Raw genomic sequence first — 121896 nt, forward strand, 5'->3', positions numbered from 1 at the left:
TAGAATGGTATCTATGGTGTTTTACATTTCTCATCTCATAAAAATGAAGATATTGAGTAAATCATGGGTATGAGTCATATTAATTCCATCTGATAAGAGAATGAAACATACAGTGGTGTCTGCACGGAAGAAGAACAGACTCCTTTCTGTTGATTATGCCTCTGTAATCAGTCTAATATTTAGTAGTTTATTTATATAACATGTACTACTTGGGAACTTACTTCATAATTAAATGTAAAACAATTTCATAAAAGGATTTTAAAAGGTTTATTATTGTTATGTTTAAAAATAGGAACCACAATAAATCACATTAATGCTCCTTTAATGTAACAGGTTTATAAAATATTATCTCATACTACTATGATGTGATGGAAAGGAAAATGTCATGTACTTTCCAATATATAATAGACATAGGCTAAATTCAATGCTTAGGGTTGGGATAGGTGACCCACACTGTGACTAAGGATGAAATACCCTCTTCTGCCTGTATTGTCCATAGCATGGAGAGAGAAAGATAGATTTCCCTGTGTCACTGCTATTGTTTTATTGAGATCTGTAAAACAGCAAATTATTGAGCTTTTACTTTGGCTTCCAAAACAAGATGGAGAATTTAATTCTGCATAACTCAGAATATGTCTTATAAACTATAATGCTGTTGTTTCTACATATGTTATATTTTTAAGACAAATTAGAAACATGTGTGATTAAATGTATGAGCGTTAGTAGAAAAAGCAACTGGGTTTGGCACACCCCTTCTCAAGCCTTCTCAAACATTCCAGTAGTATTAATTCATCTGGCACTTGGCAGCAATAAGGGCTTTTAATTGAAAAAGGCCTCTCTTTAATTTTGAAGAGAGAGAACTGCAAACATTGTTTTCAATTGATAACTCATTGTTTGAACTAGAATGAGGATACCATTGTATTGATGTGAATAATGGCATAACACACTGAAGCACAAACCTCAGCATATCAAGCAATGGGCATATGGTAGCATTCCCACTCTTTCTCCCACATCGCTTGATTCTAGATTCCCTACTACTGTATGTTTATAGTAGGGAGTACTATAAAGTACTCACCATAAAGGCAGTGGATTTGTGCTTTTGGAACTCAGATCGCTGAATAAGGTGTAGACCAAGGTCTGGATGTTGGTTGGAAGTAGAAAGGCAGTAATAGGCCTTTCTTTTCAAACATTTATTTTTCCAGACCAGGAATTTTCTGATGCAGAATATAATTTTTTATTTTCAACATAATAACATACAACATCCTTCCATTTTATACTTTCTATAATTCTGTCAAGTAAATAGTAAATAGGTATTCCCTGACCTTGTTTTTGTCAATAAAATCATAGGTAAGACCTTGGAGGTCATCTAATTCCTCTGCCCATTATTAAACCATCCCCAACAGATGGCCATCCAGTATTTCCAGTGGTGGAAAATCCATCACATCCCAGAGCACTATGTTCCATTACTGAATAGCTCTTACATTAGGAAATTCTTCCTAAAAAGCTGTTTCCTTGTAATTGAAACCCGTTGTTTCTTATCTTGTCTCCCCATGGTCTTTTCAAGGCTAAACCATTTTTCATAATCCAGGCCACTTATCATTTTGATTGCTCTCTTCTGGACATGTTCCAGTTTGTTAACGTCTTTGCTAAAATTCAGTGCCCAAAACTGGATGCAATAGTCTAGGTGTGGTCTGATCAATGCGAAGAGAGAGGAATAATGACTTCTCTTGATTTTGACACTATACTTTGATGTAGCTCAGAATTGCACTTGCTTCTTTTGCAGCTGGATCACATTGTTGACTCATGTTCAGCTTGTGATTCATCATAACATCCAGATCCTTTTCATACGTACTGATGCCCACTGTTAGTGCCTCCCATTCTATATCCATGCCTCTTTCTACCTCCTATAATATCCTTTTTTAGATCTTTACTAAGGTTTTTGTGTGGTTAAGGAGGGTTTAATCTTGGTGTTCTTCATTTTTTTCCCAATTGAATAATTTACAACTATCAGAGCCATTTGATAGCTCAGTTTTTAGGGACATCCACTCATCTTGAGCTCTGTTTCCCATTAGCTTCTCCTACCATGGAATTCTACTCACCATTGCTCTGAGTTTTTTTGAGATCTGTTTTTTTGAAGTCTAAGATAGCCTTCCAGTTCTACATCAGGGTATGGCTTTATGGTGGATATTTATCTTTCCTCAACTTTTTACTTTACCTCTTCCTCATTTTCTTTTCCAGGCCTTTCATGTCTTTATCTCTTTTAATATAGAGAACAATAATAGGATAGCTGTTATTCCTCAGAGGCAAACATGGAAGAAGCAGTTTCTCAAACACTCAGGATGAGAAAAAGATTCCTTCTCCACTGAAAACCAACCTGACCTGTTATATCAAATTTCTAGATGTTAATATATTTTATTTTTATCAAAAAATCTAAATTGAGCTCTAATGCCATTAATAACTAAAGTGGGAGAAAAATATTCCTCTACTGTATTTCCACCTCAAAGTTCTTCTAAAATTTGCTTAACCAGTTTATGCCCTCAAATGAATATTCAGTTCAACAAAAGAGGAAACATTCTAAATAAAAGAGGAAGCTAATTAATTTAAATCAGGTTTAAGTCAACTTCTTTCTTGGTGTACTAATTCTGCCTACATTTTTGAGAGGAGCCATAGCACAGCCTTTAAAAGCTAAGTACAACCCTCAAATGAAAAAGAAGGTGTGTGTAAAAGGACACAAAGGTTTAGAGTTAATATCACTCACAGGTACATAGAACATTCACAGGTCTGGTTTGTAAAATAAACAGCTCTACACAACTTATGAAGGCCATTTGCTAAATCTGAGGAGTTGTGGTTTCAATTATAGAAAAGAAACAAAGGGTTTTTCTTTCTTTCTCTGGTGAACATTTTCTATTTTACATTATTTTAACACTAATTCCTAGCAAGATAAATGAAGTATACAATAACTTATTCCAGTTCCTCTTGTAGTGCTAATGCCTTGTTTTCCTATTTTGTATCTTGCCCATTGTACAACTTTTCACTTTATGCAAAGCTTTCTCAGGCTACAAAGGACCTACCTCCATGCCTTCTGGCTCCACAGACTCCAAGCTGTAATATGGAAGCAAACAGTCTCTCTGTGTAAAATTATCTCTATTTAATCAACTGGCCTTACAAAAGAATTCATTTCTGATCACATTCTGCTTAAAGGCTTTTGGGAATGCTGTCACTTTCTATCTCTTCATCTCATGGGACTGCTGTAAATACTGGTTTGATATGTGGCTCGCAATGCCATTAGTAACTAAAGTGGGAGAAAAATATTCCTGATGCAGGGAAAAAAAATTGCACCAAATTTATCCATGTAAGGGATCTGTTCACTGGGGTTTCTGCTGAGCTCATACATATATTCAGAATGGATTTGTACTAACTGAATGTAGGGTTGCTGCAAGAGCTGTTGTTTTCTACAGCTTTCCCTCTCTGGTCACCACCTGGAAAACATATCATCGCAGAAATGTTTATGATTTGGAAACAGACTAAAAGGAGCTCTTGAAGTACACCCTGTCCTGAAGGAATCAAAATTTGAATTTTATAGCAGGTCCAATTGTGTGTGTGTGTTGTTTAGAACTACACGTTTTCTTGCCAAATGTCAATCAACCATATAATTAAAAACTCATTTTATGTAGTAAGGGAAATATTTCTTGCAATCTGCAAATACTTGGCCAAGTAGCTTTCTAAATCCATAATGCTACCCCATTCAGAACAAAATAACAAAAGCATTGTGAACGTGTAATTGTAAAAAATTATGTGAAGATTGTCACTTCCATGTTTATTATTTATTTATTTATTTATTTATTTATATGCAAACTTTGTTTGAAATCACTTATGAAAAACAACACACAAGGAAAAACTACATATTCAAACAAAACATGTATAATAGAATCATTGATTATTAAAAGGGATATGCTTTTACAGATTTCCTGAAGGTAAAGTAGGACCCAAACACAACTGTTCAGGTAACTAGGAAGTGACACAAAAGAAGGTTGTCTTCCACAATCCTAGTACAGTGGAGACACCTTCAGAAGGACCTTTCCTACAGATCTTTATATTATTTTGTTACAATCTCTGAGTAGGTTTATAACAGGAGAGGCAGTTCCCAAACAGTCAAACCCTAAATAATTTAGAGCTCTACAACTTAAGAGTAACACTTTTTTTCCAAAAGGACTGGCAGTCAGTGCAGATTTTTCCAACCTAAAACTGAGCCCAGTATTTTTCACCAGTAAGCAGCTGCTTTCTATATCTTTTATTATCTATCTTTTATTGTAGAAAGAGAAATTGGACCAAAGTTGTTCATGCATGCTAGGTTTCAGAAGCCAAGAATCCTATAGACAGAAATCCTTAGAGTAAAGCAAGAGCAAAGTAAAGATACTGAAAATACAATTACACATGATAAGAAAGTAAGATACTGGAAATACAATCTCAAAAGTAGGATACTGGAAATACAATCACATGGTTTGAGAAAAAAATGGGAGGGCAGTGTAGAAAACTCCTAGGGATGTATCAGGAGCTTTTGACTGAGTTAAAAGAGGCACACATCTATAGGAAATGACAGATGGGTCTAATCACTGAAGAGGACTACTCAGCAAGTAGCTAGTATATGCAAAAATAAAGTTAGAAAATCTAAAGCATAAAAGGAATATGGGCTTGTAAGGGAAACGAAAAGAATTAAAAGGAATTTGGGTTTGTAAGGGAAACAAAGAAATAAAAGGAGCTTTTTGGCTATGTTAATAGTAAAAGGAAGGGATAGACATGCTGTTAGGAGAAGATGGCAGGATAGTAACAATTCTTATTCTTTAAAGAAGAATGCTTGCATGTGTGGTGAATGGGCAAACCCCTATTCACTCATGCAAGGCATAGCAAGCTGTTCCCTCCACCACATTCACTTAGCCATACACCCAAGACTATATTGCAGGTAGACAAATCCCACATTTACTTCATCCATATATCCCATATGCCTGATTCATACTGATTGCAAAATCCAAGTTTAATGGCTGGTAAGTGGAAGAAACATGCTGGCCTTGCCCAGTAGGCTCTCCTCACCTTGCCTCCCAGCTGAGACAGAGGGAGAGAGAACAAGCACTGGGGGATATGAAAGCAACCAGATTGCCTGGGAAGGGACCAAGGAGGAAGAGTATCTAGAAGAAAGAGAGATTGCTGAAGATGGAGACTAGAAACCACCACATGGTTTTGGTGAGCTTGTTTCCAGGAAAAAAAAATGCTAAGAAATGCTCAGGTGAGAAGAATCATGGTAGGAGTGAAGCAGACCCTGTCTGCAACAAAAGGTGAGAAGGTGCAACTCTGAGCCATGAAGGTCTTAAATGAGTAGAGCAAAGGCCTACCTGGGTGGTGGGGAGGAGGGTGGAACTCTACGTAAACAGAGCAGCCTGTCTGGGGCCTGTACTAAGAGCAGAGCTGGGCCAGAAGTGAGAAAAGGCATCAGACTGTCATCTAGAAATCTCTAGGGAATCAACATGAGCTAAGAGGAAATGCTCTTAAAATTTGACTGCTAATTATTAACCAGGAACTAGCTGGAAAAAAGCCAGGGAGAAAACCGTCCTCTTAGAGGTAAAGTAAAAATTGCAATTCTCTTCAGCTTAAGAACCACTGATCTAAACTATATGAACCTCAGATCCCACCCATTTGACTATGCAACCTAAAAGAAAACCTACTTTTTCTTACTTTTAATCAAATTAACTTGCAAGATTGATACTTTTGTTTTCATCTCCCCAGAAGGAGGCATGGCTGCTATTCTCTGGCAACATGCCTTAAAGCTATAAGAGCCAGGAGGAGCTGTTTTTTCTTTTTCATTATCTGGATGATGATGATGAGTTTCTCTCTCATAATCCATTGTTAAGGGGGAGGAGCCTGACCAAGCTATTTCCTTCCTCCAGGAAAATAGATGGTGGCAGTGGAAGTACTACATAACCCATAACAGAAGCTGTCACTCCCCAAGGTAGCCATTACTGTAATTCTTGTAAAAAAAAAAACTGGAGAAGAGGATGGTTCTTATTGGAAATCCCATCCAAAACTTTCAAAAAATCAACTCATTTTCTGTTCACCTGTGGCTATCACATGTTCTAAACAGGGTTGGCATCTGTGGCTTCTTGTATCTGTAGGGATTGGGAAATGGGCTTAGCCCTGCTTTGAAACCAATGTGCGGAGTTTTGAAAAGAATGCTAACCTTGGCTGAAAAATTTACCATGTATTTACAATTTACACATTGGCATCTCAAAATAAGTTTTGTGATTTGAGATTTTAGGCAGAAGAGTTTGAAGAAATGATCATTCCTCCAATGTTTCTGACATTTCTAATTCCTCAATTAAGACTTCCCTATTAATTAGTATTCAGTGAAGGACAGCTGATCCTTTTGCCTTCTTCCACCTTCTGAAGAATACCGTTAGCAGGACAAGTTAGGAATTTCATGAAGGACTATGATTGGCAGTGGCTATTTCTGCACTAATGACTTTCATCTCTTTTATAACATCACGCAGATATCACTAAAATGATGTAAAGCCTGTTCTCATTGCTATTATTTTGGCACAAGATTCTAGAAACTATGTGTTGCTAGTGGGGAAATGACCAGCGTTTCTCTCCCAGCAGATACCAGGCAATTAAAATCTGCCATAATGATTTAATGCATCTTTGAAAGATCTGCTATTTGTTTGTGAAAGACATCATTTACATTTTCTCCTAGACAGGACAAGAGCACTGCTTTTATTTGTTCCTCCACTTATTTTAACTCAGCTGTTCTCTACACTATGGTCTAGTTCATTCATTTGGATTTCTATTTGTGTACAGTACATGTTCATATTTTTCAGTAGTGCAACTCTTCCTCCTTTTCTATGGCTTCTGTGCCTTTTGAAAAACTGTATTTTTTATTTGCTGTATTCAGTCATGGGAGTCATACCACCATGTTTTTGTTAGATAGTCTTCTGGAATACCTATAAAAGGGCTTCCAAAACAACAGAACTATACAACATAATAGATATAGAGATTCATGCCTCTTACAAGGGACAGTAGCATACAACCCAAGAAAACTTACTTTGCAAAGAAGTGAGCAATAACTCAGGAAAGCTTATGTCTTTTTATAAAATTTATTAGTCTGAAAAGTTGCTACCATTCTGATTTTTGGCTATCAAAGACTAACATGGCTCTCCTCATTACAATTTTTTCAAAGGAGAGTTTTTTATATTTTGGAGGGAAAAAAGTTTCAAAACTGAAATTTCTATAATAACAATGGCTTTCTGTAATAAAATTAAAGTGTTGCTTTTATTAAAACAGATCTAGTAAATGTTAATAAGTGGGATGCAAATTCAAATATTAGAGAGCCAGTTTGGTATAGCGCTTAAAGCACCAGACTAGAAACCAGGAAACCATGAGTTCTATTCCTGCCTTGGGCACAAAGCCAGATGGGTGACCTTGGGCCAGCCCTCTCTCTCAGCCCTAGGAAGGAAGCAATGGCAAGCTACTTCCAAAATCTTGCCAAGAAAACTCCTTTCTTGACAAGAAAACACACTTGCGAGGAGTCAACACACCCACCCACAGACACAAATTCAAATATTACAAGCCAATACCATGGGAACAATAAAGATCCCAGAGGCATATTTGTACCATGGTTAGTTACATGTGATAGAAGACCCATTGGTGCCCAATATTTGGGATGGAAGTCAGGAGACCAAACTGACTTAAAACACAGGCAGGACACAGATCAGTAATGGCATACCAAATTTCAGGCTGGTATTGTCCTATCTTAGAACCATGCTGAGCTGGTATCTTGGTCTAGTGTTTATTGAACTACTCTAGTAGACAGAAAATCCTGCCAAACTGAAAGACCGTGGGAAACCCACACAGATAAACCCCAAAATCAAGGCGGGTCTGCTCTGAGTTTCTTTGAAGGAAAGTTCAAAGCCTCTAAACTATGCATGCATTTTTCCCCTGGATTGGGGCCCCCTCCTGCTCACCATCAGTACTCATGACAGGTATAGTTTTTTGCCACCTCAAGGGTAGATTAAAAGTGCTCTAATTCAACAGTGGGAAAAGGCCCTCCATGTTACTTTAACGTGAAATGCTGCATCCTCATCTCCCAAATTTGATAAGAGTCATAAGCTGCTTGCCCCATCATTCTGGTTAGGTTCAGGCTCAAATGCCCAGAGTTACTTTTTTTTAATTGTCGGTGTTGTTCATGACTCATCTTAATACGTTTGGCTAACAGCTCAATTGCTGTTGCAAAAAAAGTAAAGTAAGTGAGTATTCAGGTCAGATGGCACTCACCATGCTACTGAGTTAAAACTGAGGAACTTTCTTTATGGGATGGCTAGATTAAAGCTTTTGGAATATCTAGTTGATGTTGCTTTGCAAGAAAAGAAAATCCAAAGCTGCAAAAACAGAGTTACAGTGGGAACTTGGAAAGAAGCATGAACACAGGAAAGCTTAACACCATGAAAGATGACTACACATAAACATTGACATCTTAGGCATCGGCAAATTGTGATGGACTGGAATTGGACACTTTCAGTCAGGAGTTTACCCTGTTTACTGCTCAGGACATGAAAAACAAGGAATGGTGTTGCTTTCATAGGAAAGGTATAGCAAGAACAGTACTTAGCTAGTACTTCAGTGTAATCAACCCTTTAATATGATGATTATCCAAGTTTATGGTCCAATCACTGGTGCAGAAGAAGAGTTGATGAGTTTTGATGAGTTCAGTTAGAAATAGATAAGAATATGCAAGCAAGATGTGCTGTTTGTGGTGGGAGACTGGATGCCAAAGCTGGAAATATTAAGGAGGAAAATGTACTTAGACTATATGGCCTAGGAAACTGAAATGAAGCGGAAGAATGATTTATCAATTTCTGCCTATCCAATTATTTCTTTGTTGCTAACAGTCTTCAAACAATAAAAATGACACCTCCATACATGTACTTTACCAGATGGAGTGCACAGAAATCAAATTGTCTATATTATTGCAAAGGAAATAGAAGGGCTTAATTATAAGAGCAAAGATGTGACCAGGGACTGACTGTGGAACAGATCATAAATTGCTCATGTGCAAATTCCAAGTTAAACTAAAGTGGAAGAAGAAAGCAAACCAGTTTGCATGGTATGATCTTGAGCATATACACACCATTTGGTTCACCATCCTGAACCAAAAGATCAATGGAACCTGAATGAATGGATCAGGAACCAGAGGAAGCTGTTAAGGATAAATGTGAAAAGAGATTGCCAAAGATCAAAAAACAGAAGAAAAAAAAAGATGGAAATTGCCAAGAAGAGGAGAGAAGTCAAAGCCAAGAAACACAAAGATCTCAGGAAGAAACTTAACAAAGAATTTCAGAGAGCTGTTAGAAGGGACAAGAAGCAACAACAACAACACATCTGTAAAGACATCAAAAATGGGAACAGACATGGCAAAGCAAGGAAAATCTTCCAAAAGATCTCTGAACTCAGAAGGATGATCCCTACTTTGATTTAAGTGATGCTGTGACCACCCTTTCTTGGTGCCTGGAGGCTCTAGGGGTCTGGGTGGGGAACAACAAGCTTTGGCTGAACCCTGGTAAGACAGAGTGCTGTGGGTTGGGGTCTCCTCTGTATCTGGGAATTTACCATCTTTGGTTCTGGATGGGGTTGCACTGCCCCAGACAGACTCAGTGGGGAATCTGGGGGTCCTCCTGGACTCTCAAGGAGCAGGTGGCAGTCATCAGCAAAGGCCCTCCTGGACTCATGACTCCTGTTTGAGGAGCAGGTGGCAGTTATGGCCAGGAGGGCCTTTGCTCAACTTTGTGTTGTGCACCAGTTATGACCATTCCTGGATTGGGAGGCATTTTAATGATTATTTATTCTTGTTTTTATTGTAAACCGCCCAGAGTCGCTCCTTGAGTGAGATGGGCAGTGAATAAATTTGAAGAACAAATAAACAAACTTTGAATTGGTATGCCAAAGGATGCCATTCAGCAGATAGTAACATTAAAGGATCAACGATGGAAGGAGTATTCTGAAATTCTGTGCAATAGACATGTCCACACCCAAAATACCTTAAAAGATATTCCCTACTTACAAGAACCTCTAGTATTAGAAGATCAAGTTAGATCAGCACTAAGGTCATTATCATGTTGGAAGGCTACATGTTGGAATTGATGGAATACCTACAAAAATATAGTGAGCAACAGAAGAAGAATCAGTAAAGGTTCTAACCAAGCTACGCCAGCAAATCAGAAGAATGAGATAGTGGCCAAGAGATCAGAAGCGATTAATTTACGTACCAGTATGAAAGAATGGAGACCTAACAGATTGTGCAAACTATTGTACAATACTGTATCTTTAATTTCACACACTAGCAAAACCCGGATTAGAGTCCTGCATGGAAAGGAAGATGCCATAGCTGAAAAATTGACCTATACTCTTGTGTTCTGGTCAAGCTGAAGCTAAAGCCTTCTCAAATATATGATATGATTTTATGTCTTATGCTAACCAGGGAAACCATACCTGTTTTATGCCAAATGAATATATTAATATGTGGGGGGAATATCAAGGAAATATTAATATGTGGTTTTATGGATAGTTTTTCTTGTCTCCATTTTCAACCTTTATATTTCTGCATTGAATTTTATTGCACTGTTTATAATTATTGCAATTTTTAAAAAAAGAATTTAAAAAAAAGAAAAAAAGAAAGGGAGATGCCAGCTGTGCAGAAGATTAATACCATGGATAGCCAAGAAAACAAACAAATGGACCAACTCAGAGCTCTCACTTGAGGCACAAATGACCAATCTCAAATTAGCATCTTTGGACACATTATACAAAGACCTAGCTCTCCTGATAAGTCTACAGTGTTGGGAAAGTTGAAAGAAAGAGAAGAGGATGACCAGCTACAAGGTGGTTGGACTCAAATGCAGTAGCAATGATTGCACCATTGGAAGACCTGAAGGACCAGATTGGATAGATCTATGTGCTCAACACTGACTTGGTGGCATACAGTCAATCAGTCAATTAACCAATAACCTTATACAGACAGAACTGAGTGTACTGCAAAATTGATGATAGAAAAAACGGTTTTAACATGCAGTGGGGACAAGAAGGAAGAATAGAAACCACCAAGCAGAACTCTGCCTTTTTAGCTATTGTTCTGAGACTAGAAATGGTCCTTGCAGGGCAGAAAATGTTTTTTTTTAATGGTGGTTTAAAAAAAAAACTGTTGTACATTAAAACATTCCATCATACAGTATCTGTTATAGAAGCAGCAGGAACTTTTGTGTGTTACACTGTCAGTCATTTGCCAGAGATGATTTAATTTAGACGAATGAACAAGGGATTAGATTAGATTAGATGGCCTAAAGATCCCCTTCCAACTCTGTGTTTCTATGAAATCTGACTCCATTTGGGATATCTGTAACTTAGCAGATTTATTTATTAATTATAATTATAACCTACCCAATAATTAAATTGGTTAGATCAGGAGTATAATCTGAGCAGGGTTACTTAAAAAATTAAAAACACTAAAAACATTAAAGAAAACACAAATGAAACTCGGTGAATAAATACCACAGGAAGGATACCAACATAAAATCCACAGTTCCAGTGCAGAGTGGATACTTAAGTACAGTACCAAATAATAGAAATGCATGGGAAAAGACATTTCTGGTGTTGAAAAAATATTCTGAAGGCAAAATCTAATTTCTGGTGAAAATGTTAAATTGCTTTTACAGCAACTTCTTGGGTTCCAAGAGAACCTGGCACAAGTCCCTAGATGAGAAACTCTCTGGCCCTGTACCTATGACAACATGATCCAGTTAGCAACTGTCCCAGTCAACTTTATTTACCAGTGGTTCTGGCAGTGCATAATCATGATACCAGAGTCAAATGTCACAGTTTGGGGAATCCAAGGTCCCTGCCTCCAAGAGAAACCTAATACCCCTTGCAAGAGTAAAATACAAGAAAAGCTTCATGACATCACCAGTCCACTGACCATTAACCAGGCAAGTAGCAGGAGGAATGGAAGGGAATGAGAGGGGAAAAATGGAGACTAGGGGAAAAACAAACAAACCAAGAAATAGCAGCTTACCAACCTCAATCCAAAGAGAAACATACAGTTCTATTGCTTCAGGTGCTGCAGTATTGCCTCCCACCCTAACCCCTTATATCTAAAGTTCCTACCTGACACCCCTGCCTTTCTGTCCTCCCCCACCACCTATCAGGCCAACATTCCAAAAGCAGCCCAGAGAGAAAAACATTGCATGGAAACAAAGCATTTAATGATGAAGAAAAGCAACAGCAAAGGAGAACCTGCTCTAAACATAAGGCAAACAAGGGGCTAAGACAACCCAGGAGGATGAAAGGTGAATGAAACATAAACTAGAGGTCATTCCTGGCATCCAGGTTACACAGTCAGTGTACATTGGAAAAAGAAGGCAGAAATCATCACCATCCTCCCTCTTCATTATGTTGGACATGCATGCAATGCTCCCAAATCTCTGCCAGCTTGACTGGCATAATAAATCTGGGTGATGTCAAGACTGACATCTGCCCCACTTCCCTACCATCTGCCCATTCCACACTATGTCAAGTAACACATCCCCAAGGTTCTCAGAGGTGTTCAGAAGAATATAAGAACCAGTTATTAACACTCATCTGGCAAGCATTAATTTATTTGATTTGTAACCCATCTTGTATAAATAATATATTGTCTTCAGGTGACTGAATGCTTTCTTTACCAGAATGCATGTCCAACTGTGATAGTGATTGAAGAGCTGCTGTAGTGGAGTGCAAGGCGGGTGGTCATCAATCACATCAAAATGGCATAGGCTTGGTTGGCCAGGATGACAACCCTTTCATCAGCTCAGCAGGTTCAGTAAAGAACAAAAGCATATTTAGAAGAGATCTCCAAAGTACAGTGGGTGACCTAGAATGACAAACTCATATGACTAAATTTATAGGTGCATAAGTTTATAAAATTTAAAAGTTATAACTTAAAGAAAATTTGGTACAAAATGTTTTATAGATGGTATAGAACTCCATCAATAATATCTAAGATAGACAAAACATAAATGCTGGAAACAGAAGAAATGTTTCATCACATGTAAAAACCTCAAAAGTACTGGAAAGATACATAGTACAATGCAAAAAATGTTGGAATTTAAATTTGAAATGAAACCTCGACTTTACTAGTATACTGTAATCTCAGGAAAAAAATCAACAAGGAACATCATAATTTAATGAGATATATGCTTACAGCAGCAAGAATAAATTTTGCCTAACACTGGAAGAAACATACAATTTCAACAACATCTAATTGGGAACTTAAACCTGGAGAACATGCAGCAATGGTAAAACTAACATTATACATACACATTAGAAGTTTAACTAGTTTAACTAAATTTAAGCAAGAAGGGTTCCCATATGTACAATACATCACACAGCATGGCAAAAATAATCACTTATAGTCTGGCTTCTAAGGAGGCCTAAATGTCTACAAGTATGGTAAATTAGCAGATGCAGATAAAAAGTGGGACGTTAGAAACCCAATGGTTTTTTCTTTTATTTTTGAACTTTGTTAAATTTGCCTTATTATCTATTTTTTTATTTTTGTTAATGTGTGTTTGTGTGTGTATACACATATGCACATGCACACATACAATAAAATGGAGACCTTAATACTAAGTAATCAACTTAAGACCAAAACCTTTATGGAACAACAAATACTTCGATGTAATCTGCAGCGGTTTTCTTTCTCTAATGTTGTACTCAATTCTGGATTAATTAACACTGATAGAATACTTCTTTCTCCTTTCTCTATTTCCAATAGTCTAAGGTATCTAAACAATAGAGTATTAATAATCTTCAATTAATACTGTATAACTATCACTGTATCAAAATGTACAATGATACAATGTATTAAGATTGACTACATAATATAAAGGGGAAGGGAAAGGGAAAACTCTCACATGCACCTTGCCATGAAGCACCATACCATAAAAACAGTTCCTAGAACTCAGGACTGTCCCTCCACTGTAGAGATTTATACTTGTGCTGAAGCGTCCAAAGGTTTGTATAGCTGCCCTCTTGTCCACCACTTTTTTTTACATCTGCCAGGTACATATATTACCTTATGGAAGATTGTATAGAATGTGGATTTATTCACAGAAATACAATGCTCAATACTGAATGCCACAGTATAAAGGGTCAGAGCCAGTTGCCTTTCCACAAGCATAGCCTCAGCACATATTATATTGCATCCTGGGGCTATCTCAAAAACAATCTGGTCAAATATTGTGCAGGAGATGTGGAAACGAATGGAAATATTCATCCTCCCATTTAACCAAGTTCCTGTAGTGAATGCCATACATCATCCACAGAAGCACCCACAGCAGTGCCATGCATGGAGGCTGGCCATCATGTGATCCCCCAAAGTCACAGAAGCAGCCTCTTTCTAGATGTTTTATTTTACCAGACATGTTGGAGGAGGATGAGCCAAGACTGATGCTGATGAATTATAGGTACTGCACAAAGCAGGGGTTCAAAGGAATGTCAGAGTCTGGCCTCTAGGAGTGAATAATGGAACATGACCCAGCAGTGGGTAGCTATGCCACGTCCTCATCTCCGTGTTTTATACCCAGGTAAATTGTCTCCAAGAGTGCATTGAGAATCCCAGGATACTGGCAGGCCTCTTCTCTGCCTTTGCCGTCTGGGAAGAGAGAAAGGAATGGAGGAACAAAGAAGAGTAGGCACAGAAAGGCAAAAGAGAGAACTAATGTTCCCTGACAGTCAAAAGGAATAAACTTAGCTGGCCCTAGAAGTCTGGCAATCCCATTGGCATGGCAGGTTGAGGCACAGTGATGTCACATACTGTGGGTGAAACAGTGAGGTCATGGTTGGAAAGCAAAGGCTGCAGGAGGGAAAACCATACAGAGAGCTTCTGCTTAGGAAACGGGCCTGCGCCACATTGTGGATGACATGCTCACAACATCCCTTACCACTTTCTCAAATGGGCTAGATTCTGCAAACCCAGTAACTCTGTATGCTTTCAAGAAATTCTCAAACGCAGCCACACACAGACAGACAAGGGTCCCATGACCAGCTGAAAGGGATGTTGCAGGTAGTCTGTTTCACACAGGACAATACCATAGAGCAGTGTTTCTCAACCCTGGCAAATTTAAGACTATGGATTTCAGCTCCCAGAATTCTCCAGCCAGCGTGCTAACTGGGGAATTCTGGGTGTTGAAGTCCACACATTTTAAAGTTGCCAAGGTTGAGAAACACTGCCTTATAGGAACAATATTCCATCAGTATCCATCCCATATAGATTAAAAACAAACTCAAGGACAATTAGTAGGAAGTCTGCACAGGGACTATACATGAGTGACATGACATCACATGTCCTAGCCACTACACAAGGCCTTGAACCCAGCATGCCTGTCATTCCACTCAGTCATGAGAATTGTTAAGGAAATTTACAGACAATGCAAAAGGTATGATAATTTATTTTAAATGCCAGAATTGGGAGAATCTCTCTCTTTACCATGTTATACCCTCCTACTGCATACTGATATCAGTTTTAATGTATTTTTATACATAGGTAAACTTTAAATCAATAAAACAATACAAACAACAGAGAAGATCTGATGGAAACAATGACAGAGAAAACATCCTGACGGGATTTAGCAGTCAAGAGGTTGAGCTACTGTATTAACAGTAATTAAGGAGAGTGCTGGATTCAGTGACTCACAATTGTTACTGAGATACATAGACACACAGACACACACACACACACTTAATAAATGTCTTGAGGAGTGTAGATGGGAAGAATTTTAAATAATGTATATTTGTGAATAGGTAATAGTCACTTAGATGGGCTGCATCTGAGACACTTAATCGCTTAAGTATGGGAGAAAAATCCAGTAGTGCTGAGGATCCATTGGAATAACAATGGAAAAGCAGGGTATTCAAGAAATTCAAGAGCAAAGGAACCCTTGAAAGGAAGAAAATATGAAAGATAAACTTATTGTTGTGTAAAACCCCAGATAGCCATGAGTAAAGCAAGGGAAATGAGGTTTTTCTTCTTAACACTATAGTAGTTTAAAAGTAAGAAACAGAAAAAATATATAGATATATAACATTTGTGTAACAAGATACACATGGGGAATGTCACAGATAAGGCAGAGGTATGGTTGGCTTCTCTCCAGTGGGAAACTTGGTCAAATTAAAAATTACAGAGATATATGAAAGAAGGGCCAGATTCATATTCTTCTATTCTTAACAACTCCATGAAATGTGGATTAAAATTACCACTTAAGAACCAAATGAAAATACAATTGTTACCTTAGCAATACAACCCTGACCTCTAGTGGGAAATTGCATACTGACAAAACAAAACAATCACACTGAACTAGTTCATGTAAGTCACCAAAATACAGCTATAATCATAAACCATATATATTGATCACACTATTCCTTTTTAAGACAAGCAAGATTATCCAAAGCACAGAAAAACAGTTTGGTCTAGTGGTTAAGGCACCAGGCTAGAAACTAGGAGACTGTGAGTTCTAGTCCCACCTTAGGCATAGGCTGACTATATTTCCTTGAGACAAAAACAGGACACTGCGATAGCAAAACGGGGTGGGGTTAAAAACGGGATATTGGGATGGCAAAATGGGGCAGGGCTGGGTGACAGGTTGGATCGGCAGGCAGAACCTCTCCGGTTTTCTCAGGCTGGGAATCTTCGGATTCCTTTGTTTGCGAGAGGCAAGGCTGGGCTGGAGAGTCTAGTGAATGGTTGTCCCCAACAAGCCGTTCCTCCTCTGGCTGTGCTTTATGTTCTTTTCTTCCCGCCGTTTCAAGGCAGGAGCCAATCGGCTTACCCTTTGATCACCGCCTATCAGCTGATGCTGTTTTTTTCTTTTTAGGTTTCCTGCCCAGTTGAGCTCTGCGGCTTTTTTCCCGCCATTTCTGCTGAGCTCCCCTTCCTTCCACTCAAAGTTAGACTGCATTCTGACAGGTTTGTGGGAACTTTAAAATTTTTAAGTAAGATTTTTAAGAAAATGGGACAAAATGGACATTTATATTAAAACAACGGGATGGTCTGGAAATGTTAAAAAGATGGGACTGTCCCGTTCAAAACGGGACGTATGGTCAGCCTACTTAGGCATGAAAGCCGGCTGGGTGACCTTGGGCCAGTCACTCTCTCTCAGCCCAACTCACCTCACAGGGTGGTTGTTGTGGGGAAAACAGGCAGAGGAAGGAGTATTAGGTATGTTTCCCACCTTAACTTATTTATAAAAATAATAAAGGCGGGATAAAAAAATTCTAAAAAAAAGAAGAAGTAGTAAGTGAAAGCAATTAAAGTCAGGAAGCAGGAGAATAAGGGAAGGGAAGGGATTCTAACTATGGTCTCTTTCTCATGACATACTACAGGACAAAGATGCCTTGCTAAGCGTTTTTGGAAGGCATATCCTCGTGATACTGCCTTAATGCAACTCACAGTCACATTGGAAGCTGCCTATATTTGTCCTTAGCTGTTCTGTTTTCAATATAGTGTTTTCACCCTTCTCAGAGCAAAAAATGTGCAGTGCAAAAGACATTATGCCTCATTACAAAAAGACATAATTGACATAATTGGCAAAATCAAAAATATCATTTCAGTATTCACTGAAAAAAATCAATATACAAAAGCAATATATAAAAGCAAAATTGGGATATACTATGGGGAAGGCAAAAGCCCTACAGTTCTGAATCCAACTGCAGGTTGTAGGTAAAATTCCTTCCCAGTTCTGTCAGCCAGTGAGTGGCATCTGTCCAGAGCAAAGTGGACAGATCCTCTTCTGTGGCACTGCTGCATGTTCTTCATGCTGGAGAGACAGGATGGGATTCCTGAAAAGACTACAGAAATCAGGCAATTGGTTTCTCCATTAGCACCTCCACCTGCTTTGACATGAGCAGGGAGGATGCCCATCAAAGGACATTCCTCATAATGTGAATATCCTCTGCTTTTAGTGATTGGAGGGCAGTTCTGTTGAATATCTAGTTGGCCTCTGGAATATAGAAGGCAGCAGGTCATTAAACAGGATTGTAACCTCTTCACCCTTGGCATTTCTGGGGAGTTCCTTGATTTTCTGAGGAACTCTGGGAAATGAAGTAGGTGAAGAGACACCTAGAATGGCACTAGTGAACAAGACGCAAATAGACTAGACAGTTACGAGCCTATTTTGTGATGATAAAGACAGTGAAAAGGAGTTACTTCTCTACCCTTTATAGCATTTATAGAATGTCAGCCAGCTGCACTGTTTAAGGTGACTCATGTCCTTCTTGGGAGAAATAGTCAGAAAAGACTAATCAGTGCAAGTTGATTATCTGGTTCATTATTTCATGGATAAAATCACTCAATCCATTCCAAGTTGGAAACCAGATGGACAGATACTGTTTAAATGGCAGAAGTAGTCCTGCAGTATTACTTGGGAGGTTTTTGAGCCTATGACTCCTGAGAAAGTGGACAGAGTTCTCTGTGGCCTTAGCTCTGTCACTTACAAGGGCCCTCTGCTCCTCCTGGCTAGTTAAACAGCAAGGGAGGGGGCAGGGAAGTGGATTTAGGCATTTGTCAATGCTTCTTTGTGGGAGAGGGTGATGTCAGCAGCCTTGAAAGAGGCATTTGTCTGGCCCCTCATGAAGTGGTCTATCTATATTAGAAAACTACCTTCCTTTATCCAACTTTCTCTTTGTGTAAAAACTGGTTGGGGAAACAGTGTCACAGACCTTTGGAAGAAATAGAGTATTGAGATCCATGGCAGTTAGGACTAAAATGGGCATGGGACTGAAACTGCTTTGGTTGTCCTCATACCCACTTTTAGATCCCCTCCTATCACATCACCTCTTGATAGGTGGAGACTTTCAGCAAGTATTCTCTATGCTTTCATTTCTTCCTCTCATTTGGTGAGACTTGAATGATGTGGAAGTTCAACCATCCTTTTTTGCTAGATACTATTGATGCTTTTGATACTATTGATCACACTATCCTTCTAGACTGTCAATGAGGATAAGGAGGCACCCATGGGAGGCTCCAGTTGGTTGTCACGTGGATGGGGAGAGGATGGACCCTTCGGAGCTCCTTTATGGGATGCCTTAGGGCTCAGTCCTCTCCCCTATTTGTTTAACATCTATATGAAACCACTGGAAGATATCACCTGCCAATACAGGGTGAGGTTTCATTAGTATGAGGAGCCACTTTGGTGTGGTGGTTAAAGCAACAGGCTAGAAACCAGGAGACTGTGAGTTTTAGTCCTGCCTTAAGCATGAAGCCAACTGGGTAACCTCGGGCCAGTCACTCTCTCTCTCAGCCCTTGGAAGCAGGCAAGGGCAAACCACTTCTGAAATCTTGCCAAGCAAACTGCAGGGATTTGTCCAGGCAATTGCCAGAAGTCAATACTGACTCAAAGGCACCAAATAAATAAATAAATAAATATTCATCAGTATGCTGATGTTAGCCAGTTACACATCTCCATCCTGGACTGAGTTGGTAATGCAGTGGAAGCCCTAACTGGGTATTTGGAGGCTGTCAGGATCTGGACAGAGAGAAACAGGCTGTAACGGTTGCCTCGTTTCCCAATAAGGCATGGACTCACTTAGATGGGGCTAAGGATTTCCGTTTATTGAGTACAGAGTGCATATGCGCAAAAAGACGGGAATGCGGGCATGGTTGCGGGGTACCTCGTAAATACCCACGGTGCAGACCTTGCCCTCTTCCACCCCCCATTGTCCCACAAGCTGGATCCGGATCCTTGATGGGCGATCTGGAAGCGATACCGGCCTGTTGATGGGCGATCATGATGATCATCGCTGGTCTCCTCTGTCTCCTTCCCATGTCCAGTGCAGGTGTGTCCCCCGGGGTAATGTGGAGATGTTCAGGCGATATGTTGATGGCTCCTCTGGTCTGGGCAAAGGTGTGCCTCCTTTGTCCTTGTGATTGCTTTAGTGTTTAAGTGTTTAAGGGATTAGGATTATTCCTTCCTCCTTCCTTCGCCCTTCCTGAGAGGCATGTTCCCCGTTGTGATGCATGGGTGCCTTGCAATGGGGAACATGACATACTGCCCCCCCAAAAAACTTCAAGGTGCCGGTTTGTCAGGGTATGCTTCGTGGAAGCGTTTGACAAGCCGCTGTGCTGAGACATCTCGAGCCTGCACCCACTCAGGGTGGGGGAAATGTCTCCAGCGGACCAGGTACTGTAGGTTGCCCCTTAACCTTCTGGAGTCTAGTACCTCTTTGATTTTGAAATGTTGTTGTCCATCTATCACGATGGGCGGGGGTGGGGGGGGTTCATTGTGCCACTTTGAAGAGGTGACCAGTTTCAGTAGGGCACAATGGAATACTGGGTGTATGCGTTTCAAGTTGTGTGGCAATTCCAACTTGAAAGTTACTGGGTTGATTACCTCTATGATTGGGAACGGGCCAATGAATTTGGGTGCCAGTTTCTTTGAGGGCTGCAGAGACTTAATGAACTTAGTGGAGAGGTAGACCCTATCTCCCACTTTGAAGTTTGGCTGCACAGCCCTGTGGTTGTCCGCGAACCACTTGTAGGTTGCTTGAGCTTCTGAGAGAGCCAGCTGGATGACAGGCCAAACCGTGGCTAGTTGCACTGCCCAGTCATCTGGGGAACAAGGCGGGGTGTCTGGCTGTGGCAACTCCGGGATCGGGACAAAGTCTCTACCATATACCACCCTGAATGGGGTGTGACCCATGCTCTGGTGCACTGCATTGTTGTATGCCACCTCGGCAAAGGGGAGCAAGTCTACCCAGTCGTCTTGCTGGTAATTTATAAATGAGTGTAGGAATTGCTCCAGGGTGGAGTTAAGAATCTCCGTAGAGCCATCCGTGTGGGGGTGCCAAGCAGTGGACAGTGCTTGCTTGGTTCCAATTAATTTCAAAAATGCCTTCCAGAATTTGGAAGTAAATTGTGTGCCCCTATCCATCACCAAATGGGAGGGGGCGCTGTGCAATTTGTAGATGTGATTTAGAAAGAGGCGTGCCAGCTGTTGAGCGGAGGGAATGGAGGCACAGGGTACAAAATGTGCCTGTTTGGAGAAATAGTCTTTTACCACCCAGATAACCGTTTTTCTCTGGCTGGGTGGCAGATCCACAATAAAGTCCATCGAGATTTCTTCCCAAGGGCGGGAGGGGCTTGCTACTGGCTGCAACAGTCCCTGGGGCTTTCCCACTTTTCGTTTGGCCATGGCACACGTGGGGCAAGCGGCGACATATTCCTTTACATCCCTCCTAAGAGTGGGCCACCAGAATTGTCGCCTGACTAGATGCAGCGTTTTTACAAACCCGAAGTGCCCAGCCGTTTTGTCGTCGTGTGAACAACTCAGAACCTCAGCTCGCAATTGCTCTGGCACGTACAAGTTATTCTGTTTCCAAGCCAGACCACTTGTAACAGACACATTGTGTTGATTGGCTTGCAACCATGTATCCATTGTGAGGGCTTGAGTGAACTGTTGTTGCAAGTTAGGTGAAATTGACATGCGTCTCCCTCGCTCTGCAGGCGGTTGCGCTGGGGTGCGCTGTGTTCCGTTTTGGCTGCGCATGACGCCTTGGCAACTCAGCTGTGTGTCGGTCCACACCATACCCACAATGTCGGATGCCTGACTGGCATCCTGGGGCCGCCTGGAGAGAGCGTCGGCTAAGAAGTTCTTCCTCCCCGGTATGAACTTTAACTTAAAATCAAAGCGGCTGAAAAACTGCGCCCAGCGAACTTGCTTGGGGCTTAGGCGTTTTGGAGTGCTGAGTGCTTCTAGGTTTTTGTGGTCTGTCCAGACTTCGAAGGGGCAGGTGGCCCCTTCCAGGAGGTGTCGCCATGCCTCTAAGGCGGCTTTGACGGCGAAAGCCTCCTTTTCCCATACGTGCCATCTCCGTTCCGTTTCAGAGAACTTGCGGGAGAGGTACACGCAGGGCTTCAGCTGATCGTTTAAATCCCGCTGAAGCAGGAGTGCCCCAATCAAAAAGTCAGAAGCATCGACTTGAACCACAAAAGGCTTGGTGGGGTTGGGGTGTTGTAGCACTGGCTCTGCTGTAAAGAGGCTTTTGAGGTGATCAAAAGCCTTTTGACAGTCAGCAGTCCAGTTTAGGAGCGCTCCCGGGTTTCGTGACTTGCGCGTGTCTCCCAAGCCCTTTGTTCTGAGTAAGTTGGTTAGGGGCAACACAATCTCTGCCAGTCCCTGGATAAAACCCCTGTAGAAATTCGTAAATCCGAGGAAACTTTGTAGTTGCCTCCTCGTGCGTGGGCGCTCCCATGCTAGGATGGCTTGGACCTTACTTGGGTCCATTTCGATGCCCCTCGCAGAGATTCTGTAGCCGAGATAATCTATTTGTGCTTTGTGAAACTCGCACTTAGAGAGCTTGGCAAATAGCTCTGCATTGCGGAGTTTCTTGAGCACTTGCTTAACCAAGCGTTCATGCTCCTCTTCCGTCTCCGAGTATATTAGTACATCGTCTAAGTAGACGAGGACCCCCTTGAACAAGTGGTCGTGCAAGACCTCATTAATTAATTGCATAAATACCCCTGGTGCCCCCGCCAACCCAAATGGTAACACCTTATATTGAAACGAACCCAGAGGGCAATTGAAAGCCATCTTCCACTCGTCCCCCTCCCATATACGTATGCAGAAATAGGCTTCCCTCAAGTCCAGTTTGGAAAATATTTTGCCCTTCGATAGATGTGCTAGGATGTCCTTGATCAAGGGTAAGGGGTATTTGTTTGATATGGATGCGGCATTCAAGCCGCGGTAGTCTGTACAGAGCCTTAATGTCACATCCATTTTCTCCCTGAAGAGGACTGGGGCTCCAACCGGTGAGTTAGCGGGCTCGATGAAGCCGCATGCTAAATTCTTGTCCACAAACTCCCGCAATGCTGCCAGCTCCTTCTGGGTCATCGCATAAATTTTGGGCTTTGGTAAGGGTGTATTGGGAACCAGTTCTATTGCACAGTCCGTCTTTCGGGGGGGGGGAGTTTGTCTGCTTCTTTCTCCCCGAACACATCTGCGAACTCCGCGTATGTTTGGCAAGCCTTCCAGGACCGCTGCCTCCAGATGCATTGTTGTGGACACCGCCCTCCCCACCGCAGCTCGGGGGACCTGATCCCCTGTAGGCGCTTGGTAGGAGCCGTCTGAGAAGGTGATTGTCCTGGTCTCCCAACTGATGTGTGGGTTCTGTCGTACCAACCACGGGATACCCAGGATTATTAAGGGTTGGCCCACCGGTGCCACGACAAATTGCAGTCTTTCCCGGTGGCTGCCGAGCTGCAGCGCCACTTCGTTGGTGTATTGGGTGACCGGGCCCCCTCCCGCTGCTGACCCGTCCAATTGGGTAAACACTATATGGTGCTGAAGTGGATTGCAGCGGAGCTTTAAATCGGCCACCAGGTCCGGGTACATTAGGCACCTGGAGCAGCCCGAGTCAATTAGGGCCCAAATTTTGACGGACTTCAACTGTGACTTTAATTCAACTTTGACGTACAAGGTGGGGCAGTTTGCACTCACCCAGCTGTCGCTGCGCCCTTCTTGCTCCTTCACCTGCCCTCTGGCGCTTCTTAGGGCAGGTGGTTGGCGTTTCCTGCTGGCTCGTCTTCGTCACTCTCTGCCTCTTCAATGGGGTAGGGTAAAGCTTTCAGTCCGACTTCCCCACTAGCCGCTGGCATCTTTTTGGGCGGTGTTGGTGGTTTGCCCAGTGGTTTCCTCAGTCTGCTGTTGTTTGTTTTTGCATTCGGGCAGGCTGCGGCTTTGTGGTCCTCCTTCCTGCAACGGAGGCACTGCCCCTTGGCGAACTGTCGCTCCCTCTCCTCCCTCCAGGATTGGGGTGCTGGTCTCGCCAGTCCGGTCGCGGCTCAGGGTCCCCTCGCCGTCGCTGTTTGCAGGGCCGTCCGCTTTGCTTTCAGGAAGGTTTCTTGGGCATTTTCCGCCTTACCGGCTAGCCGTATCCACTCGATGAGAGTGTTTGGGTCGTCCCTGCATAACGCCCACCTCAAAACGTTCAGGTTCAGACCTTCCTTGAAACGCTCGATCAGGGTTGATTGCGACCAGTCCTCCACCTTTCCAGCCAGGGCTTGGAATTCCATGGCATAGTCTGCCACAGAACGTTGCCCCTGGCTGATTCCCCTTAGGGATCTTTTTGCTCTTTCCTTCTCAAGGGGATCTCTAAAATGTAGATCGAGCGCCCAGAGGAACTCGTCAATGTGATCGAGTTCTGGGCCATCTGCTTGGCATAGTTGTACATACCAATCAGCTGCCCTTCCTCTTAGTTTGTTTGCTATGGCATTGATTTTGCCTTTTTCGGATCGAAAATATGGTCCATATTCCTCCATGTAATTTTTTGTGTTTGTGATGAAAAATGATAGTGTGGTCGGGTCTCCGTCGAACTTGACCCCAAGGTCTTTGACTCCCGCTCCCGGTGGGCTCCACCTCACCTCTGGGCATCTGGGCGCCTCCCGGGCTGCTGGGGTTCTCCATTCTCTCTGTGGGGATTCCCTCAGCCGGGTTCTGGGCGGCGTTGCTCCCGTCTCATGCCGGCTCCAGCCTCATCCCAGTCATTGCGTTTCCGGGATGGGGGGGGGGAGACAACCTCCTGGTTGGTTCAGCATGAAGACCTCTGCCCGGCGCTGCCTCAGCTTCTTGCCATCTCCGTCCCCGCCCCAGATGTCTCGTCTCGGAGATTGGGGGGGGGGTGATGCGCTTCTGGGGCCTGGTTCCGGCTCACCTCTCCCTCGGGCTTCCCACCCGATCGCCAACCTCAGGAGCAGCTGTTCTATCGACTCCAGCCTCGATTCCACCATGCTGAGCCGCTCATCAGCTTGGGAGCCGTCCGCGGGCCGTCCGCTCCGCCGCCTTCCCTCAGCTCCTGGGGTTGTCAGGAACCGCTGATCTCTTGCCTCTTTCGACGGCCCGAATGCTCCGGGCAGGGATCCTGCCATCTCGTCCAGGGTGACCCACTCGCCTTGCGACTCTCTGGTGGCTTCGAGAGTCCCGCTCCTCCTGGTCTCGTCCTCCGAGCTCGATCCTGTACCCTCCCGGACTTCGTGCCGTCAGGGAGTGTGGGTCCTGCCGATCGCTCGTTCCGCGGAGCCAGGTGACCTGTCGCCGGTCTTCGGGTCGCCACCTCTCCGTAGGTTGATTCTTTCCATTGCCAACTCGGGTCCCTCACAGATGAGATCTGGATTGGTGCTGGCGTAAATTTTTTTTTCCGATTCCCATCTTTATGTAACGGTTGCCTCGTTTCCCAATAAGGCATGGACTCACTTAGATGGGGCTAAGGATTTCCGTTTATTGAGTACAGAGTGCATACGCGCAAAAAGACAGGAATGCGGGTGTGGTTGCGGGGTACCTCATAAATAACCGCGGTGCGGACCTTGCCCTCCTCCACCCCCCATTGTCCCACAAGCTGGATCCGGATCCTTGATGGGCGATCTGGAAGCGATACCGGCCTGTTGATGGGCGATCATGATGATCATCACTGGTCTCCTCTGTCTCCTTCCCATGTCTGGTGCAGGTGTGTCCCCCGGGGTAATGTGGAGATGTTCAGGCGATATGTTGATGGCTCCTCTGGTCCGGGCAAAGGTGTGCCTCCTTTGTCCTTGTGATTGCTTTAGTGTTTAAGTGTTTAAGGGATTAGGATTATTCCTTCCTCCTTCCTTCCCCCTTCCTGAGAGGCATGTTCCCCGTTGTGATGCATGGGTGCCTTGCAACGGGGAACATGACAAAGGCTCAGATTCAATGCAAGCAAGAGTTTCTGGCTATTGGTTCGGAATGTTATATTAATTATAGTTTTAAACTATGTTATGTATGTATGTATGTATTATATATACTGTACATATATAGTTATTGACACTGGCTGTAAATGTTTATTTTTAAGAGTTACCCGGGGCATCTAGTGCAAAATACAGGTTACATGTGAGACAGATTACCAATATCTTATCAATTAACAACTGTAAACCCATTCTGTTTATTGAGACATTCTGAGATTGTTTGGAACCTTGATGTATTTTGATGATGAATGTTCAGGAATTCCTCAATGGTGCTGTTAAAGTCCTGTTTTCCCAAAACGGTCACTTGGAAGTCTACCATAGAATATCCTAGGGTTGAAGTGGTCTTGACAGTACTTTGTCCTTGGACTGAGTCTTGATGTCAAACTTCTGCCTGTTAATTCTTTTTTGTGATGTTTGTCTCATTTGTCCTATGAAGAATCCAAAGATCCTGTGAAAGTTGGACCATAAGGAAGGCTGAGCACTGAAGAATTGGTGTTTTTGAACTGTGGTGCTAGAGAAGAATCTTAAGAGTCCCTTGGACTGCAAGGAGGTCAAATCAGTCAATCCTACAGGAAATCAACCCTGACTGCTCATTGGAAGGACAGATACTGAAGCTCAAATACTTTGGCCACCTAATGCGAAGAGAGGAGTCACTGGAAAAGACTCTGATACTAGGAAAGATTGAAGGCAAAAGGAGAAGGGGACAGCAGATGAGATGGTTAGAGAGCATCATCGATGCAACGAACATGAATCTGAGTAAACTCCAGGAGACAGTGGAGGACAGGAAGGCCTGGCGTGCTCTGGTCCATGGGGATACGAAGAGTTGGACACGACTTAATGACTGAACAACAACAACAGAATCCAAAGGGAAATTGCTGGCAGATAATGGCATAAATCACACTGGAGGAAGAGCATGTGAAGGCACCTCTAATCTTCTGTGAACTTGTTGGGGCCTATGATGGTGCTCTTGGTGTAGAAGTAGGGGCAAAATTTGGGTTTGTTACTCAAATCCTGCAAACTTTGTGCAAAAGAATTAATGGACACATTTGACATCAAGACTCAAAGACAAATCCAGGACAAATAGGTTGGTTATGTATCTGCATAACAAACCTATCTTCCCACCCTCACCCCAGTTTATATCCTAGCTACTCTATGCATCTGATGAAGTGAGCTACAGCTCACAAAAGCTTATGCCTTTTGATAAAATTTGTTAGTCAAAAAAGGTGCTACTAGGCTTCTGATTTCTTGCCACTAACATACCTCTCCTCATACAATTACAATAGTGCTCACTGAGGGAACAGTGAATTTATTGTAGAGTTGGAAAGAAGAGTGTCAGTCGAATGATTCCTTTTCTGAAGTTGCTTTTTTCCACTTCTTTGACAGAGATGGGGTGGTGGGATTTTGAGGAAGTGTTTTGATTGAATGTGTAGCTACTTCAGTCTGTGATGTTAAACAAAAGCTGGAGTAAAAATGTTAATTGGCAGAATTTGAAGGAAGCAGGATGGCTTGTACAAATGCTTCAGGCACACATTCAGAAGAGGCATCTGGCGGAATCTCTTCCAAGCCCAATATTGACCTGAAACACCAAAGGAAACCATGGTCCAAACCCTGACTTGTAAAACCAGCATAGCATGAGACTCTTTGCAGCTTATGAGATACAGAATATGGAATGTATTTACTGTACACACATTTCATGCATCACTTGATAATTCCTAGTGATGTCTATAGCCAGTATCACTGCCTTTATTGCCTATGAAATTTCAGAAAGCTTCCATTCCGTTATTTCCTATGACTATTTTTGTCACCTGATTAAAAACACATCTTTTCACTCAATAAATGAACCACATCACACAGGAAGGGCATTGCATTCCTTTCATCTTTGCTATTCGTTGTTTTTGAACGAATATTTTAGAGTAAATTATAAAACAGCAACGCTCTTTCGCCCCGGTTTCAGCTCCGCGGGAAAAGGGTTCTATAAAGGGCACTGATAGTGCCGTTTAACTGATATCAGTCTATATAATGTGGATTTTTAAAGCCTGCCAGATCAACTCTAGCTCGAATTAATTTGGTCTCCGTAACAACGCACAACGTATAATTCAGCTTTCCTCCATTCCTATGACAACCGCAGTAGCGTTCCATCCGGCTACGTTATTCCCAGCTAAACGATTCCGGAAGTACTTAAAGCGGAAGTGGGTGGTTAAAAAGGGGACGGTAGGTTTTAATCTTGTCTGGTGTTGTGGAGGAGCCTTTTGTGCGTGGTTTGCTTTTTCTTTTTGTTTTTTTTTAAACTGCTTAATGTTTGGAAAGAGGAAGCTACTTACGGCTGCGGGATTGTGAAGCAGGACGGTAATACTACGTATGCGAACGTTTTGCTCTTTGGTGTTTATTTTTTTCCGCAAAAAATTATGCACTGAGATGGCGCAGTGACCACCTTTTGGTTTAATCCACGGCCATCCAATAAACATTTTTGTTGCTGCGTAGAGATTTCAACCCGAGATTTCCCAGTTTAAGACTTTATTTGCTGTATCATGCTGACTGGTAAAATAAATTCTGTAGAAAAAAAAACCCTCTCAGAAAAGGTAGATATTTATACAGTAGTAATGTCAAGGTGAGAAGAAAGATAACACAGTTCTGTGTGCTTTTCTATCGGAATCAGTCATGCTGCATCTAAAGAGATTTACACATAGATATATGTGTGTAGTAACGCAGCCTAAGATTTATTATGATAAAAGTTGTCATGGAGAGATGAAAGTAATTGTCTGATTTAGTAGATATGTATTTTTGAGCATAAGGTCGATAGTATATTAGTTGAACCTGTTTTCCTTCCAATTTTATTTCCTGAAAAATTACTAATTCTAGTTATGCTAGTCAGTTGGTTAGTCAGTTGTTGTAAAGTACCTGAGAATCAAATACAGTCAAAATTTTCAAGTATCCCATTCTGTAGAAATGCTAGTTGACTTTATAATTTTCACAATGGTGTTACTAATTAGCAAGGGCAGCAATAAAGATAGCTAATATCTTAAATCTTAAAGTAGGGTAATTGATATCTAATGCATCTGATACTACAGGGGGAAGAAGGTTAATATAGAATTAGGGCTCCTGGAGGGTGTAGTGCATATTGCATTCCTCTCATGTACATCCAAATTGCAATCTATTTGTATTTTTGCCAATTCAGAAGTTAAAGGGAGCTGTTGAGAAATTAGTCGAACCTTCACATAACTTGCAATCCTAGTCCATATTTTTAGCTGATGAATTAATTTCTAAAGATAACCTCCATGTCCATGAATGTTAGGCTTTAAGTGCACTATAAGAGCCAACTGATAATGCTGTAGAAAGAACAAAAAGCAAATAGCTTCAAGCTTATTCAAGTAATACACAGACTGTGTGAATGTACTTAGTCGTTTTTAGATATTTTGGAATCATAAGACATATTCATATATTGCCATTTCAGTGTACATCTCCAATCCTATAGTTCTTGAATTTCATGTAAATCTGAATGTGTTACTATGATATTTTATATATTAAAATTGTGTATATTTTGTAATTTAGTTTGATAAAAATCTTTGATTATACCTTCATTATTTTTACCAATGTTAAATGAATAGATTTTGCATTACTCTCTTTTCCCACATTTGGTCCCATATCTTTTCAGAGTCTATCTTAACTTTCAGAAGCAGACTAATTAAGCATGCAAAGGGTGATGGAATATTAAGAATGCATTCTTCTAGCAGAAAACTACTAGATCCAGTCCATGTAATTTGCCTGTGTTTCATGTTTAGAAAATATATATATTCCAAATAATTGAAAAACTCTTTGCTAGAATCCCAATTTCCTTTGTATGGTAAATATTATTTCCTTATTTCTTATATTGTACAATACACTTTTATTTCCTTATTTCTCTCAATTATAGAATTCTTAAGCATGGACCTTAACAATTCGGACCCTGCTCCTTGTTTCAGAATCTAAAAAATAATTTTTAAAAAGCTGTTGGCTTTCTTTATCAATGAACGTCAGGCATGATGGTAAGATTTTTTGTGTGTGCTGTTGGTTTTTGTTGTTGTATTTTAAATAATGCATTGCTAAAGAAGAAAATATAAAGTATTTGTTGCTTTCATTCTTTCCAATTTGATTCCATGTATGGAGCTTCAGGAACTGGTTCAGAAAATAATTACCTTGATCTTGGTTTACTTGTATGCAGAAATGTCATAGCCATGTACTTCCTCTTCCAATTATTTCAGTTACATTAAAAGAGTCTAGATTTATTTTATTATTGTTTTCCAATATATCCAAACTAGAAGGCCATGATTCAGTTTCCACCAACTAATTTGGATATGAAATCATATCCTTCTAGTAGAGAGTTGATTCCTAGACTTTTCATCCAAGGAAAGTCAAGTCAGACTGGCTCCTTATAGTTGCAAGATCTACCTATCTCTTCACTTTATTTTTAAAAAATGCAAGTAACTCGGACTTTCTGAGTGTAGTTTATTCTTAATTCTTTGCTTTTTTGTAAAGAGCTTTATATGGACTGTGCAATTGTATGTTACTTAGAAGAAAATGTCATTTTTTTACTCCTTCCATTTAGGAAGTGGCTTTCTCATTACAGCTTTGAAGAGTTAAATATTTATGCCAGTGCCAGTACTTAGACTTTCAAATTTAGTTGTCTACTTATGATTTGAAATAACTATATTTCACAAATCAAACTCTGATTTCAGTCATTATTGAGGGGAAACTCTACTCAGCATTAACCATGATTAATATCAGAACTGACCAAAGCCCACAGGATGATGAAGCAAAGTGAAAGGGTCCCCCTTTTCGGGGAAGGTAGGCAGTGATAAAATTTGAAAAATAAAATAAATAAAAATAAACAAATGGATTTGTAACATATGTGGGCAGGACCAGGATTTTTTTCCTGAATATTTTCTTTTTCTTAAAGGTATGTTAAGCTATTTTAAGGATGCTTTACAGTTTTCATGTGTCTCTTGCTTCAAAATGAGAGAAACCATGCCACTGTATTTTGGCAGTTGTAGTTGGAGATTTGACCAATGGCCTCAGGTTATCTACCCTTAGCAGTGACACTTTGAAATATCCATGCTTCCCTTCCCCTTCTGCTGTTTCACAACCAAATGTAGATAAACTTCCATATTTGAATCAATATTGTGGTAATGGATTGTTTTCAGTCCAGTCCTAACCCTGTACTCTGAAGATGTGCTGAATTCTAGTAGGACTTTCTTCCGGCTAGGATTGTAGCCTTAGAATATTAAATAATATATTAGTTTTTGTTGATTAATTACATTTCATTTGCTGAATGAATTATAATACTTAGAATAAGAATGTTGTTTTCATTTTTGCAGCAGCAGACTTTAGAAGTTGCACTGGATCGTGCTGAGGTAAATTGTAGATTGTCTAAATTATACAGGCTTTATGAATATAGTACCAGCAGTGGAAAAGGTCATTGTTGTTCTGTTCATGATAGTTTCATTAGAAGTATATGAAAAAATATATAATTCCTAAACATTTGAACTGTGCTTTATTGTAAACATTTACAATAAAAACTATTCAGGCATAATAATGCCTACCACACTCTGGAAGGAGGCAAGAGACAGTGTTTTGTTACTGATTACTATAGCTTGGATATTTTCAGGTTTCTCTGATTACAATTTTGTGGGAGAAGTAATACATTGCAGAACTCAAAACAGGAACATTAAATGCCTTTTGGTGAAGTCTGTGGGAACTGTGTGTGGGGTGTTGTCGAGATGTATAATTTGGTAACATTTGGGAAAATGCTAAATACGTATTCTGTGTCCATTTTCCTCCTCAGTCCTCTTTGACATTTCAATAATAAACAAGTGAATTGTGTTCCACAACTGTACTTGAACTTAAACTTGAAATTAAAATTTAAAAAAACCCTTTATATAGAAAATAAACCTTTTTACTGAGTTACTTGTACATTTGTGTATTGCTAATTGGTTTTTTATGAATATATAAATGCACACAGACACACTTTTTTTTTCAGTATATCATTGAAAGTGCTCGTCAGAGGCCTCCAAAACGAAAATATTTATCTAGTGGGAGGTAAGAAATATTTAATGCGCTTTTCTTACTTTAGTTGATGGAAGTGTTTATTCAAGAGGATTTTTTTTTAATTCTAGAAAATCAGTATTTCAAAAGTTATATGAATTGTATCTAGAAGAATGTGATAAGGAGCCTGAAATAAAGGTAAGTGAAATCTAATTGTCAAACGTCCATTCTGTGCTTTTTATAGGGGACCAGTAAAGCCAGTTGCATATAACTGTTCTGTTTATAGGATGTAGAAGGATTAAAACGTTCAGTGAATGGGTTGGGTTGTCATGTGACAAATTTCTAGTAAGGAATACTGTAGATACTCAAACATGCTGCCTGATGTCTGTGCAGTTTCTGACTGTGGAGGTGTCAGAAATAGGAGAAAGCAACTTCTTTTTGAATATAAAATATGAGAATATTAGCATCTAATTTGGAGGGGGGCGTATCACACAGTTTTCAGGCACTTCTTAGACAGAACGAGGATTTCCTATAATTCTTCCAAACTGGCTTGTTGGTAGGTTGAGTTGGTGATTATCAGTTTTTTGTGCAGAGAGCCTTAAACAATAAGATAATTCTTCATATTGCTCAGGAAGGCAGATGTCACATGACCTAGATTTTATTTTTAATCTCTGCTTAGTGCTTCTAGATTTTGCCCCTGTTCCCCTCTGCTAGTCAGCTTCCCTCTTCCGTTCTTCTGCTTTCTGCTATTCAGCACCTGTCTCTTCTGTCTTCCTTTGCCCGTGGGCCTGATGAAGAACAAATTGTTTCCAAGCTTGCAAATGAAGAGAAAGCTTTAGATACTCACGTTGAGAAATAAATAGCAAACTGCTTAGATGTGAAAGGGACCCCAATTGAGCAGAAAAGTGATGCTAGTTTTCAGAAGTAGGGATGTTAAATAATAAAAAAAAGGTTAGGGTGTGCAGTGTTCAGCGGCCCTTCGTTTTTGATTGGATAGAGCAACATTGTTAAAAAATGCAACATTGTGAATGCAATCTAAAGCGCCAGGTTGGGGAATTCATTAGAGGGTTTTATTAATTCAGAACAAAGTATTAAGTATTTTGAAGAATGTTCTGAAATAATACAGATCTTGAGAAAATTCATACAATTCAGAATAATAGAACTTTGTGGATAAACTTTGCTGATATGAAGCATAGCTAATTTCCCTCAAGTTCAGCTTGATCTTCCCTCAAGCTCAGTGAAAGAAATGCAAGAAAAAGGTATGATTTTTTTGTTTAAGTTTGCATTTAATGGATCATCTGTTTGCAGGATATCTTTTTTTAATGCTTTTGATTCTGGAAATTTTTTTTCTTGACCTTTGGTGCCTGCAGCTAAAGACAGTGTTCCAGTACAGTTTTCTGTATTGGGGAAATCGCTTCTCAATGATACCATGTGGGGTATGTGCTAATTATCCCAGCACCAGGGTGAGCATTCCGAAAGGCGAGGGAGTGGTTAGGAGGCAAATAAAAGCTGAAGGTGTGAAACTGGCTGGCTATCCCAGTGCCGGGGTGAGCATTCCAAAGGGTGGGGGAGGGCGGAAAAGGAAAGGACAGTTGCAGTCACATGATTTCCCACTTAGCAACCGCTTCGCTTAACGACAGAGCTGCTGGTCCCAATTTGTGGTCGCTAAGCAAGGACTACCTGTAGTGTATTTAATGACTGCAGGATAGAAGCTGGGAGCAGGCCAGCCTGGGTCACCGCCAACTGTTAATCTGCATCTGTAGTATAGAGAACTGGATCTTCCTGACTATCAAAGATATCTAGAAGAATGATATAGTACTTTCAGGTAATCTGGTCTCACTTTGTAGTGTTGCATTTATTTCCAGTTATTTTTTCCCTTAACATTCCTAAAGTGGTAGAAGGAGGGGGAAATTTCCATGATTTTTTCTGTATGGAATGTTGTTAATCACTTGAATTTAGAGGTGTCTTACATGAAATGAAAGGCCTGAGTATATGCTAGCGCTAACACTTGCAACATTTTTCGCCTTAGTCTTGCTTCAGATGCCTCTGAACTCCCCAGAGGCCCTCAGCAGTAACATTTCAGGAATCTAGAGGACTTAATGGAAAGAGGCAAGAAACGTCTTTGGCTGCTGGATAGCAGTGTAATTCTCTAGGCACTTTATGCTAATCACAGAAAGCAGTCAAGACTTGTTTGACTACGTTTTCTGACTAGTTCCAGCTGGAAATAGCAATATTGTCTGAACAATATAGTTAACTATAAATAAACCATGGGCAGCTGATTTTGTAGCCACATTACTTTGGAAGAAAAGCTAGCTACTATATTCACAGTAAAGCTGCCTTGTGTCTTGTGAACTTGGCCAGTGTGTATAAGTTTTCCTATAGTCAAATAAATAGTCACCCCAGCATTAGCATGAAAGATGGAAAATAATTAACAAATAACTTATAACATAGCTTTTATTTGGGGGGAGTGTGTGGGTGGGTTTTGTCATTTCCTTGGAACATTTTAAATATAAATACATAGATTGTGCTATTAATTTTGATGTCCCTGATTTTCATGAGTTTTTGCCCCCATTTTAAAGCAGAAGCTGAGACGAAATGTGAACTTGTTGGAGAAGCTAGTTATGCAAGAGACATTGTCATGCCTAGTAGTGAATCTTTATCCAGGAAATGAAGGGTATTCCTTGATGCTCAGAGGAAAGAATGGCTCAGGTAAAACAAGCATTGAATATTTGTTCACTTTTGAATCTTTCCTTGTTCTAAATAGTCTCTTTTTAAATAATCCTTTGGAGTATTATTAGCTGGAAGCTTGATCTGAAGCATATCAGAGTTTCTTTTGTTATAAGTAATAGATTCTTGCTGAGCTGAATTCTGTTTTTAAATGCAGATTCAGAAACTATTAGGCTTCCCTATGAAGAAGGAGAATTACTTGAATATTTGGATGCTGAAGAGCTGCCCCCTATTTTAGTTGACCTCCTTGAAAAATCTCAGGTTTGAAAAGAATTTGCACAATTGTTTGTGGATTTGTTATTGCATTTTTGGTGGGATAGTAATAGCAGTACTAGTTATGCATGTATGATAGATTCAGTTGGAGTGTACACAGATACCACTATGTAAGCTGTAGAATAAGAATGATAGTTGTTAATAGACAAAATTGAATCATATCTGAGGAGACCTAGATAAACTGCAACCTCACTAATTGTTCCATGTGGCAAGCCATTCAGCAGTCAGTTCAACAGGGAGAAGAAGATTGCTGTTAGCTGCAGCAGGACAGAAATCCTAGTCTGGACTGACAATGAAAAGAGAACTGCCTAACTGTGTGCATATAAATCTGTGTACTATATGTAAGAGTATGAGGGTGTGTGTGTATACATAGATAAAAATAGGCGTGAGTGAGTGTGTATGTTTCTTCGTAAAATCAAGGCTGTAATTCACCATCTCGTGCTCTACGTGGCCCCTGAGGCACAAAGGGTTGTTTAGCTTTATATAGTGGAATCTTAAATATTAAATTGCTGGTAATATTACCAGCAACTTTACACTAATCTACTCATTTTCATAGGCTTGTTTTAGAGTTCAGATCAAAACATGGCTAGGGGAACATAGTTAACATAATGTTTAACTTGACAAGCTATGATTACTGATTCAATGAGAAACCAGAATTTAGAAGAATTTTAAGTAAGCTTATAAATCATGATTTGAAAAATGCTTTGTGTGATGCCTGAATAAATATGGTTATGGTTATAACTGTTTTTAGAGCCTGTTACATCATCAAGGTAGGAGTAAACTTATGAAGTTCAGTGACGAGATGACAGAAAACAAAACTAGATCAGCAGTATACTAAGATTTAGTTCCTTTATCTGGGACATTTCTGAATTAAAAAATTAGAAAGGATTGCATTTTAAACTATTGTTTGTCATATGTATCAAAGCTCATGTCATAATTTCATCAGAATTGATCTTTAGTATATGATTTGGAGATTTGAAGATCTCTAAAAAAAAATTAAAAGCAAGAATCAGTTTCTACATGACTTGGTGACCATCCTTATTCTTGCTGCATGTATTGACAGAAGAAACATTTAACAGTTGTTCTAGATCTAATGATCATTTTGGTTCTGCTTAAGTATAGATGTCAAACTTAAAAATCTCTCTCTATATATAAAATACATTTATAATGACGGTGTATTCTATTCTTGCTTGCTTAACAGATTAATATTTTCCATTGTGGGTGTGTCATAACAGAAATACGTGACTATAGACAATCTGGCAATCTGAAATCTCCAGCATATCAAAGCAAACACATTCTTTTGCGCCCAACAATGCAGGTAAACTCTTCATGCCTCCAAGGACAGCCATTGCTACAGCTTCAGTGAACTTGTACTTACATATCCAGTATTTCATAAAAAAATAAATGGTTAACCTCCTTTTTCCTAGACCTTGATTTGTGATGTGCATTCCATTACAAGCGACAACCACAAGTGGACGCAGGTAAAAAAAAAAAGTTATATAAGCCTTGTGACAATCTAGGTTAGTAGTCCAGAAATTTCTGATGTAAGATACATTTCTGGTGTAAGCTGTATTTCTGGTATAAGATTGGTATTAGCTTATCCTATGAACCATTGAACAAGTTCTGTTCAAATAGCAAATCTATGTTTGGACTATGATTGAATGTTCTTCCATATGAGTCCCTTCTGATAGAAAACTAGCATGTCAGAGAAAAGAACCAATTTTCCCAACATCTAGTATTCTATGTTGAAAAAATGTTTTATTCAGAGGAAATTCATTCATGTAAAGAATACAACCTAGGCACAAGTTTAGCATCTTATTCAGAGACCAACAATAAAAACTGAGTGGACTTGGTTCCTAGTTGCAGTTGTTTCATATGGGGGAATGTTTGAGTTATGGAATCATGGAATTAGAAGGGAACTTAGAACTCTTCTAGTCCATCCCCCTGCTTAGGAATCTTTGTACCATTCTAAATATGGCTGTCCAACATTTCCTTGTAAACCTCCAGTGATGAAGCATCCGCAGCTGGCTGTCCACTGCTTAATAGCTCTCACTGTCATGAAATGGAGTTCCAGCCGTCCCGGCACCCCTGTGGTCATGTGATAGCGATCTGAATGCTTGACAACCCACTCGCACTTACAACTGGTTGCCAAGCACCCCACAATCACATGATCACCATTTGCAACCTTCCCTGTTGGCTTACCCAGAAAGTAAAGGGGAAGCTGGCAGGGAAGAATTCAAGTTGCTGGGGTAAGTCTCCCCCAACCACACACCCTCCCTCAGCCCCTCTGCGCTTGTGCCCTACTGGCCACTCGCACACCCCTGTGCAACCTCCCCACGCTGCCTGCTGCCTCTCATGCACTCCCGTGCACCTCCTTGACCCTCTCCAACCTGCACAACACCTTGCGTGCCCTCCCCAGCCTGCGCAGCACCTCTTACACATCCTTCCTGACCTGTGCAGTGACTCTTGCGCACCCCCTTGCTCCCTCCCCCACCCAGCAGCACCCACTTACCTGCCTGCCAGCCTGGGACTTGCAACTTCCTGTCAGCTTCCCCATTGACTTTGGGAAGCCAGTAGGAAGCTGCCTTGTCTAAGAACTGTGGAATTCAGTTAACAACAGCAACCAGGGATTTGCAGGGATTGCTGTCACTAAACGATGCTTTACGACCACATTGCTTAGCAACAGAAATTCCGGTCCCAGTTGCTGTTGTAAGATGAGGACTGCTTGTATTTTGAGTTTGGATTCAGACAATTTCTCATGTGAATTGAAGATATACCTATTTCCCTCCCTTTCTAGCTGCACCTTTCCAATGCCATATTTTATTCTATTCTGGGAGATCTTTTAATCTTCCAGGATAATCTTTGGGGAGAGAATGACAAAAGAGGCTGCAAGGAGGAAGAAGCAGAAAAGCCCTGATCAATAAGTACATTCCCTTGGACTCCCACCTGTTATCTGCATTGATATAGTGGATGGCAAGCAGTGGTTGTGCCCATGCCGCAATTCTTCTGTGTGGCCCATATATCTGCATTCACCCATTGTGTTAAGCCATACTTTGTTTTAACAATGTTTAGTTGAACAAAGGAAACAGCTGTCTATTAATATTTGCATATATGTTTAAGAATCAAATTATTTTGCTAGCACATTGAAAAGAATGAAACTAATGTAGTCTACATGAATATTCAAAATGAAATATTCTATTGACCTTAGTGGACTTACTTGCAAAAAATGTGCCTATGAATGTAGCATTAAAGAATTGTTGCCATTGTAGAATCTTCTGCATTTGTGTTTTAGGAAGACAAGCTTCTACTAGAAAGTCAGCTTATACTGGCAACAGCAGAACCTCTGTGTCTAGATCCATCAATTGCTGTTACGTGCACAGCAAACCGACTTTTGTATAATAAGCAGAAAATGAATACTCACCCGATGAAACGGTACTGGAAAATGTTCATCTTTAGAGGGTCTTTGCAAACATTTGCTTCATGTTATAGTGGAAAAAAGAATGTTGATTGCATTCAAGTTAAGTAACTTTTAAAACCTGTACAGTAACCTAGAACGTTGAATGCAGGTATATTTCAGGAAAATAAACCTTGGGTGGAGTCCAGTACAATTGTAATATAAGTGACTTAAAAGGGAAATGCACAGCAGCTTTACAACTGCATTATTAAATTATTATTTGGGTGAACACAAGCTTATATAAACGTGTTCCAGGATATTAGTTTTCTTTCCATTAATCTTTGCAATATCTTACAGATGTTTCAAGAGATATTCCAGGTCATCTCTGAATCATCAGCAGGAGGTGTCTCAAAGTACCATTCCACCACAGTTCAAGCTGTTTGATTATTTACAAAAAAGAAAGGAGAGGAGAGGAAGCCAGCAGTATGATCTCAAAATTTCCAAAGCTGGAAATGTATGCTTATTTAAAAAAAAAACTTTTAAAGTAGTAAATCTGTGAAATGCATTTATCCTGATGGCCGTTTATATCTTTTTGTCCTTCTTTTAGTGTGTTGATATGTGGAAACAGAATCCCTGCTATTTGACTGCACCATCTGAAGTAGATGTAAGTTACAGATTTACAAAACTTTCCTTCTATCATCCAAGCTGGTGAAGGGGTCTGGGTGAAATCCTAAGCCTGCTTGCTATTTTGTGGCATTTTAATTTGTTCTAATAAAAACATTGCCTAATTATGGATTATGTAGACACAATTTAAAATATTTACTGTATTTAGAGATGAAGGATTCTTTTGATAACGTCTGTAAATTTGTCATGACAAGTTACGTTTTTCAGGGAATGTTTTAAGCCTCCCTATTTCTAAAGATCTACATAATTACATGTAACTTTAAAAAAACCCTCATTAGATTCATGTATAATCAACTGGTTAATTCAGGGTAGATAATCTTTTGGGTTGAAAGGGCCAGCTAGAATAGAGCTGAGTGTCTATTGGGCTCCAGTGGAGATATCTGAAGTTTAGATTTGTTGTTTAGATTTCTTTAATAAGCAATATGATCGTAATTTTTAAAAATAACTAATATTATTATTTATTATCACTTCATGCCTTATTCAAGTGTTGCTTTTATCAACTTGCACTTTAATTAAGTTTTCATATTTCTCAAGGTGGAAAAATATGCTAAAGTGGAAAAATCTATCAAACCTGATGACTCACAACCAAGTGTCTGGCCAATTCATGTGAGTAATAGTAGATTTTTAGTTAATTTCCAAGAACGATTTCTTTAGAAAAAAGGGGACATTTTGGTCATAAGCGCCCAGATCGCAATCATGTGACTGCAGGGGTGCTGCAACAGCCATAACTTTGGGGACCAGTCATAAGTCCCTTCGTTCAGTATCATTGTAACTACAAATGGTCACTGATTGAATGGTTGTAAGTTGAGAACTACCTGGGGTCTCCAGGTGAATCTCTCCTTTCCCCCTAATTTGAATTGCCTCTTCTGGAAGGAGAACTGCTGCAAGACAGTGTCCCCCACTCCAGTTCTCAGAGATGGCTCAGAAGGATGCTGTATTTGATGGGATTAAATGCTGCTGAGAGATCAAGTACAGCCACTTGTCATGAGCACTGATGGTGAGCAGGAGGGGGCCCCTATTCGGGGGGAAACGCATGCGGAGTAGAGAGAATTTGAGCTGTCTTTCAAAGAGACACAGAACAGACCCGCCTTGACTTTTGGGGTTTATCTGTATGAGTTTTCTCACGCTTCTTCAGTTTGGTAGGATTTTCTGTCTACTGTAGCAGTAATAAAACACTAGAGACTTATTCCTCATCTCGGCGTGGTTCCTGCTTGTCAGGACACCACTCTTCATTTAGTGGTGACCTCGTTTAGTGACTGTTCGCAAATACAACAGTAATAAAAAAAATCATTTTCTGACCAATGCACTCATTTATGGCCTTACAACAAAAGCCTTCTTAAGGTCTGGTCCATTTCAGGCAGCAGCAGGAGCCGGCTGGAGGGTTCTAATCAACTAATTATGAGTCACAGAGCTGAGCATGTTAACCTGCAGTTAGCACTTTATAGGGAAGCACTGCACTGTGGAGAAAAGCAGTTCAGGAAGAGATAGCTTGTTTAAGCAATCTCTCTGCTCTGTGAGAAGGCAAAAAGGGAAAAAAACAGGTCAGGCACAGGACACTGTACAAGAGAACTTTATCTGAATGAGATGGCAGCAACCAGTGATCTTTGCAATGTCTCTCTCTCTCTCAGTCATGTGTTCATTTAGTAATAGTTTTGCTTAGTGACCATTTAGCTTCCGATTTAAGGAATGGATTGCTGTTGTGTGGTGGATTTCGGTGGTGCCACTGGTTCTCAGGAAGGAGGGAGCACATTCCAAGGAGGTGAAGGAGATACGCAGAGGCACAGACCAGGAGGCAATGGTGGGAAAATGTTCAGGATCGCTGCACCCTAGAATCTCCCAGGTTATTTCCCCTTAGGTTAGGTAGAGTAGTCTGGCAAGATTCTATCGATACAGTGTGAGCAAATAAAGAACTGGAGTTTGAACGGACTGATTTTTCGTTCTTGGGCTGGGCCTGACAGGTTGCTTAATGAGGAAAGGGTGTAGGGCCGAGAGGATTGCACTCGCTGACTTTGGTCTGTACGTAGATCATCCACAAGCATGATTAATGCAGTTTCCATGCTGTACCCGGGCCTGAAACCTTACTGTCAAGGGTCCAAATAATCCAGTTCCTCTAGAGTTCTGGGATGTGACTGGCCAAATCTATGAATTTCATGGCACTGTGAGATTTGAACTTGGATCTCCATAATCCTTATCTAATGTCGTTTTAAGAATGCCTGAAAAAGCAGGTACTTTTGGGGAGCTTTGAGGTGCTGCAGGTATAAGGGATGTTGTGTCTTCATTTCTGTCCTTTGTAATTAACAGCTTTATGTTTGAATAAAAAAGTAAGCTGACACCTTTGCTCCGCGAGCTGCATTGGTTGCCAGTATGCTTCCGGGTCCAGTTCAAGGTGTTGGTTATCACCTTTAAAGCCCTATATGGCACGGGTCCAGGTTACCTAAGGGACCGTCTCCTCCCCATCACATCAACCCGGTCGTGCAGAGGGGGCATGCTACGGACCCCGTCTGCAAGAGAATTCCATCTGGCTGGGTCCAGGAGGCGGGCCTTCTCTGCAACAGCCCCTGCCCTTTGGAATATCCTTCCCCCGGAAGTGAGATTGGAAACAGCTAAAGACCTGGTTCTGTAATTATACCTGGGGCGTGAGAGAGAGTAGTCATTCCTGGGAATGGTTAGTTTCTTAGAAGGATGCAGCTCTCCCTGCAAATCATAAAGAACTTCCAGCCATCGAGGTTTTTATTATATTTATTGTATTATGTATTATAGTGTTTTACAGTTTTATATTTTTATTTATGTTTTATTGTAAACCGTCCAGAGTCCCTTTTGGGAGATGGGCGGTGATAAATTTGATTAATAAATAAATAAATAAATAAAATAAAAGTATGCTTGATATATAAAACTGAATAGCATTTATTCAGGTAATAATTATAATTTTCTTTGCTTCGATTTTGTATGAAGTGTGAACCGAGCTTATTACAAACTGCTACATTTTAAAGACTGTTTCATTTCTTCATTTTGGCCTACCTAAGAGAAGCAGGAAGACAAATTAACATTAAAACCAGAAAAACCACCAACGTTATAGTAAAATAAATCAGCAGTCTAGTGACTTTCTATTTGAAATGATAGCACTAATTCTTAGGGGGAAAAAAGGAGGAAAACAAAAGACTTAAAGTATACATTAGGCCACATGAAATAACTAATCACCCTCATTTTTCTTAATTTCATGAAGTTTTAAAAGTGAACCTTTTCCCTATGTTGAGATAAACTTCTCAACCCTTCCACATTTGACGTTATATCTTGATTTAGTATAAGTATTTAGGAAGAGATCAGCTTCTTTCACCTCTGAATCATTATGTGTCATTTAAAATATTTTCTTCGTTGATGTTTTTGTCACTGGCCTTCACAAATTTAGAATGAAATACATTTTAGAAGAGCAAGTAAACTTCAAATATTTTAGTCCTGGTTGTACAACATACAGCCCATTTAGCTGCTATCTTAGTCAGATCTTAATGGATCTGACAGAATGCAACTATATTAACTGGGCCCAAAGTTCCATTTTTTGGAATGCCAGGGTTCCTGACTACTTTCTTCAGGATGTTTCAGGTATGCCATAAGTGCTGACAGTAGGAGAATACCAACTCCTTCCCCATGGCTCAGACAGAAAGCAGTGGGAGTGGAAGGAAAAAGGGACAATAAAAAGGGGGGGAAAGAAAAAAAACAGTCCTGATACCCTCTTTCCTACCCTCTTCTATACTGCATCATGCAACATCTGCTTTGCAATATTCACTTTGCTGATCTCTGTCTATGTGGCTACAAAGGACAGAAGGTAAGTTACTAATGGGAGCGCTGAAAAGCATCCCATCCTTCTCCCACTCCCCTCAACTTTCAAGCCAGTCCTTCCTGACAGTCCAGGAGAAGAAATCTATTCTCAGGCTTCTTAGAAAGAAAACAAAGTATTTAAATGAAGCAGAAAAGTAATATTAAAATACATTAGCAGTTTTGAAAACAAGTTTCATGAGGTAGATGGCGATCTTGAAGGGGGACACACGAGGACGTTGGATACACGCACAAGAGGACGTTGGATTTAGGTTTTTACATAGCACAAGCCTGTCCATTACCAAGGTGAGCAGGTCATCCAAACACAGTCTATGAATATGCTTCTTTATACTGTATTCTCAAGAGTCCCAAAGTTTTGCTGTTCTCTAAACAACTTTATAACAGGTTAAGCACATCATAAAGATACGTTGTATAGCAGCTGCTTTTATAAATATTTTTCCATTTGATAGGAAATGAAAGATGATTACGTCTTTGAATGTGAAAGTGGCAATCATTTTCAGAAAACAAAATTGACAATTTTTCAGTCACTTGGAAATCCATTATACTACGGTAAAATACAGACTCTTAAAAATGATGAGGATAATGAAAGTCCAACAGCTCCATCACAGTAAGTGGCATTAATCTTTCAGGTTTAGAGAAAAGCATTGATGTTAACTTTAGAAAAAAAATTGCTGATACTAGCTAAAAAAACTTCACGTGTTTAGCAAGTAAAGGGTTTCTAAAATGTAGACTGTCCTTTTTACTGTACAAATTATTGAAAAAATAACACTGTTTAAACACTGACAGTATTTGAACATCATGATACATTATAGTTTATGTATGAATACCAGTAAAGCATGTCATTAGTTGAATGAGCTTAGGTGGTCTTGGTCTCACATATTGCCTCCCAGAATGAAGATTGTTTCAATTTCATTAAACCAGTGTGTTTTATTGCAGGGGTGGGCATCTTTTTCACTCTGTGGATCACAATAGATTTTGGATAAGAGGCTGTGTGCATGCATGCCTATATACATGCCGGCATTTGCATATATAGAGAGTAACAGAATTGTGGAATTACAGAGTTGGAATGGACCGTTTAAGTTACCAAGCTCAACTGCCGTATCAGTGCTGAAATCCAAATTAAAGCATCACCGACAGATGTCTGCCATGAATATATGCATGGAATTGGAATATACTGTCTCCCTGGTTAATTCATTCCATGGTTGAACAGCACTTACTATTATGACCCCTAGCATTGAATTGGAATCTGCTTCCCAGTAACTAAAATCCTTTATTCCTTGTCTGGCACTCTGGAACGAGAGAAAACACAGGTCTTAACCTTCTTCTGTGTGATATCTTTCCAAGTAATTTGAAGAATGCTGTCATATCCCCATCTCAGTCATTTTTTTCTCAAGACTAAAAATACCCAACTTCTTCAGCCTCTCTTCATAGATCTTACTGTTCAGTACTCTGATAACTTTTGTTGCCATTTTCTAAACTTTTTCTGTTTGTCTGAAATGTTTTTAAGTGTGGTGTCCAGAACCAGATACTGCACTTGAGATTGGGTCTGAGCTAATAGAATACTGGTAGTTCTCATTTAGTGATTGCAGTTGGTTCTGATGACTCAGTCGTTAAGCGAAATGGTCACTAAATGAACACATGACAGAGAGAAAGATGCTGTGAAGATCACGGTTGCTGCTGTCTCATTCAGATAAAGTTCTCTAGTACAGTGTACTGTGCCTAACCCATTCCCTCCCCCCCCCCCGCTTAAACAAGCTATCTCCTCCTGAGCTGCTTTTCTCCACAGTGCAATGCTTCCCTAAAAAGTGCTAATTGCAAGTTAACAAGCTCAGCTCTGTGACCTTAATTAGTTGATTAGAACACTCCAGGCCTCTGGCACTGCTGCCTGAAACTGACCAGACCTTAATCAATTTCACACTGAAGAGTTTTGTTGTCAGGCTCACAAAATTTGGTTGTAAATGCACACATCAGTTGGAAAATGATTTTTTTATTACCATTTATTACCATCGTATTTGCGAAGACTTGCTATCCAAAGCAGTTCCTAAATGAGAACTACCTGTAAAGTAAAAAAATTACTTCCTGTTAATTTGGAAAATACACTTCTGTTCATGCATTTTAAAATTGACTGCCAAAAGGGCAAATACAATCTCGTTTTGTATCAAGTTTGAAGTCAATTATTTTTTAATATATTTTTTACAAGTGTCATTATCAAGCCAGGTATTGCCCATCCTATACCAATGCATTTGATTTTTATGTCTCAAATGGAGAACTTTGCAGCTGCCATAATTTATAAAGTTATTTATTTTTAAAATGAGGTAATATTATCTCATTAATTCTTGATAAATCCAAGCTGATTTCTAGTAATCACTGCATTTCAGTATGCTTACAGAACAATGTCCTTATTCTCCTCTAGAATCTTCTCATATGTCTATGTCAGACTGACTTATCTATAGTTCGCTGGATTTCCACCCCCACCACCTCCCTTTTTGAAGATAGGGACAGTATTTGCTTTCTTTCAGCCCTCTTATATTTTACCAGTTCTTCAGGATTTCTTAGAAATAATGCGTAAGTGTTCATCCAGAACATTAACTCTTATAGGAACTGGAGATTTAAACTCAGTCAAATTAAAGAAGTATTCCCCAACCAAGTTTCTTTCAGTCTCAAGCTTCAGCCCTGCGTCTTCATCCTGTCTTTAATTTCATGATGGAACACATACTTTTTGTTGGATGGAACCAACAAATCAAAATAGTCACTGAGTAAGCTCTGCCTTTTCTTTGTTATTTGTTAACATTTTGCTGTCTTCATTGAACCAGTGATAGTACTGATTCCTTTACTTTTATTTTGAACATACATACCTAAGAAAATTCTTTTTGTGATACTTACCATTCTTTTCTTACCTTAGCTCATTCTCCACTTTCACTTTCCTGACACCAGCTTTGCAGTTCTGAGTTACCCCTCTGACTCTTCCTTTGTGATCTGCCTTTTTTTCATTTTCAGTTTGTGTCCTTGGTGTATTTTCAGATCTTTAGTAATTTTTTAGCTACACTGGCTTCTTCTGCTGTCCTAGATTTTGTCTCCTCGTTGGCATTGTTTGCAATTGTCCTTTAAAAGTTCTCACCCATCCTGAATTTCTTTTCCCAGTAGCTTCTTCTGCCATGGGATGCTCTTAATCATTGCTCTAAATTTATTAACATCCAAGATACATATTTGGCAACACTCAGTTATAGTTTCCCTTAAAATCAAGAACCCAAGCATTATGTGGCCACTTTTCACCAGTATTTTTGCTACGTTCAACTATGTTTTTCTCATTGTAGTACCTAGCCACTCTTGCACACACTGTTCATTTGTTCTCTGGTCCCCTCTCCCAGTGATCTTCTTCAACATCACTGGGAAGAAGAGAGGATTTCCCTCACTTTCCTCTGTCATATTGGCAGATGAATGGTTTTTTGTTAGGAAGCCAGTAATTTGGTTTCTAGTTGCTCTCCCAGTTTGAGCAGGGATTCTTAGAGGAGGTAAAGTTTTATCCCCCTCTCTCCTGATAATCAGTACTTGCTGGTTGATAGGGGAAAAAAATGCTCTTCATTGCTTTGCTGGCCTCACTCTGCAGCTGAAGATAGTGCAAACTGTGGATTGCCCACCCCTGGTTTACTGAAACCTAAATCAGAGTTGGAAGTTGGAATTTTGGAACTTGGAAGTCCAAGTTCATTCTTGCAGCAACAAATCATAAATTATCGTTGCAGCTGAATCCAGTCCCTAATATTATAAATTTAAAGTTGGCCAGGCAATCCAATGTTCAGATAAAAGTCTGATTTGGCAACATCTGGTCAAAAGTTTAAAACTCAATATTTTGCTATATATATGGAATTCAGATTGCACATAATAAACTTGATGGCTATATCTACTGTGATTTCTAAAAAATATCCACTGTATATGTTCTAAAAATTGCAGCTGTATTTTTATGAGAGAGACAATTATCTGGCAAACCCTCCTTCTATACTTCCACCCTTTGACAGAACAGGAATCTTTCATCACATCAGTGCTATGTACGTTCAGTTGAAAAGGCAGGGCTTAATAAATGAAGTCAGGAAGGATGGTGTGTAGCAGAAGTAAGTTCAGAGATGAGCTAAGAAGGGAGTATTAGAGGTGTCATTGGGTTGATTTGGGAACTAATGTTTGGTGAAAATGACTTAAGGAGTAGGGTGGCTGTCATCCAGGTTCTTGGACAGAAAAGTGTAATAAGAATTCTGCTGAAGCAGACCAGTAGTCCAGCATCCTTTTCCAACAGCGACTAGTGAAATATCTCTAAACCCTGCAAGTACATGCACTGTTAATGCTTTTGAATATTAGATATTGCAGAGTAATCTTGCTCTGAATATGGAGGATATATTTATCTGGGATAGCCAATATCCATTTATTACATTTATACTCCTTTCCTTCTCCAAAGAATGAAAGTTAGTGCACTTTCTTGTAATTTCTCCCCTTCCTTCCCACTGTGAAATAATTTAGTTTGAGACAAAGAATCAGGCAGTGAGCAATCAGAGATGAGATACTACTTGAAGTTGGGTTTCCCAGTGTTAAGCAAACACCATGTAAGTTCAGCTCAGTTGATGTGGCATATATAATCTATACTGTATACTTACCTTATTTTTAATTAATATATTATGTTGTTTACAGTTTTCTTATTGGCTCAAAGTCAGAAGCGGAAAGGTAAGTACCTGATCACTATTCGCATGATTCTTCAGGTAGCTAGGTTTTTACTCTTGCAAAACCTCCCCAGCTTGGCCTCATCTTTCCTTTGTCTTTTTCCTTGGAAATGAAGACTATACTGAAACCTGTGGTATTTGTGTGGTAGGAATATACCTTTCTGACCCATCAGATCCATACATCTTCAGAATAGGATAGTGTCTGTCTTGTGTTTTGCTCTAGAATTAATACTCATTTTTAGTACTGAGGTGAAAGGTTAGGATGTTGTTCAGACTGGTTGTGTTCTGTGGGACACAGAATATTTTGCAGAAATTTTAGCAAAACAACTGAAATGCAATTCTAAAAGATAGGTATAACCTTTTATATTTATTGATTAAACTGCACACTCTGTATTTTGAACTGCCCATTCCTCCCTTAGTTACTTTCATTTGTTACCCATGTTCTTCTTGTCATTATATAATAACAACATAAACTCAGGTACTATTTTTGGAATCCACACAAACACTGAACTCAGAATAAAGAAATGTGCTGAATTAGAATTTGTTTCTAAAATGTGATTGTGTAGAAAAGTAGAATATCTTCCACAGATAATACTTTTAATAAGCATTGTATCTAAAATACACTGTTTTAACTCAGTTCCTTGGTTTATGAAGGTTTATTTAATCTCATGTTACAGAGTAGTCAACCAATATCAGGAGCTGGTTCAAAATGAAGCTAAATGTCCTGTGAAGATTTTTCATAACTCAAGTGGATCAATCCATCTCAGTCAGCTCTCTCCTGGGAAGGAAATAGAAGTAAGTTATTCCTGGATATTAGAGGACAGCTTTGTGCCCTTAAAAACACTGCAGATTCATTTAAGCCCTGTCTAAAAAGCACACAAATTCACTTTCTCTTAGTGACTTAATTACTTGACTTTTGCCCATTTATTATTTAGATGTGGTTGCATTATTATCATCTGGTGCTAGTATGTAACAAATTAAGTACTCTGTGTTATCACTTGAATCATAAAGTAAGAATTTGCTTTCATGGGGTACAAAAAAATGACAGGATTGTTTATTTTAGCTCTCCTTCAAGTGGGGAGAAGCAAAATGAAAGCATGGCTGTGCGCATCAACCTGTAGGCCATTCACAATAAGGAAGAATTTTCCAGAATTACTAATTATTGAGGTGTGCAGATATTATCAGTGCTTTTTGCATTGCCTAGAAAAGGCATCAAGAAAATGTTTGTCTGTTGGTCATAGATCTGAGTAGCATAGAGGTCAGTTCTTTGGAATATGCTGAATTCTCCAACTTGGATCAGTACCTCACATTTTCAGACTCAGGGCCTTAAAAACTTAGCAAAGGAAAAAGTCTCCTTAGTTTGCAAATGGCATCTTGAATTTGGCATACTTAAAAGAAACAAAACTATGATTGTCCTCCTTTCTAAGCTGCCTGTTGTTATACAACAGCTGACTACAGCACGTCTTGGGAGTTTCCCTGGCTGCAGAAACTAGATTTAAGTCAGTAATCTGGCACTAGAGTTGAAAGGTCAAAGGAATTTAGACTATTGAGGGTGAGGGCTTGAGGAGAAACGTTTGTAAAGTTGAGGAAGTTGGGGTTCATTTTCCTTTTCAGAAATTAAACCTCTTTCCTAATCTTTTATATTTTATGTACCTTAATAAACAAAGCATTTGCAAATATGAACGTCATCTTCCTTGACAGAAAAAAAATGAAAAATGTTCATCTGGAAGAGAAAATAGTGAAGATATCTGACACTCTAGGTGCCAAACGTAACTGAAACAATTGGGATAGATTTAAAGATGAAAAGAGAAGAGCTGGGTGGATTCTGTTTAATTTGTATTTTCTTTTAGCAACTTCAGAAAACAAGTTCATATTTTTGATAAAAATGATAATGTAACAGCCTACTGTATATCACAACCCATTTAATATCATCAGTTCAATCACTGTTAAATGCTTCAAAATTCAATTAATTATGTAGAATTAAGCTTTTAAAAATTATTTTGGTAGATCACTCTGCGACTGTATGGAACTGAACTAAATTCTAGGCTCAGGACCCAAAGTTTTGTCAATACTTTCATCTTACATGTTTATAATGTGGAGACAATATGTTTCTTGGTTTGACTGGTTTGATAAAAATAACTTATTCTGATAAAGCGACCTCAGTTTAGGAATACACTAAACGACTGAGGAAAACTCTTTCTACTAATAGTGTTTATGTGAATCCCACCCATGAGAGAAGGCAAATACACTGATTTTGACTGGAATGTCGGTTTCCTTATTTGTTAGTATTTCAGTGTAGTCAGAAGAACATTTCTCCTGACTCCAAGGGACTTTCTGGAGGACCTTGACATTTTATGTGTGTGGCAACATAGTTGTGGTTTGTGTATGCTTGCTTTTAGCAGCCTGAGGGTGTGTCAGGTTATATTCAGTCTTCAGTGTTGGGGAAAGGTGTGAAACACAGACCACCTCCCATCAAGCTACCTTCAAGTTCAGCAAGCAGTTCTTCAGGTAAATACCTTTTCAAAGCACTTTCCTTTGTGTTGAGATGGTATTTGTGAAATAAGTTGTACTTACTTGTTTAGGATTTATTAGTGAATCTTTGAGGGAATGTGAGTGTACATTTATAGTCTTATTGATAGGAAAAGTGTGGGCAACTGCAAGCAAGTTACTCAGCACCTTCCCTAGCATAATAATGTGGCTCCTCCAGTATCCTGTCAATCACCTGATAGATGAGCAGACTGGAAGCTGAGAAAATAGCGTCCATAGCAGCCTCCCAGAGAGCTGTTTGGTGAGCTGCTGGAGACAATTTCCTACAGTGGCAAGGTTGCTTGGAGGGAGGGATAAAAGCCATATTCAGTTTCCTCTCAGTAGTCTCCGAGGAACAGAGAAATTGCAATCTAGAGAAGTCATGTTTCAAACGAGTGCAAAAAAGTGAGGCCTGTATCCTTTTTATAGGCAAATATTTGACTGCATAACTACTGTAGCAAAACTGGGGGAACAACTTTAAAAAATGAAATACTCTTTCTGATGTTGGTTCCCAGAACATCACATCTATTAATTGTGCTTTTCAGGTAATATTTTTAGTCCACAGCAGTCAAGCAGTCATCTCAAATCCCCAACTCCTCCTCCTGCTCTTCCTCCTCCTAAGCCTCCCTGTGTGTCCCGGAAGCAATCTCTGGATCTGAATCAATTGAGCATGCTTTCTTCAGCTTCTGTGTCTCCTGCAAGTGCTTCACAAAGTGAGTCCCGCCCTAAATTCTCCATTAAATCTTCATAGGCTTCTCATGGTAAACTTCCTAACTGGCTGATCTGGAGAAACTAAATATCCTAAATGTCCTAAATTGTGTATAATTGTGCAGCACAAGGCAGGCCTCTTGTTCACTGTATGTACTTTGTTTGCTGTAACTGTATTTGGTTCTTCTGTATAATTATATATGTATGCACCCTCTGTGTATACGTTTTGATTCATTTTATGCAACCAACATAGGTCTCTCTTTCATACAACCTGATAATTATTGTGATCATAGAAGTTTCCAAAGTACATATCTTTTCACTAATATGTCAACAGTTGCTCATTAAGACCAATTTTTATTTGCATATTTTAAGCAACTAAAACTTCTTGAATGTCATCGATTATGGTGCAGTTGTATCTCTGTGTATGTATATAACATGATCAAGTCCGAAGATGGTAATACAATAAAGTTTATAAACTGATTTTTTAAAACACTCCTATACTGTTTTATAAATCATTGCTGATGACAAAAATATAAGAATAGTTTCAGGATAATAATGCCATTTCTTAAATGTATTTGGAACTGATTGAAAGCTGGTTTTGATTTTTCAGTAGCATCAGTATTCTAAGTCTCACAATAAAAATAACAGCTGTGGATTTTTAACCACCCTTTAAAATATTTAAATTGGGAGGTGGGGAAAGATCCTTTAGAGTATTTTTTAAGACAGTTGTCTATTAAGTTTTTTGTCTGCTGCAAAATGTAGTCCTGTGACTTGCATGTTGCATAATATAAAATTGTCTAGAAGGCTCAACAGGTGTCATTTCTATGCCTTCCTGTTTTGCACAAAGAAACCTATGAAGCTTTGATAAATTTTCCAACCATCTGATTCACATAATCCTCACCTTACTCCTTTTCTGTTGCTGGGAAATCCCAGTGACTAGATTGGAAGTCAAAAAAGTTTCCTGGAAGAAGGCAATGTCAAGAAAATTACATGGCCATGCCCATGTAATTAACAGGAACCAAACTCAACTTGTGGGAGACTTTGTTTTTTTCTGAATGTAAAAGTGTTGTTGTATATTTTGCTCACAGCCTGTAGACATTCATATTTCTTTCTTTCTGCAAGACATGAAAGCTTAAAAAAACAGAACAAAATTAAAACACCTTAAAAACTTTTGGGTCATCTTAATTCTGTTGATATTATTGCTTCATGCCAATTTTATATTTTAAATACAAGCATTGCTTGTTGCTTTCTTTCTGTAAGTTAAGCAAACCAGTTATGGATAATTATTTGTATTTTCTTTTTCACTGTCCAGATTTTTGTTCAAGCTGCTTTTTTAAATGTTACAGTATTGTGCAAATGTTAGAAGATTTACATGTTACAATGTTAGATGATTTGCTTATAGCATTTGTTTTTAATGCTTTAAAGAAATTAGTGAAATTGAAATGAGACAGTTAATAGCAGAGGGGCAATGTAAATGTGTTAACAATGTTAGAATGATTTAATGGAATAAATAGAATTGAAGTTGCAGATTAAGATTAGTGATATTTCCGTGCCATATGCTTCATTCATCAAAAACGGCAATTATTAATACAGTTTGCTGGGTTAGTGGTGGTGGTTTAAAGTGGAGTAAAATATCAGAGCTAAGTAAGATTCCACTAACCATAGTTTTAAAAAAGGACTGGCCTTTTATAACAAACTAGTGCTTTTTATTTTTCTCAATGAGCAGGGTCTGGAACTCCTAAGCCATCTACTCCTACTCCAACCAACACCCTTTCATCGACCCCACACCCTGGTGATGCTCAGAGCTCAACTCTGATTACCCATTCTGCTACCCTTACTCCCCAAGATTCAGGCTTCACCCCTCAGCCCACTTTACTAACCCCATTTGCTCAGCAGCAAATGTCTCTGAGCCAGGCACTGCCTGTAATGACCATTCCTCTTTCCACCATGGTAACTTCCGTTACTACAGGAACATCCTCCAACCAGGTCATGACAAACACTGCAGGACTTAACTTCATCAATGTAGTGGGCTCTGTGTGGTAAGTTGGTTATTTTATAGTTTATAGTTACTTTCCACCCTTAATTATGTTGCTGTGAGCCCACTGATGAGTGATGAACTTGAGATGGGTTAACCAATTAGATCATTAAATTTAATATATTTTAGTGCATTTATTTATTTTCATGTTCTTAAACATTAGCTGATAATCATAATTATGTGGACCTGATATAAAAAGTAAACCTTTAGAGTAAGTTTTAAAAAACTGGTTTAGATTATTTCTTATTTCTTTTCTTATTTTTATATTATTATTATCAATTTATTATTTAATTTAATTTATTATTAATTTATTATTATTTCTCTGGGTGGTGACCATAATATAAAACAGTATTCTGTTCTCCGTTCTTACCATCACTGGAGTTAGAATTAAGCATAAGGACAGTATCTGGCACTTCGTTCATTCCTTGAGCAGTCTTCACATGTTACACCCTTTAGATGTCCTCTAGATGGATTTGGATTGGGATATGAGGCACTATAGACATGAATAGATTTTATTCAAGCGAAGCAAAAGATTTTGTTGTGACTTGAATAGTAAAACTGCTCCTGCATGCCAAGTTAGTCTAATATTTGCCTATTCCTTTTGTACAGTGGAACACAAACATTAATGAGTGGTTCAAATCCCATGCTGGGGGGTAATACTGGTGCAGTCACCCCTGCAGGTATAAACCTGAGTAACATTTTACCATCAGGAAATCTGGTGCCAAATGCACTGCCTGCTGCAATGCAGCCTGCCTCTCAGCCAGGTCAGTATGAAAATCAGACATACTGTAATGGGATGATGATGCCTATTGAAAGGACAGCCTGGGAAAATAAGATTACTGATTAAGTAACTAGTAAATTGCATAGTATTCAGTGGGCATTTTGGACTTGATTTACAAGTAACACCATCTTAATTATCACCTTATTTGGCAATCTTCTAGAGTTTTATTAAGTTTTGTAAGCATATGCAGCTGAATTTTCTAACTGTGACATACACATACATAAATTCTAGGATCCATTCTGTAGGATAGTGTAGCTTGTGGCAACTCTATTCTCTTCCCTCAGTCATCTGTTGACGTTTGGGAGCAACCATTTTATATGGTGCCCCCAATCTTCCAAATAACCTGCTTTTATCAAGTTGGTTTCATAATTTTAGCAGTTTGGGGTATATTTTATCTGGTATTATGCTTTCAATTTGCACTCTATTTTTAATCTGTTATTTTATGTGCATTGTATTTAGGATTTGTAAGCATTGTCAATTATTCTCTTGAAGCAGTGTAAATATATTAAATTAACTCTGCTCAGCATCACATATATGCCTTCCTCTACCCTGACTTGGCAGTAGAGAAGAACTACAGTACTCTAAAAGCTTGAACCTATGCTGGGATTCAAGAATTAAGGTGCTTTAATTCAGTTTACTGAAACCAGATATATTGTACCATTTCAGTGCAAATGAACTCTACATTCAGCTGAGCTTTAAGGTCAGAATATTTCAGTATTTGAAATTATAGAATTTTTCTCTTTTCACTAGAACAGGTATTTTGGAAAAAATAGTTGTTTCTCTTGAAATGGCCAAAATAGCTTTTATCAATATTAATGCTTAGTTATACTGTTCACTTCCACTTTAGATGTAATTAGAGGGGGAAAAAACATGATATTTTCTTACCTAAATTAATCTCAGCAGGTGGCCCTTTTGGTTTAAAAAATGCTCCAGGCCTTCGCCCATTGAATCTTCTACAGGTATGATGATACACTTGGGCCTGTTTTTCTGTATGATTTCTCAAGATGTGTGAGTGGGGAAATTAGATGTAAATACAAATACCTTTATATGCTTTGACTAATTAGTAAAACATGTTATCCTGTCAGAAATATGGAAGGATATGTGTCTCTCTTGACATGAGGTTGGAAAAGTGATATGAAAATAAAAGATAGGAAATTTTCATCACCAAACTTTGAGGCAAGGACATTGTGGATCTGGAAAGCCAACTCTCTATTTAAACATCTGCAAAAATGTGGGGATTTTACAATAGCTGGGATTAGGGGAAGCGCCCTCTTCCCAGCTATCTCTTCTTCTCCCACTGTCCATGTTGTTGTTATTTATTTGAATTTATTGTCCACCCAACTCCAATGGACTCTAATGTTGGATTCTCCTTGAGTTAACCATACCTTCATTACATCCTGACTTGATAACTGCATTGCCCTCTATGTGGGCCTACCTGGAAATGTGTCCAGAAGCAAACTTAAGTATATAGCTGCTAATTTGTACACAATGTTGGCAATGCTTTTAATCTTTAAAATGGCTTGGGTTTAATGGACTGTCTAACTTGATACTATTTTATTTGGACATTGAGGTCCTGAGGAGAGGGGTCTTAAAATTTCCTTGCTTTCTGAGATACAACTTTGGGCACATGGAAAAGACCTTCTCCTCTGTTGCTCCCAAGCTATGGCATGTGCTCCCTTTGGAGCTGCACTCAGACCTAACTCTTTCAGCTTTCAGAAAATATGGAAAGATTTTCCTCTTCTGCTCTGTCTTTTCAGCTTGAGTTAAATAATGACTTTAACTGCTTTTATAACATTGTTTTTGCTATGTTTAGTGCCCTGTAAGCAAAAAGGTGGAACATAAATAATTAATACTGCTGTTTCACAAAGAAAAATTGATGAGATAGTTGTATGGGAAATCAAACAAATTAGCTTAAACACTCTGCTCAGCACTTGCTCAATTGCACCTCTTACTCTTTCTTCCAGCTGTTTAACAGAGATTCCAGGCTTTGGTCTATTCTGAAGTAATCACATGGTTTTTACTTAATGGGGGATAAAATTAATTGGTGTAGGCGATATCAACTATGTATGTATGTATGTGATTGTGTAAGATGACGCTGCAGAAAGCCACTTTGGTCACTTTGATTTGGGCTTCCTTCTTAGTGTGAATTTGCTCTGTATAAAGTGCAGTCCCCGTCCCCCCCATGTTGTTGAAGCAGGAAGGGGCTAAGGGTACTGGATTGTTCACAAATATGAATTCTAAATTAATTCTATATATTTGTGTACAACTCTACCAACACCTAACATCTCTTTAAACTTGAACAGCTTCCAGGTGGCTCACTGATATTCAACCCTCTCCAGCAGCAGCAGCAGCAGCAGCTGCAGCAGCAGCAGCTCTCCCAGTTTTCATCTCAGCAGCCTACAACTTCTAGTTCTCAGCCACAAGGAGATCAGGTAGGAATACACATTAAAAATGATACAATAAAAAAAAAATAAGCCCTGCTTTCTCATTTATATGCTTGTGTGTAGCTCTCGACATGACTCCTTTTAAGTTATGTTGATGATATCATTGGAGAGCTAGTCTCCACAATACAGTGCAGTTGTCCTCAAAGGAAAGCTGTTCTATGCACATGAAAGTTTCTATGTGGGCTGGAATCCTGATAATGCAGTTTCAGCTGACAGGGAATCTTTTGCCTACCACAGGGAGCCTTCCCATATGTGCAGTCATATTGTATCCTTGGGCAACCAGCTGTTTTTCTGACATACTGATATCACAGCATTTCACAGAGGGAAGGGCCGCTCAACACTGCCCATGTGTTCAGTTCCACATGCTGATGTGAATCTGCACATTAAATAAATCATTACAGGCCAGATGGATGATGGAAACCATCTTGTAGTTTGCCTTCCAATATCTTAGATTATAAAGAGGTGCATATAAAAAAAGGATTTGAAATAACTACTGCTATAAAGATAAAAACAAGGTGATCCAGAGCATTTCCACATAGCTACCAGGATTACTCCTCAAACTTTCTTCAGCGGTTATCTTCCATTTCATTCAAGTGTCCTGCATTTCATTCTCCCATTAATTTGACTGGAACTCCCACCAACTAGCCAATTTGTTGTTGTTGTTTATTCGTTTAGTCGCTTCCGACTCTTCGTGACTTCATGGACCAGCCCACACCAGAGCCTCCTGTCGGTCGTCAACACCCCCAGCTCCCCCAGGGATGAGTCTGTCACCTCTAGAATATCATCCATCCATCTTGCCCTTGGTCAGCCCCTCTTCCTTTTGCCTTCCACTCTCCCTAGCATCAGCACCTTCTCCAGGCTGTCCTGTCTTCTCATTATGTGGCCAAAGTATTTCAGTTTTGACTTTAATATCATTCCCTCAAGTGAGCAGTCTGGCTTGATTTCCTGGAGGATGGACTGGTTTGATCTTCTGGCAGTCCAAGGCACTCTCAGAATGTTCCTCCAACACCACAGTTCAAAAGCATCGATCTTCCTTCTCTCAGCCTTCTTTATGGTCCAGCTCTCACAGCCATATGTTACTACAGGGAACACCATTGCTTTAACTATGCGGACCTTTGTTGTCAGTGTGATGTCTCTGCTCTTAACTATTTTATCGAGATTGGTCATTGCTCTTCTCCCAAGGATTAAGCGTCTTCTGATTTCCTGACTGCAGTCAGCATCTGCAATAATCTTTGCACCTAGGAATACAAAGTCTTTCACTGCTTCTACATTTTCTCCCTCTATTTGCCAGTTATCAATCAAGCTGGTTGCCATAATCTTGGTTTTTTTGAGGTTTAGCTGCAAGCCAGCTTTTGCACTTTCTTCTTTCACCTTCATCATAAGGCTCCTCAGTTCCTCTTCGCTTTCAGCCATCAAAGTGGTATCATCTGCATATCTGAGATTGTTAATGTTTCTTCCAGCAATTTTAACTCCAGCCTTGGATTCCTCAAGCCCAGCTTGTCGCATGATGTGTTCTGCATACAAGTTGAATAGGTAGGGTGAGAGTATACAGCCCTGCCGTACTCCTTTCCCAATCTTAAACCAGTCCGTTGCTCCGTGGTCTGTCCTTACTGTTGCTACTTGGTCGTTATACAGATTCTTCAGGAGGCATACAAGATGACTTGGTATCCCCATACCACTAAGAACTTGCCACAATTTGTTATGGTCCACACAGTCAAAGGCTTTAGAATAGTCAATAAAACAGAAATAGATGTTTTTCTGAAACTCCCTGGCTTTTTCCATTATCCAGCGGATATTGGCAATTTGGTCTCTAGTTCCTCTGCCTTTTCTAAATCCAGCTTGTACATCTGGCAATTCTCGCTCCACGAACTGCTGAAGTCTACCTTGCAGGATCTTGAGCATTACCTTACTGGCATGTGAAATGAGTGCCACTGTTCGATAGTTTGAACATTCTTTAGTGTTCCCCTTTTTTGGTATGGGGATATAAGTTGATTTTTTCCAATCTGATGGCCATTCTTGTGTTTTCCAAATTTGCTGGCATATAGCATGCATTACCTTGATAGCATCATCTTGCAAGATTTTGAACAATTCAGCTGGGATGCCGTCGTCTCCTGCTGCCTTGTTATTAGCAATGCTTCTTAAGGCCCACTCAACCTCACTCTTCAGGATGTCTGGCTCTAGCTCACTGACCACACCGTCAAAGCTATCCCCGATATTGTTATCCTTCCTATACAGGTCTTCTGTATATTCTTGCCACCTTTTCTTGATCTCTTGTTCTTCTGTTAGGTCCTTGCCATCTTTGTTTTTGATCATACCCATTTTTGCCTGGAATTTGCCTCCAATGTTTCTAATTTTCTGGAAGAGGTCTCTTGTCCTTCCTATTCTATTGTCTTCTTCCACTTCCGCGCATTGCTTGTTTAAAAATAATTCCTTATCTCTTCTGGCTAACCTCTGGAATTTTGCATTTAATTGGGCATATCTCCCCCTATCACTGTTGCCTTTTGCTTTCCTTCTTTCTTGGGCTACTTCTAGTGTCTCAGCAGACAGCCATTTTGCCTTCTTGGTTTTCTCTTTCTTTGGGATGTATTTTGTTGCCGCCTCCTGAACAATGCTGCGAGCTTCTGTCCGGAGTTCTTCCGGGACCCTATCTACTAAGTCCAGTCCCTTAAATCTATTCTTCACCTCCACTGCATATTCCTTAGGAATATTAGTGAGCTCATATCTAGCTGATCTGTGGGTCTTCCCTAATCTCTTTAGTCTGATCCTAAATTGTGCAAGAAGAAGTTCGTGATCTGAACTACAGTCAGCTCCAGGTCTTGTTTTTACCGACTGTATAGATGTCCGCCACCTTTGTCTGCAAAGGATGTAGTCAATCTGATTTCGGTGTTGTCCATCTGGTGAAGTCCATGTATAAAGCCGTCTCTTAGGTTGTTGGAAGAGAGTGTTTGTTATGCAGAGTGAATTGTCTTGGCAAAATTCTATCAGCCTGTGTCCTGCTTCATTTTGTTCTCCCAGGCCATACTTACCTGTAATTCCAGGTGTCATTTGACTGCCCACCTTAGCATTCCAGTCTCCTGTGATGAAAATAACGTCTCTTTTAGGCGTGTTGTCCAGTAGGTGCTGCAGATCCTCATAGAACTGCTCTACTTCAGCTTCTTCAGCATTTGTGGTTGGGGCGTATATTTGGATCACTGTGATGTTAGATGGCTTGCCCTGAATTCGAACTGAGATCATTCTATCATTTTTTGGATTGTATCCAAGCACTGCTTTAGCCACTTTACTATTAATTATGAAGGCTACTCCATTTCTTCTGTGGTCCTCTTGTCCACAGTGGTAGATCTGGTGGTCATTTGATGTGAAGTGGCCCATTCCAGTCCATTTCAGTTCACTGACGCCCAAAATGTCTATCTTTAATCTTGACATCTCACCAATAACCACATCCAATTTGCCCTGGCTCATAGATCTTACATTCCAGGTTCCAATGGTGTGTTGATCCTTAGAACATTGGATTCGCCGTTCACCACCAGCACCGTCGGCCGCTAGCCGTCCTTTCGGCTTTGAGCTAGCTGCGTCATCACGTCTGGGGCTAGTTGAACTCATCCTCTGTTCCTCCCCAGTAGCATTTTGACCACCTTCCGACCTGGGGGTCTCATCTTCCGATGGTATACCGACATATCTCTGGTTGTACTGATCCATTTAGTTTTCACGGCAAGAATACTGGGGTGGGTTGCCATTACCTTCCCCAGGGATCGCATTTAGTCTGACCTCTCTGTCTTGATCTTCCCGTCTTGGGTGGCCCTTCACGGTTTAGCTCATGGCATCATTGAGGTGCTCAAGCTCCAGCACCACGACAAGGTAACAATCCTTTGCTGAAGAACTAGCCAATGGGAAGCACAAAAATGTCAGCCAGCCACCTCCTTGCTTTTGTTGCCATTTGTCTCTCTCTCTGCTTTTCTGGCAAAAGGCAAAAATCTCAAGTAGCTAATGTGGGAAGGGTGGGGAGCAGCAAAACCACAACTGGAGCAACTGAGAAAGATACTGTAATGGCAAGGTGCCATGACATAGTAATCAGCAGAAGGTTGTATAATGCTAGGCACCTGATGGATAAAATCACTTGGATTCATTCTATGTTGGACTGAGGCCTTGAAGCAGGGCCAGTGGAGGCCATGGGGTCTGGGTCTTGCATGGTTGCTTGGGAGGAGTTTGATCTTGTTGGACCTGAGGGAAGTGGACAGGGTTCTTGTAGCTGTCAGTTTGGTGGCCCTTGTGTTAGATCCATGCCCCTCCTTGCTGGTTAAGGCTGCCCAGGACAGGACATGTGATTGGGTTTGGGTGGGGGTTAATTCCTCCTTGGGGGCGGGGATAGTCCCACTAGCTCTTAAGGAGCAGTGATCTGCTCCCTTCTTAAGGGGCCAACACTCAACCCATCTTGTCTAGACAACTTCTGTCCAGTTTCCAATCTTCCCTTTTTAGGGTAGGTTGTAGAGAAGATGGTTGTATTGCAACTTCACTGCAACTTTCTTCTGGAAGAAACAGATTATCTGGACCCCTTTTAATCAGGTTTCAGGCCAGGGTATGAGATGGCATTGATCAAGCTCTTGGCTGACTTCTGGTGGGAGCAGGATGGGGGTAGTGCATCTATCCTGGCTCCTCTTGACCTCTCAGCGGCTTTTGATACCACTGATTATGGTATCCTTCCGGACCGGCTCTGGGTGTTGGGGGTGGATGGCACTGTATTTTGCAGGTTCTCCTCCTTCCTCTGGGGCCAGTTCCAGTTGGTGTTGATTGCAGGGAGAGATCTGGCCCACATCCTCTACTATGTGGGGTGCTGCAGGGCTTGGTTCTCTCTCCCCTCCTGTTTAACATTAATTAAAGCTGCTGAGTGAGGTCATCTGACAATTTCGGGTGAGGTATCATGAGTATGCTGATGATACTCAGCTTTATCTCTCACCCCAGGCCATCTTGAGTGATGCTGTGGAAGTCCTGTCCCAGTGCCTGGAGGCTGTGTGGGCCTGGATGGGGCACAACAGGCTTCAACTCAACCCAAGCAAGAATGGGTGGCTTTGGGTGTCTGGACCTCCTGTGCCAGGGACCTCCCATTTTTGATTCTGGATGGGGTGGCTCTGCCTCAGACAGACTTGGTGGTCCTGGACTTGTGGCTCCTGCTTGAAGAGCAGATGGCAGCTGTGGCTAGGAGGGTCTTTACACACTTGAGGGCTGTGCATCAATTGTGCCCCTTCCTGTAGGGGGGGCCCTGCTCATGGATGGCCATGCGACTTCCCGTCTGGACTAATGCAACATGCTGTATATGGGACTGACCTTGAAGAGCATTCAGAAACTTGAGTTGGTGCAGAATGCAGCGGCACGGGTAGTTAATGGCGCCAGTTGTTCCTCATGTGTTACACCACTACTTCATGAGCTGTGATGGTTGTCATTGTGCTTCCAGGTGCAATTCAAAGTGTTGGTTGTCACCTTTAAAGCCCTTAATGGCTTGGGGCTGGGTTACTTAAGGGACCATCTCTTCTTGGTCATTTCTACCTGTCCCATCCAGTCCTGCAGGATGGACATGCTCCAGGTCCTGTTGACTAAGAAATGCAGACTGGTGGGGCCCAGAAGACAAGCTTTTTCTGCCATAGTGCCCACTCTTTGGAACATTCTCCCTCCAGGATTAGGTCGGCCCCGACCAGGCTTGCCTTTTGTAAGGCCCTAAAGACTTGACTCTGTGCTCAGGCTTGGGGCCCTGAGTGTTTGAGGGATCTGTCTCCTGGCTATGTGGATGATGGTTTGTTTTTTGGCTGCTGTGTATTTTCATTTTTTATCATTTGTTTGTTTTGTTTTTATTATTTGCAGCCCAGGGTTGTCATCGAGATGAGTGGCTATATAAATTGAATGAATGAATAAATAAATAAATAATATCTCACTGATCATCATGGCTTCGCTCAGTTGAGACTTTTACTAAGTAATCAGCTTTAGTCGTACCCTTGCCAAATGCAGCTACTGGTAGGGCAAAATACCTGTACATTTGCCACATATTGGTCAGTATTTAATTATAGATCAAAACTTTGGAATTTGACTATTTATCAGGAATTGTGGTTATATTGAGTTTGGGAGGGGTGGCAAAAAGAATTGTATTAAGAAATTGGAAAAGTGATATTATTCCAGATGTCAAGGAATGGTTGTTGGAAATACGTGATTTATCTGTTTTGGAAAAGGCAATCTTCTTTACTAATCAAAGGATGCAGTAATATGTGTTACTATGGCAGAATGGCAGAGATTCTGTGATATCCTACAGTGATACCTTGTATTGTTCATATTTTAGTAGTAAATTCATTGATAAACCAGTGACTATTGCTAAGTATAAAATTTAAGATAGATTTTTTTTTCCTTTTTTTTTCTTAGTTTGTATTTTTGGCTTGTACTTTTAATTTTTTTAAAAATCTTCTTTAAGATTAGAGAGATAGTTTGGTGTTGTGGTTAAGGTGCTGGCCTAGAAACCCGGAGACTGAGTTCTAGGTCTCCCCTAGGAATAAAAGCTGGCTGGGTGACTTTGGGCCTGTCACTGTCTTTCAGCCCAACCCACCTCACAAGGTTATTGTTGTGGGGGAAATAGGCAGGAGTATGTTGTTTTTGTCTCGGGGCAGTTGTGATGTGATTGAGTTCTGGAGGACATTGTCATTAGTCTGTTGCCACAGTTGGATAACTCAGATCGTTTTTTGGCTTGCTGATTTCACCCCACCTCACAGGTGGATAGGGCCTGTTAGATCAGCCCACCCCAAGCACCTGAGAGATCAAGTGGGCAGTCCAGCTGAGCTTGGTCACAGCATGGAATGAGTGAATGACAGAAGCTTTAGACTGTATTGCCCTACGTAGCCTCTCCCTTTGCACCAATACCAGAATTTACCTTGTCTTTATGAGGAAGTCCAGGAGATGAAGCACCAGAACAAACGTCTAGTATGCCGTTGGGGGAAGGCGAAGAGTGAATCTGACCAAACATGAGTAAGAACCTACATTAGGGATTACGCTGTAGTGATAAGGATGGCGAAATGACATTATTTCTTTGCCCTTATTGCATCTGCTGATGGCTGCCTACCAGCTCTGTTTAAAGTAACCCTGTCCCTGATGGGGAAAAATGGCTCACAGGACCATCTGCATTGTTACTGTGAGGAATATTCCTGCTATTCGGCAGATAAAGTTGCTCCATTCCAGTCAGAGTTGGATTTGACTGGACAGGTCCAGTTGAGGTGCCCAAGGCAGGTGCTTATTAGGTTAATTAGTTTGGTTTTGTGACTCCTAAAGAAGTGGATGGGGTTCCTTAGTGTGTGAGCTCAGCCACCAGTTTGTTCCATCCCGGTCCTTCGTGGATGGTTTAAGGCCAACCAGTGTGAGGATCGTGGGTTCAGTTATCCTAATGGCAAGAAATCTCTCTGGAAGCCCTTTAGGTTTCAGTAAAGATTCTCTTTATTTTAAGGTACAGTCCCCTATCCGTGCAAAGACTCAAGTGAATAAGATTCCCCAGTTCCCTCCTTTTCTTGCCCTGTCCTCCCGCCTCTCTTTGAAATTGAATATTTACAACTGTTTTGGTTTTATAACGTAACTTCCAGCTGCATTCTTTGGTGTCTGTTTTCTGATAAGGCGCTAGCCACAACAGCCCGGTTCCTGCTCGCTGTGTCATTCAGTGATGTCTCTGGTTTCCCAAGCAGTAATTAGTGAACCCCACTCCCTCTTTTACAACCCTTGACAGAGGAGAAGTCCCAGAAGTGATTTTATGGCTTCTGGGGCAAACCTCTGACACCCAGCAGGTGACCTGTGGTTGGGCCCACATAGTGGTGTCCGCTTTTGTGATGGAGAGGGTGGTCCTCTTAGCCTTGAAGGAGGCTGTGGTATGCCCACTTCCTAAGAGACCATCATTCTACCCAACCATCTTGGATATTTCCATTCACTCTCCAATCTCTCTTTTCAGGGGAAGGTGCTAGAAAGGGTGGGTGGGCTCCAGCTCTAGAGGACCCTGGAGGAAATGAATTATCTGGACCTGTTTCAGTTCAATTCTAGGCATGTATGGCAGGCAAGTTATTTCTCACTAAGGCTCAGCTTTAGGACCTTCTAGAATTGTGTTCTGTGTTGGTGCAGCCTCATAGGTGTGAATACACAGATGGCAAATTGAACTACAGTTATAGGTAAACAGCTTCTGTTTGAGGTATGTTTATGAAATAGCTATAAGAACTCATGGTGTATATACTTAACTGTGGCTTCCATAAGAGTTAATACAATAACATTTCTGCTGTAAAGTGGTAAAATCACTAGGAAGTATTGCTGAAACTGTCTTCTCATATACAAAACCTTGTTTTCAGGAGGAAGTCATTATTTATGTATCAAACTAAGAAATGCTTTGAAAAGTACTTCTTTCTAAGGGACAATAAATACAGTAAATATACAGATGATAAATGTGTTTTGATATATCAACTTTTTTTGCCAGGATTCTGAAGAAGCCCCCCCAAACCAAGATCAACCTTTATCTGCTCAGCAAACTGCTGTTGTTAACTTGACTGGAGTAGGGAACTTTATCCAACCTCAGGCAGCAGGTATGTTTTCAGGAACCACCTTTCTGGAGTGTTCCTCTGCAAATTTGTTTTTAAATCATGTTTCCTACTATAAGAGTACTCTAGCAGTAAATATACAAGTCAAAACAGGTTGTGTATTACACCTGCCCACGTGGGGAGGGACAGTAATGGGAACATGTCAGATGTTTGGACAAGGCTGGAATAGCTGTGGGTAGATAGGTAAATATTTTGAAAGTAAATGTGGATCTTTATAGATCTTAAATTTTGTTTTTAAAATATCAAATATTGTGTTGCTAAATCTGTATACTTTATTAAAATACTTACAAATTGTCCTGTTCAGACTATGAGATGGCCAGGCAGAATTACTAATAAAATTGTTTATTGAGTTAACTATTTACAACAGCAAAAGTCTTTGCAATAGATTAGACCATGTAAATCAATCAAGTCCACCCAGGTTGCAAAGGACACTCAGGCAACACTGCAGGGTCAGACCATGGCAAGACAGTGAGGCAGAACTCGGCCAATCCTCTAATTAAAGCAAGACTTTGAAGGAGCTAAAGTGCATGGCAAAGGAAAGGCTGGACACTCAGATTTGCCCCCTGGCATGCAGGTTGGACCAGGCTGATACACAGAGGCTAGACAAGGCTGGGCTGGAATATCTAGGCAAGGCTTGGTTATGGAGACTGGGCTGGGCTGGGCTGGAGAGCCTAGGCAAGGCTCAGATCTGGAGGCACACCTGGATCACGCTGGAGCAATGTGGCGAGGCTTGGAGCTGGATGCGAGGCTGTGCTTAGCAGGGACAGCAAGGAGAGGCTCGACTGGAGCGACTTGTGCAGAAAGCAGGTCCGCGATGGCAGAAGGCACTGGTTCTGGTTCCACACTGGCTACAGGCAAGGCTTCTGATTCTGGTAAGGACTCTTCCGCAGGTGCTGTGACCTCGAAGGATCGGTTGTGTCCGGCAGCTTGCTCTTGGCGCACCTGCCTTTTATTTGCCCCTTTTCATGCCATTTTCCTTTAGCAGCCAATTGGGCTTCTTTTTCTTTCGTGCACTTCTCTGCTCTCCTCTCTCAAGCACTGATTGGAGGCTCCAAATCTCCCTCCAGAGTTTGTCCAATCAGCGTCTGCGATTTCTTCCGCTCTGCTGAATCACTTCTTGGTTTTAATTTTCCAAGTCCTTCTTGACAAGTTTCGTTTTCCCCTTCTGACTCCAGATAAGTTTCGTTTTCAGAGTCAGAAGCAGGCTCAAACCTCACACTATCCCCCTCCCAGGACCCCCCTTTCAGCCCTGGTTTTAGAGGGTAACATAAGTGGAACTGTCGGACTTTGCTCAGAGCATGAATATCTGAAGCCACCTCCCAAGAATTTTCTTCAGGCCCATAACCTTTCCATTTGATGAGGTACTGGAGCTTTCCATGTCTTTTGCAAGAATCAAGGATTCTGGAGACTTCATATTCTGGTTCTCCATTGATACTAATAGGAGGTGGGGCAGGTCTAGATGATCTCAGCAGGCTCGGAGGTGCAGATGGAACTAGCAAGGATCGATGGAATACCGGATGGATCTTCACGTGCTTCAGTAAAACTGAGGCAGATCACCTCAATAGGAAACGGCCCAACAAACTTGTGGTCTAATTTCTTGGAAGGGCATGCTGAAGGCAGGTGTTTAGTAGATAACCAGAGATAGTCCCTCACTGCCAATTGATGGCCCTCCTTCCGATGGCGGTCAGCAAAATGTTTATAGTTGTCCTTGGCATGATCCATTTGATCTCGAAGTACCTGATGACAGGCTTGGAGTTCTTCCAAGAAATGATCAGAGGCAGGGACCAAAGAATGCGGTGGTTCCAAGGGAAACAGTCGTGGCTGAAACCCATACATAGCCATAAAAGGTGTTGTCTTGGTGGATGAATATAAAGAATTATTGTAGGCAAACTTTGCCAAGGCCAATAGCCCGAACCAATTGTCGTATTGATAATTCATGTAGCACCTTAAATATTGCTCTAAAATAGCATTAACACATTCAGTCTCACCATCTGATTGGGGATGATGAGATGAGAGATTTCCTTGCATTCCTAGATTTCAAAGAAGCGCCTTCCAAAATTTAGTGGTGAATTGTGCACTGCAATCTGAGATCGCTCGCTTGGCTAGGCCGTGCAGGCAGAAAGTAATTTGAATGTATATTTGCGTGGTCTCTTGGGCAGTAGGAAGTCCTGGGCAAGCGATAAAATGTGCCGTCTTGGTCATAGTGTCTACTACCACTAGAATAGGTGTGGCTCTGTTGGACTCTGGAAAATCAGTGATAAAATCCATGGACACTGACTCCCACGGTGTGGCGGTGGCGGCAGGTTGCTGATTCTGGAGTTGGTTTAGTTGGGCAGTTAGCAGGGCAACTTGCTGCACAGATTGGGCGTTGTCCATGCTGACTGCTTCCTCTGGCCGGAGACAATCTGTCCTGTTCCGACTATGAGACGGCCAGGCAGAATTACTAATAAAGTTCTTTATTGAATTAACTATTTACAGTAGCAAAAGCCTTTGCAATAAATTAGACCGTGTAAATCAATCAAGTCCACCCAGGTTGCAAAGGACACTCAGGCAACACTGCAGGGTCAGACCATGGCAAGACAGCAAGGCAGAACTCAGCCAATCCTCTAATTGAAGCTTGAAGACTTGAAGGAGCTAGAGTGCGTGGCAAAGGAAAGGCTGGACACTCCAATTTGCGCCCTGGCATGCAGGTTGGACCAGGCTGGTACACAGAGGATAGACAAGGCTGGGCTGGAGTATCTAGGCAAGGCTTGGTTATGGAGACAAGACTGGGCTGGGCTGGAACGTCTTGGCAAGGCTCGGATCTGGAGACAAGGCTGGACTGGACTGAAGCAACTAGGCAAGGCTTGGCTCTGGAGGAAAGGCTGGACTGGACTGGAGCAGCTAGGCAAGGCTGAGATCTGGAGGCACACCTGGATCATGCTGGAGCGATGTGGCGAGGCTTGGAGCTGGACACGAGGCTGTGCTTAGCAGGGACAGCAAGGAGAGGCTCGACTGGAGCGACTTGTGCAGAAAGCAGGTCCGCGATGGCAGAAGGCGCTGGCTCTGGTTCCACACTGGCTACAGGCAAGGCTTCTGACGCTGGTAAGGACTCTTCCGCAGGTGCTGTGACCTCGGATCGATTGTGTCCGGCAGCTTGCTCTTGGTGCGCCTGCCTTTTTACTCGCTCCTTTTCGTGCCATTTTCCTTTAGCAGCCAATTGGGCTTCTTTTTCTTTCATGCACTTCTCTGCTCTCCTCTCTCAAGCACTGATTGGAGGCTTCAAATCCCCTCCTGTAATGATTGCCTATTCAAAATCACTATCAGACTCACACAAGGCTTTCATGGATATCTGATTTAATAATGAATAGCATGCAGGATCACAAGCAAAGCTGAAAATAGTAAAAGTGTGGGATGTCTCCCAATAAAACCCAAAACGGCTCCCAGTCCCTCCCCCCAAAGTCAACACAATTCCATGCCCTGCAGGTGCCCCTAACAGTTCCTGCCGGTCTGCGGGAAATGTTCTTGACAAGGCAAGATAATCCAAACATACATTCTTCATTCTTCACTCCTCGCATCACAGCCTGGTACAAGGAACAGGAGCAGCCCCTTCCCGTACAGCAACTCATGTCAGCACCATGGCATGGGAACCCGTTACGATGTTTTCCAGGAACATTGGAACAGGGACCATGACACCTCCGGAGTTTGTCCAATCAGCATCTGCAATTTCTCCCACTCTGCTGAATCACTTCTCGGTTTTAATTCTCCAAGTCCTCCCTGATAAGTTTCGTTTCCCCTTCTGACTCCGGATAAGTTTCATTTTTGGAGTCAGCAGCGGGCTCAAACCTCACACAAATTAAGGAAATGAATGTATTTGTTTTATCCGTGAACAAACTGAAGTCAGACTTCCAGATGACCAAATTTATGCCTCTTTTGACAAATTCCCAGTTCGTCCCCCCATCCTATTTAGTTGCCTTTTTTTTTGGCTGCGCTGGTTAGAGGCATAGAAGGGAACTGACCGGGTCAAACAAAACTATGAATGAAACAACACAAAAAGCCATGTGCCCTTGTTCAGATTATCATGATTAGTCACAATTAATGCTTCATGATTGTGGAAACTCAAGAAAGATATAAAAATTGAAACTGTTAATTTCAATTAACAATTCATTTAATTTTGTAAGGAAATTTTTATTATTTTTTGAATGTTTTATTTCCAGTATTTCCATACTGTCAAGAGTTACATATCTCAGGGTGTTTACAAATCAAGTCATTAACACCATAAACATCAACTAAATTTTTTTTTTAAATATTCTCTTTTCTGATCAGATAGGAAGAAGAATCTAGATGTTAGGCCTATCAGAAAAGCCGTATTTTCACTGCTTTTTGACAGGTGACTAAATTGGGGGCCAGACAAATCCTCATATTCTTGAGGATTAGGGTAGCAAAGGTTAAAACTAGCATCTTGAATTGTACTCAGAAACTTACTGGAAGCTGGTGCAGCACCCTGACAGGAAGTGTTACGTTGTTGAATTGGCTTGTGTTGAATTGGCTTGTGTTGAATTGGCTTGTGTTGAATTGGTGTGCAAGCTGCTGCATTTTGCACTAGTTGTTTCCATGTATTTTTCAAAGGTAGTCATTGGTATGACACGTTACAGTAATCCAATATTAGAACGATGTTAGAATAATAACTTTAAGTCTGTGCCTGAGAAATCCTTAAAATTGACTTCTAAATATTTGTTCCTGCATTTTGTTGTTTATTCGTTTAGTCACTTCCGACTCTTCGTGACTTCATGGACCAGCCCACGCCAGAGCTTCCTGTTGGTCGTCAACACCCCCAGCTCCCCCAGGGACGAGTCCGTCACTTCTAGAATGTCATCCATCCATCTTGCCCTTGGTCGGCCCTTCTTCCTTTTGCCTTCCACTCTCCTTAGCATCAGCATCTTCTCCAGGGTGTCCTGTCTTCTCATTATGTGGCCAAAATATTTCAGTTTTGCCTTTAATATCATTCCCTCAAGTGAGCAGTCTGGCTTTATTTCCTGGAGGATGGACTGGTTTGATCTTCCTGCAGTCCAAGGCACTCTCAGAATTCTCCTCCAACACCACAGTTCAAAAGCATCTATCTTCCTTCTCTCAGCCTTCCTTATGGTCCAGCTCTCACAGCCATATGTTATTATGGGGAACACCATTGCTTTAACTATGCGGACCTTTGTTGTCAGTGTGATGTTTCTGCTCTTAACTATTTTATCGAGATTTGCCATTGCTCTTCTCCCAAGGATTAAGCGTCTTCTGATTTCCTGACTGCAGTCAGCATCTGCAGTGATCTTTGCACCTAGAAATACAAAGTCTTTCACTGCTTTTACATTTTCTCCCTCTATTTGCCAGTTATCAATCAAGCTGGTTGCCATAATCTTGGTTTTTTTGAGGTTTAGCTGCAAGCCAGCTTTTGCACTTTCTTCTTTCACCTTCATCATAAGGCTCCTCAGTTCCTCTTCGCTTTCAGCCATCAAAGTGGTATCATCTGCATATCTGAGATTGTTAATGTTTCTTCCAGTGATTTTAACTCCAGCCTTGTTTCACCTTGTTCCTGCATAGCATGTAGAAAATAGAAACTATGCAGGATTCTTCAACATTCAGGTAGTTTGTTCATATAGATTTGTATATTTTCAATGTTTATCTCCTCCCACTTCTTTTCTCAAGGCTAAACATATCAGTCTCAGTCTCTGCTCTAAAGCCTTAGTTGACCACCTCTTCATCCAAGTCATTAGTGAAAATGAAGAACACTGCGTCCAGGACTGAACTGGCACTACAGTTGATAGCTTACTCCAGTTTTGTGAGGAACTGTTAGAAGCATACTGTGATTTTCAAACCTGATATGAATCTACCTAATAAACATACCACTGAGCTCATACTTTAATCAGTTAACAGGCCAAAGACACAAGCATAAAAAAGATTAAATCTCACTTTAAAAAGTAGCCATAATATTAACTACAATTAAAAGAGACCAGCGAAAACATTAAATGTTAAACCCCCAAAGCACAGTGGAAAAACATAGGTTTCATTGTTTTCCTTAAAGCTAAGAGTGTGCCATCCAAACGCTGGATGCCAGGCTGTTCCATAAGACTTTGGCAGCTACAGAAGGAGCCTACTTCCTTGCTCTCAAGAGGTAGAGATATGGAGCATCCCTTCCTGACGTCCATGCACAGGACATACAGGTTCTACTTGGAGCAGATGGCTCTAAAGGTATCCTGGACCCAAGCAATTAAAGACTTTATACATCATAAATGGTGGTTTGAAATGGATCTGAAAACAAGCAGCCAGTGCAGTGACCACAACATTGGACTTTCTCATTCATCAGCAGGTGTGCTGCTGCATTCTGTTAGCAGAAGCTTCCAAAGTCATCCTCTAAGGTACCCACAAGTACCATGTTGTGGTAACAATTCATTACATACATTTATCTTCCAAAAAAAAAGTGCACCTTTTTGTTCCCTTTTCAGGCTCTCAAGTTAGCCATATATACTCAGTTATAGTAAACGGAGCATTTGTTAGGAACATCCTCCTTGAACTCTGTTGCTGAACTCCTATTAACTCTGTGCTTGCTCACTTTGGAAATGGTTCTACAGTCTCTGCACTACTCCCTGCTTATTCAGCAGAAAGCAAACACCAAGTCACAGTATGTTGGCAACTCTCAAGATTTGCATTCAGATCTATTTATGAAATTATCTTTCACTGTACAGGCTATATAGTCCCTTATTTTTGCAGCCCTTCCAAGATTAACCCAGATTTTTTGTTTAGAAGTTGGAAGAGAGGGTGACTTTGCTCTTTTGACTGAGCCCTTTGAAGGCTCCACAATTAAAAAAAAAACGCCACTCAAGTTGAATCTTGAACCCTAGTCTTTTCATCTCGGAAGTGCTAAGTCCTTCTGCCAAGGACCTTTCCCTTGAGTCCAGCAGTATGCAAAATAAAAAGGAATGTGATTTGGATCTTATTGTCCTAAATTTAGAAATACAGAACTTACCAAACCTTATTCAAATCCCCCAAAAGCAAAGGTTAGCTGTTCAGCCAGGCAGTGTTGCATGCAAGGTTTTAAAATTCTTTTAAAGCAATATAGCCTATTCTCTAGACAGTCTAGTCTAGTTGGGAAAGGGGAAAATGGGAAGGGAAGGGAAGGGAAGGGACACAGACCCAGAATTTCAAATAAAAGTCTGTCTTGAATCCAATCCTAAGTTTTAGAACACAAGCTGATCGCCTTGCATGATCAATGATTTAAGAGAAACCATCTGAGCCTTCAGTTAGGCAAGCCTGTCTTGATTTCCTTCCGAGCGCTACTGTCAGGATGAGAAACTATTATTTTAAGGGGAAATGCTGTATTGCCTAATTAAGCAGTATGTTTCATCCCTGATGTCAGAAATCAGTACACATAAAAGACCCTTATCTTTGAGTAATAATAGGTCTGTTTAAAAATGGATTCTGTTGGAGAAGTTTATTGGAAATGAAATAAATTAGGGTCTTTATAGGGTGCCCAGTTTTGTTAATCACCTTGATTACTTGCTGGAGTAGGAAGTGGGACATAAGTCAAACATATGATTAAGGCTTCTCTGTGCAGTATTTTTAAATATATAACCTGTGTGCGCTCTCTGTATTTTTTAATTTGGGGAACTGTCTTTCAGTCAGTATTGACTCCTGGTGACTGCTTGGACTAGTCCCTGCCTTTTTCCTTGGCAAGGTTTTTCAGAAGTGGTTTGCCATGGCCTTCTTCCTAGGGTTGAGAGTGACTGGCCCAAGGTTACCCAGTTGGCTTCATGCCTAAGGCGGGACTAGAACTCAGGGTTTCCTGGCTAAGTTTACAGAAAGGTGTTCAGCAGGTTTCTGTGCCTCTAATGCTGCCAGACTGTCTTCACAGACCCCATACATTAATGCCTTCCTTTTTTCAGATGAGCCATGCGTTGAAACAACAGAATTACTGTAACAGAGACCTAACCCTATGGGTGGTGGCATTTAGAGCTGGCATTTAGAGTGCTTACTGTACTTCAGTATCCTTACTCATTTAATAACTAAATGAACTACTTAATAAGTAACATAGTCATCATCAGTATTACACATAGAAAGGCCAGGCATCCTCTGTACTATAGTTTCTAATGCCTCATAACTGAATTTTTATTTCATTCTTGGGTTAAAAATGAAACTTAATGTTTTTTTTTTTTCTTTCTCTCTTTCTTGGCAACCATTACAGTTCATGCCCCCCCAAATGGATATGGCAGTAACAGCGCAAGCAGCTCTACTACACCATCATCATCTAGGCACCCAGTCAAAAAGTAAAAAGAAAAAAACCCAGCTTCACTGGTATCAGAATCCTGAAACTTGCATTTGAGAGAGATGTATGTATTCTATAAGGACTTTTTTTTAAAAAAAATGTGTTTACATGAAACTGAATTTGTAGCTACGCTGAGGCATAACAAACAACTGGAATTTATAAGAAAGACCAAGACTGTTATTTGTAAGAAAAACCATACTGTTTTATGATGAAATTATCCATCTGGAAATGTTATACAAATTTCAAGATGAAATAATGGAACTTCAAGAATGTAGCATGTTTATTGAGGTAATGAGCAAATAGCAAATACACCTTTTATTAATCATACACTTTTGATTATTTTATCCATTAGTTTCTTCACTTCTTTATGTCGTACTCTTGCTCGACTGATACAGTCTTGAAGCTTTGCTTCTGTTAGTGTGCTTCCTCCTTAAAAAGAAACAGAAACTAGGACACAATGAATTTATCACTGTCCTATCCTTTGAACTGCCCATTAAACAACATTCATATTTCTATGATTAACCAAATGTTCTTATTTGAGTTCAACAAGACGCTCTCATGATTGAAACATGTCCCATAATACAACTGGTGTAGTGCAGGGATGGAAAATGCAGTATCTGTGATATTCTTGAATGGCACCCAGAAAACCTAATATTAGAGAATTTAGAAAACAATTCTTAATAATTTAGTGTTAGTACCTGGCTTATGAACAGAACACAGTTTGTCTTCTTCATCAGTCACAATAGTTAAAGTCCCAGATGCCAAGTCTTCTTCTTCTGCAGTTGGATCAACTACCACTAACGTGCTGTTGAAGATACATATACACGCATGCCACAATTTAACTTTTCTGGGTTTACCTAATCCATAAGAATTATATACATTTACTGTTCAATTAGACAATACAGTGCATGAAAAGAGCAGTATCAAAACTCATTTATATGCTTTCTGGAACACCAGAATTGTAATTGCTAGCCTAAGCATCAATGCTGAAGCCATTTGCAATTAATTAAATTAAATTAATTAATTTTTTATATACATTTCTTCTGTCCATTCAGTGAGATTCCATTTTAAGGGGGTACAAATAGGGTTTTCCACTTCCTCCTCCCCATTTTCAGCATTCTATAAATGCTATATTGAGATTCAGAGAACCTTCCTGAATTGAATAGTCTCTATAGCCTGTGTGTATTATTTGATGGATTTCCAGATTACAGGTAAACTTCGCTTAGTGGCTGCCTCAAGCAGCAACTGTTTGAAGTTATGACAGTGATGAAAAAGTAATTTGCAACCAATGCCTGCGTTTACTACCTTCGCTGTGTCTCTTCTGTCTGTCATGTGTTCGCCATTACAGTCAATCAGTATGTGTTGTCCTGTGCCTGACTCCTTTTTTTCCCTTTCCCTCGCTTTTCTCCACAGTGCATCCCTAAAAAGTGCTAACTGCAAGTTAACAAGCTAAGCTCTGTGACCTTAATTAATTGGTTCACAGCTGTTGCCTGTAACTGAAAAGACTTTAATAACTCACACCTTCAGCTTTTGTTTGCCTCCCAAGCAGCTTGGAGCCCTGAGCACACTAGGTAAACAGCTGGTGCTAGTGCATTCCTTTCTATGTGTATTCCCTATTGTATGTCTGCTTACTCTCTTGTAATCCCTTCCTCTCCAATGAATTCAAACATTAATTCCCCTCTTGCTAATTATTCCAGTGCCAGTGCCATGGATTTTTAGGAGTCCCACTCCCTCTGCTCACACCATGTTCTTTTGGGGTACTGGAGGGCTCCCAAAGGAAGGGGCAGGCAAGTATCCTTTTGCCAGTATAGCTGCTCATAAATTTGGAATTACCTGATAACATGGTATTTGTCATGAGTAGTGATGGTGGGCAGGAGGGGGCCCCTATCCAAGGGGGAAAATGCATGCGTAGTTTAGAGACTTTGAACTTTCCTTCGAAGAAACTCAGAGCAGACCTGCCTTAATTTGGGGGTTTATCTGTGAGGGTTTCCCATGGCCTTTCAGTCTGGCAGGATTTTCTGTCTCGTGGAGTAGAACAATAAACACTAGAGACTCAAGCTACTATCTCAGCGTGGTTGTTCGCTCTAAGATATGACAGTATTGTCCATCATAACCTACATATACATTTTTGGGCCCCCACTTACTCAAACAGCACAAATGATGTTGCCACTGGTTGCTTTTTAATCATCAAAGGATTCTTCTCTTTCAAATTAACTTCTGCCAGACCAGTTTCAGCATTTATTGCAACAACAGGCAACAGCACTGAAATAACAAAGAATAGATATGGAAAAAGCAAGACAGGGTTTTTGGAAAATGATTTCATAAAGCTCATTTTCATAAAGAACAGAGGCATCCTCAAACATGGCAGAGTTATGGGAATGTAATAAATAGGATTATGCTTTTGATTTAAAAACATTCAAAACAAGGAAATCCTTTTTACTGTGAATCTGTCCTTTCTAACAACAAAATTTAGAAAGTGGTATTTGGCTATTTGGGGAAATTGTTCAAAACAACTTGTAAGAGGAAAACAGCAATGACTTTAGCAGTGGTAGGCCCTTGATAGCTATCAAGAAGGCAGTCTTCTAATGCCAGACCCGGTTCATACTTCATCTAACCTCTGTGGACACACTTGTTTTTTTGTCAAACCTGGTTGCTGTTACAATTGCTGTCTAGCTTCAATCCAATTTAGTGCTAAATCTGCAATGAGTTTAAATTTTAAAGTAAATCTTGAAGGGTAACAACACAACTTACCATTTTTCAGAGCTGCTAAGAAAGCACACATGCAAGCATCGAGAAGGTTTCCGTCATAGTCTAAGCATATAATGTCACAGTACAGAACCCATACAATCTGAAGAAATAAGACCTGCTGATGTAAATACTGAAAGAGCCTTGATATGCATAAGAATTAGCTTTGAAATATTTTTCTAAGTCAGCATGTTATTTCACATCACATTGTTTGAAATCTGTTATAACTACTTAAAATATACACATATGATAGATTCATTCTAGCAGAATGACAGAAAGGGAAGAACAGGGTCAAGTTAATAATGGCCAACTTATAAAGTGAATACTGAAGCATAATTACAGCTAGAGCAGCTCAATATGACAAAATCACCTTGGCTGAGGCCTGCAAGCCTACTGAAATCTAAGGTAGCAAACAGAACACCCATGTTATATATATAAAACTGGTGTGTGTGTTTGTGTGTACAATATCACTAATAGAAAAATAAAATCTACACTTCATTGTTTTATACAAGCGTTACCTAAAAGATCAACTCTGCATTCAATCACTCCATTCAACCCAGACTTAGCTGGTGTATAACTGCTGTGGAACCAACAGAAAAAGTGCCGATAATGCTACATTGCCCATTTAGCATATATACAAAAGAGGAAACTGCCAGTAAGGTCCTACACAAAAACATTTTGAGTAGAAAAGAGACTGAAAAGCCAAATCTAGGGTTCCACGAGAGGTCACTAGGGGTTCCTGGGAAATCAGGATTTATTTTAAAAATTATTTCAAATTTGGGCAAGTTCACATTAAAGAGGTATGTTTCACTCTTTATTTTTAGTTTAAGAACACCATTAAAGCATATATACAGGCCTACACATGAAACTTAATAGAATAATTTTGTAAATTCTGGCCTATATTTGAGCCTGAATATGCAAGGGTACCCCAAGGCCTGAAAAATATTTCAAGGGTTCCTTCAGTATCAAAAGGTTGAGAACGGCTGGTTTAGGGGCATCCCAGCACCTCACAATTAATTCTTAATATAAAATGCTTACTCACCTTTCCATCTTTAATGCATAGATCTTCCTTCATTACCACCTGTGAACTGAAATAATGACATGATGAAAAGGACATTCCATTTATCTCCCCCCCCCCATTTAAATTTGTTATAGCTAACAAATCTACTCCAAAAGACTCTGATACTGAAGTATAAAGTTTCTTACTTTTCAATCACATCAGCAATAAACTGACTAGCAGCCTGAGCCTCGTCACCTGGAGGTCCAGGTCGAAATCTTGATGAACAAAGTGGAGGAAGATCTACATTAGGAACTATATGAGAAGAGGGGGAAAATAATCATGAATAAAATATGCCCAAATTTTAATAGAAGCCATCTGTATAATAGGTATTTTAAGTTACGTTCTAAACTTGTCCTTGTTGAAAACAATATCATAAATTACTCACCTACAGTGGTGCTTAAACGTTTGTGAATCCTTTTATATTTTCAATAATTTTGCATAAATATGAACTAAAATGTGACCTATTCTCCACATGTCATAAAACTAGATAAAGAACCCAATTAAACGAATGATTAAAACTAGATAAAGAGAACACAATTAAACAAACCACAAAAAAGTTTGTTTCAATATGTAAGGACCAAGAGGAAAGTCAAGGAAATGGTTGGTCCACTAATGGGAGAAGATGGCAAGAAGATAACAGGCTGCATCAACAGAGGGATAGTATCAAGATCACAGAAAGTGATAACGTTCTATACCACACTGGTGAGGCCACAATTGGAATACTGTGTCCTGTTCTGTCACAATACAAAAAAGATGCTGAGGCCCTAGAAGGAATGCAGAGAAAAGCAACAAAGATGATTAGGGGTCTGGAGGCTAAATCCTATGAAGAACGGCTGAAGGAACTAGGTATGCAGCTTAATGAAAAGAAGACTGAGGGGAGACATGATGGCAGTCTTCCAATACTTGAAGGGCTGCCACAGGGAAGAGGGTGTCAATCTATTCTCCACAGCACCTGAGGGTAGGACAAGAAGCAACGGGTGGAAGCTTGTCAGAGGGAGATCCAACCTGGAAATAAGGAGGAATTTCCTGACAGAACTATTAAGCAGTGGAACAGCTTGCCTCCCAGAATTGTGGGTGCTCCATTGCTGGAGGTTTTCAAGAAAAGAATGGATACCATTTGTCCAAGATGGTATGAGGATTCCTGCCTTGGGCCCTTTCCAACCCTATGATTCTATGAAGTGAATCAAAAGCATTATACTTGTTAACTGATTTATTGAGGAAAGTAATCCAAAATTCAAATGGGTTCACAAACTTTCAAGCACCACTGTAATTCATATAAAATGATTTGTTTTTTTGTACATGTACATATAAAGTCAGGAAATATACAGAGTCACATACACAGATACATATTCTGACAAAAGGCACTGCATTAAACATCCAATATAGGGATAAAGAAACAAAATGTATAGTTTACTCAAAACAGTAAATACTAAATGCCTGTATAGAATAATAAAATAGTAAAATGTAACTCCCAAGAAATAGGAAGCATGATCCAAATAGTGGAGTGGAAATCCAGTTATGGATTCAGTAATATCCTAATTCACAAAACTCTAATTTGGGGTCTCTGGAATAATGGGGGATACAAAACAAGCTTCAAAAGGAAAACAAATAACAGTACCGTGTTATAAAAAGTTGGGATACAATGAAATCTAGTGGAATTACCCAATTTTACTATTTCTACTAATTACAATCATTTTAAAACATAGAAAAGTAATATTTGAAGGAAAAAATTAATAAAGAAACCTTACTGATATATCCCTTGTTACTGGAATCAACAGTGGGTGCTGTAAATTCCTGTACGTGATGTGTAGTTGGGGAGAGGCAAAATATAAGAATTAGAAGCAGCTTAGAAATAGTATTTCTGCAACCTGTAAAGCCAACACACACGTTTGGTCCAAATGTTGATATGTTAACTAAATTTTGAAAATATCCACTAAATACATCAGTTGCACCACCTCTGTTTCTAAGGCTGACCGTGGCAGGAAGTTGGTGGTATGGTCAAAGCCAAAACCAGTGGGGATAAGGTTTGTATTCCTACTTTCAGAGAGCTTGGTGGGGACTAAGGAAACTAACTGGGATATATTGGTGCACATGGGCACTACTGTTACCCCTGGCTTAAGTGATCAATAGCATCTTGACCCATTTGTCTGAAGAACTATTTAATGCTCACCACTACACACACACAGTTCCTTATCTCTTGGTACATTAAGATCATCTCTACCGTTAGGTGATTAGTGCTGGAAGTAGATGTGGAGTATGCTTTTAAGCTGTACTAAGCGGGAGAGCACCAGGCATACAATATGATTTGCCTTCACACAAATCCATCTCATGTGCCTACTGTGCCCTTATGTGGACAAGGAGGCCCTTCAGACAATCACTCATGCTTTGGTCACCTCATGAATAGACTGTTCTAATGTCCTCTACAAGGAGCTACCCTTAAAAACTATTCTGAAGCTGCAGCTGGTCCAGAATGCAGAGGTACAGGCAATTATGTGCAGGCCTCATCATGCCTATGTAACACCTTTGCTCCATGAGCTGCACTGGCACTGGTAGGATTCTGGACGCAATTCAGGGTGCTGGTTTTTACTTACAAAGCCCTTCATGACATAGGGATGGTTATCTAAAGGACTGTCTTTCATAGTTTCTGCCCACCCTGTATGACCAGGCAGAGTTGGCATGCTATTTCCATTAAGCACTGTCACCTGATGGGACCTAGGAAGCATGCCCTCCCCATCACAGCAGGTACCCTCTGGAACACTGCCTTCTAAGATACATCAGGCTCCTATCCTAACCTTGTTTAACGGGGCCTGTTAGATTTATTAGATTTTTATCTCACCACTCAAGGAATAGTGCTCATTCCTCCTATTTGTCCACAACAGCAATCTTTGAGGTAGCTTGGGTTGAGACAGAATGACTGGCCCAAAGTCACCCAGTGGGCTTCCATGGCTAAAGTTGGACTGGGTCTCCCTATTCCTAGTCTAACACTTAACTACTACATCACACTGGGTCTCTATAAAGATAATTGATAAATGTTACAAGACAATTATTACTTATCTAATAAAAACTGAACTGAAAATCTTTCTTAAACAGGAGCTTTTCTTTTTTCTAAACCAGCACAATAATTTAACATTGAAAGAGGATAAAATATTTTAACTTCAAATTAAATTTTCAGGATTTTTTTTTTGCAAATACAAAACTATCAAAGCAATCTGTAAACCCATTATAAAGCAAAGAAAGGAGAAAGATTGTAGAAATGCACCAGGCTATAGCTTACTGTAGTTTTCTTAAAACAGAATGAGGGTTCCTATTAGACCTGAACAAAAGAACCTTATCAAAAAAGGTATTCACTATACAGGTAGTCCTTGCTTAATGATAGTAATTGGGATCGGAATTTCCGTCACTAAGTGATGCAGTTGTGCAGTGACCGCATCACTTAGCGATGGCAATCCTGGCAGTTCCCATTGTTGTCATTAAGTGAAAATCACAGGTCATTAAGCAAGAACTTATGTAACTATGACCTGCAACTTCCTGCTACCTTCCCACAAGCAAAGTCAATGGGGAAGCCAGCTGGAAGTTGCAAGTCCCGGTGGCTCACATGCAGGCTGGAGGGTGGGTAAGTACTACGGAATGAGGTGGGAGGTTGCTGTGGGGTATGCATGCGGGCTGGGGAGGGGTTGCTGTGGTGCAAGTGCACTACAGAGTATAAGAACCCTGGGATCTCGTACTCTGTAGCAGGGGTCCTTGGGAGAAAAAGCGGCAGGAGCAACTTGCAACCTTCCCTGCCAGATTCCCCATTGATTTTGCTTGTGGAAAGCCGGCAGGGAAGGTCGCAAATGGTGATCACATGACAGTGGGACACAACCATCGTAAGTGTGAGCTGGTTGTCAAGCACCCAAATCACAATCCCATGACGGTAGGTTGGTACAACAGCCAGAATTTCGAGGACTAGTTGTAAATACCACTCGTTCAGCACCATTGTAACTTTGAATGGTAGCTGAACGAATAGTTAACCAAGGACTACCTATATTAGCTTCAAAAATATATATCTTTATCCATGAACCTACCGCTTTTATGCCGCATATCACTGTAGTGTTTCCTAGCTTCACAAGTGCAGAGCCATCTGCAGTTGTAATTGAACCTAAAGAAAGAAAGAACACTTCACAAGATCTGCTTAAGAGAATATGTAAAGTTACACTGATGCTTTCAAAGTAAGAGCCAGTAGCTACATAAAGATACCAATTCTTCAGAATCATATAAGAACTTGATGAGATTGAACTTGGAATTTTTTTTCCTGGAAATGGAAGTTTCTTATAATCTTGTCTCTCTAAACTCAAGATGTCATAAAATGTAGATGATGAGGACTTTATAATCCAAATACAGGCATCTTCTTCTTCCTTTCTGCACTTAATGTCACATGCTACTATAATGATGCCCTAATTTGGGCACTGCTGCACAAATTACTGGAGAAACAGATTAAAATAGAGGTGAAAAAATCTTAAAAGAATTCAGAAGCTTTGAGAAAAGTATAGAAAGAAAGGGAGAACTGCAGAAGAATGAAAATGCATGTGCAGGATTCATAATTAGAAATTTTCAAATTATGACATCAGCTAAAACCAAATTCAACTGTAAACTAGATTACCTATTGAAAACTACAGTGTGTGGAAGGGAAAGTAACATTTTATCAACCCTATACATTACATACATGGGACGCGGTGGCGCTGCGGGTTAAACCGCTGAGCTGCCGATCGGAAGGTCGGCGGTTCGAAACCGCGCGGCGGGGTGAGCTCCCATTACTCGTCCCAGCTCCTGCTCACCTAGCAGTTCGAAAACATGCAAATGTGAGTAGATCAATAGGTACCGCTTCGGCGGGAAGGTAACGGCGTTCCGTGTCGTCATGCTGGCCACATGACCCGGAAAATGTCTACGGACAACGCCGGCTCTAAGGCTTAGAAACGGAGATGAGCACCGCCCCCTAGAGTCGGACACGACTGGACTTTACGTCAAGGGAAACCTTTACCTTTACCTAAGCCTTAGATTAGATTAGGGTTTCCCAGACTGTGAGCTGTACCTCCTTTGGGGAAGTACAGACAGAGTCCAGGGGAGGTGTGAAGTATCTTAATAAATCCACCTTTCCCAAAGTTTCATTGCATTGTTTTCATTGTTCCTTTGTGTTTATTTTGGTGTTTGGATTTTTAGGGGAGATGTGTGCATTAAGATTACACTAAAGGGAGGTGTGATGGCAAAAAGTTTAGGAACCCCTGCCATAGATACACTATTGATTTCAGTAGAAGAGCCAAGCTAGAGGCCATAAGATTGTTTAGTCAATTACTAAAGATATATTTGACTAACTGAAAAGGCATCTTGATGTACCTTGGGCACAGATCTCAAGTAGTATCTTAGCAAATTACTTTCATTCTGTACAGAGAAGGAAATGTCTCTGTACTCATATGGTCCTCTGGCTAATTTCCTGTCACTATGGTTCCATTCGACCTGTAGAGATGAAGTGGCAGAGGAAGACAGTGCAATATATAATCCTGCAATGTTGCAACATTGCACAGTGATAGTTCAGGCTTAGCTCCTTTTTGCTGTTTCTCATCCTACCCACTGTGAGTGTACAGCATAGTAAAACATTTTATTATTGCTGCTGAAAGGTGGTACATTCTAAAAACAAGCTTTTTTCCTCCAATATTTTTTTTCTCGTGAGCAAATTCAAGCAGATTTATTTTTATTAAAATTTCTATCCATACACTTGAATAAGATTTTTTAATGGGTAAGTCCTGCAAAAAGAGCTTAATTGGATATCTACTTATTAAAGATGGGCAGAAGCTGACTTTTCTGCACAGTGTTCTCATCAGTCTTCCAATGCTTCTGAAAGTTTGGGGAGCCTGCTGAACAGGGTGATGTCCTCCGTAGGAGACACAGTGATGAAGGTCTCTATATCCTTTAGATGTATCTATAATCCTGCAGTCCTGTGCCCTATAAAGTAATATGAGTTTCATCTAAGTCCTATTAAAAGAAGATTCTGGTAAAACAACTATAACGTGCAAAACAGTTTACTTCTTTATTATCATTATTGAGCACATCAGCCAGAATTTAATGTCTTTGTTGAAAATAGTACGTGAAGCTTTAGCAGCAATGACTGTTCATGGACATTCTCCTATAGAATTTGCTGGTACAATCCTGAATCCATTGTTCTGTCAACAGAAATTTCAATGCTGCTAAATGAGGTGAGGTGCCAGAAGTTACTAAAAGTAAAACTTTAAATACGTTTTCCAACAAAGCAGTGAATGCTGGCTCAGTATATTGACATGATATAATACACTATTGTAGATGTTGTTTGCTTATCCAGAATCTTTTTATTGATTAATAGGATTTAGATGAAGCTCTGATCACATTCAGTTCATAATACCACAGGATTATAGATATTTCTAAAAGATTCACAAAATTTATCTCACCACTGTAGGAGACAGAAAAGGAACGGTATATTCATAGAGTATCAGGAAAAGACATATTTTATGAGTGGAACATAAAATATATCTACCTAACTTTTCATGAACAGCTCCTTCCATCACTGACCACTCAATTCAGCAAAGTCCTTCAGTTTTGAGGGAGTCTTTTGGGGGACTGGCAAGGAGAAGGAGGCATGGGAAGAGACAATTTCTGTCTACATCCTTCTGCTAGAAGATAACTGGATCCAACTCAGGTGTTTTGATTTTCAAATTATATATGTTAGTAATCTGTTGTAAATATAGGATAAATTGTTTAAATCTGATACTGTGATTAATATAAAGCATGTCAACATACTTTTACATCCAAATGAGATGACCACAATGATTACTCTTGTCTCTTTTTCATATCCTTACTTAATCAGAATATATTCTCTATGCTGTTCTAAACAAAATTCAACTACATACTGAAGACTGGAGTATCTTCCACAATTTACTTGGAATACTATGAGGAAGAATGGTTGTTCAATAGTAAAGCATTCACCTATGTTGATGGTTGTGGTTCTAAATTCACCAAGGTCCCGTCCATCAGGCCGACAGTTTTCTTTCTATAAGGATCACCAAATCAGGCATACATAATTAATTTTATTAGATTACAATATAACAGCTTGAGTTTAAAAAAATCAGCATTTGATAAGCAAAGTGCTATGATATGCATGATCTAAAAACAAAAGTATAATTATTTGGACTCAAATGCAGATATACAGTATGCAGATTTAAACAGCCCTGTTAGGTAAAAGTCAGTCACTGATAACAACTGAAAGTACATAATTCATGGAATCTTCAATGTTAAAACTTTTGACTAAAAAACCTTCTGTGTTTACAGAGGAAGTTCTGACATTATGGAAATACCCATTCAGCTTCATATTGAAAAGATTGTGGGGACTGGGGAAATCCTGAATACATCCCACTTTATTCTGGTCACATCCAGTTCTTCCTCCACAATCCACCCACTTTATAATGATGAGAAAATCCATAATCTTGCAGTGCTGTGACCTTGTGTTCAAAGATTCATCTCTTAAAAGACAGAGATTCTAGTTAAACAAACAACAATGTACTATGCTGTATCTTATTGGAAAAAATGCATGAAGCCCTAGGATAATGAGCTCTCGTAAGGGGGTAAATTCAGTCAGATATTCCAATCAATGTGGTGACAATAAAGTTTGAACTTGAGGGGCACTTTCCCTATAAAATACACACATGTTGATTGCTACCATCAGAATCTGCTTTTACAAGAATGACTTGATAAAGATCCCTGGAGATCTCAGAAAAGGAGTTTTCAACACTCACAGAGCTTGAAAGGGCTATGAAACCATTGCTAAAAACATCAGTTTCCATCAATTCCCAGTTAGGCAAATAGAAAAATGTAACACCATTTCCCAGGAGTGGTGTCACGAATGGCCCCCTGCCTTGGTGCCATTCGGACATGGCACCAACCAAAGAACGCCCGCCAGACAACCCATAAAAAACAATAAGCGGCAGATCTGCATGAAGCAGAAAGCCGATGTTGATTTAGCACCATGGACCATCAAGCGCACCGGCCAGTGGATTTGGTCGGGAGAGGCGCGAGACAAAAGGAGATACTGGCTTAGAGGAACTTCCGGGTGTGGGGGTGGGATTGAATGTATTTATACTGTCACTTGTAGCACTGTAGTTACTTGAATCTTTAATGTGTTTTTGAATCACTGCTCAATAAAGATTTCTAACTGTTCCTAACTGGTCTGTGTCAGAAGTCCTGATTAATTGAGTAAAGGATTGGAGCAATGACAAGTGGTCATCCAACAAAAATCACTCTAAGAACAAGTTGTACAATACTCTGGAAGGACACAAAGAATCCCAGGATAATGGCAAAGAATTTGCAAATCACTTTTACACTGTCTGATGTCAGTGTTTGTTTATTTATTTATCAAATTTGTCACGGCTCATCTCCTCCCACCAGAGGGACTGGTGGGTCCACCATAAGGAAAGCACTAAACGAAAGTGATGTGCATGCGGGAATGCCAGAAGGAACATGGCTCCTGTCTCAATTTTTCACAAGTCCACCTGGATGATCTAATATTGGAACAATGTGGACAGATCAAATGAAAACAAATTGTTTGGCATTAATGAGGAACATATTGGGAGGAAACAAACAAAGGAACCCTTCCCAACCATGAAACGTGGTGGTGGCAATATCATGGTCTGGGGCTGTTTTGCACATAGTTCAGAATAATTAGGTGGACAATGGATTCTGAATTATACTAACAAATACTAATAGAAGAATGTAAAAGTATCTGAACTAAAGTTTAAACTAAACCCAGAACTAAATCCAGTTCTGACACGACTTGAAGTAAATAGTTCATGCAAGATAGCTCAAAATATAAATGAGCTGAAGCGGTTCTGTAAAAAGGAATGGACCAAAATATCTCCAATTTGGCATACCTGTAAAATGCATGGTTTAAGTGATTGCTGCTAAACGAGGTACCACCAGTTACTAAATCACATACATTTTTTTAAATAAAGACAATGAGTGTTCGCTTGTGTTTAGTAAATACATTACATGATTTATGTATTGTTTATTTAACCAGAAACTTTATTAATAGGACTTAGATAAAGCTCAGATCACATTTTAGGTCACAGCACTGCAGGATTACAAAAAGCTCTGAAAGGTTCATACTTTAACCCGTGTATGTACACAGTCCTTGGCACATTCCAAACTCCAAATGCAGTTTTAAAAAGTTGTGCATCTAGGCTGTAAACATGAGCAACTTTTTATAGCTTTTATTTTATTTTAAAACTTCTATTTTATTTTTGGGCTGCTAAGAGTCATATTGTGTATCATTATAATGGCATCTGCAGATGCAGTATGGGGGTTTTGGTCTCTCTCTTCTACTTTTGGGAGCTTGGGAAGATTTTTATAGGTGTATTATGTGTACTACAAAAAAACAACAACAGCTCCTCCTACAGATCCATCAAAATTCCCATCCATGATACAGCCAGAAGTATACTGTGGCATCCCTATCTCAGCTCCTAAACTGCCAAAATAGGTTGATTGATCTGAAAGATTTTCATTACCTACCCAGCCCAAGCAATGTTATGTCTATACTCCTGACTTTCAGCAAGCCATCTCTCCCCAACAGACTCGTACAAATGAGCCAATTCCCCTGGCAGACTCACCACATTCAAACTGTCAGGGTTTTTAAGGATGATTTAGCCCGCGACCTCATCACTGGGAAAGTGATAAATGGTCACAACTCTGCAGATGGGAGTCATAAATCTGCCGCCCATTCCAGAAGCAAGGAGTCTAAACATACTTCAGGGGAGGAAGGAAAATGTATCAACACAGAACTCCGCAATCTGAAGAAAAATTAGCAGAGATCAAAACAATTCTAGCATACCCTCCCAGTGCTGGTAGTGATATGGAAGTTCAGCACGGGTTTAATACTTCTGCCCCACCGAGCTCCCCCTCCAAACCATCTAATCAGACTTGCAGAAAGCTATCAGCCCACTGTTCTGACTTTTTTGAAAGTGAAACTGACAGTGACTCCTCCGAGAATTCTGTACCAGCAACATTCAAAGAACAAAACCAACCTCAGCCAAGCACTACAGAGACCCAGTCTGGAGGTATAGCCTCATCTGCTTCCAAATCTGAGGGGCCCCTCCTGACACTGCGGGAGCCTGGCTCACAGGAGAAACAGCTTCCCTCATCTCCTTTTTCACTGGACAAGTGAAAGGATGCTCCCCCTGCCAAAGAGTTGGGCTCCCTGCTTGCCAGTGATCCACATTTTGCTGCCCACGCTGCACTGATTCTTCCAATCTCTCTGTCAGAACCACAAGCCCCCCCATCCCCTCTTGAGGACAGGGGCTTGATAGACAAACAGATGGCAGTGAAGGAAGAGCAGGAACTTGACAGTGCCCCACTCCCCCCCCCCCCGGAAGGAGACACAATTACAACCATCTCAACAAACAACTAATACGAAGCCACAGTGCCTGCAAAACTTATCCACCCAGCACCTGAGGACTGTTACCAACCCTTCTTAATACCAGCAGGAAAAGTGGACCCCCCCATCTAAATCAAATGGTAACTGAGCTCCTGGCCTCAGATCACCTACAGAGCCTTCAGTCTGCCCTGACATCAGCTGAGTCTCCTGATGCACTCCTCGAGAACTATAACACCCTTACCCAAGAGCTCCATCAGCACCTAACCTGTAGTAGTAACATGACACCTTTCAAACAACAGCAGCACCACTCCAAGCCATGGTTTGACAAGGACTGTGTCAATGCCAAAAAAGCACTTGCTACCACTTACCAGGCCTATGTATCCAACACTACACCGACAGCTGCACAGGACCTCCTCCAGCAGAAGAGATACTACAAGCAACTGCTGGCATGCAAGAAAAAGGAAGCCATGAAAAACAACTGGACACGGCTTATTCAAGCTGTCAAATCCAAAGACTCAGCCACCTTCTGGCATATCACATCAAGCTCCCAAAGCAATGGCCCATCCATGATGGACTGTCACATCCCCCCAGGGACCTGGGAGGCATACTTTCAGGAACTCTACATGGACACTTCTGTTGGAAGTGGACACCCTAGCCAAACTATAGAAAATCTGCCAATGTGGGCACCAGTGACAGTGACAGACATCAAGAATCTTGTTGCTCAATTAAGACTAGGGAAGGCCCTAGGAGAAGACCCAATCCCTTCAGGGGCCATAAAAAACAATTTGGATTTCTGAACCCCCACTTTAGCCTCACTTTTTACCTGCATTGACACTTATGGCCAAGTCCCCAAGGATTGGGGGCTTGCAATCATTGTCCCTATATTAAAAAAAAAAAAAGGGAAAAAGGACCCTGCAGACCAATCAGCCTCCTCAACACAATCAGCAAACTCTATGCAAGACATTTACAATGGAAATTCCAGGATTGGCTGGAACAAGGAAGCACACCTGCAGAGGAGCAAGCCGGCTTTAGGGAAGGCCGAACACCCATTGATCAGTGCCTAGTACTCCAACACCTCATTGAAAAATACTCCTCCCATAACACAACCTCCCTTTATGCTGCCTTCATAGGCTCCAAAGCAGTTTTTGATTCCATATCCCAAGCCAAGCTATGGGAAAAACTGGAAGCCTCCTCAATTGACCAATGCTTACTTTATTTAATACGTATTAAAAGGGGTAAAGGAGAAATTAAAAGGGGTAACTCTTACGTATAAGGAGCAAAGATTTAGATTAAATTCTATCCCAAAGGCGAGAGCATTCTTAGAGAAATATAAGACAGATTTAAGTGCTGCAGGTAAAGATTTAGAAGAAAAAGAAACTATTTTAGAAGACACTGAAACAGGTGGGGATTTATATGAGTTGGGGGCTTCTGGATCGGATTAAAAAAAATTTAAACATAAACATGTCTATGGACTATAAATATCTAACTTGGAATGTAAATGGAGCAAACTCTCCACAAAAGAGGAAAAAGATTTTCCATTCTTTGAAGAAACTGAAATTGGATATAATTTGCTTGCAAGAGACTCATATTTGTAAAAAAGATATCAAGTACCTGATTCATAAGCAACTTGGAGAAGAATTTATTTCAGCTGGATTAAAGAAAACTAAGGGTGTTGTCTTCTATATACAACCAAAATTGAATACACAATTGATATTGACTGATGATGAAGGGAGATACGTTGGAGTTGAAGTTAATATACAAGGGACTAAAATGTTGATTATTGGACTTCATGCCCCAAATGTTGAAAAAGGAATATTTTATAAAAACTTAATGGATAAATTGTTGGATTTACCTTATGAGAATTGGTGCCTCATGGGAGATTGGAACAGGGTAATCTCCCCGATGGAAGATAAGACAATCTCAAAAAGGACTGAGACTTATGCAGGGAAAATTACCCCAAACATTATTTTGATCTGAAAAATATGTTTGATTTACAAGATGTATGGAGACTTTTGAATGGAAATTCTAGGGAATATACATACTCTTCTGAGAGATTTAGATCATTTTCTCAAATTGATATGTTTTTGATCTCTAAAAATTAGATGGTGGATGTTATTAAAGCTGAAATATTACCTAAGACCTTTTCAGATCATAACCCAGTCATGTTGACTATGAAAGGGAAAAGGAATACATTTCGATGGAGATTAAATGAGACAATTTTAAGGAAAATCGAAATAGTTGATATTTGGAAAAAAAAAGTTAAGAGAATTTTTTCAATTGAATCTAGATAAAGGCACTAATATATATACTGTCTGGGATGCCAGTAAGGCATATATGAGGGGTTATTTTATACAGTATAATGCTCAGATGAGACAAAAACAAGAGAAAATTCAATTGCTTTTAGATGAAATTAAAAATAGACTGATTTGAGAAACAATCCATTCGATGAGACCTTGATGACCCAAATTACATTTTTACAAAAACAAATATCAATGCTGATGATACAGGAATTAGAGATTCAGATGAAATCTGTGAAACAGAAACATTTTGAATTTGCAAATCAACCAGGTAGATGGTTAGCTTATAAATTATGTAAACAAAGACAAAAGAACTTAATCTCTAAAATGCAACATGAGGGGAGGGACTTGATGGATAATGTAGGTATTCAAGACGCATTCTATAGCTACTACTCAACATTATATAAAAAGCAGGATGTTCTGATGGAAAACATTGACAAATATCTGAGAAAACAAAAATTATCTGTTCTAACCGATCAACAGAGGCTAATACTTAATGGTCCCATAACATTAGAGGAAATAACAACTGCTCTTAAGAAAATTAAAAGTGGAAAAGCGCCTGGTCCTGATGGTTTGCCAGCGGCTTATTATAAATGTCTTGGGGATGAGCTTTGCCTCCCCCTACAACTGACTATGAATTCGATTTTAAAAACGGGTGTAATGCCAGAATCTTGGAAGGAAACTAATATTGCATTGATTCCAAAAGATCAACAAGATTTGACTTTAGTGAAGAATTATAGACCAATGACTTTATTGAACAACGATTATAAAATATTTACAACAGTGTTGGCGGAAAGAATGAAAATGATTCTTAAGGACTTTATCCATCAGGACCAGGCGGGTTTTTTGCCTAAAAGGCAAATCCGAGATAACGTACGAAAAGTTTTGGGCATACTGGAGTATTTGGAACAACGTAACGAAAAACAGGCTGCTTTGATATTTTTAGATGCTGAAAAAGCCTTCGACAATTTAAGTTGGTCTTTTATGTTTGAAATATTGGAATCTATGAATTTTGGGGGAAACTTTATTAAATGGATTAAATCAATATATATCCCTTGAACGGCTAAAATAATTGTCAGTGGGATCCTTAGCAAACCATGTGAAATTCAAAAAGGCACAAGACAGGGCTGCCCCCTCTCTCCACTCTTGTCTATATTGGTACTAGGGGTGTTACTTCGAGATATTGGGCAGGATGAGGGCATTTCTGGTATACGTGCTAAGAAAGAAGTTTATAAATTAAGAGCCTTTGCTGGTGACCTGGTTATTACTTTACAAAATCCACTGGACGGGGTTGAGGTATTAATGAAAAAATCGAAAGGATTTGGGTCGCTAGCAGGATTTAAAGTGAATCTGCAGAAAACAAAAGTTTTGACCAAGAATATGGATTGGTATCAACAAAAGAACTTGGAAGAATTAACTGGATTTACAACAGAGAAAAAAGTGAAATATTTGGGAATATATCTAACAGCAAAGAATGTTAATTTATTTCAGAATAATTATATCCCACTTTGGTTAGATATAAAAAAAGACTTGGATCAATGGGAAAAATTACAATTGTCATTATTAGGTAGATTAAAATCATTATCAGTGATTAAAATGAATGTTTTGCCAAGAATCATGTATCTTTTTCAGACAATACCTATATTGGCTACAGAAACGTCCTTTAAGCTATGGCAACGCGACATCTCTAATTTGTATGGCAAGGGAAGAAACCTAGAATAAAATATAAGGTATTGCAAGATGCGAAAGAGAGAGGTGGTCTGGGCCTTCCGGATCTTAAGTTGTATTATGCTGCTTGTTGTTTAGTATGGCTTAAGGAATGGGTAGTTTTGAAGACAAATTATTGAACTTAGAAGGCTATAATTTAAGATTCGGATGGCACGGATATTTATGTTATGGTAAAGTCAAAGTTAATGTGGACTTTAAAAACCACTATGTTAGACGATCTTTGCTAAGGATTTGGAACAAATATAGACCAATTCTATGTCCTGGGATGCCCTTGTGGACTTGTCCACAAGAAGCATTTTATAGAACGGAAACAAGAGATAGAGATAAATGGTTGAGTTACCAGGATTTATTAGAAAAAGAACAAGGAGAATACAAAATCAAATCGAAAGAACAACTTGCTTTAGAAGGATATACCTTTCAATGGTTTTCTTATATACAACTTACAGAGAAATTTAAGTTAGATAAAAAAGACTTTGGATTTGAAAAGAATAAATCGGAATTTGAAGTACAACAGATGAACATTTAATTGCTAAAATGTATAAATTATTGTTGAGAGGGGAAATGGTGGAAGAACAAGTGAAAGAATGCATGATTAAATGGGCGAAAAACCTTGGTCATAATATATCTATGCAGCAATGGGAACATCTGTGGTCTAAAGGGTTGAAATTTACCCTCTGTTATAATCTCAAGGAAAACTTTTATAAGATGATGTTCCATTGGTATATGACCCCCCAAAAACTCTAAAATGTATGGGAATGTTTCCAATGTTTTCTGGAAACGTAATAAACAAGAAGGGTCATTTTACCATATGTGGCGGACATGCGAGGTTGCAAAGAAATTTTGGCCCCAAATACGTATGTTGATGCAGAGTATATTAAAGATACAGGTACCACTGAAGCCAGAATTATTTTTGTTGGGGATATTGGATCTACAAATAGAAAAGCATCTTGTCAGAATTATACAATATATGATCACCGCAGCAAGACTTCTTTATGCACAATTTTGGAAAACTCAAGACTTTACCAACGATACAAGAATGGTTAAAATTGATGGACATGGCAGAAAACGATAAATTGACTTGTTTGTTGAAAGAAAACTTAAGTTGTTATTATCTCAAAGAGTGGAAACCATTACTGGATTATTTATGAAATGCAGGAGGGGCAAAGCTTACATGGGGATTTGAAGATTAGATTGTCTAATATATCCTATTATATTTACAAAGAATTATTTCTATATATTGTATGAAAAACTAGTACTTAGGATAGATTCTTATGTTCTTATGACCAGAGATAGATTGGAAGTTATTTATCTTTCATACTTTTTTCATTCTATTACTTTACTACACTTTTTCTTTTCTTTTTCTTAATTTTGTATTTCTATTTCCTTTTCTATTTCTAACTTTTAATTATGTATTTAAAATTTCAATAAAAATTCATAGAAAAAAAAAGAACACCTATTGTGTCATGAGTACTGATGGTGAGCAGGAGGGGGCCCCTATCCAGGGGGGGAAATGCATGTGTAGTTTAGAGGCTTTGAACTTTCCCTTCAAAGAAACTCAGAGAAGACCCACCTTGAGTTTTGGGTTTATCTGTGTGGGTTTCTCACACTCTTTCAGTTTGGCAGGATTCTATCTTCTAGAGCATTCAATAAACACTAGAGACCAAGTCACTGTCTCAGTGTGGTACTTTGCTCTAAGTTAGGACGTATTGGCCTTAAAAGATCACTGAGAGCACTAACACAGTACTGCAAGGAAGACCAGCTAGAACTCAATTAGCAGAAAACTAACGTAATGGTATTTGCCAAAACGCCCAAGAGCCACTCCTGGAGCATAGATGGCCATAAAACTGAGCAGGTCTCATGTTTCAAATACCTGGGAATAGTCCTCCATTCTGCCAGCAGTAGAAAAGCTCATGAGGACTACATCGCTGAAACTGCACAAAGGAGCTCATCTGCCATTCTTAAATATCTGAAGTCAAGAGGTAGCCACTATATACCTGCAGCACTCAGACTATCTGAAGCCAAGCCAATAGCACAAGTCCTGTATGGAGCCCAGCTTGGCCCCTTCTCCAATTTTGCACCATTGGCCCTTGAGCAATCCAAATTTCTAAGATCAGCTCTTCAAGTCCCAAAATGTGTCTCTAATGCTACCCTGAGACAGGCCTCATGAAAGTGGAGGCTAGGCTGTGAGTGGTCATACTCAACTATTGGCTCAGATTATCCCTTTTCCCCTTGGCCTCGCCCCATTAACTATGAGGGATGACTTTCAGTCCACATGGAAACAGCCAGTGGCAACTAAAATCTCATCCTTGGGCTTCTCTCCAGGTCTTCTAATCAGCATGGGATATAATCAGACCAAAGTACTCATTAGCAGACAGAGAGTGCCAATTGGATTTAGCCAGGCCCCCAACCTTTATTGCCAGTGAATCCAACAGGTACTCTGCTTCCTCCATGGCATACTTAACTAAACTCGAAGTACCTAAACACCGGAGGGCCTTTACTCTGGCAGAATGTCATGCCCTCCCCTCAGCTGTCCTTGAAGGCCGATACCAGAAGATTCCTCACCCAGAGAGACAATGCACCTGTGACTCTGGTCACACAGAAACAACAGAGCATGTGCTCCTCCAGTACCAGTACTATAGAGACATTCGTACTAGCCCCATCTTACCATTATTGTATAAATACCCAGGGTACTCAGGACAATTTTACACCTCCCTGCTTCTGTCAGATACCAATCCAGCTACAACATACAACATTGCCAGGTTCTGCGCAGCAGCGCTTAAAAATTGCCAGATGATGACCAGTGCCATAAACTAGCATTTAATTTTAATTTACTAGAGTACTGTATTTACAGATATAGTAACCTTTAAGCTGCCCCGCATTCATCTCCTACCCCTACTCCTAGGTTTTCTTTTCTTTCCTTTTCTTTTCTCCTTTTCCTCTAGACTTTTGTGTTTTAGCTTTTTAGATTAGATTTTAATGTATTTTTTTATTTCTGTGTTTTAGCTTTTTATATCACATCTTAATGTATTTCTGTGTTTTAGCTTCTTATATTAGATTTTAATGTGCCTTCTATACTTTTAACTGATTGTACCCCACTCTCCTTATGCTGGTCTTTGACTGTAATAAATATTTGTTTGTATAGGTGTATTAAGCTTTTTTTATTTCCCTCCAAAATTAGCAGGAAATTAAGACTCAGGAGTTTCTAGTGAATTTCAGCAGCACCAACATGGGAGTCTTCAGGGCTGCAAAAATATGTGGAGCATACTGAAGCTATAGACTGCCCAAGGAAAGGCTGTTAAAATAACTGCTCATGCTGCCTAGTAACAAAACTGACAAGGATGTTCCATGGACATATTCACATAGGTGACATGGGAGCCACAATTATAAATAAATAAAGTGGGATAAATTATTTTATTTATTAAAAAATTAAACCACCCAATAACTGAAGCTCTCTGGGCAGTTACAATAAAACATACTAAAAATACAATTTGAACAAAATCATATACAATAAAAATCAAATAAAATGCAAAATAAAAAGACCCAGGCAGTTGCAAGGCGCTGATACAAACTAAAAGAATATGAATTAAAATATATTTAAAAGCCAGTTAAAAACCTGGTAAAATAAAAAAGATCTTCACCTGCATTGAAATGATGCTAATATGGATACTAGTTAAGCCCCTCTGGCGAGGGAATTCCTCTAGTGACAGTGAGGAATCTAGGAGCACCCTACACTGTGAACATGCCCCTTTAAGGTCAGTGCAGACAGGGGGCCCCTGCTCAACTGATACAAATACTTGTAATGCAGTCTGCCTCTGTGGAGCAAGAGATGAGAGCCTCCAGATATGGCTATCCTCATATAAGAAGCACATATGGGAAATCCTATACAGTTTTGAAAAACGTATTTAATACATACAGATATATACACTTTGTACTCACTAAGAATCTTCTGTAATATTCCAAAGGTTCCACAGTTCTGAAATAAATGGAAATTTAAGTAAAGATAAAAGTATTTTACAGAAAGACAAATCAAGTTGAGCATTTTAGGATAAAAAATATTCCCAACTGGATAGCAATTTAGAATTTCCAAAGCTATGCTTTCAGATATTCCCTCTGTGTGTAATGATCATTATTATGGGTGCCTGTCTACAGCTGGGCCTTAGCATTGGTGTAAAGGTAAAGGTAAAGGTTCCCCTGCAGAGTCATCTCCAACTCTAGGGGGCGGTGCTCATCTCCGTTTCTTAGCTGAAGAGCCAGCGCTGTCGGAAGATGCTTCCGTGGTCATGTGGCACGGAACGCTGTTACCATCCCACTGAAGTGGTACCTATTTATCTACTCGCATTTGCCTGCTTTTGAATTGCTAGGGTGGCAAGAGCTGGGGCCAGTGCGGGAGCTCACTCCGTCACGCAGCACTCGGGTCTCGAACCACCAAACTTGTGACCTTCCGATTGACAAGCCTGGCGTCTTAACTACTAAGCCACCATGCCCCTATCGTCACCCCAAAAAGGCCAACATTGAGTGAAATTTCCCTTTCAGAAAGACACAAAGACATTTGTGATAGGATGCCCTATTCAGCTCAGTTACTGATACGGCATAGGAACCCCTTTCTGGGTAAAAGAGGAGGATTCTGGGTAAAAGAGGAGGACTGTGAGGAGGATTCACCTGGGGTGAAAGTTCAGGTAATAAAGCACTATTACCTCCTTGGGGTTAATATGAGGAGAAGAAATGTATGGGTGAGCTCTTGGTGACAGGAGCCAGTTACTGTTGCATTACCCTTAACATCTTTGCTCAGCTTGAACTGTCCTGATTTTCTACCCTGTTTCCACATGCTAATTTATGCAATGAATTACTGAAAATTAGGCCAATTATGCTGTTCATTTCCACAAGCTGTCTGGTCCTGGGGATGCCTGGTAAAGTGCAGGATTGGGGAGTGTAGGATTCCTATCAGCAGAACTGTGAGAGAGAAATGAGATAGCTGGAATGGTCTTTAGTTTGCTGAGGAATTCTGCTCAATGAAATGAAATGATAGGTAGCTGGAGCACAAATCTTGTAATGAATCCAACTGACAACAGGTTAAATATACAAATGAGCACACTGTGTAATAGCTGTGGCAGCAAAGAAGGCTTACTTCAACGTTATTAGTGAATCACCTAGTAGAATGTTCTTAAGTGGTGGGTTGGCTAGCCGAACACGATAGGCAGGGACTTTTACACTTTTACAGTAACAGTACTCAAACCTGCTCCAAATGAGGTACTAAGATTACTGCCGAAACTGTTTGTGGGGATGCCATCCAGCTAGAGTTTATGGGATTAATCTCAATTATTGCATCCTAAAGATGTTTGTGGCAATTAGGCTAACCATCTGTTCTCTAGCCTTTTGCCCACTGTGGCTATTAAAATCTTTTTTGTAATAACTTTATTAAATTTTTAAGCAAAAAAAGATAAAAACTAACAGAAACTATTATTTAAGATGAAGAAAACAAAAAGAGGGAGGGTGGGAGAGGAAATATAAAGAAATGACTTCCGATTTTCTTTTAGAGTAGTTATAGGTACAAAATTAAATTGAACTCTTACTCTATGGTTACAACATAACTTTCATTTTTTCTATCATCTACTATTTTTTCTAATCATCGAACCCATATATCATAATTTCATTTTTTCCTGTTTCACGCAAAAAGTCCAAAGGGGATTTCCAATTGGCACTAAACTGAATCAGTGTCTTTTCTCTAATCAAAGCTGAGAATTTAGTCATCTCAGCAAATGCCATCACCTTCATCAATTAAAATCTAGTACAACTGGGTGGGTCAGAGCAGCAGTCAAAACCTCTTTATATGAGGGATCTATACCCACTGCTTTGAATGTGATAGTGGTACAATCTCTAACAATCCCTTTCTAGACCTTGAGATTTTGGACGACAGCCATCCAGTTGCAAATATTCCTTTCTTGGACAAAGTGTTGACAGTGGCGATAGCCGTCCAGTTATATGGTTATTTGAAAAAGGCTGATTATCTAGATCCGTTTCAGTCAGGTTTTAGACCTGGATATCACACAGAAACATCTTTAGCTGCACTTGAACTTAACCAGGAGAGAGACATGGGGAAAACTCCTGTGTGAATTCTCCTGGATCTCATGGTGGTCTTTGACACCATCAATTATGGGATATTACTGGAGCAACTCAGTGGGTTGGTAACTGGAAGCACAGTACTATGGTGGCTCCATTTCTATCTGAAGACCACCTCCACAAGGTGACAGTAGGCATAAGTTTGGTTCTCTAAATATGGCAGGGTACCACAGGGTTCTATTTTTTTCTCCCCAGCTATTTGGTATTTGAACTGGGGGCAATCATCCAAAGGTTGGAAACACAGTGTCATCAATGTTCTGACAACTCTAAACTCTTTTCTTTCTACATGAATCAGGAAGGGCTGCACAGGTGCTTGACAGCTACCTGGAGGCAGTACTTGAAAGCTGTCCGGAAGCAGTGATGGACTGGGTGGGATCCAATAAAGTGAATCCAAATAGGATGCAGATGGTTCTTGGGCACAAGAATTAGGAAACTGGCTGCTCTGGATGAGCTAGCACTTGATGAGGTGCACAGAATGAGGGTGCTTATTTATTCCATTCTGTCATGAGAGACACAAATGGTTTCACTGGCGAGAAGGCCCTATGGCCCAGCTTCATCTGGTACACAAATTATGACACCATTAGAGTGGGATAGCTTAGTCTCATGGATCCATGTCTTAACTTCTTGATGGATTCCTGCAGTGGAATCTGAAGACTGGAAACTACAAATAGTGTAGAATATTGCTGCCTGATTTTTAAGGGGGTGCTAAAACACTTATCCTAAAAGGGCAGCAGAGGAACCAATGAGCTACCGGGTCCAATTTAAGTTTCGGGCACAAGCCTACCTAGCTTTTTAAAGACCTAGATAGTTTATCTTCTTCAGTGTTATGTCACCTATGCACTAGCATTAGCTGAGGAAACCCTGCTTGTAGTCCCATGGATGGTAGGGTCAACTCTTAGTGTATTATTATTATTATTATTATTATTATTATTATTAAGACTTATATGACCACTAAATCAGAAAGATTCAAGGCAGCAGTAACCAAAAGTAAGACCTTCTAAGAGCCACCCCAGTTACTAGAACCCTCTTGTTAGGGAAAGTCACCCAAGTTAACTTCTTTTAGAAAACAGTTAAAGATGTGCCTGCTCACCTAGGCTTCTGTAAAATAACAAGTACTTCAAGATGAAACGGTCTTTTAGATTACTGTTCTATTGCTTTTTTATTTTGTTTTATGAACAATGCTTTAATTTTGGTAGAGAATGTATATTTGTAGAGTATGTATATAGAGTATGTATATATTAATTTGTAGTGTATGTATATAGAGTATGTATATATTAATTTTTGTAGAGTATGTATATTGAGCCTGGAGGAAATATGAGCACTAAAATAACTGAAAAACCAGAACAAAAACCTACTTTCAATTGCCCCATAAAGAAGGGCTAGACTTAATGGAATAGGAGAACAAGAACAGATTTTGGTTAAGGATCAGGAGACATTCTTAACCAAAAAAAAAAAAAAAAGCAATTCAACACAGTCAATTTCTCGATCTCTTTCACTAATCCTCCTTCACTAGTGCAGGAATGCACAATTTCTGTCAGTTTGAGTGTGCCCTGAACTTCGTGCATACAGCAGGTTGAGGGTGTAATTCAAAAATGTTTTCAAAAATGCAAAATACACACATTCACACAAAGCTGAAACTCTTTCATCAGTAGAGAGCAATAATGACCTGGGAATCAGTACATAGGAAAAAGGGTTTCTGCAGGTCCTTTGCTGATGAAGAAAAAAAACTACACCTCTCTCCCCTTTTGATAGTGAGAAGCAAGTGAGAACTAAATGAAGAGAACAGATTGGAGGAGGGAGGTTGAGGTAGGGAAAGCCCACAAGAATAAACAGCAAGCAAAAAGGTTGAGAGTATGTCTAAAGAAATGATCTTGGTGATCATCTAGTCTATCCATCTATCCACTATAGGAATCTACCACTATAGAATCCCTGTAGCTGTCATCTAGCTAGCCTCTCTTTAAATACATCCAGCAAAAGAAGTAATAAAATTGTTGCCATGATGGCCACGTCCATTCGCTAAGCTAGAGACTGGTGCTGCACTCTGCAGCATGGCAACTTTCTTATAATTATTTTAACATGTATTTAAAATATGTTTTTTAAAAAATGAGACAACGAACAAGGTGGACACTGGAAGAGGTATCATTGGAACTGGACATTGGAAGAGGCTTGCTATATGGATTCTGTTAATAGAATCACAACATTTACAAAACTTATCTTTGGCTTACTGTATAAGGTCTTGTCAACTTTGTGATTCTGTTAAAATAATTCATGTAATCATTGAGTCATGATTTACTTTGTGACAATGATTTGCAAAGGGCCTTCATCTAATACTGCAAGCTTAGTGCTCAAAGGCATATCATTGTGGCTAGGGAACTAAGATAAAGGTTGTTGTCTGTACAACTTGCTCAGCCTACTGGCCTTTGAGATGTATTAAGCTGTTGAAATACTTAACAAAGAACGCTGAACCAAAGAAAGCTTTTGTCTGATCCAGCAAGCTTTGCTTTTTGCAGCTAGGATCACGGATGTTCCATTCAGTTAGCCATGATCCAGATCCAAGTTCAATTAAACCCTCAGCATCACGTTTACTACATCATATTGGCTTTATCAGCAGGTTTCTCAATATAGCAAAGCATACCATTTTGGATAAATCACCGACCACCCTAAAAGCACATTCTTTCGACCTCTGAACTTGCCATCACGTATCAACAGCAAATGCTGCATGTAACCATGCGTTGCTGGAAAACAAAACCATACCGGAGTGGGTGGATATACCCAGATTGCTACCATTATAATGTATTCATTTGACGGAGCTTTAGCAGGACTCGAACTTCCTGAACCGAAAATGCCTGGTCTCGAGTTACGAGGAAAGCAGCACACCTTCCCAGCCCTTCCGCCTCCTAGTCGCCAGTTTTCCGACCCGAAATGTGACACATGCACAATCTAGGGCGCTCGCGCACAAGGCCCGCCGGAATGAGAAAGGGTTTGGGCACGGGGAAACGGTCAGCCTTGCCCTGATCGGCAGGAAACACAGTGTTACCTGAACGCGGCCGCCACAGTCGCCGTCATGGTCACTTAGGCGGGTTCTTTGTTTCGTGACTAGTCGAGACCAAAAGCTCTACGGAGCTTTTCAGCTGCAGAGGGCGCTCCTAAATCGAGGCTACGGGGTAGCTAGAATTAGGAAAAGGTGAGATTGGCACGCTGTCTGCAGTTCCGGCAAAAACGAAAGTGGCTGTTGTCACGCTTTCCCAAATGATAACGGTAGCTAGAGATTTTTTCAAACAGTGGAATAGTCTGAATTCTACGTTACTAGAGCCTTACAAGTTTCCTCATACATATTAGTAAGAAATACAGGATTTCTGCATAGCTATGAGTTGCTGACCCTGGCTGATTTGATTATACTTGGATGGAGGACGAGCTCCAAGATGAAAAGCTACGCTGTTCTTTTTTTTTTAAGAAGGCGGTTGCAGACCACTTCCGTTATTGTTGCTAAGGGCGTTACACGAGGCCGCCTTGAAGTCAAATCGGGAAACGAGCTCGACTCGAAGCAAACTTGAGGAAGAGCATCCGTATACTCTAACGCGTCTTCTTTCACATTAGCGTTGATTTTTCTAGTTCGTAACAGTTTAAAAATGCCCTGCCAGTGCAAATAAACCACAACTTACTTATCTCCTTATTGCATTTTAGAGGCCAAGCTTCTAATAGATTGAAAATAGGTGCGCTTCAGAACTCTCCAATACAAAACTGTTCATAGATTGCAGCCAAAGATCTCCATTGCCGTATCAGTCCCCTCTCAGATTAATTTCAACGCTCACCTGACTATGGAAGGCTTATGCTCTCTTTTACTATGAACATCTTTTTAACAAAGCCATGTGTTTTTTCACACGGCATGACTGTGTTTATCTCCGTGAATTTCTAAAAAGCAGCTTTTCTCTCGGATTCAGCTGTCCTCCTAGAGTGTCTAATCATCCTAGCCAATAGGCCGCTCTGCACACCGGAAGCTCAGCCTTTGTCATCCTCGTGATTCTTCCCTTCCGTCTCCGTGTCTCTTTAGATGAGTCTCCCTGAGCACTGATTGAACGCGCTTAATCGGAGAAGCGAAGTGCTGAACTAGCCGATGATGGAACTGGTGTGGCTGGTCGAAGGGATCGTGATGTTAGCGGCCGCAGGGCTGGTTCTGGTGAGACAGGATCGGGACAGGTCCTAAAGCCTCTCGGTGGCAAAGAGAATGAAGGCAGACTAGCAAACTTCCTCGGAGTGGGCTCTCCTTTTTACAGTCTCGGCCCCAGACTTATTCTCTGCCATTTTCCTGACATTTGAGGCAAATTTGGCGTAAGGGATTCATTAATAGCCGGGGTTCAATTTTATATCAGCAAATATAACAGAAGTGCCTCTGGATGCATGCAAAGCATCCTTCCTACGGTGCAGAGTATTTTATTGAATTTGTATTTATGCAGCTCGCGGTCTGAGCCCTCACAGGCTTTAGGCGGTTTACAAATATTAACATAACAATAACATTACATTACATTTTGAAACTTCAATAACAGGCTTATATCAGTTAATATCAAACAATAAGAAAAATATGTGAATATGTAAATACTTACATGTACATACACATGCCTCTGACTCTTAAGTCACATCAGGACATCATTAGGGTTTCCGCATTTTGTTGTGCACCTCTTTTTCTGAGATTTTGCAGTCCAAGTCATATGAATCCCTCTTTGTTTACATTATAGCTTAAGTGAAATTGCTCCTAATCACTGTTGTTTTGTAGAACTACTGTATGGTCTTTCTGGTGCATACTGCCCTTACTTACTGTCTTGTTAGAGAAGCCTGGGAAGTTTTCACTCCGAAATTTGATGTACTTTTTTTTTTAAAGGCAGAGAACTCAACATTTCCTAAATGACAATCTAAAATCCATTTTAGTAGAGAGAGTACCTTTTGTGTAGATGCTAATGTGTTTGTACATCAATACCAATCATGCAAAGTGCAGAAAAGGAGTAAAAGATGGTAAGCAGAAAAAAATTAAAGGCAGGAGATAAGAGAAAAACAAAGGAAATATAGCTTAATCTAACTCACATCAACACTTTTCAGTATTCCTTTGTGTAGCTTTCTAGTTCATTCATCTTTGCAAACCATCCTTGCTTCTATCATATTTTTATACAATTCATATGTTGCCTTTTGTTCTTTAAACTCTCATCTCTAACTCTTTTCAAGGAGCTTATCAACACCATAATTCAGCTTCCTCTCAATCTCATTTACTCTTTCTTCATATATTTATTATGTGCTTCAGTCCTCATTTATTCTTTCTACACAAACACTCAGTGTACTGCTTTAGTTCTGGTCACTCATTTTTGTCATAACCATTTACTAAACCATAACATGTAACTATCACCAGCCTGTGAATTCCTACATTCATATGCCCTCAGAACAGTCTAAATAACACCAATTCATACTTTCTCACGCACATTTTAGATCAGATTACTTTCATTCAGATCTATTACATCCTTCCTCTTTCTCTTAATTTCATAAACATACAACGTATCCCTCTATCTCTTCTTCATTTCATTTACTACACACAAATGTTGAAAACTAATTTATTCTGTGTTTGCATTTTGGTTAGTGCAGATTCTCCCCCAATGCACACAATCTTAGCTTATGATTATCAATTTGCTTCTTTTTCTTAATTTTATTTAGCTATTCCCTTTTTTCCTTAATAATTTTAAAAGGGAAGTTTTTCATCTTGCAAGAATGGTATTGCATTATTGTTATATTATAGAACCATCAGCCATCATTCCTGTTTTACTTCCCTCCCAGATTGCTGTCATCATAACTTTCCTGCATATAACTGCAGGAGAGTTGCCAAAAATTTATGAATCCGAGGATGAGAAGTTCTTTCTGAATGATAAGAAGGAATCTGTGCCTAGCCTTCGTGACCCTGCAACACGTGAACTTTCTGTAGTAGTACCTTCATATAATGAGGAAGAACGGTGTAAGAATAAATCTTTATGTATAGAATATTATATTTTGCTTTATAAATTGTTTTATCACCATTGTAGTTTTAATGAAACAAGATCTGCAGTTGTGCTTTTTCCACATCTTCTTACAGTACCATCGATGATGAATGAAGCTCTAGATTATCTAGAGAGGAGACAGGTACGTGTTTGCAGTAATCCAGTAACATTTTTTAAAATAACATTTTTGATCTTCTCCTGATGGTAAGAGAGTATATAATGCTGTCAAATGAAAAAAAGGTTCTTTTTATTTTTATAGAAGCAAGATCCTTCATTCACATATGAGGTCATAGTGGTTGATGATGGCAGCAGGGATCAAACCAAAAAGGTAGGAGATAAAGTTCTGTTTTACAAACTCTAGATATTTTGTCAACAGTACAGGTGGTCTTCATGGTTATGACCACACCTGCGTGGTTCTTGCTTAATGACGGCAACCAGGACTTCCAGAATTACTGTCACTAAGTGATGCAGTCACATGACATTGCATTTTACAACTGTGTCACTTAGCGACAGCAGTTCCACTCCCAATTGCAGTCATAACATGAAGACTACCTGTATTTGTTGTTTCTTTAAGGCTTCTTGTTGTTAATATTTAAAATCACAGTACCAAAAAGCTGTACGAGTTAATCCGTATCTTGTTATTATTGCTGGTGTTATTATTTTGAGGAATGGATTCCAAGATATTTACAGTGTTTATTATTTAGCCAGTGATGGCTGTATCTTGCAATCTGCCATTTTTGTTCAGTGATAGAGAACTGAAAACCTTTCTCTTCAGTATAATTGGCCTATGTATGTCAGCGTAGCCTTTCTGTATATATTGTACATTTGCTAATATTTTTTGTTTGTTGACTTTTCCCTTGTTTATATGTCACTTTGCGATGGCAAAGCCTTGAAGAACAATTCAGAATATGTAAAGTAATTCACATCCTGCCAAAATAAGCATGACATATCTGTCAAAGTGATGATAATTTGTTATATATTTGTCTAAAATAATTCTCTTTCATTCTGTGCATTTGTGTTTAAGTCTTATATAGATTTATATGAAGCATTAGCACAAATTCACAGAGGGCATTAGAAAATATTTTAAATAACTGACTTCATTTTCTTACACATTTCATATTTACTTTGGCAAGATTAGACTCAAGTGTGATTAGGATTCAATAAAACAAATGCAGTTAAAATATAATAGACTCCATAAGTGGCAGAGAATTGTGCTACTTGTAAATAGCTGGCAACATGCAAGAAATAGGTACATAATCCATAAACAAATGGAGTAGTCCTTGAAGTGCCTGAACATTTGTTGTGTGGCCTGACGTATATCAGACCCAGATTTCAAGAGCTCAAATAAATCTTCTGCTTCCACTGGCTATTTCCACATAACACGCTGGTTAGTTAATCTGATTTTTATGTCATTAATAGTTCTATTTCTTACTACTCATATTCTGTTTATTATATTTTAGTGTTTATTTGTTGACATATTAGACCTCTTATTAAAACTGTTCCGATATTGTTGCTGGTATTTTTTAACTAAAAAAATTAACTTGATAACCTATTGTGACCTTACTCGAGATAATTTTCTGGGATGGTGCTTCTATGGAAATGAGTAAAGGAAAAGATGCAGATATTGCTTGTCAGCAGTCCTTGAAACAGAAACTTTAGAAGTTTAGCAGAAAAATAGCTTTTAGCTAGGCTAGAGTTGTACTTGCTTCAAGGCTTGGTTATTCATCATTTGCATAGTAACAAAAGTTAAACACAAACAAGAATTAAGACATGCAAGATAAGTTGAAAGGAAAATAACCCATAGTTCATTCTTTGGCCATTACATGCTGAACATTCATTCATTAATTCAATTTGTATAGCTGCCCATCTCACATTCATGACTCTGGGCAGCTTGCAACAATTAAAACACCAAAAACAATAAAGAAATTACGAAGAAGAAACAAAAAATCTAACCATTTTAAAGCCATTAAAACTACTACAATCAGCAGCCAAGATACAAAACTTTCATGACATTTAAAACTGAACAGGCTCTGTTCCATCAGATTAGTTCTATTCGTTGCCATGAAAAAGCATCCAACTGGTTCATAAAAGGAGGTACCTTTTATGAAAAGCTATGCAGCAGTGGGCTAGCCTGCCTCTTGAAGTTGTGGCGGCTCCACCCCTGCATGTTTTCCAGAAAAGATCGCACAACCTTTCCTTCCCTGGACAGGGCATTGGATTAGACATGCCAGGATATGTTAAACAGCTGCATGTGACCCCCATGATACTGAAGTGGCACTGCACATAAGCAAACTGTGGAGAGAGAGGCTGGCAGTGTTGCTGTTCCTTGTCCCTCCACATTTCCAGCATTTGTGCAATAATAATAATAATAATAATAATAATAATAATATAATAATATCATCCTGAAAAACTGCACACTGTCCCTCCGTCCACTTTTTCCACCCAGGCACTCTCCAGACTACAGCTCCCAGCTTCCCCAGCCACCCCTACAACCCTCAGAGTCTCTCATATATATATATATATATTTATATATTTATATTTATATTTATATTTGTAATCTAAATTATTCACCCCCATTGCAAATCAGGTTGATTGTCAAAATGTACAGACTTTCAGCTGTTTGCAATGAACAAATAAAACAAAAGCAATTGAAATAGCTCAACACAACAAATGCTTCAAGTGGTGTCCCCAAAGTCAACTGGAAATGCAACTTATAATGACTTCTCCAGTCTCAAAATTATTCAACCCCCTGAATAGAATCCGCCACAACAGCACATACACAGTATGCAAAACAGGTGTTGTCTCAAGCACACCTGATGCAACTAATCAGGGGCTTCATTAGTTGCACTAGGTGTGCTTGAGCTGGAGCACATGAAATACCTGAACCGGCTAGGGGTTTGTTGAGTGTCACGTTTGACTGCATGTTAGAAATACAGTATGGCTAAGTCAAAAGAATGGTCCAAAAAGGTAAGAGAAGAGATCATCACCCTTCACAAACAAGGAACAGGATACAAAAAGATAGTGAAGGCGCTGAATGTTCCTAGCGACACCGTTGGAAGCAGAGTTTGCAAGTTCAGGGTTCAAGGAACAGTGGTTACACTACCTGGACGGGGCAGAAAAAGGAAGCTGTCAGTGGCTGCAACCAGATTTCTGAGAAGGCAGGTGGAGAGAAACCCTCGAGTGACTGCAAAAGACCAGCAGCAAGACTTGGTGGCAACAGGCATTGAGATTTCAGGGAGCACAGTAAGGCGCATACTAAACGCAGGTTTCCATGCCAGAACTCCAAGATGTACACCACTACTAACCCAAAAGGACAAAAAAAGTCAGCTCCAATATGCTCAAAATCATATAAATAAGCCACAGACGTTTTGGGATTCTGTTCTATGGAGCAATGAAACAAAACTGGAACTTTTCAGCCTGATGGATCAGCAGTATGTCTGGAGGAAGAAGAATGAAGCATATGCTGAAAAGAACACTCTGCCTACAGTTAAAGGATGGTGGTGGCTCGGTGATGTTCTGGGGCTGCTTTGCATCCTCTGGCACTGGAAACCTGCAGCGTGTGGACAGCAAGATGGATTCATTGAAGTATCAGGAAATCCTAGGAGAAAACCTGTAAGGAAGCTGAAGCTTGGGCGTCATTGGACCTTCCAACAGGACAATGATCCCAAGCATACCTCAAATTCCACTAAGGCTTGGATGCAGAAGAAGTCCTGGAAGATTCTACAGTGGCCATCACAGTCACCTGACTTGAACCCCATAGAAAATCTCTGGTGGAGTTTGAAGAAGGCGGTTAATTGAAGAAGCCAGACACCAGCTTCTGGCAGCGTTCCTGAGGAATCTTAGCCCATTCCTCATGAGCAGTGGCCAGTAATATTCTTGGGCAGCACGCAATGGTTCAGTAATATTCTTGGGCAGCATGCAAACCCAAGAATATTACTGAACTGAGGAATGGGCTAAGATTCCTCAGGAACGCTGCCAGAAGCTGGTGTCCGGCTGTGCATCTCGTTTGCAGCAGGTCATAACAGCAGAAGGGTGCTCTACTAAGTACTGAAGATGCTTGCCATGAAGAGGTTGAATAATTTTGAGACTGGAAAAGTCATAAGTTGCATTTTCAGTTGAATGTGGGGACACCACTTGAAGCATTCGTTGTATTGAGCTATTTCAATTGCTTTTGTTTGATTTGTTCATTGCAAACAGCTGAAAGTCTGTACATTTTGACAATCAACCTGATTTGCAATGGGGGTTGAATAATTTGGATTGTGTGTGTGTGTGTGTGTGTGTGTGTGTGTTCGTGTTCACTCATTCCCTGAATGCCTAGACACGTCAAATTTCTGTTCTCAAGCAAACTGCTTTTGTAAATAGTTTTCACTTTACCTTTCACTTTGCCACATGGAAAACAACCACTACTGTATAGCAACTGTAAAAATTAAAAGGGTGAGAAGTAGAAGGTTGCTTGAAGTTATGTAATATTTCATCCACAAAATACGTTCTTCTCTTATGTGACTAGATGTTTGGTACAGCTAGCTGTTTAAAAGCTCTCACTTTTACTTTTAATTACCCACAGTTCACTGTGTTATCTGAACCCTCCAATCTATGGCTAATTTAATTATAGCTGGTTTCCAAAATGCTTCAAACAATAGTTTACAAAGACAGTTTAACGTTACCTATAGTTTAGGGTTCACTATGACATTTCCTGTGCATTATATATCTTACTTTTTTCAATTTACATAATAATACTTTCTCTAAAGGTAGGTATAGTCATAAATATTTGAACTCTAAAACAAATGTAAAACACTAAAAATGTAAAAACTAAAATATTAACTAATGGGTATTATGTAATTGCTCAGTATATTTCCTTTTTAATTCCCGAGCAAATAGAATTTTTGCTTTTAACTTCAAGAATTGAAGGTGAGTTGTTTGGCAGAAAAAGGATTAGAAAAACTCAAATGACATCTTCTAAACATAAAAATACTTTTGCATCATAATGTATTTATATTTAATGTATAGTTGAAACTGTGTCTTGAGCATCAATTAAAAGTTAGCATAACATTCAAATTGTGATTACTGTTGTTTTATTTTGATGTGTGTATATTACCTAGGTTGCACTGAGTTACGTTAAGAAGTATGGTAGTGACAAAGTGAGAGTGCTCGCTCGGGTGAGGAATCGTGGAAAGGGGGCAGCTGTCAGAATGGTATTAAACTTGTCTGCTTTTCCTTTTAGTTGCTTATTTTCTTTCTCAGAGAAAAATATGATTCAGTGTTTATCTTTTGGTTTGAACATTTACATTAAATTCAAAAATAATACTGAAGGTACCGCAAACTTAGCTATTTTCTCTGAGTTTCCATATTTAGAAAGAACCTATAGTGTTTATTTTCATAAGATGGAACACAGAATAGCTGCTTGATTTAATGGATTAATAGGGGAAAGGATCTCTGTTAAACCAAATGCCTGTTAAATGACAAATGGATTTTTTTGAACCCCAAAACATTCTCACAACATGAGAAAACCTACTTTACAGTTTACAGTGAATATATCTTTTGAGGGGATGCAGTGAACATTATCCAGATTGATTTGCCAGACAACTGATTTTGTTCTATATTTTGAGATGATGTCTCTTTCTGTTTGAAATTTAGCAAAAGTTGGGTCTGCAGATTTTGTCTATTAAGTCCAATGTCCACTACACCAAGATCCTTTTAATTGAGCCACATACACCCCATAGACATTTACTGGGTTACTAGTCCAGATTTGAGAAGTTAATTTTAAATTTTTATATCTTAGGAATACTTTTAATGTGTACTTTTAATCATACTTTTTATGATACTTATGTCCATAAATTGTGCTGCCTTCAAGTTTGAAAGACACATGATAGGAATTAATATTGAAATAAATGCATATAGCAGTAGTTTCATTTTTATGGCCACTTTTGAAAAATATGCATTCCCTTCTATCCCATGTAATGAGCCCATCTCTTTGAAAAGGGTACAAAAGAATGTTATATGCTTCCTGTAATTTTCCCTAAGAGACATGGGAGTTTTGGTATTTTGTCTATTCAGGAAGTGTTAATTAACCTTAAAATTAACCAGAGAGCCAAGCTGGTATAGTGGATAAGCTGCTGGCTTAGAAACCTGGAGACTGTGAGTTCTAGGGCTCCCTTTGGCATGAAAGCTGGCTGGGGGACTTTGGGCCGGTCAGTTCCTCTCAGTCCAGGTTGTTGTTGTGGGGAAAATAGGAGGAGTATTAGGTATATTCACTGCCTTGAGCTATATATAAAAAAGATTGGAAAAATTGAATAATAATAATATTATAATAAAAAAAATTACTGCATAAAATGTATTGCTCAGACCTGCTATCTTGGTATATCAATTTCTAATTGAGCTGGTTAGTAGCACCCATGTCCAGAACCATTGTTATTGTTCTTGACTAGAGATTGCCAGGGTTTGTATCCTAATTTCAAAGAGAGCCTGATGAAGTTGATCTTGCATCCTGAATGTGGAGTGTGAATATGTTGGTACATGCCAAGCTTCCTGCTCCATGTTAGTTTTTAATTTTTTAAAAGATTATTCTAATTTTAAACAGAATTAAAAGGGAAGCTGGCATGATGCAAAGCAAAGCACCAGTCTCCAGAGGTAGGATTTTACATAAGGTCTGCAGACAGTCTTAGAGAATTAAAATGGTGGCTCACTGCAGTTTGTTTGGGAGCATGCAAATTCCTAATGGGTATTCTGTTAAGCAATCTCGTCAGTTTGCTTTGTGGCAAATTGGTTGTTAGTGACTGGCCCTGCCCATTAGGGCAACCATTTTGTGAATGTGCAGCCCCACCGCCACCCCAGCAACAATATTGTGCTCATGCTCTGCTCTCCAAATGTCAAATATATCCACTGGCTAGGAAGTTTATGAACACCTGAATTAGATTAATATGTTGGGGGTTTGTTCTATCAAAACAAACTTCTTGTTGTCTTGTCATAATAATTGCTGAACTAATGTAGGCCCTTACATGTTTCTTAACTGCAGGGTGTATTCAGTTCACGAGGGAAAAGGATATTGATGGCAGATGCTGATGGAGCTACAAAATTTAAAGATATTGAAAAAGTAGAAAAAGGTCTTGAGAGTCTCCAACCCTGGCCTGTGAGGTTCTATTTGATTACTTTTTCTCCTTTTTGTTGGATTAATGAGAAGATAATGTTTCCTTGTTTTAAGTCTTAAGACACAATCCAGAGAAAGTTGAACATACTTAATTCCTCAAAATGTGTAGGATTTGAGCAAACAGGTTGTATCAGGTTTGCATTCAGGTTGGAATGCTGTGCCCTACTTTGATCTTTATAGTTTGGGATTACTGTAGAATTCCCTTTTTTCTACATGTAAGGGAGTTTTGGCTCAAGAAATTTAATCTTGGGGCTGATGGAAAAGCAATATGAGCATTCTCAGGTGATACTCTATTTTTCCCCCTCTGTTGCATGTCCTTTGGAAATACCATAAACAAATGTTATTTCTTATTGCCATTATTTTTTAAATTTAGTGTTTGATATTACAGCTGAGGTGATTCTTCAAAAGAGATGCTTTGCATCTCATGGCAGTATGTACAAAGCATCTCTCTTTGAATTATGAAAGCAGCTGCCTCTTTTTCCAGGCTTTCCTGGCTGCTTTAGAAGCTATTCCCAGTTCTCTCTGCATAGATGTACATGCCCAACCACTTTGCTTCAAATGTCTCAAACACACAGAGAGGGAACAGCTTACAAAGCCACCACATGAACCTGGAAGATGCGGTGGCTTTTATGAGTTGATGAGGTGCTTATACAAATATAATTTGGAAAGTCCATTTGTTCTTTATTCTGCTTTCTTTCAGCTGTTCATGTTTTTTCCTCTAGGAGATGATGGCTATTGCATGTGGCTCTCGTGCTCACATGGAGAAAGATTCCATAGCACAGGTATACTTCTCTTGCCTCTGTTTTTAATTCTGCAGGTACTGTCAGACTTGTATTATTTACAGACAGAAGTAATCAAGATCATGCCTTCTTTTTTAAGATTAAATCTTATCTTCGTTTAGTCTGCATGATAACGTGGTTAGAATGCGGAATGTGGGCTCTTTTCCAGCAGTATATAGCCAGCCTAGATAACTAACAGAAATACATTAGTACTGAGTATTTCTAACAAAATTACCAGAATCTCTGTTCTGTGGTCTCTAAAATTTCTGTTCTGTGGTCTCTACATTGAAGAATATTTTAAAGTATTTTTTATTAGATCAAACTAATTAAGAGAAGAAAAAGTATACATACAACATTATTAACAATGTAAAGCAACCACTAATTTAAAATAACAATATTACAAAAAATGTAAAGTAAGAGAGGGGAGGCCTAGGTTCTTTTTAAATAGGCAGCTCCAAACCCCCTCCCCCCAAGTCTTCTTCCTTGTCCCTTTATTGAAAAAAAAAGTCAAATGTTAACAAACAGCACAAGTCAGTAGACCATTACTGCAAATCAGGTGCAGATTTATCTTTCCAGTGTTTTATGGTAATTGTATTAGCTGGTCCTCATGCATGGAAAATGCACAATACCTGATATCTTAATATTTTACAAGGGATATAGCCAAGGAGAACATGGAGGTCAATTCAGGAACATAGAACAACCCTGTTGATTTCATTGCAAAATGGGACAATAGGATAGGTTCAAACCAAATTAGTTAATGTTCCAGTCCTGAGTTGTATCTCTAACAGCAAGGTGATTATAACCAACTCTTGTTAAACATTATCTGAGATATCCAAAAAAATGGAATTTTTTGTTGTTGCTGCAGTAACCTCATTTTAAGAACATGGGAAACCAGTTTCATGCTATTTAAAGCAACTGTCTGCTAGTTTACCATGATAGGAGATTCAAACCCATTATTCACATAATCACATAATTACTAAAAGAGATTACACAAATCTGAGGAGTTGCATAGCCACAAATAACTTTTTTAACACAGAGGTAATAAAATGGCAGAGGTGATCTCTTACTTAAGTTATAAATTATTTTATAAAATAATATTTGGGATTTAAAAGCATAGCAAAGAGAAATTGGGGTGATTGTCATTGACAGAGGTTTGAAATAAAGTGAATTAGTAATAGAATGAACAAGAAAGATAATCTTCATGCATTGAACCAAGATAGTCAATTGGCAGAAGATTCTTGGAACTTTAGAAAATGCTCCAACAAAGGTCCTAATCTATTGATTTAAGATTGCCTTTTTATTATTGAAATAGCTTGGTTGGTAAACCATTCAGAAGCACTAGTAGTAAGCAATTTAAATTCTTACTGTGGTTTAAAGGGAGCATGTATCTGGCTGGTCACATGTTGCTGAAAGTTGTTTTCTGCTTTGTTGGAAAGTGTCTCAGATCATTTAGTTCAAGTGCAACACGTACCACGTTGCACAAGGAAGGTTAGAAATGCAATTGTATTTCAGATTTTATTTGAAATGCCCATCTCTTGATTAAGTATAACTCTAGAGATATGTTGAAAATAAAGGGCCGTGGGGTACTTTGAATTCAAAGAAAGGAGCTTCAGAGTTGGCCAGCAGACATAGCGCTGCTGGCAAGCAGCATCATAGACCTGTTGTGTGGTCCCTTTTGATACAAACATCCCTTTTGATATAGTGCTGCTCTTCTAGTTATTCTTGCACTTCTGTGTATTTATATGGGAGGAAATACTTTTTTCCCCATTTCTTCTTATACTTGTCACAAAGAATGTAGTTTAAATATATATAGTTCTGGTAAGGGTCATGATTATGGACACAGAAAAGTTCTGGAACGCACTCAAGCATTTTCTTTACTTCAGACAGCTAATGCTTTGTGTATTTTGTTTGCAGCGTTCATTCTTCCGAACCTTTCTAATGTATGGATTCCACTTTCTGGTCAGGTTCCTTTGTGTCAAGGATATCAGAGACACACAGTGTGGTTTTAAACTCTTGACCCGGGAGGCTGCTTCTCAGACATTTTCATCTCTTCATATAGAACGTTGGTTGGTATAGTTCTTTAAGTTCATTGGAGACTGGAAGCGTATGCAAGTTTATGGTGCATGGTCCATTATGTACATATATATGCTAGATAATTTTATGACTGGAATTTAACGGCTTGTAGACTTTTGCAAAGACTTTTGTATACGCAGTGGGGCTTCTTATTTTTAATTTATGAAGACAGCTCTTCATGTTCTTACCCAAAACTAGAAAAGTTACTGTATTGGTCTCTAGGGCAAGCCAGCTCAATGCATTCAAGAGAAAGAGCCACACTGATAATTTTAAAATAATAGCTGGCTGCAAAGGAATAGCTGTTCAGTGGCTAGCAGCATGACAGCACTGGTGGAGCTGGCAGTGTCAGTGATGCTTCGAGGTGCTCAGCATGTCTTTTGGAGGGCAGATGGCTGCAAAAACTAGGCATTGACAGCTCCTTCCTGGTGGCAGTGACATTTGGCAGCACTGGATTTATTGGTGGTTGTTTATTCGTTCAGTCGCTTCCGACTCTTTGTGACTTCATGGACCAGCCCACGCCAGAGCTTCCTGTCGGTCGTCAACACCCCCAGCTCCCCCAGGGACGGGTCCGTCACCTCTAGAATATCATCCATCCACCTTGCCCTTGGTTGGCCCCTCTTCCTTTTGCCCTCCACTCTCCCTAGCATCAGCATCTTCTCCAGGGTGTCCTGTCTTCTCATTATGTGGCCAAAGTATTTCAGTTTTGCCTTTAATATCGTTCCCTCAAGTGAGCAGTCTGGCTTGATTTCCTGGAGGATGGACTGGTTTGAACGTCTTGCAGCCCAAGGCACTCTCAGAATTTTCCTCCAACACCACAGTTCAAAAGCATCTACCTTCCTTCTCTCAGCCTTCCTTATGGTCCAGCTCTCGCAGCCATATGTTACTACGGGGAACACCATTGCTTTAACTATGCGGACCTTTGTTGTCAGTGTGATGTCTCTGCTCTGAACTATTTTATCGAGATTTGTCATTGCTCTTCTCCCAAGGATTAAGCATCTTCTGATTTCCTGACTGCAGTCAGCATCTGCAGTAATCTTCGCACCTAGGAATACAAAGTCTTTCACTGCTTCTACATTTTCTCCCTCTATTTGCCAGTTATCAATCAAGCTGGTTGCCATAATCTTGATTTTTTTCAGGTTTAGCTGCAAGCCAGCTTTTGCACTTTCTTCTTTCACCTTCATCATAAGGCTCCTCAATTCCTCTTTGCTTTCAGCCATCAAAGTGGTATCATCTGCATATCTGTGATTGTTAATGTTTATTCCAGCGATTTTAACTCCAGCCTTGGATTCCTCAAGCCCAGCATGTCGCATGATGTGTTCTGCGTACAAGTTGAATAGGTAGGGTGAGAGTATACAGCCCTGCCGTACTCCTTTCCCAATCTTAAACCAGTCTGTTGTTCCATGGTCTGTTCTTACTGTTGCTACTTGGTTGTTATACAGATCCTTCAGGAGGCATACAAGATGACTTGGTATTCCCATACCGCTAAGAACTTGCCACAGTTTGTTATGGTCCACACAGTCAAAGGCTTTAGAATAGTCAATAAAACAGAAATAGATGTTTTTCTGAAACTCCCTGGCTTTTTCCATTATCCAGCGGATATTGGCAATTTGGTCCCTAGTTCCTCTGCCTTTTCTAAAGCCAGCTTGTACATCTGGCAATTCTCGCTCCATGAATTGCTGAAGTCTACCTTGCAGGATCTTGAGCATTACCTTACTGGCATGTGAAATGAGTGCCACTGTTGGATAGTTTGAACATTCTTTAGTGTTTCCCTTTTTTGGTATGGGGATATAAGTCGATTTTTTCCAGTCTGATGGCCATTCTTGTGTTTTCCAAATTTGCTGGCATATAGCATCCGTTACCTTGACAGCATCATCTCGCAAGATTTTGAACAGTTCAGCTGGGATGCCGTCATCTCCTGCTGCCTTGTTATTAGCAATGCTTCTTAAGGCCCATTCAACCTCACTCTTCAGGATGTCTGGCTCTAGCTCACTGACCACATCATCAAAGCTATCCCCGATATTGTTATCCTTCCTATACAGGTCTGACCATGCAGCAGATTGTCAGGTATAACCCCCAGCTCCCTCTGAAACCCTACTGGGTCCATCAGTCACCGAGAGTGGACCAATCAAATGGGTCCCGCCTCCCTGCGGAGGGGGGCAGTATAAGAATCAAGGTCTCCAGGGTGTGAGCCAAACATGGCAAGGGGGATAGGTGTAACTCTCCCCTCAGATCACATTACCACTGCTCCAACAAGAAAACTAAATCTGGTGTGAGGCCGCTGTCTCGAGTTGGGTCCTGAATAATCTGAATCAGGTCCATGGCTGCCATGGTAGCCATGAACTCCCGAGCTGCCTCCGAGGCTCACCCCAGGGATGGCAGATAGAAGTCCACCAGAAGCATAAGCCTGGGGAACTCCACCGCCAACTCCAAGACTGCCTCCAGCAGCTCAGGCAGGGAGGTTGCTACGCAGCAGGGAGGCTGGTACAATAGCAACACCCCCAACTGTTCTCAGGAACCCAGCTTGAAAAACAGTGTCTCACACCCGGCCACTTGTGGAGCAGAGCCCCTGAAGGCCACCAGAGATTCTCAGATGATAACAGCCACCCCTCCTCCCCTGCCCTGAGATCTTGGCTAGTGCCATACTTCTATTACTATCACAATTACCTCTATATTACTGTTTCTTCTATACTGTTACTATCACTATTACAATTATCTTTATACTTTACTACTATTACTTCTATTACTATTACACATCAATGCTTTCTTCCTACATAGCTTGTTCTGGGGTTTTTTCCCCTTCTCTCTGGGATTTTTTCTACTTTTTTCTTCTTTGTTGTTGCCAGCATGTAATGCTCTTGTACCTTTCCACATTATGCTTTGCCTTGCTGGGTGTCTATACTTCTTTTTTCTCTGGACCATCCACTCCTTTTTTGTTTTTTGTTTAAAGAAACTTTATTGAATTTCAAATATAAGTAAAACATACAAGAATAGAAAGAGATTGAAGAAAGAAAGGACAAAAAAGAACAAACTGAAAAGTGCAGAAATAAAAAGAGACATAGAAAAAAGAGTGACTTCTGACCATCTTCAGTACAGATAAAAACTAAAATGCATTAACCTCTTACTCTATTTTAACTATAAAACACATTATTTCTATATTCTTATACAATTCTAACAGTCAAATCCCAAAATCAAAACTTCATCTTTTTCAGTTTCAAGCAAAAACTCCAAAAGTGGTTTCCAAGTAGAAACGAAGTTAGACAAATTATTTTCTTTAATCAATGCAGTCAGTTTCGCCATCTCTGCCAGCTCCATTAATTTCATCATTGATTCTTCCACTGTGGGAATTTGTAAGTCCTTCCAACTTCGTGTATATAAAAGTCTTGCTGTTGTTATATATAAAAAACAAAATTCCAAATTCACTTCCAAACTGTTTATCCATCAAACCTAAAAAAAAAAAAACTTCTGGCTTCAACTGTATGTTGACCTTAAGAATCCTTTGAACTAAAGTAATATCTGGCCCCAGTAAGTCTTAGCTTTCTTGCAAATCCACCAGAGATGGTAAAAAGTACCTTTACCTTGAGAAAATTTCCAACATGTATTTGACATTTCCTTATATATCTTTGATGATTTATTAGGAGTTAAGTACCAACAATACTTCATCTGATAAAAATTCTCTTTCAAATTATAATTCAGTGTGAATTTCAAACCTTTGCTCCACATATTCTCCCATTGATTAAGCATGATATTGTATCCAAAATTCTTTGCCCTATCCTCAGCATAGTCATCTTCCATATTCAGTTTCAGTAAAAGTTTATACATCTTAGCAATAACATGCTCATCATTAGTGCACAAGTCCAATTCAAATTGTTGAAATGCAGTTCAAACTGAGTTGTCTCCTTTGCAAAGTTACAAATCTTCTTATCCAAGTTAAATCTTTCTGTCAATTGCATATAAGTAAACCAGTGGCAAGTGTAATCTTCCATTTTAAATTCTTCTCTTGTTTTTAGTTTAGGTTCTCCCTAAACAAAAATCAGTAATGTAGCATAAGTCAACCATGTTGGTTTCACTGTCATCTTTCTTCTAAAAAAGGCTTCTTGGGGTGACATTCATGGAGGAACTTTAGGAGACAGTCTTGCTTTATATCTGTTCCAAACTCTCAATATGGCATGCCTAATAAAATGATTTTTAAAATTTTAGTTTTAAAAGCCTCAATATCTTAATCAGATGTATTCTTAGCTTTACTATATAGGTCTTACTTTATAGGTTTACTGTGTGGCTCTTTCAGTAGGTCCTGAGTCAGGGCACTGGGATCTTAACAGATAGATCTTTGTATTACCTTCCAGGTAATAGTAATTCAGTTTTTTATTATTACTACTGTTTTGTTTTATTCTTTGTGTTGTATGTTACCTAGAGTTGCTTAGAGGATTAAGGTGGGTTATAAATTGAATAAATAAATAAATATACAAATATCTGTTTTTAAAGCTGGGAGAACAGGAAACAGATATATCAAAGTTATTTTTTAGTTCATCATAGAAAAATTAGTGATTGGCAACATCTTTATTATCATATCCTTATGGCAATTCATTATGTTTACAAGTAATCTTGTAAATATTCATTCTCCTTTTCTGTTGCAGGGCTTTTGATGCGGAACTTCTTTACATAGCTCAGTGCTTTAAAATACCAATAGTAGAGATTGCTGTCAACTGGACAGAAATTGAAGGTCAGTAGTCTTAACATATTCCCCACAATAATATATAAAGGTTAAATATTCGTTCCACAAAACTTCTAATATAGTTATCAAGAAAATGAAGACATTTCCTATACATAGGACTTCTTCTGCATGCTGCTCCTTAGCTTCCTAATATGCTTTACCCTTCAATGTCAATGTATAATATGTTATAGAATTGTTTGTTTTTTGGTGGATTTCTATCAGTTTTTTCCCAATTGTTAATAAAGATTATGGTCTTGTGGGGGGAAAATGGATCCTTACTGAGCAATGATTATGAGAGAAGTATGCTGTAGTCTGGCAGAAGTTCTCATTAGCAATCAACTCCCTTCCCTCCCTTCCTTCCTTCCTTCCTTCCTTCCTTCCTTCCTTCCTTCCTTCCTTCCTTCCTTCCTCCCTCCCTCCCTCCCTCCCTCCCTCCCTCCCTCCCTCCCTCCCCCCTCCCTCCCTCCCTCCCTTCCTTCCTTCCTTCCTTCCTTCCTTCCTTCCTTCCTTCCTTCCTTCCTTGTAGCTCTTCATCTTTACTCCTGAAATCTGAACATAATTCCTAAATTATTTCAGTAATTTTACCAACACAAAACAAGTTTTTGTTTCAACCTCAAAACACTCCATTGTAGTACTCCAATTTGACTGCATTTCAACAGAATAAAACTTAAAACAATTTGGAGTGATGAAGTGAACTGTGTCTCACAAAAGCTTAGCCTTTTAATAAAATTTGTAAATCTGAAAAGGTGGTACTAACTCCTCCTGATTTTTGTAACAGAATAAAGAACTCTGTACTCCTCAGGCCAACCCTAATGCAACAAGCTAATGTGCATACATTCTTCAGTTTAGAAAATAGTTATCGTCTTCTAGTGTGAAGATGTCATCCACTGCTATCCTGTGGGGTGGCTTGCTTCCAAACATTGCTGTGCTGGCCACAAAAAAAGGCTACAAATAAAGCTGTTGCTTTATTGTATCAGTAGCATTTATTGATATTACAACAGCAAAATAAAAGAATTAGAATTTTGCCTGCTTTACCAATAGTATCAACAGTGAAATAAATGCTTATCAGCAGAACATGAGCTACTGCTGTATATAGAAATGAACAACCAAATCAACAAAGGCCAGTTTTTCCAATTTTTTAAATGTGACGCAAAGCTCATAAGTAATGACGCATATACAGAGCGCATACATACCAAAACTTCAACCACCTGATTAATTCTAATAGTAAAACTTAAAAATAGCACAATTAAATTAAACTGGAAAGGGGTATGTGGAGATTGCTGCAAAGGAAGGGAGGAGGTACATACTTCCCAACTCCAGCAACTATTTGTAGGTATTTTTTAGCACTTCATATCCTCTTTCACAACTAGCAGAATAGGATCCACAATGGCTTCTGAGTCGATTGTGTGCTTTGTTTTTCCTGTTACTCAGAACATTCCAGTCCACAGATATTCCATCTAATGAGAACAGTTCTGAACAGCTTAAAGCAAAATTTATATTTCAAAAAAGGCAAGATGCAGAACATCCCCACACAATTAATTCTGTATATTCATGGTTTTGGAATCAGATTTATCAAGCAACCCTTTTCTTATACAACAAACTGCTTTTGAAATTAATGGAGCCTGAAAGCAGTATGTGGGATAGGTGAGAGAAAGATTTAATTTTTTTTTAAGAAAAATACCTTCTTTTCGGAAGTTTCAAATACCTAGATGTGCTTTCAGTTATTCTCATTAGTGGCCAGATATGAAATGAAACTATTGTCTTAGATACAAAATTTTGTGTGAACAGGGTTCTACTTACTAGACACTTATGCTGGAAGGAGGAGGAAGAACAATTCTGTTGGTTCTTCTTTTTGCACTCTGAAAAACTGCTTCACTAGATTGAGGGACCTCTGGAAGAAGAATCTGCAAAGATTCTCTTTCACTTACTCTAGTGGGAATAATCATAGGATCTCAGTTGTTTCTGCAAAAGGAAGGGTCACTTTTGATTCACTTTCAAAGCAGAACCCCAGTAAGACCCAGCTGATTCTGCTTTAAGAACCAAGTTTAAACAATTCCAAAATAGACCTCATTAATTAATTATATTAAATTACAAAAAAATAGAAAATAAAATAGCATTTGTATTTGAAAAAAAAACAGAGCCAGTTTGGTCTAGTGGTTAAGGTGCTGGGCTAGAAACCAGGAGTCTGAGAGTTCTAGTCCCGCCTTAGGCATGAAAGCTGGCTGGGTGACTTTGCGCCAGTCACTCTCTCAGCCCAGCTCACCTCACTGGGTTGTTGTTATATTATTTATAAAAATAATAAAGGTGGAATAAAAAAAATCTAAAAAAAATAATGATTTATTTTTCTGAACCTTCAAATGGATACAGAGCAAGATAGTACCTGAAAAGTGAAAAATAAATTCTATTGTTATTTTTTTTATTTTACCATAATAAAATGTGACTTCTAAAAATGAAGTGATTCTCTTCCAGAAATTCAGACAGAACCTTTCTTAAATGCTTTTGAGATTTTGACACAAATTCACATTTCTTTTTATCCAAAAGAATTGCTGCCCTTGGATATAATTTTGTATACAATTCTTTGCATGATTGCTACTCAGCAGTATGCTTTTTCATATGCATTTTTCTGTACTATTTCTCTCATATTCTGAAATGCAAGTTCAGTGTCAATCAACTTTAAGACAAAAGGAAACAAAATAACTACTGGGAATCATAGTAATTCTTAAACACTGTGCCCTGCCCCAGGGGACTTAGGTCACCTGAAACTATGCACCCAATATCTGTAAAAGGCTGGTGACTTTACTTTAAAAATAGATCCATGTGCAACTGGTCTAATGATACTGTCCCACCACCATGGACAAAATATGATTCATGTTTGCTATATGGACCTGTTTCTCAAAAATATGATAAGTGACCCATTGAAAGTAATGTACTTTTAGGCATATACTGCAATATGCCTAAAACTGGAGGCACTCAGAAATGTATTTTGATCTCTGGTGGAGCAGAGATACAAAATCATTACAGGAAAATCATGACAGGGTAAAATGTATAATGCATAGTTATTTCAGGAATAGTCGTAGTAGCTTTTTCTGTACTCTGTTTTCCAATTCTAATCCCCTCTAAGGATACAAAAATTAGTTATCCTATGTTTAGATAGCAAAGATTTTAAAAATGGAATGCATTTACTATTACCTAAGCAGATGTTTGCCCATGCAAACTCTCCACACTGTCCCCATGCATTCCCAGATCTGCTTTGGAGCATCCCAACTCTCTGGAACAAATGTGCTGGGGAGTGGAAACCTTGGGAAGAATTATCTGCTAGCAAAATGATACAACTGAATAATTGAAAAATTTAATGTTGGTGATTCTGAAGTAATTGCCTTTTATATGTTCATATAACATAATTTTTATTATTTTTAATAATCATAGGTTCTAAGTTGGTTCCCTTCTGGAGTTGGTTGCAGATGGGCAGGGACCTGCTTTTTATACGACTACGATACCTGACAGGTGCTTGGAGACTTGAAACCAGAAAATTGAAATAATTTATTCTTCCCCAAAGGATTGTTTTGATAAAAAAATTATTGTGATTTTTTTTTCAACAGTATAAATTAAGGGGGAAAGGTATCATTCATTACTTTCTTTTGAAATTGTTTTCTATGAATTTTCTTCAGTGGCCAAAAATATAGCTGTCTTTCAGCCTTTTTCCTTTCAAGTTCTGGAATCAGTCTTTTTTTTACTTTCATTTTCCATTTGCACAAAATACTCTTGGAAATTGAATTTAGGAAATTGACAGTTCACTCTGTCTTGCTATTTTCTACAAACTCTACCAAATATTTTCTACAAAAAGAAGCAAATGTAGCTGTAGCGCTCTGCGTATTCATGCAAACATCGCATTTCTGTGCATAAATTATAGCATCAGTTTACTGTAATGAAAACAAAGTCAGTTATTTTGCAGGTTTATTGATTTCTGTGAAAGAGTGT

At 39.7% G+C, this 121896-nt stretch overlaps 3 protein-coding genes across 16 annotated transcripts; 2 read left to right on the forward strand and 1 right to left on the reverse strand.

Annotated features, from left to right (window-relative positions):
• The first annotated feature begins 28057 nt into the window (after positions 1 to 28057).
• On the forward strand, positions 28058 to 73340 carry SUPT20H (SPT20 homolog, SAGA complex component). Of its 12 annotated transcripts, none has more exons than XM_063294550.1 (24): positions 28060 to 28165; positions 29730 to 29841; positions 31171 to 31206; positions 31833 to 31891; positions 31969 to 32035; positions 34417 to 34546; positions 34722 to 34825; positions 36039 to 36155; positions 36265 to 36318; positions 38130 to 38269; positions 38589 to 38745; positions 38839 to 38895; positions 39450 to 39521; positions 43196 to 43353; positions 47421 to 47453; positions 48127 to 48244; positions 49849 to 49957; positions 50521 to 50688; positions 52410 to 52722; positions 53328 to 53482; positions 54400 to 54458; positions 55803 to 55931; positions 64417 to 64522; positions 72747 to 73340. In XM_063294550.1, the coding sequence occupies exons 2-24, from the start codon at positions 29836 to 29838 to the stop codon at positions 72830 to 72832; spliced, it is 2433 nt and encodes an 810-aa protein (XP_063150620.1). In that variant the 5' UTR covers positions 28060 to 28165; positions 29730 to 29835; the 3' UTR covers positions 72833 to 73340. The 12 variants fall into 12 exon arrangements, with proteins under 12 accessions (XP_063150627.1, XP_063150620.1, XP_063150623.1 ...); XM_063294553.1 differs by having other exon boundaries at positions 54403 to 54458; XM_063294558.1 differs by having other exon boundaries at positions 52653 to 52722.
• Positions 73120 to 100303, reverse strand: EXOSC8 (exosome component 8). The gene is made up of 11 exons (XM_063294565.1): positions 100238 to 100303; positions 95020 to 95056; positions 83623 to 83686; positions 80697 to 80770; positions 78381 to 78426; positions 76779 to 76884; positions 76615 to 76660; positions 75579 to 75675; positions 74972 to 75089; positions 73526 to 73632; positions 73120 to 73256 (listed from the first exon to the last, which is right to left on the reverse strand). The coding sequence occupies exons 1-11, from the start codon at positions 100264 to 100266 to the stop codon at positions 73150 to 73152; spliced, it is 831 nt and encodes a 276-aa protein (XP_063150635.1). The 5' UTR covers positions 100267 to 100303; the 3' UTR covers positions 73120 to 73149.
• Positions 100304 to 101252: 949 nt separating this feature from the next.
• Positions 101253 to 121627, forward strand: ALG5 (ALG5 dolichyl-phosphate beta-glucosyltransferase). Of its 3 annotated transcripts, XM_063294569.1 has the most exons (10): positions 101271 to 101377; positions 103015 to 103189; positions 103307 to 103353; positions 103471 to 103539; positions 108311 to 108403; positions 110224 to 110337; positions 111078 to 111137; positions 113049 to 113200; positions 117842 to 117927; positions 121345 to 121627. In XM_063294569.1, the coding sequence occupies exons 1-10, from the start codon at positions 101315 to 101317 to the stop codon at positions 121455 to 121457; spliced, it is 972 nt and encodes a 323-aa protein (XP_063150639.1). In that variant the 5' UTR covers positions 101271 to 101314; the 3' UTR covers positions 121458 to 121627. The 3 variants fall into 3 exon arrangements, with proteins under 3 accessions (XP_063150641.1, XP_063150640.1, XP_063150639.1); XM_063294571.1 differs by lacking the exon at positions 117842 to 117927 and having other exon boundaries at positions 101253 to 101377; positions 121345 to 121441; XM_063294570.1 differs by lacking the exon at positions 108311 to 108403 and having other exon boundaries at positions 101270 to 101377.
• Positions 121628 to 121896: the final 269 nt, after the last annotated feature.

This window comes from Candoia aspera, chromosome 2 (assembly GCF_035149785.1).
Source record: "Candoia aspera isolate rCanAsp1 chromosome 2, rCanAsp1.hap2, whole genome shotgun sequence".
Classification (NCBI taxonomy): domain Eukaryota; kingdom Metazoa; phylum Chordata; class Lepidosauria; order Squamata; family Boidae; genus Candoia; species Candoia aspera.

Bases quoted from the DNA above. Each gene is read 5' to 3' on its own strand.
- SUPT20H (XM_063294550.1), top strand. The intron at 31,207-31,832 runs GTAAATTGTAGA...TTTTTTTTTCAG, and splicing joins TTGCACTGGATCGTGCTGAG to TATATCATTGAAAGTGCTCG. The intron at 34,547-34,721 runs GTAAAACAAGCA...TTTTAAATGCAG, and splicing joins CAGAGGAAAGAATGGCTCAG to ATTCAGAAACTATTAGGCTT.
- EXOSC8 (XM_063294565.1), bottom strand. From the start codon at position 100,266: ATGACGGCGACTGTGGCGGCCGCGTTCAG. The intron at 95,057-100,237 runs GTAACACTGTGT...CATTTATTTCAG, and splicing joins ACTGTGGCGGCCGCGTTCAG to AACTGTGGAACCTTTGGAAT. The intron at 83,687-95,019 runs GTGAGTACAAAG...TGATCCTTATAG, and splicing joins AATATTACAGAAGATTCTTA to AAAGAAAACTGTCGGCCTGA.
- ALG5 (XM_063294569.1), top strand. From the start codon at position 101,315: ATGATGGAACTGGTGTGGCTGGTCGAAGGGATCGTGATGTTAGCGGCC. The intron at 108,404-110,223 runs GTATTAAACTTG...TCTTAACTGCAG, and splicing joins AGGGGGCAGCTGTCAGAATG to GGTGTATTCAGTTCACGAGG. The intron at 111,138-113,048 runs GTATACTTCTCT...TTTTGTTTGCAG, and splicing joins AGAAAGATTCCATAGCACAG to CGTTCATTCTTCCGAACCTT.